Below are 132,333 nucleotides of genomic sequence, written 5' to 3'. Positions count from 1 at the left end.
AGAGCATCTAACTTGCAGGAAGGACACTCTGAAATGTTTGACAGACAGGGTTGTTATATAGAAGGTGTGGAAACTAGTCTTCCAGTGCTCACATCATCACCATGACTCTTATCCACAGATCCCTTCTTGTTGTTCAGCCAAAATCAACAATAGCATTCTTATCTCAGAATTGCTTGAAATAGACAATGAAGAAAAAAAAGAGAAGAGGCCATCTATCATGAAGACTGACACATTTCAATGGGCCCAGTTGAGCAGTACCCTTCCCCTCTCTGATCTTAAAATGGTTTTCAAATGGGAGAGTTGAGAGGCATTGTGAGAAATTATACACAGGTGCTCAATAAAAAGGCAACATGGGAAAAAAATTAATGAAAAGATGTTGAAAAAAACTATAAAAATAAATGGGAAAGGGAACATGGAGCAAGTGACAGAAAAGGGTGGAGGAGAGAGGATTAACAAAGTTGTATACAGTTAATGAAACTGACTACAGAGACAAAAATGCAGGCAGTGCTTGAGGTGTTTACGGAGAAGAGCAGTGACGGGACAAGCATGTATCCTTCCATATCTTCGCCTTTACAATTTATTATAGATCCTTAGGCATTAGAGAGCCTAACTGGCCAGGACTCTGGTTTTGTCAACAAAATCCAATTTGAACTATCTCCAGCATGAAGGGATAAAGGAGGAATTTCTTTCATGGTTACAGAGATACTTTGTGGAACCCAAGAGCAGGAATGGAGCCTGGGAAGCTGTTAAGATCTCATCTCTGCTTCTGACTCTAAAGTCACTTTCTCCGCTCCCACTCTGCAAGCTGAATTCTCTACCTCACAGGTACTCATGGTGGAACACGGCCACCTCACAGAGTCACGGCTTCATCCACCTACAGAGAGTTCACATTCTCAGGGGAGAATGTCTTTAGCTCAGCTTAGGCCAGATAAGATAGCATAACACAAAAAGAGCAGTGGGCATCTGCCTCATTTCACCACAGGCCTCTGTGAATTTTTGGCACTCTGGGGCTCAGCAGGAGAAAGCAAAGCATGAGCACTCAGCAGTGCTGGGCAGCAGCATCCATGACAAACAGTCTAAGGTCCCCAGGAAAAGTAGCAGCCCAGCTGGGCACAGCAGGAGGAACACAGGCACACCCAGAGGAAATGGGTACAGGGCAGAGGCACCACCCAGTTAGCAAGACTTATCCAAAAGCCCGTGCAATTCAGCCCTGTGGCACTCACTCTTAGGTATCTGAGTGGAATCTATAAAAGGCAGATGGGGCACGAATCTTGGAAAGCTGTGCTGTTAATGCTAATGTGACTCTATTTGTTGGGGTTTGAGGGTGCTATATATATATAAAGCTCCTGCCAAATTACCTCACACATCACTGGTGCTTCATAAAGGTAGGTATTCTTGTTACCAGTACTGAGATTTAGATATTTTGGTTTTCCAATCCCAGTCTCTCACCTGAATTCCAGACTTGTATTTCCAACTGCCTACATATCACTCCCACATTAATATCTCATCGAGATCTCAAATGTAACAAATCTAAAACCAAACACTTGATTCTTGTCATCCACACACAAGCACTCTCTCTCTGCTCAACCCACAGCCTCCTTTGGTCTCTAGCAATGGCACCACCCTTCACCAGGGCTCAGGCTTAAATGGTGGCTTGGAGAATCAGCCATGACTCTTTTCATCTCACACCATACATTAAGTTCACCAGAAAACTCTGTTAAATATACTCCAAATCTGAGCATTTGATAGGTCTCACTACTGCCTCTTTCTCCTGCCCATGCTGCCATGGACTCTAACCTGGACTAAGGCAAGACACCCTCCACAAGCCTTCCCACCTGGACTACAGCAAAACACCCTTCATGAGCCTTCCTGCCTCCACGCTTGCTCTTCTATGGGCTCCAACTCACCATGCGGCAGCCAGATAGAACCTACAAAACATGAGTAGAATCACTCCCTGCTCAAAACTCACCTCTAGTTTTCATCATGTTTAGAATAAAATTCAAAACCCATAGACAAACACAAATTGATGGACTTCCTACAAAACGATTGACTTGTACTCTTCAAAAAGAGCAGTGTCATAAAAGACAAAGCAAAGCTGAGGATCTGTTCCAGACTAAAGGAGACTACAGAGACGTGACAGTTAGATGCAGTCAGTGGAGGATTCTGGATTGGACCTTGATGACGGGGAAAAATGATTCTTTAAGGACATTATTAGGACAATGGATAAAATTTGAATATGAACTCTATTTTAGGTTATAGTGTTATATAATGTTACATTTTATGAATTATAAAAGAGAATATACTTGTTCTTAGAGGCACACACTGAAATACTTTGAAGTAAAAGGTCAAAAATTATTCTCGAATAATTCAGCAGATAATGGTAATGTGTATGTGTATGCATAGCTAGATAAATAGACTGAATGTGGCAGAAATTTAATAATTAGTTAATTTAGGTAATGCATACTCAAATGTTCATTGCACTATTATTACAAGTTTTCTGCAAGTTTTTTTTCCAAAAATGTTAAAAACAGTCCTTAGCCCTATGCTGACTGACATAGTCTAAATTTTCTGCCTACCCTGTTCTTCTCACTTTAACCACATCCATCTTTGCTTCTTCTAGGACAGGTATGCTCTGCCTCAAGACTTCTCACCCACTCTCTTTCTCCCCCAGATATTTGCAGGCATAAAGCCCTTCTCCATATTTAGGTTCTGAGAGGCCCATCATGACCACTCTATCTAAAATGGTACCCACCCCCTCTCTACCCCTGCACCCAGCTTTGTTTTTCTTAAATATCCTACTACAGTCCTTGTTTATGTGTTCATTGTCTCTCTCTCAATTAGGATGTAAAGTCCACAAGGGCAGATAATTTTTCCTATTTATTGTTTTGTGCCCAGAGAAGGTGGTCATGTCCACTATGTACAGAGTATGGAAGGAAGGAAGGCAAGAAGGAAGGAAGGAGGGAAGGAAGGAAGGCAAGAAGGAAGGAAGGAGGGAAGGAAAGAAGGAAGGAAGGAAGGAAGGAAGGAAGGAAGGAAGGAAGGAAGGAAGGAAGGAAGGAAGGAAGGAAGGATCTCAACTTGGTAATGCTTCAAGAGTAGAACTAAAACCAAAACTAGAAGAAACAAAAAATGAATGAGTCAAGAGTAAGCTGACATGTGATTTTATAATCAGAAACACTTTACGCTTACGGTAAACTGCTTTTTCTGATACTTGCCTATTACAGACATCAGTAATGGAGGCTGTATGGAAGGGAGAGAGTTGCTTGTAGGGCTAGACTGATCCTGCATCCAGTGCAGGGGAAGCAAAGGGATCTAATGTCTGTTGATCACCTACTATGTTCAGACACAACACAGGTGCCTTGCAAATTCTATGAGATTTGAGGAAACTGAGGAAAGTGGTTGAGTAATTAGACTGTGATCACCAATCAGTGAGCGGTGGAGCTTACCTTAGAATTTAAATACCTTGGGTTTCTAAAATCCATGTTCTTCATATGAAGCCATGATCCTGCCCAATAAGGTCTTATTGTTGCTATAAGGTTTACATTGAATTTACATTGAATTACAGTACCTACTTGAAAGAAAATACTAACAAAGTCTGAACAAATCGCCCCATTAAGCTAACCCCCTTTTACAAACAAATAAATACTAAAAGTGACCATTTTAATTATTTGTCATCAGGGCATCTAAAATATTTGAGAATATTGTCATTAAACTGTGGATGTCTCTCCTATGAACTTACTTATCAAACACTTGATTAACTATTATAAAAATGAATTTTTTCACTACTCCACAGCAAATACAAAACTGAATTTTATCATCTTTGTTTATATCAGTGGGGTCAACAAATCAGGCTAAAGAATGTTTAGCCTGTTTTGTGTGTGAACATCTGTATAAACACATATGCATATGTATAATGTCAATAAAACCTTCTGTAAGCTTCAACATTACTAATCACTTCATTATAATGTGCTGAACCTTGTCTACTCATCAGAACCACATTCTTTGGCAATCACAGGATAGTATTATGAATTCAGTTTATAAAATAACTCTGCAATAGACAAGAGATTTTAGTGAGTAGAAAAACTGGACTGAATATAGCATAAAAGGGAAAAGTCATTCATTTAACAAACATTTATTGAATACCTACTAAGTACAAGCCACTCTTTTAAAAACTGAAATTCCACACGAAATAGGCACATTTTCTTACCTAGAAGAACTTATGGTCCAGCAAAAAGAAATATTATGTTCAACCTTCAGTGCTCAACTTTGAAATAAAATGTTTTAAAATGGACAAATATGGTCTTAATATATCAACTATAATTTATTTCTATAATGCCTATCCATAATTTCAATAAAGTACTTTCTCTCATGATGTGTGCATTGACTGGGCTCAACTGGGTGGTTCTTTTTTGGGATCTCTCATGAAGTGGTGGTTAGAGGTCACCTGAGGGCAGCAGTGATCTAAAGGCTCAGTTGGGCTGGACAAATAAGACAGCCTACTCATGTGGCTGGCAGTCAATGGTAACTGTCCTCTGGAGGTCAGCTAAGGCTGTGAACTAGAATACCCACATATGGCTTTTCTGTGTGGCTTTGACTTGAGCTTCTCATTGCCTGACATTCTGAGAGGGAACATATCAAGAGTAAGTATAGAGCAGAAGCAGTTTCTTAACATCCAGGGAAGATAATAAAAGCATGAAGGGCTATACCAAGAACTAGCATAGTGTCACTTTAACTATATTCTATGGGTAAAAGCACTCACAGGGCTTTTTCAAATTTAAGGACATAGAAAAGTAACTCTTCCTCTTGATGAAAGAATATCAAGGCCACATTGCAAAAGATAGTAAGAGATTAGAAATATCTTTAGAAAGCTTTGGAAAACACCATCTGCTGCAAGTAGAAAAGTCATTGTTTTGAGTAATGTTTCATTTCAAATTATTTTAACCTAGTATTAAAACTTTTAAATGCAGTGAATCATTTACATGATTAAAGGATTAAAACTTTTAAATGCAGCGAATCTAGCAGAAAAGGTGATTCTATCTACATTTTTCTGTGTAAAAGAAAGAAACATCTCATTGGGGAAGGAAGTCCCCTTGAATGGTAAGACAAGTACTAATTTAGGTCTAACATCTAAACAGTCACACACTACACATAGTTCAGAAACAAGTCTTTAATATCCAGGGCAAGATAACAAATCCCAACATAGTCTTCAGTGATGATAAATCTAATGTTCATCTTGGAGTGTTAAGTTCATCAGTTCAAAAAAATTTAGTCTATTGAAATCATCTATATAATATTGTTAGGTTTTTTTAGGCTGTATAAAATCAAGCAAGCCAGAAATCATGTCTTTCTGGAATTTACAACCTTTGCCAAATGGCAGAAAAAAGACTATCTCTTCTTCAGGATTAGTCTAAGTGACAGTTGATGCTTCCCTTATTAGTGAGTGGTGGCACCCCCTAATGGCTACCAAATATGTTGCACAAAATACAGAATTAACTTTCCGTAGACAGAAAGTTTAGTGAAACTTGTAACTTGTGTTCATTTAGAAACAGGTTCAAGCCTCTTATTTGCCCATCACTAGAAACAAGATCACTTTTAAAGTTTCAACATTTTTCCCTAGTGCTTCATACAAAAGAGAACTATAATTTTCACAATAACTAACATATATTAACTTTTGATATCAAATACCCTCCCTATAATTAAAAATTTATAGCTCTCCATGTGGTTTAGTATTCTCAAAAAGATAAGTAAAGAAATAAAAAATTCCAGAAGGTGACACGAGAGCACCTGGATATATAAAACAAATATTAGGTCTAAAGAGAAAGATAATACTAGATGGGGACTTCAACAACCACTGTTGGCACTGGACAGATTATCCAGACCTAAAACCAACAAAGAAACATCGAATTTAAACTGTAGCATGGACCAACTGTACCTAACAGAGATTTACAGAACATTGTAATCAACAGCTAGAGATACACAGATTTTTCTCATCCACGCATAGAACATTTTCCAAGATAGACCATATGTTAAGATACAAAACAAGTTTTAAAAAAATTCAAAAAACATAAATCATAATAAGTATCTTATCGAAGCAGAGTAGAAACTAATGGCAAGAGAAACATTTAAAACTATACAAACAGGTCAGATGTAGTGACTCATGCCTATAATCCCAGCATTTTGGGAGCCCAAGGCCAAAAAATCACTTGAGGCCAGGAGCTCCAGATCAGCCTGGGAAAATATAGCAAGATCCCATCTCTACAAAAAATTTCAAAAATTAGCTGGGCATGGTGGCACATGCCTATAGTCCCTTTTACTCAGGAGGTTGAGGCAAGAGGATTGATTGAGCCCAGGAGTTCGAGGCTGCAAAAAGCTACCATCAAGCTACTGCACTTCAGCCTGGGCAAGAGTGAGACTCTGTCTCTAAAAAAAAAAAGAAAGAAAAAGAAAACACTATACAAATACATGGAAATTCAACAACATGCTCCTGAAAGGCCAGTGGATAAAGAAAGAGATGAATAATAAAATATTATAACTTCTTGAAACAAATAGAGATACAACATATCAAAACTTACTGGATATAGCAAAAGCAGTATTGAGAGATGAGTTTATGGTAAATACCTATATCAAAAATGAAAAGATTTTAAATAAACAACTTAGTGATGCATTACTAAGGAAATAGAAAAGCAAAAACAAAAACTCAAAAGTAGTAAAAGAAAAGAAACAAAGATCAAAGCAGAAATAGACAAAATTGAGAAAAAAATGCAAAAGATCAGTGAAACAAAAAGTTGTGTTTTTTTGAAAAGATAAAATCAACAAACCATCAGCTAGACTAAGAAAGATATAGAAGATCCAAATAAATAAAATCAGAAATGAAATAAAAAGATGTCACAATGGATACCACAGAAATAAAAAGAATATTTAGAGACCACTATGAATAACTATATGCCAATAGATTTAAAAGTAAAATGAATAAATTCCTAGACACATATAATTAACAAAATTGAGCCAAGAAGAAATAGAATACCTGAACAGATCAATAACAAGTAACATGACTGAATCAGTAATAAAAACCTTCCAAACAAAGAAAAGTCCAGGACTAGATGGCTTTCCTGCTTAATTCTATTACACCTTTAAAGAATAAGAAGACCCAAAACTATAAAACTACTAGAAGAAAACGGATGGGAAACGGTTTAGTACATTGATCTGGAAAAAGATTTTATGCATAAGAAGTCAAAAGCATAGGCAACATAAGCAAAAATAAACTAATGAGAAAGGGGATTAATATCCAGAGTCACAAGAAACTCAAACATCTCAATAGCAAAAAAAAAAAAAAAAAAAAAAAAATCTGATTAAAAACTTGGCAAATGTTGTGAACAGACATTTATCAATAGAAGGCATATAAACAGCCAATAAATATATGAAGAAGTGCTTGACATCACTAATCATCAGGAGAATGCAAATCAAACTACAGTAATGCATTATCTCACCAGAGTTAGCATGGCTGTGATCAGAGAGACAGAAAATAACATGGTGGCAAGGATGTGGAACAAAGGGAACTCTTATACACTGTTTTAAGAACGTAAACTAGTGCAGCCACTATGGAGAAACAGTGTAAATGTTCCTAAAAAAAAAAACTACAGGGCCAGGCACAGTGGCTCATGCCTGTAATCCCAGCATTTTAGGAGGCTGAGGTGGGCGGATCACAAGGTCAAGAGATCTAGACCATCTGGCCAACATGGTTAAACCCTGTCTCTACTAAAAACACAAAAATTTGCTGGGTGTGGTGGCCCACGCCTGTAGTCCCAACAACTTGGGAGGCTGAGGCAAGATAATTGCTTGAACCCGAGAAGAAGAGATTGCAGTGAGCAGAGATTATACTGAGCTGAGATCATGCCACTGTACTCCAGCCTGGTGTCAGAGCGAGACTCCGTCTCAAAAATAAAAAGTAAAAATTAAAAAACTACAAATAAAGCTACCACATAATTCAGCAACCCCATTATGGTCATTTTTCCAGAGGAAAATAAATCAACATATCAAAGAAACATCTGTACCCCCATGTTTAATTACAGCACTATTCATAGCCAAGATATGAAATCAACTTAGTTGTAGAACAACAGATGCATGGATAAAGAAAATATGGTATATATACACAGTGGAATACAATTCAGCCATAAAAAAGAATGAAATTCTGTGATTCACAGCAACATGAATGGAACTGGAGGATATTGTGTTAAGTGAAATAAGCCAAGAACAGAAAGTTAAACCCCACATGTTAGTATGTGGGAGCTAAAAAAAGTGGATACCACAGAAGTAAAAAATAGAACAAAGGATACTAGAGGCTGGAAAGGAGGAGAGCTAAGGGGGAAATAGGGGAAGATTTGTTAAACAATACAAAATCACAGCTAGATAAAAGGAGTAAATTCTAACATTCTATACTGCTGTAGGATGACTATAGTTAATAATAACATGTTCTAGTTTTAAATAGGTAGAAAGAGGAGACTGGCCAAGTACAGTGGCTCATGTGAGGTGGAAGGATTCCTTGAGCCTAGGAATTCAAAACCAGCCTGTGCAACAGAGCAAGATCTCATTTCTACCAAAAACTTTTTTAAAAAATTAGCTGCGCATGGTAGTGCACACCTGTAGTCCCAGCTACTACTTGACAGCTGTGGCAGGATTGCTTGAGCCCAGGAGGTCCAGGCTACAGTGCGTTGTGATCATACCATTGCACTTTAGCCTGGGTGCCAGAGGGAGACTCTGTTTCAAAAAAGAAAAAAAAACAGAAAGAGAATATTGAATGTTCCCAACAGAAAGAAATAATAAATGCAAATAATATGATGAATATGCTAATTATAATCACTATGTGTTAATTTTTAAATGTTATTCAGTAAATATATATATGTATGTGTATAGATGTATATATATATATACACACACAAACACACACACACACACACGTTATATGTGTGTGTATGTATGTACAGACACAGGGTCTGACTCCATCACCCAGGCTGGAGTGCAGTGGCACAGTCATAGCTCACTGAAGCCTTGAACTCCTAGACTCAGGCATTCCTCCTGCTTCAAGCTTCCTGAGTAGCTAGGACTACAGCACTGCCACCATGCCTGGCTAATTTTTTTTTTGTAGAGACAGGATCTTGCTATGTTGCCCAGGCTAATCTTGAACTCCTGGCTTCATGTGATCCTCCCACCTCGTCCTCTCTAAGTGCTAGGATTACAGGTATGAACCATCACTCTCAGCCATAAAAAATTAAATTTGAAAAAGTAACTCAGTTTTAAATTTAAATGGTGAACTGAGTAAAAACAAATAATAAATGAGAAATGTCCAGATAGTAAATAACAGATTCTAGCAGAGAAGGAAGAGAAAAAAGTACATTAGGAGATCTCTGTTGCAATTTTTCTGATGAGAACTTCCTCCAGCCTCACTCTTTGGTAAGATGGAAATGATTGCTTCCTGTACCTCCTATTCTCCATAAATAAAGATGAAGTCCCATTTCCTAGTGCCCATTCCCATTGTAAGCCCTGCTGCCATTTATCAGTATGGACAAGCATGTTGATTCCCGAGCTCTCTGGGAATCTCTGAATGATGAGATTACAAAGAAAGTAGCAGGAGGCTGGTTGACTAGAGGGCATTTTGAATCGATTGTGAACATGTGTTGGGTATGTGGGTCAATAAATTCTGGGAGTAGGCTCAGGTTGCTCAATGAAGAAGGTTACTTCCTTAGGCTACTTCTGACCTCAATGTAAGCAATATATTTATAGCTGGGATAATGTAGTTTTTGCATGACCATAAACTAAATTGAACAAGCCAATAGACAATGTAATGATCACCCACTTTGAAGTTCATTTTGTTTTTTTACTGGAAAGAGATGCATTTAGATATTTGGTAAGATAGTCTCACCTTCCTAAAGACTAAGGTGGAAATGTGGGAAGAAATTTCAGAAACAAAGATAAATGGTTTGTTTTTAAGAGAAATAAATGGGTCAGTGTTTCAAATACTCCATATCATTAATCAAGTTGGCAGCAGTATCAATAAGCTCAATTGCTAGCAAATGGTGATCTGATTACAGTGAGAAGAATATACCTTAACAGGTAGAGATTGTGAACTAAAATGCCTAAGATTTAAAAATCCTCCTTTTTTAATTTTTACATGGGCTCTCACCGTGTCACCCAGGCTAGACTGCAGTGGTGCAATCATAGCTCACTGCAGCCTGAAACTTCTGGACTCAAGTGATCCTCCTGCCTCAGCCTCCGGAGTAACCAGGATTAAGAACATGTACCACCATGTCTTGTTAATTTTCTGCCTTAGCCTCCCAAAGTGTAGGGATTACAGACATGAGCCACCATGCCTGGCCTAAAAATACTTTCTCTTTTTTTCTTTTTTTATAGAGATACTATCTCATTTTGTTGCCCAGGCTGGTCTCAAACTCCTGGCCTCAAGTGATCCTCTTACCTTGGCCTCCCAAGGTGCCAGAATTACAGGAGTGAGCCACCACTAAAAATACTCTTAATGAATTATTTTCTGACTGTGTTAGTAGCACATTGGGTAACTTTTTTTTTTTTTTTTTGCCAGAAAAAAAGTCTCAAACATTTGCTTTTACTTTACCAACTATACATTCCTTGGTCTCTTGAAAATGTCATTCCACTTTTCAAGCTCACTAAACTATACCAACCCACTTGAAAAACTAAATTGACCTCAGTTATCCTTGTTCAGGCTGTTGAAAATGAACTTCTTCTTTTTTTTTTTTTTTTGAGACGGAGTTTCGCTCTTGTTACCCAGGCTGGAGTGCAATGGCACAATCTCGGCTCACCGCAACCTCTGCCTCCTGGCTTCAGACAATTCTCCTGCCTCAGCCTCCTGAGTAGCTGGGACTACAGGCGCACACCACTATGCCCAGCTAATTTTTTGTATTTTTAGTAGAGACGGGGTTTTGCCATGTTGACCAGGATGGTCTCGATCCCTTGACCTCGTGATCCACCCGCCTCGGCCTCCCGAAGTGCTGGGATTACAGGCTTGAGCCACCGCGCCTGGCCGAAAATGAACTTCTTAAGGTCATATTGCATTACACTATTCATTCCTTTTGCTGTACCATTCCCAAGTATCTCCAGGTGTTTAAAATGTCGACAGTAATAATGAAATCATTAAATGTAAACTGGAGGCAATATGCCCAAATTTCAGAGAAGAAAGGAGAAAATGTTCTTTCTCTTCACTACTCCCATGGAATATGAAAATAATAAAGAGAAACAGTGACTAACCTCCAAACTCTTGCTTCAGGGTCAGGCAAACAGTGTTTCAGATGGATATCTAAGACATTCAAGCTCCAAGCCCCAGACCTGCAACACCTCCTGTCTCCTACCCTTGGATGACCCAGTTCTACAGTTTGGTTTATCTGGTTCCCACTCACCTGGAGCTCTTGCTTAACTGATGTATTATGTATAACAGGACGGCTTACCCAGCAGCAATTCTGCAATCTCTTTCTCATAAAATATTTTGCAAGAAAGCTCTCCCTTTGACACACTAGTCAGCAGAATATTGTATCATGTGTAGATTAATATCACATTTGTTCTATGATCGGTTTCCTTGCAAAGTCAATTATTCAGAACATAGGCAAGAATCAATAGGAAGATTTAAAAAATATCTGAACTACCAAGTAAAACTCTTACAGAATATTACTCACAGAAGAATCTCTCTGGCCATTACTCAGGATTTATTTACTTCTACTTTAGATACAATTCTTACATGCTTAATAAACCAACTTGTTACTCAACCAACTCAATGCAATCTTTTTTAGAGATATCAGATCACTGTGTTGCCCAGGCTAGAGTGCAGTAGTGAGAACACAGTTCACTGCAGTCTCGGCCTTCTGGGCTCAAGCCATCCTCCCAAGAGTAGCAAGTATCGAGGACTATGGGCATGCATTACTACCCCTGGCAATTTTCGTGTGTGTTTTTAAAAAAGACACCATCTCTCTGTGTTACCCATACCTGCCTCAGGCTCACAAAGTGTTGGGATTATAAGTGTGAGCCACTGTGACCAGTCACTAATGGCATTCTTAAAGTTACTCCTAGGCTAGCCAAGCTGTAAAGATGGTGCAGAACTGAAACACAGCGCCTGGTCTTACCCAGGTTCTCTGCAGCCTTAGATTGTGCTCAATGAACTGCTTACGATGTGACTGAACAGGATGATGAGATGCAGCCCAATGACACTATGTTCATCATGAGAAACTTAGTGAAAATATTTGGATCTAGGGATGCATTTCTTTCTCTTCTTAATGTAAAAAACCATACTATCTCTTGTTCTTAAATTGTAGACTCTGCAAACAATATAAGTAATTGTCATTCCTATTCTGCCTCGGTATCAGAAGGCTTAAAGCCAAGATTGTGATCCATTTCTCATTAATGTAAACAATTTCATGGGAATTATTTTGTGTTTTGCATTTTGTTTCCATACTCTTTATTTGCATTACTTTTCTCACTTATTTTGAATTTATATCTTTTTGTTCTATTGTTTATTTTAAAAACCTCATATGGAATTTACCATATGCTAGACACGGTTCTAAGCACTTTAGAAATATTAATTCATTTAGTTCTCATAGTTACCCTATGTTATCATATCCATTTACAGATAGTTACAACTGGAGGCACATAGAGATTAGTTATATATCTTTTTTTTTTTTTTTTTTTTTTTTGAGACAGAGTTTCACTCATTACCCAGGCTGGAGTGCAATGGCATGATCCTGGCTCACCGCAACTTCCACCTCCTGGGTTCAGGCAATTCTCCTGCCTCAGCCTCCTGAGTAGCTGGGATTATAGGCACGCACCACCATGCCCAGCTAATTTTTTGTATTTTTAGTAGAGATGGGGTTTCACCATGTTGACCAGGATGGTCTCGATCTCTTGACCTCATGATCCACCCGCCTCCGCCTCCCAAAGTGCTGGGATTACAGGCGTGAGCCACCGCACCCAGCCAGTTATATATCTTTTAATCTACATGAAATCTTTTTGAGATATAAAAAAATATATGGCTGGGTGCTGTGGTTCACACCTATAATCCCAGCACTTTGGAAGGCTGAGGCAGGCAGATCACTTGAGGCCAAGAGTTCTAGACTGACCAGGCCAACATGGCAAAATCTCATCTTTACAAAAAATATAAAAATTAGCCAGGCATGGTGGCTCCAGCCTGTAGTCCCAGATACTTGGGAGGCTTAGGTGGAAAGATTGCTTGAGCCCAGGAGGCAGAAGTTGTAGTGATGCTGAGATTGTGCTACTGCACTCCAGCCAGGGCCACAGGGAGAGACCATGTCTCAAATAAATAAATAAATAAATAAATAAAGCTTAGACAAGCTGGAAAAGTTCATTAAAAAAAATAAATGCTTAAAATTAATAAATTAGGAAAAAGCACTTTTTTTTTTCCGCAACGGGTTTGCTGCCAGAACATAGGTGTCGTGAAAACTACCCCTAAAAGCCAAAATGGGAAAGGAAAAGACTCATATCAATATTGTCGTCATTGGACACGCAGATTCGGGCAAGTCCACCACTACTGGCCATCTAATCTACAAATGCGGTGGCATCGAAAAAAGAACCATTGAAAAATTTGAAAAGGAGGCTGCTGAGATGGGAAAGGGCTCCTTCAAGTATGCCTGGGTCTTGAATAAACTGAAAGCCGAGCATGAACGAGGTATCACTATTGATATCTCCTTGTGGAAATTCGAGACCAGCAAGTACTACGTGACTATCATTGATGCCCCAGGACACAGAGACTTCATCAAAAACATGATTACAGGGACATCTCAGGCTGACTGTGCTGTCCTGATTGTCGCTGCTGGTGTTGGTGAATTCGAAGCTGGTATCTCCAAGAACGGGCAAACCCGAGAGCATGCCCTCCTGGCTTACACACTAGGTGTGAAACAACTAATTGTTGGTGTTAACAAAATGGATTCCACTGAGCCACCCTACAGCCAGAAGAGATATGAGGAAATCGTTAAGGAAGTCAGCACTTATATTAAGAAAATTGGCTACAACCCCGACATAGTAGCATTTGTGCCAATTTCTGGTTGGAATGGTGACAACATGCTGGAGCCAAGTGCTAACATGCCTTGGTTCAAGGGTTGGAAAGTCACCTGTAAGGATGGCAATGCCAGTGAGACTACACTGCTTGAGGCTCTGGACTGCATCCTACCACCAACTCATCCAACTGACAAGCCCTTGCGTCTGCCTCTCCAGGATGTCTATAAAATTGGTGGTATTGGTACTGTTCCTGTTGGTCGAGTGGAGACTGGTGTTCTCAAACCTGGTATGGTGGTCACCTTTGCTCCAGTCAATGTTACAACTGAAGTGAAATCTGTTGAAATGCACCATGAAGCTTTGAGTGAAGCTCTTCCTGGGGACAATGTGGGCTTCAATGTCAAGAATGTGTCTGTCAAGGATGTTTGTCGTGGCAACGTTGCTGGTGACAGCAAGAACGACCCACCAATGGAAGCAGCTGGCTTCACTGCTCAGGTGATTATCCTGAACCATCCAGGCCAAATCAGTGCTGGCTATGCCCCTGTACTGGATTGCCACACGGCTCACATTGCATGCAAGTTTGCCGAGCTGAAGGAAAAGATTGATCGCCGTTCTGGCAAAAAGCTGGAAGATGGCCCTAAGTTCTTGAAGTCTGGTGATGCTGCCATCGTTGATATGGTTCCTGGCAAGCCCATGTGTGTTGAGAGCTTTTCAGACTACCCACCTCTTGGTCGCTTTGCTGTTCATGATATGAGACAGACAGTTGCCGTGGGTGTCATCAAAGCAGTGGACAAGAAGGCTGCTGGAGCCGGCAAGGTCACCAAGTCTGCCCAGAAAGCTCAGAAGGCTAAATGAATATTATCCCTAATACCTGCCACCTCAGTCTTAATCAGTGGTGAAGGAAGAATGGTCTCAGAAATGTTTGTTTCAATTGGCCATTTAAGTTTAGTAGTAAAAGACTGGTTAATGATAACAATGCATCGTAAAACCTTCAGGAGGAAAGGAGAGTGTTTTGTGGACCACTTTGGTTTTCTTTTTTGCGTGTGACAGTTTTAAGTTATTAGTTTTTAAAATCAGTACTTTTTAATGAAAACAACTTGACCAAAAATTTGTCACAGAATTTTGAGACCCATTAAAAAAGTTTAGTGAGAAAATAAATAAATAAATAAATTAGGAAAAAGCAAAAGTAGAAATGTGGAGGTAAAATACTAGAGGAACAAAAACTAAAGGTTTAAAATGATTGCTTTTGAGGAACAGGATTCAGGGGTAAAAGGATCATGGAAACTGCTCTATGTGTGTGTGTTTTTGTTAAGCTTTTTAACACTTTAATCTTTTTTAAACCAGGAATGTGATTTCTTTGAAATTTCTATAATATTATAAAAACATCCACATAAACTTCTCAAATTATAAAAATGACTATCCTTTGATCAATGGCTGTGTGTGGTTCACTGAAAGCATATGAAGCGTGTGATATGACAGGGACTTTCCTGAGCCACAGAGTAAAATTGAAAAATATGTTAGACTCTAGATCTGGCTACATTTGAGGTTGGTATAGCCTTTCTCTCGAGGTACATGTCTTCAGATTGTTAAGGTTCTGCTTCTGTGAAACACAATACAAAGCATGGCACTTTGAAGCAAATGCCTGAGAACATGGCTTTTCACAGTGCTGGCCTCAGACTCTGTCCCTCGTGGCCCATGAAGGACCATCAGTCTATTTAGCAATTGAAATTTTTTTAACTTACCACAATTATTTATATATACAATAAATTTGAAATGTAAGATTATAAATTTTGCTAAAATCTTATTCTTTTCTAATATTTTATAGACTTTAAGAGTTTGTAGTTTATTAATAAGAAACTCTTGCTTACTAAACAAATATTGTCTCTTGGGCTCACAGTGTTTCAAGTTAATTGACTATTATCACTTAAATTTGTTACATTTGCATGTTTCAGCTATCATTCTAATTCAAAGAAAATATACCCCTCTATCAAAAGTAGCTCATTAAAGGTTAAAAGAAGTGATAAAAATGGCAATATTAATACTGTGACCCAAAATAAAGTTGGAAATATGAATAGAGAGAAGTGCTGTACTGTGAATATAAAATGCAGATCTGTATGTTAAAGCAAATAAATATAAATGTGCAATGATTTTGCATAAGCAGCCAAAAAAGAAAAGTGTGATTAAGTTCAATGATGAATATATGATAAACAAACTTTATTGGAAAATTGATCCACTGCCAATTGTCTATAGCAACATACAGCCCTAGAGGACTTCAGTCAGATACCAGTCTAGTAAAATCAATCACTTTCTATGAAACTGTGCAGAATTATGGTATTCAATAAATGGTTGGGTTTTTTCTGATGACATATAAATGACCAAACTAACAACTGATACATAATCAAATTTATATACCTATTATACTTTATTGCTGTGAAGGTTTTTAAAACCTTAAAAAAGTCAATGTCTTTTGTTATACTGGGGGAAAAGCAGAATAATTTTGAAGAATAACATGTCCAAACAACATGTCTTACTGGGGATGAATAACTTATATAACACATAACAATTAATGTTATACTGCCTCAGAATTAGAAATACAATCTATTGAAACAGAAACCAGCAGTTGACTCCAGCATATATAAAGAAAGGACATATAATGGAATTGATAATTCAAATAATTGGGAAAAGAATAATGTATTTAATAAATTGCACTTGAACTATTGTTCATTCATTTTTTTAATAAAAAAATTGTATCTTTACTTCACCCTACATGAATATAAACTCCAGATGGTTTAAAGACATAAATGTCAAAAGAAAAACATTTTTAGGTGTTAGAAGAAGATATAAACCTTAAATTTCATAAGAAATTCTTAAACAATTTATACAGGTGGATACATCTGATTATATCAAAATGCTTATCTTGGATATCAAATTTTAAAATATACTTTTGTATATTTATGTATCATGTTTAGGATATAAAGATGAATCATTGTTAATTTGAGAGAAGCAGGAAGGGCAATAGATCCAGAGAAAGGATCCAGGAGATTTTAATTATATGTATAACTTCTCAAAAATATGTTTAATAAGCATTTATGGCAAAATGCTATAGTTTGACAAAGATATCTTACTTGTGTGGGTTATATTGTTTTCTATAATTTGTCAGTTTTATGCTTGAAATAGATTGCAGTTTTAAAAAAAAATTAAGAATATTTAAGAGACATAGAAAATAGAATTTCAGGTCCATCATATAGTAATAAGAGCTCCAGAAGGAAATATTAGGGAAAATGGAAGCTTAGTAATATAATCTGTCTGTGTCCTCACCCAAATCTCATCCTGAATTGTAGGTCCCATAATTCCCAAGTGTCATGGGAGGGACCTAGTAGGATGTCACTGAATCATGGGTGTGGGTCTATTTCATGCTGTTCTACAAAGAGGAGTTCCCGTGCACATGCTCTATTGCCTGCTGCCATGTAAGATGGCGAGGCATCCTAGCCATGTGGAACTGTGAGTCAATTAAACCCTTTTCCTTTAAAAATTACCCAGTCTCAGGTATCCTTTTGTTAGCAGCATGAGAATGGACTAATACACCTAGTATATTCAAAGAGATAGTGGCTGAATATTTTCCAAAACTGACAAAAGACATAAATCAAGTTTAAAAAACACATCCCCCTATACACATCCTCTCAAAAATATATATTTTTCTCAAAGATCAATTGTGCTCGATCTGGGATCTTTTTGGCTACAATTTGTGCCAAAGGCATAAAAGTATCTGAACTGAAACAAATTTATTATAAAATTAGAATATCACAATTAAATATTCTTATATAGATGGCCCAGCCTGTATCCTGAAAAAGCTGAATACTTACTCTGGCCAACTTGGGGAAAGCTTACATACCCCTTCTACTACCACAGCAGGTGCTGTCTTGAGAGCACTACCTTTTGGCTGGAAACCAACCAACTCAACTCATTACAGCAACTCATAAGAGAACAATCCTGCTCAAACAAGCAGAAAACAACAGCTTATTCTAGTGGCTACAACATCCTAGCTAATGAGAGGACTTGAGTGTGTCCACATGATGACTTCACTGCTAGCATAACCAGCATTTGAGACAACTATCACACTAAACAAAACTACAGCCAAGGACTCTCACAGAGTCCACTTCACTGCCCTGCCACCTCCACCAGAGTAGGTGCTGGTAGACACATCTGCTAGGGAACTTGAAGATGGACCACATCACAGAACTCTTTGCAGACATTCCCCAGCACCTGCCCAGCATCTGGTATCTCTTCTGGGTGGCTAGATAAATAGACACCTGAGATTGCTCCATGGGACAAAAGAATCTAAACAGCAGCCCTTGAGTTCCAGATTTTTCCACTGAATAGTCTACCCAGATGAAAAGCAGCCAGAAAAGTAATTCTGGTAATATGACGAAACAAGATTCTATAACACCCCCAAAAGATTATGCTATCTCTCCAGCAATGGATCCAAACCAAGAAGAAATCTCTGAATTGCCAGATAAAGAGTTCAGAAAGTTGATTGTTAAGCTTCTCAAGGAGGTACCAGAAAAAGGTGAAAACCAACCTACAGAAATTAAAACCACAATATAAGATATACATGAAAAAGTCTCCAGAGAAATAGATATTGTAAAGAAAAAACAATTATAACTTCTGGAAATAAAAGATACACTTGGAGAAATATTACTGTAGTATTGTGAAAAAAAATACAATTACTTTTACACCAATCTAACACAAAATACACTGAGAAGTTTCAACAACAGACTAGAACAAGAAGAAGAAAGAAATTTAGGGGCTCAGAGAGAAGGCTTTCAAATTAATCCAACAAAGGCAAAAAAAAAAAAAAGAAGTTTTTAAAAATAAATAAAGACTCCAAAAAATGTGGGATTATGTTTAATGACCAAATATAAGAATAATTGGTATTCCTGAGGAAGAAAAATCTAAAAGTTAGGAAAATTTATTTGAGGGAATAATGGAGGAAAACTTCCCTGACCTTGAGAGATCTACACATCCAAATACAAGAAGCACTAAGAACACCTGGGAAATTCATTATAAAAAGATTATCACCTAGGCACATAGTCATTAGGTTAACTAAAGTCTCAAGGAAAGAATTGTAAGAGCTATGAGGCAAAAGCATCAGGTAACCTAGTTAGGAAAATCTATCAGATTAACAGCAAACTTCTCAGCAAAAACCCTATAAGCCAGAAGAGATGGGGCCCATATTTAGCTTCCTTAAAGAAAATAATTATCAGCCAAGAATTTTGTATCCACTGAAACTAAGCTTCATAAATGAAGGAGAGAGAAAGTATTTTTCAGACAAACGCAGAGAGAACTCCCCACTACCAAGCCAGCACTGTAAGAAATGCTAAAATCTTTAAAATTTTTGAAATCTTGAAAAAACTCAAAATACAAACTAGAACTTTCTTGAAGTATAAATCTCATAGGGCCTATAAAACAATAACACAATAAAAAAAAGTATTCAGGCACAACTAGCATGATTAATAATAGAACAGTACTTCACATCTCAATGCTAACATTGAATATAAATGGCCTAAATGCTCCACGTAAAAGATACAGAATGACAGAATGGATTAAAACCCACCAACCAAGAATCTACTGTCTTCAAGAGACTCACCTAACATATAAGGACTCACATAAACTTAAGGCAAACAGGTGGAAAAATATGTTCCTTGCAAATGAAAACCAAAATTGAGCAGGAGTAGCTATTTTTATATCAGACAAAACAGACTTTAAAGCAACAGCAATTAAAAAAGACAAAGAGGGATTAATCCAAGAGTAAACTATTACAATCCTAAATATATATGCACCTAACACTTGAGCTCCCAGATTTATAAAAAAAATTACTACTACACCTAAGAAATGAGATAGATGGCAATACAATAATAGTGGGGGACATCAATACTTCACTGACAGCACTAGACAGGTCATCAAGACAAAATGTCAACAACAAAAAATTGACTTAAACTGTATTCTAGAAAAAATAGACCTCTCCAAGATAGACCATATGATAGGCCACAAAACAAGTCTCAATATATTTAAGAAAACCAAAATTGTGTCAAATACTCTCTCAAACCACAGTAAAATAAAATAGGAAATTAACTACAAAAGGAATTCTCAAAACTATACAAGTACCTGAAAATTAAATAATCTGCTCCTGAATGATTGTTGAGTCAACAATGAAATCAAGATGGAAATTTTAAAAAATTATTCGAACTGAATGTTAATAGTGACACAACTATCAACACTTCTGAGATACAGCAAAGGTGGTGCTAAGAGAAAAATTCATAGCATTAAATTCCTACATCAAAAAGTCTGAAAGAGCACAAATAGATAATCTAAGGTCACACCTTAAGGAATTAGAGAAAAAAGAACAAATTGAACCCAAACCCACCAGAAGAAAAAAAAAATAACAAAGATCAGACCAGAACTAAATAAAATTGAAAGAACAACAAAAAATACAAAAGATAAATGAAACAAAAAGCTGGTTCTTTGAAAAGATAAACAAAATCAATAGATCATTAGTGAGATTAACCAAGAAAAGATCCAAATAAGCTCAATTAGAAATGAAACAGAAGATATTACAAAAAATAACACAGAAATATCAATTCAAAAAATCATTTAAGACTACTATGAATACCTTCACATGCATAAACTAGAAAATCTAGAGGAGATGGTTAAATTCCTGAAAATATACCACTCTCCTAGATTAAGTAAGAAATAGAAACTCTGAACAGACCAATAACAATAACAAGTAACAAGAGTGAAAGGGTAATTTTAAAATTATCAACAAAAAACAGGCCAGGACCAGATGGATTTACAGCTGAATTCAATCAATCATTCAAACAAGAATACAAACCTACTGAAAATATTCCAAAATGTAAAGGGAATCCTCCCTATGAAGCCAGGATCATCCTAATATCAAAACCTGGAAAGGACATAACAAGAACATCAACAACAAAACTATAGACCAATAACCTTGATGAGCACAGATGTAAAAATCCTCAACAAAATACTAGCTAACCAAATTCAACAGCATATCCAAAAGATAATCCACCATGATCAAGTAGGTTTTCTACCAAGGACACAGGGATGGCTTAAAATCCTCAAGTCAATAAATGTGATACACCACATAAACAGAATTAAACACAAAAATCACATGATCATCTCAACAGACACAGAAAAAAAAAAACATTTGATAAAATCCAGCATCCCTTTATGATTAAAACACTCAACAAAATCAGCATAGATGGTGCATACCTTAGGATAATAAACTCCATCTATGACAAACCCACAGACAACATTATACTGAACAAGCAAAAGTTGAAAGCATTTCCCCTGAGAACTGGAACAAGACAAGGAGGCCCACTTTTACCCCTTCTATCTAACATAGTACTGGAAATCCTAGCCAGAGTAATCAGACAAGAGAAAGAAATAAAGAGCATCCCAATTGGTAAAGACAAAGTCAAACTGTTACTGTTCACCAATGATATACTCATATACCTAGAAAACCCTAAAGAATCATCCAAAAAGCTTCTAGATCTTTACTAAATGAATTCAGTAAAGTTTTAGGATGCAAAATCAATGTACACAAATCAGTAGCACTGCAATACACCAACAGTGACCAAGCTGAAAATCAAATCAAGAACTCAATTCATTTTACATCAATTTTAAAAAATAAAACATTTGGATATATCTAACTAAGAAAATGAAAGATCTTTATAAGGAAAACTACAAAACACTACTGAAAGTAATCATAGTTGACATAAGCAAATGGAAACAAAACCCCTGCTCATGGATGGGTAGAATTAATATTGTAAAAATGACCACACTGCTAAAAGTCATCTATAAATTTAATGCATTTGCCATCAAAATATTATCATCATTCTTCATAGAGTTAGAAAAAACAATCCTAAAATTCATATGGAACCAAATAGGAGCCTGCGTAGCCAAAGCAATACTAAGCAAAAAAAAAAAAAAAAAAAAAAAAAAAAACAAATCTGGAGGCATCACATTACCTGACTTAAAAGTATATTACAAGGTCATATTTAACAAAACAGCATGGCACTGGTATAAAAACAGACAGGTAGACCAGTGGAACAGAATAGAGAACCCAGAAATAAAGTCAAATACTGTCAGCAAACTGATCTTCAACAAAGCAAACAAAAACATAAAATGAGGAAAGGACACACACACTATTCAACAAATGGTGCCAGGATAATTGGTAAGCCAAGTGTAGAGAATGAAATTGGATCCTCATCTCTCATCTTATACAAAAATTAACTCAAGATGGATCAAAGATTTAAATCTAAGTCCTGAAACTATAAAAATTCTAGAAGATAACATTGGAAAAATTCTTTTAGATATTGGCTTAGGCAAAAATTTCATGACCAAGAACCCAAAAGCAAAGCAAATGCAACAACAACAAGGATAAATAGATAGGACTTAATTAAACTAAAAAGCTTCATCACAGCAAAATAAATAATCAGGAGAGTAAACATACAACTCACAGACTGGGTGAAAATCTTCTCAAACTGTGCATCCAACCAAGGCCTAATATCTAGAATCTATAAGGATCTCAAATAAATTAGCAAGGAAAAAAAAATCTCATTAAAAAGTGGCCTAAGGACATGAACACATAATTCTCAAAATAATATATACAAATGGTCAACAAGCATATAAAAAATGCTTAACATCACTAATTATCAGAAAAATGCAAATCAAAACCACAATACAATACCACTTTACTCTTGCAAGAATGACCATAATTTAAAAATCAAAAAATAATAGATGTTGGCATGGATGTAATGAAAGGGAACACTTTTACACTGCTGGTGGAATGTAAACTAGTACAACCACTATAGAAAACAGTATGGAGATTCCTTAAAGAACTAAAAGTAGAACTACCATTCCATCCAGCAGTCCCACTACTTAGTATATACTCAGAGGAAAAGATACTCTGAGTATCTTTTTCTTGCACATTCATGTTAATAGCAGCACAATTTGCAATTGCAAAGATATGGCACTAGCCTAAATACCCATCAATCAATGAGTGGATAAAGAAAATGTGGTATATATACATACATATATACCATGGAATACTACTCAGCCATAAAAAAGAATTCAATAGTGGCATTCACAGCAACTTGGATGGAGTTGGAGACCATTATTCTAAGTGACATAACCCAGGAATGAAAAACCAAACATTGTTATGTTTTCACTCATAAGAAGGAGCTAAGCTATGAGGATCCAAAGGCATAAGAATGATGTAATGGACCCTGGGGACTTAGAGGAAAGGGTGAGACAGGGAGTGAGAGGTAAGACTACACAGTAGGTACAGTGTACATTGCTTGGATGATGGGTGCATCAAAATCTCAAAAGTTACCACTAAAAAACTTATCCATGTAACCAGATACCACCTGCTCCCCAAAATTATTAAAGTAATTTTTTAAAATAGAAAAAATATTATTCAGTAAACTCTGTAGCCTGACATATTAGTTTCTACCTGATGTCACTTGCCTTATTTCCTGCCTCATTTTGCATCTTAGAAATCTTGCACTGAGTTCTGTCCAAGGCCACCTGTGTCACTCAGGGCCTTGTTTTTTAAAACTTCTAGGTGTTTTATCTTCCCAAGTTTCAAAAATTCAGTTTTGCTCCCACCAAGGATTTTTCTGACAAGAGTAGATTTCTTCTCATGCTTATGCCAGATTTTCTTTCTGAATGCCTTACATGAACTATAAAAATATAAATAGAAACATAGAAATATTTAAATATATTAATGTCTTAGTCTGTTCAGGCTACCATAACAACAAAAAAAAATTCTATCCTCCTGCCAATGAAGAAAAATCAAGTTACTGGTAAAATTCATTTTTCAAATGACACTGTTAGATATCATATAAATGGTATAAAAGTATAAGAGCAATAATTCTCTTCTTTGTATTAGCAGATAATTCACTTTACTGTTAAATTACTAATAATGGCAAATGTATGATTTAGATTTGGGCATATGTATAATAAATATAAAGTGAGTGAGAATTTTTATTTGTTTTTTTTGTCACTAAAAACCCAGACTGTGTGAGAACAGACTTGGTTAATTGGTTTTTGAGCCATAATAGAGGCCAGGAGTTGACAAACTATGGCCCACAAATCAAATCTGGCTCACCACCTATTAGCCCTCCAGCTAAGAATAGATTTATATTTTTAAAGAGTTTAAAAAAATAAAAAGCAATATTACCTGATATATGAAAATTCTGTAAAATTAACATTTCAGTATCCATAATTTACAGATATTGTTAAAATAACAATGTTATTTTTTAAACACAGGTACATTTCTTTGTTCATGTATTGTTTATGGCTGCTTTCATGCTACAATGGCCAAGTAGTTGCAACTGAGGCTATAGGGTGTATGAAGTCTAAAATACTAACTGTCTGGTTTTTTGCCAAAAACATTTACCAACCCCTGACATAGGCTACAAATGAGTGACTCAAATGCTCCAACTGAATATGCAGGAAAGAAAAGAGGTAAATTGCAGATAAAATAGTTTATACATTAATGCCAACGTATATACTACTTTATTCACAGAAAATAGTTATTTAGAATATACAAAACCTAGTTATGAATAATTCAGCACTAAGTGAAATTGTAAAAATTAATAAGATAATTAAATTGTGGAAATGTCTGTAATTCATTTCTTCATGTTATATAAAGAAATAACGAGTAAGTAAATGACTATGCTTTTTCATACTACAGCTACCAAGATTTTGAAAGGAAAGTTGCTCACATGACTTTTGGAAAGGAGAGGTGAAATTAAAACACTTCATCATGATGCTGAAAATGCCAGGAAAGATTATATTTTTAGTTTCATGTTGTGTTACTCTAGTGAATAGCCAGAATCTAACACTTCAAGACCAAAATCTTACAAGTATATATGTTGAAATTATAAGATATAAATTTTCATCAGAAGATAAAATTGTAACACAAATTATTGCATTGCTGAGTGTTACTCTTTCTAAGCACTTAATATTTTTTCATATTTTATAGAATTAAACCAAGGATATATTATTGTACAAACTTTAAGTACCCAATCCCACAAATGCTGAAACAGATCATGAAGAAATTTTCCAGAACTACATGAAACCTACAAGTTTAACCTCATATGTTGAAGCAATTAACCTTCTATGTCCCTTTTTGTTTTTAGTTGGGGTCTTACTCTGTCACCCAGGCTGGAATGCAGTGGCACAATAATACTTTCTGCAGCCTCGACTCCTGGACTCAAGTTATCTTCCTACCTCAGCATCCTGAGTGGCTGGGACTACAGGCATGCACCACTGGGCCTGGCTAATTTTTAAAATTTGTACAGAGAGCTCTTTGTAAAATGTATTTCTGCCTTGCCATGTTTCTGAGGCTGTTCTCAAATTCTTGGGCTCAAGTAATCCTCTTGTCTTTGCCTCCCAGAGTGCTGGGATTACAGGCATTAGCCACTGCACCCAACCCAAACTTACAGATTGCTATGGTGGTTGTTGTTGTTTTAATGTGGTAATTAATCCACACCATGTCCAAGAAAGTAACAAGAGTCACTTTCAGTGAGCAATCGCTCTTTAACTTAAGATTTATATTCAATACAAAAATAGTTGCTCCCATTCTCAGCAATGCACAAAGGTAATTTTCTAGTCCAATTGAAATAAACATCAAGATAAAAACTGCCTAGATACAGAAACTCACTAATATTTTCATGAAAACTGCACATTGATTAGAAAAAAAGAAAAATTATTTCCAACCAAGAATTTTAAAGTCTGCCCGATTATCAATTAAGTGGAAGATTAGAAGAAAAAATAAGAAATTTTTATAAATAGATTCTCAAAAATTTAATTCCTATTTATCCTTTCTTAAAATGCTACTGGAGAATACACTCCACAAAATAAGAGAAAAACTAAAGGATAAAATAGAAGATCCAAGAACCAGAGAATCCAACACAGAAGGGAGGCTAAGAGAATCTCTATTTTTGGGATGAAGAAAAATCCCAAGACTATGGTTACACAGTAGGGTAGAAGCACACTTGTCCTAAAGGGGAAAAGTTAGAAAATTTTGGAAGAGATTTCTTAAAGAGGTGAAACTGATAGAGTATCTAATGTGTTTGAACATATTAATTGAAGATTTACACAATTAAGGGAGAGTTTGGGACTAAGTACATTTTAAAAAAAAGTAAATTGGCAAACAAGATATTTAGAAATTCCAAGGAAGATAAAATATTGTGTTATCAAAAAAAAGTAATTAGTGTACTGCATGGTTCAGCAACAAAGTGTTTACATCCTCATCATAAATTAAACACTAAACATTGCTTTTTTTTTTTTTTTTTTTTTTTTTTGAGACAGTCTCACTCTGTCTCCCAAGCTAGAGTGTAGTTGCATGATCTGGGCCCACTACAACCTCTGCCTCCCAGGGTCAAGTGATCCTCTCACCTCAGCCTGCCTAGTAGCTGGGACTACAGGTGTGTGCAATCACATCCAGCTAAATCTTGTATTTTTTTGTAGAGATGGGGCCTGATCATGTTGCCCAGGCTTGTTTCCAACTTTTGGGTTCAAGTGATCCCTCTGCCTCAGCATCCTAAAGTGCCAGGATTAGGCATGAGCCACCATGCCCACCAGAACATTGCTGTTATTCAAGTTATATTTATACAAGAAAAATGTGGCATGGGAATGCTGTGTGGGGGAAGCTGGGGATAAAATTAAACTAAATCCTTTCATAATAAAAAATTAATAGTTGATGCCTAAAATGGTAATATTGAGAAGTAGAAATACATATCTTTTATATAGATTTAAGTCAGTTACAACCAGAGGAATCAATCAAGAGAGTTAAGAAGGAATTAGACAATGCTGGAGATTAGTTGGGGGAGACAAGGGAGTGCTCTTTTCAATAAAAGCTTTCTGGAGGGATTTCTGTCTTTATCTTATGTGTATGATTAACTTCAATAAAAACAGAAAAGTAGGAATTGATCCAAGATGGCTGATCACTAACAGCTCAGGATTGTAGATCCAAGTGAAAGCGCAGAGAACAAGAGGACACCACACTTTCAGATGAATTTTTGTTGCTCACGGACCAGGAGATTCCCAGTGGAGGAGCCCCACGGGTTGCCAACGTGATTCTTGTGGCCGGCAGGGCAGTTTTGCCAGTGCCTCAGCATGGCGGTTCTTGGTGCAGAATAAACGGGACTGGTTTCCCTTTTGACTGATGTTTGGAGCCCCGGGCCAGACTGGAGATTCCTAAGCAGAAAAGCACCATCAATCTTAATGCCGCTGTTTTAGCCGGCACAGCGGGTAGCTCAGATTCTGGCACTGGGAATCAATAAATTGGACGTCCACTCAGAAACCTAATTGAAAAGACAGTAATTACAAAGATGACAGATGGATAAATTTATAGTGAAGGGAAGAAACCAGCCTAAAAAGGCTGAGAATACCCAAAATCAGAATGCCTCTCCCTCTACAGGGGATTACAGTTTCTCATCAGCAATAGAACAAGGCCTGATGGAGAAAGACTGTGTTTCATTAACAGAAGTAGGCTTCAGAAGGTGGATGATAAGAAACTTCTGAGAGTTAAAAGAACTTGTTCTAACCCAATGCAAAGAAACTAAGAACTTTGAAAAAAGGTTTGACAAAATGCTAATAAGAAAAGACAATAGGAGAACAATCCAAGATGGCCAATTGCTAACATCTCAGGATTGCAGCTCCCAGTGAAAGCTCAGAGGAGAGGACACCACACTTTCAGACAAATTTTGGTCACTCGCAGAGCAGAAGATTTCCAGTTGAGTAGCTGCACGAGTTGCCAGCACGACTCTTGTGGCTGGCACCGCAATGCGGCAGCTCTTGGTGTGGAGTAAACGGGACTGGTTCCCCTTCTGACTGAGGTTTGGAGCTCCGGGAAGGCACAGTTGCCTATTATGGACTCAAGAAGAAAGCCAGACTGGAGATTCCTGGGCAGAAAAGCACCATCAGTCGTAATGCTGCTGTTTTGGCCAGCGCAGTGGGTTGTTCATATTTCGGCCCTGGGAATTAACAACTTGGACGTTCACTCAGAGACCTAATTTGAAAGTTGGTAATTACAAAGATGACAGGTGGATAAATTTACAATGATGGGAAGAAACCAGTGTAAAAAGGCTGAGAATACTCAAAATCAGAATGCCTCTTTCTCTAAAGAGGATCACAGTTCCTCACCAACAAGAGAACAAGGCTTGATGGAGAATGAGTGCATCCCATTAACAGAATAAGGCTTCAGAAGATGGATAATAAGAAACTTCGGTGAGTTAAAAGAACATGTTGTAGCCCAATGTAAAGAAAATAAGAACTTTGAAAAAAGGTTTGACGAAATCCTAATAAGAATAGACAACTTAGAGAGGAATATATGTGAATTAATGGAACTGAAGAATACAATACAGGAACTCTGAGAGCTATACACAGGTTTAAATACTTGAATTGTTCAAGCAGAAGAAAGGATATAAGAGGTTAAAGTCCAACTTAATAAAATAAAAAGAGAAGACAAGATTAGAGAAGAAAATGTAAAAAGGAATGAGCAAAGTCTCGAAGAAATGTGGGACTATGTGAAAAGACCAAATTTACGTTTGATAGGTGTACCTGAATGCGACAGAGAGAATGAATCCAAGCTGGAAAACATTCTTCAGGATATTATTCAGGAAAATTTTCCTAAACTAGCAAAGCAGGACAATATTCTACCCCAGATATTCCTCAAGAAGAGCAACCCCAACGCACATAATCATTAGATTCACCAGGGTTGAAACGAAGGAGAAAATACTAAGGGCAGCCAGAGAGAAAGGTCAGGTTACCCACAAAGGGAAGCCTATCAGACTTACAACAGATCTCTCAGCAGAAACCCTACAAGCCAGAAGAGAGTGGGGGCCAATATTCAACGTCCTTAAAGAAAAGAACTTTCAACCCAGAATTTCATATCCAGACAAACTAAGCTTCACAAGCAAAGGAAAAATAAAATCTTTTATGAACAAGCAAGTACTTAGAGATTTCATTACCACCAGGCTTGCTTTACAAGAGCTTCTGAAAGAAGCATTACACATAGAAAGGAACAATCAGTATTAGCCTTTCCAAAAATATACCAAAAATAAAGAGCATCAACATAATGAAGAATTTACATCAACTAATGGGCAGAACAGCCAGCTAACATCAAAGGGCAGTAATCCTAAATTTAAATCGACTAAATCCCCCAATCAAAAGATACAGTCAAAACCCATCGGTATGCTGCATCCAGACCCATCTCACATGCAAGGATACACAAAGACTCAAAACAAAGGGATGGAGAAAGATTTACCAACCAAATGGAGAGCAAAAATAAATAAATAAATAAAAAGCAGGAGTTGCAATTCTCGCCTCTGATAAAATAGATTTTAAAGCAACAAAGACATAATGGTAAAAGGATCAATGCAACAAGAAGAGCTAACAATCCTAAATATATACACACCCAGTATGGGAACACCCACATACATAAGACCTATAAAGAGACTTAGACTCCCACACAATAATAGTGGGAGACTTCAACATCAATATTAGATAGATCAATGAGACAGAAAATTAATAAGAATATCCAGGACTTGAACTCAGATCTGGAACAAGTAAACTTAATAAACATTTATAGAACTCTCCACTTCAAATACACAGAACATACACTCTTATCAGTACCACATCACACCTACCCACAGGTTTAAATGAAATATTGGTTGGCCATTATTAAGCAAAATTATTGGCATAAAAGAGGTTTTCAATACCCATTTTTAGAATAAAGCAACACTCCCATTCTCTCTCCCTCTTTCTCTTCTTCTTTCTTCCTTTCCTTCATTCCTTTATTTCTTTCTCTCTTTCTTTAAAAACAAAAACAAAAAACAGAAAAGTATGTTCTAAATAGGTAATAATAGTTTTAAATAGTTACTTTCAATAGTAAAAATGTTTTAAATAACACATATATATACATATATGGATATATAGAGAGAGCTTATCTATGTATCAATTTATTTTTTTTATAATTTTTATAGCCTATGTCTGAGAATATGTATCAATTTAAAAATTACTTCTTTGATTAAATACAAGGATGAGTCTGGGCAGGGCTGGAAGAGGGGCACCACCCACAGAAAGCACAAATCCCTCCCCAACTCTTCCCTGTATAATTTTTAAATGGATAGTGATGAGTATCAAACTGTTATTTTATTTCAATTCCTTTGGATATATGGGAAATGTACTATTTTATTTTAAAATGCTGTATTAGGGTTATCTAGAAGGCCAGAATAGGATAGATGCATATATAAAGGGCAGTTTATTAAGGAGTATTAACTCATATGATCACAAGGTCCCACAAGAGGTCATCTGCAAGCTGAAGAGCAAGGAAACTAGTTCAACTCCCAAAGCTGAAGAACTTGGAGTCCAATGTTCAAGGCAAGGAAGCATCCAGCACCACAGGAGAAAGTTATAGACTGGGAGGCTAAGCCAGTCTAGTCTTTCCATGTACTTCTGCCTGCTTTTATTCTGGCTGTGCTGGCAGCTGATTAGATTGTGTCCATCCAAATTAAGGATGGGTCTGCCTCTCCTAGTCAACTGACTTATATGTTAATCTCCTTTGGCAGCACTCCCACAGACACAGCCAGGAACAATACTTGGCATCCTTCAGACCAATCAAGTTAACCCTCAATATTAACCATCACAAATGTCAATATTTAAGATGCACTAGAAATAATATCCTTTGTTATAACATATAAAAATTATGTCTTATCTTGAAAAATTTTAAATATCAACTTAAACTGTTTAATGGGATTCATAATTTTTGAAATTATTTTAGAAAGTCTGAGACCAAGCATTTCATACCAAACACCTGTCTAAAATAAACTTTCCCATGGTTCAGTTTAATAGGTGGACTCATACTCCCCTCTGGTGGTTAAAATGGTCCAAAACACATGAGATACAAATTTGGACCTGTGGCATTTTGGAAACACAGGAATTTCATTTCCTTTTGTTGGATTAAACAAATAGCAAGTTTTGTGAAATCTGAATGTAGTAAAAGGATTTTGAAAACTAGGATTTGAGAACAAAATGGTCCACAGAAAAACAATTTGTCTGCCTTTAATAATTGTGATTTTTGTATGGAGCAAGCAGAATTTTTGCTTTCCAGAGAGATCCAAACAATACAATGCCTGTATTGTGTTCAGAGATGCAATGCAGACATTCAGTTAACATAATGCACCTATAGGTTCATTGTGTTTTCTGTGTAACTGTGGAGGTTTGCTTTTGTAAAAGTGTCTCCATGGCATCTTTTCTCCTTACCCATCACTGTCCCCAGGGATTCCATGGCCTGACAGTGGCAGTAACAAGAATGCACATTATGGAGAAAGCATAAATTAGTGGTATGAGTACGGGATGGTGAAATTTGAGAAAGACTATAAATCTGAATTTTATCCCCACTTACCACTAACTGTGATCTTGGAAGAATTAACTTCTTTAGGCCAATTTCCACAACAATAAAATGGTTAAAATTCAAGGAAGCGTGCTGCCTCTGCCACTGTGGTGTGCCCCCATGGAGGCAGGCACCCCAGCACCCTCTAGCACCCTGCTACAGTTGGATGGAGCATAGACCCCACAGTGCTGCTGCTGTCACATGCAAATGAGAATAAATCATGCTGCTATTGTACTGTGAAACACTGGCTGACACCAACCATTGGAGTATAGCAACCAGCCATCTTGGAGCACCTTGGCCACCCCTCCCCCAGCACAGTAAATTTCTAACCTTGAGGAGTGAGAGAAGAACCTTGGGGCTCAACATAAGTCCTCCTCAGTTAGAGCATGCAGTCTAGGAGTTGGGAGCTGAGCACTGGCCAGAAATGAAGCTAGTTAGCTGAATCTATTTTATATCACAATCAAACCCTCCAGGTCATCAAATAGGGTAAAAGAGAAAAAAATCCAAAGATTAGTAACATACAAGATTGAAGGAATATTCACCTACGAAGATGAGAAAGAACCAACACAAGAACTCTGACAACTCAAAAGGCCAGAGTGCCTTCTTTCCCCTAAATGACCATACCACCTCTCCAGCAAGGGTTCTGAACCAGGCTGAGATGGCTAAAATGACAGAAATGAAATTCAGAATATGGATAAGAACACAAATCACTGAGATGTAGGAATACATCCTTAGCTTCCAATCCAAGGAAGATAAGAATCACAGTAAAACAACACAGGAGCTGACGAACAAAATAGCCAATGTAGAAAAAAACATAACTAACCTGATAGAGATGAAAAATACACTACAAGAATTTTATAATGCAATCACAAGTATTAATAGTAGAATAGACCAAGGAAGAACCTCAGAGCCTGAAGACTATCTTTCTGAAATAAGACAGGCAGACAAGAATACAGAAAAAAGAATGAAAAGAAAACAACAAAACCTTTGAGAAATATGGAACTATATTAAGAGATCCAATCTATGAATGACAGGTATACCTGAAAGAGATGGGGAGAATGTAACCAACTTGGGAAACATACATCAGGACATTTTCCATGAAAACTTCCCAGCCTAGCCAGGAAGGCTAACATTCAAATCCAGGAAATGAAGAGAATCCCAGTAAGATAATTCACAAGAAAATTATCCCCAAGATACATAACCATCAGATTCTCCAAAGTTGAAATGAAAGAAAAAATGTTAAAGGCAGCTAGAGAGAAAGATTAGGTCACCTACAAAGGGAAGACCACCATACTAACAGTGGACCTCTTAGCAGAAACTCTATAAGCCAGAAGAGATTAAAGGCCAATATTCAACATTCTTAAAGAAAAGACATTTCAATCCAAAATTTTATATTCAGCCAAACTAAGCTTCATAAGCAGAGAAGAAATAAAACTGCTTTCAGACAAGCAAAAACTGAGGGAATTTGTTACCACCAGACCTGCCTTACAAGAGACCCTGAAGGAAGTGCTAAATATGGAAAGAAAAGATCATTATCAGCTACTACAAAAACACACATAAGTGTGTTATAGACCAGTGACACTATAAAATAACCATATAAACAAGTCTGCAAAATAACCAGCTAACAGCATGATGTCGGGATCAAATCCACACATATCAGTACTAACCCTGAATGTAAATGAGCTAAATGCCCCCAATTAAAAGGCACAGAATGCAATCTGGATTAAAAAAAACAACAACAAAAACTGTTGGTATGCTGTCTTCAAGAGACCTATCTCACATGCAATGACATTTATGGGCTCAAAATAAAGCAATGGAGAAAAATCTACCAAACAAATGAAAAACAGAAACAACCAGGGGTTGCAATCCTAACTGCTAACAAAACAGATTTTAAAGCAACAAGATCAAAAAAGATAATGAAGGGCGTTACATAATGGTAAGGGTTCAATTCAACAAGAAGACCTATCTATCTTAAATAAACATATATATATAGGAGCACCCAGATTTATAAAGCAAGTTTTTAGAGACCTTTGAAGAGATGTAGACTTTCAAACAATAACAGTGGGAGACTTTAACACCCTACTGACAGTATTAGATCACTGAGGCAGAAAATTAACAAAGATATTCAGGAACTGAACTTAGCACTGGATCAAATGAACCTGATAGACACATACGGGACATGTGCAAAGATATTAATCTCAGGGTTGTTTGTAATAATAGGAAGTTAGCTAAACTAGAAAGCTAAATGGAGAAACAAAAAAATGGCGAGATTTATGAAACCAAGGTAAACATTTAAAACCAAAACACCACTGTTACAAATTATAAACAGCATGGGGCAAAACAACCAAAGCTGAAAATCAAATTACTGGCCTAGAGAGAAAGATATAAGACAATCACAGCAGATGTACAATAAGAAAAACAGATTGAGGCCAGACATAGTGACTCACACCTGTAATCCCAGCACTTTGGGAGGCTGAGGTGGGTGGATCACCTGAGGTCAGGAGTTTGAGAACAGCCTAACCAACATGGAGAAATCCCATCTCTACTAAAAATACAAAAATTAGCCAAGCGTGGTGGCACACATCTGTAGTCCCAGCTACTCAGGATGCTGAGGCAGAAGAATCACTTGAACATGGGAGATGGAGGTTGCAGTGAGCCAAGATTGCACCATTGTACTACAGCCTGGCAACAGAGTGAGACTCCATCTCAAAATAAAAAAGAAAAAAAAAAAACGTAAAATAGGTAGAAGAAATTATAAAAAAGATTGTAGAGAAAAAAGGAAAATGAAACAGAAAATATATTCACAGATATTATTTTCTTAAAATAATTTTCATAAATGGAAGAAATAATGCAATCTACAATATGAAAAAGCATACAGATTATCAATATAAACACATATTCTGGTTAAGTTAGTGAAATTAAGAGCAAAAAATTCTTCATGTTTCCATACAAAACAAATCACTAACTACATGATGAAAAAGATAGGCTAACAGAAGAAGATGTCACAATAGCTACATAAGACTGAGGGAAAGAAAGTTTGACCTCTGGGCATGATATTCAGTCAGTGGATACACAGATGAAAGGCAGGCCTCACTGAACTGGGAGAACAGTGAAGTCTCTGCACAATCTATTGAATGACAGAACTGACTCGACCTAGAGATTAAAGTAGAAATCTTGGGTGGCAGTGCAGAGGCCTGGGCCTGGCATTGGCCCTCTATGGTGCATGTGTTTGAGTCAGCCCCAGTGCCACAGGGGCCCTGGGTGGCAGCTGGGCAGGAGCAAGCCGGATATGGGGTAGCCTGAAAACCCTCCTGCTAGCACCCCTGAAGACAGAGGCATGCAGTGGACAAGGTGGGACTCTAGCATGTCTGGAGACGATGCCAAAGCTGCAGGGTTTCCAGTTCTGGAGCTCCACCCTGTTGTTAGATATAGTGAACTCCAAGTTTCTCTTCAAAGAATCAGTATATTCATATATTCAGCTCTCTTATTCTTTAATTCTCTATTTTAAAGTTTAACTTCCTTGTAGTTTCAGTAAACAACCTTTCCCACCAGTTCTAATCAGTAATTCACATCTCTTCCCATCCCCTGCCCCATCCTGACTAATCCCAGTCACCTGCTCTTGTCACCTGTTTTGACCCCTGCTTACCTGCTATGGTCACCTGTTTTGACCCCTGCTTACCTGCTATGACCTGCCCGCATCTGCCCTTCCTGCCAAACTACCCACCACTCCTGCTCATAAACCTGCTCCCTTTAAAACAGCCAATCGAAATTAGACTAGACTGTGCAGACTAACCCCAGACAAATGGGGAACAACACAGCAGTAGGGGTGACCTCCCTCAGGTATATGTACACTTTCCCCTCCTTGTCCAAGTGTGCGATAGCCATTGTTCCATCTGTGAGCCGCACCCTTCTAATGAAGAAAATTGTCTTGCCAAGGAAATTCATATTCCAGTGCTACTTCTTTTGCAGCACTGAAAATTCTACTTACAACGCTGTGTCGGGGCCATGCCAGGTGGTGGCCCCATGGTGACCACAGCCAGCTGGCCTGGAGGCTGCTGAGCTGCCACATGGGCACAGCTGTCCTACACGCCCACACTGCACACCCAGTTCTTCGTTCACAATGCCAACTAGCAAAAGGAAAACCTGTACTGTGAGGTGTAGCCTGAGAACCAGCCCCTCATCATGCAGTTCTGTGCCAATGACCCAGCGATGCTTTTTCAGGCAGTTCTCCTGGCTCAGGATTACTGTGACACCATCAACCTGAACTTGGGCCATCTACAGGTGATAGCCAAGAGAAGTCACTACCACATCTTCCTGCCAGATGAGTCGACTTGTTCCAAAGAATGATAGTGCTGGCCGACGAGAAACTCTTTTTTCCCATCATGTGCAAAATTTGTGTCTTCCCAGAGATTGGCAAGACCATGAGGTATGTCCAGATCCCGGAGAAGGCCAGCTGCCAGTTGCTGACTGTGCATGGATGCACCAAGGAGCACAAGGGGACGCTTAAGGACCTAAGGTGCAGCAAAAACACAGTATACTGAGAATCAGAGGCCCGAGTTCTACCTTGCCTCTGTCATTTGTTGATTTGATGAAAATTATTTAACTTATCCCAGCATCCTGGGAGTACATCAAGGCCATGGAGAAGGCTGTGGCCATCTTTGTGTTTGCCCACAGAAACATCCAGTGACTGCCGAATGTGGAGCGCTGCATTTGAGACATGGGTTTACAGGGCATCCTGAGAGCAGAGGGTAACCTGTACAACCTCGCCCTATTTGAGGGCTGGAGCCCTGCCCTGTGGGAGCTGGCCAGGACATCAAGTGGGAGCACCCCTCCCCACTGTCTTACATCGGGGCCCACCTCTTCAAGGTGTGGCACCACAGCCGCAGGTGCATCAGCAGCTATAAGAAGAGCTGGCCGGGGTGATGGCCCTGAAGGGCACTGCTCCCATGAGCCAAGAGCTGAAGCTCCAGTGTCAGGAGGATATATCCAGGTAGGAGGGAGCGAAGGCCACCACTGACTTGCTCTTCCACTAGATCTGCCAGCCCTATGTCTGGCTGAGGCCCAGGTTGGTGAGCAAGGTGGGTGCACCCAGCAAGCAGGCCCTGAAAGGGAAGAAGTGCAGAACTGACATCCTGTCCAAGAACAAGCAGAAGCAGCTGAGGAGCTCCCACAAGACCTTCGACCCCTCTCTCGAACCAAAATATGCGAAGTCTGACCAGTGTGAAAGCCCAAAAGGCAACAGGTGTGTGTTCAGCCGCAGCTGCTGCAAGAAGCGATCCTCCAAAGAGACTTTGGACTGCCTGGGCCGTGGACTGATTTTTTAAACCACACTGGAGAATTCTCTGGCCTGAGCTGTAGAAGCCTCACCTAACAGGACCTGGAACACAAGGTGGCTTCTCCCAAGTCATGGACAGTGCCCTGGCCTGAAGGCCCCAGTACCCCCACCCTTCAGGACTGCTGCTGGAGCCTGGATACGTCCTACTGGAGGAAACGCCTTTTATTTGGGGAATGTCCCACTACTTAACATGGAAAGACGTGCTCATGTCCTATCCTCAGCCCACTCTGGGAACTTGGAAGTGCAGCAGGGAGCAGGCCCCAGGCTGGATTCACCTTGTTCTCCCAATGCATGTGTTCAAAAGTAAACAAATCATTTCAAAGATTTAAAAAAAAAAGAAATCTTGATAAAATAACTGTGAATGTATATATTTTTTTATTGCATTTTAGGTTTTGGGGTACATGTGCAGAACGTGCAAGACAGTTGCATAGGTACACACATGGTAGTGTGTTTTGCTTCCTTTCTCCCCTTCACCCACATTTGTCATTTTTCCCCAGGCTATCCCTCCCCAGCTCCCCCCCCCCGCCAGCCCTCCCCTTTTTCCCCCAATAGACCCCAGTGTTCAGTACTCCCCTCCCTGTGTCCATGTGTTCTCATTTTTCATCACCCTCCTATGAGTGAGAATATGCAGTATTTCATTTTCTGTTCTTGTGTCAGTTTGCTGAGAATGATGTTCTCCAGATTCATCCATGTCCCTACAAACGACATGAACTCATCATTTCTGATTGCTGCATAATATTCCATGGTGTATATGTGCCACATTTTCCCAATCCAGTCTATCATCAATGGGCTTTTGGGTTGGTTCCAGGTCTTTGCTATTGTAAACAGTGCTGCTATGAACATTCGTGTGCATGTGTCCTTATAGTAGAACGATTTATAGTCCTTTGGATATATACAAAAAATTAGCTGGGCACGGTGGCGCATGCCTGTAATCCCAGCTACTCAGGAGGCTGAGGCAGGAGAATTGCCTGAACCCAGCAGGTGGAGGTTGCAGTGAGCCGAGATCACACCATTGCACTCCAGACTGGGTAACAAGAGCGAAACTCCGTCTCAAAAAAAATAAATAAATAAAAAGAGAAAGAAATAAATTAACCAATGTAGACATTTTGATTGTGGAATACAATGTATGTGTTGCAAAACTTGACAGATTAACAATAAAAGCTAGTTAATAAAATATTAGAAGGGAAAATATGGGAGGGGGACAGAGAGATTTGTACCAAATGTTTTATATCTCATAATGAAGAGTTATTAGACACTACTTGAATTTTGTAAATCAAGAAAGAGTTCAGAAGTATAATGTTGGATGGAATTGGAGCCAGGGGCGGGCAGTGGACACGGTTCCGCTGAGAGCTGCAGATGGCAGTGAACGTATATACAACGTCAGTGACCAGCAATAATCTAAGTCAACATAACACGCTGGCCTGGATCAATGAGTCTTAGCAGTTGAGTCTGACAAAGATTGAACAGTTGTGCTCAGGGGCTGCCTATTGTCAGTTTATGGACATGCTGTTTCCTGGCTCCATTGCCTTGAAGAAAGTGAAATTCCAAGCTAAGCTAGAACAGGAGTACATCCAGAACTTCAGAATACTACAAGCAGGTTTTAAGAGGATGGGTGTTGACAAAATAATTCCTGTGGACAAATTAGTAAAAGGAAAGTGTCAGGACAATTTTGAATTTGCTCAGTGGTTCAAGAAGTTTTTTGATGCAAACTATGATAGAAAAGACTATGACCCTGTGGCTGCCAGGCAAGGTCAAGAAACTGCAGTGGCTCCCTCCTCATTGCTCCAACTCTGAATAAACCAAATAAACCTCTCAGTTCTAGTAGGGCAGCTTCCCAGAGGTCCATCTCAACACAGAGAACTGCTGCAGCTCCTAAGGCTGGCCCTGGTGTGGTGTGAAAGAACCCTGGTGTGGGCAATGGGGATGACTAGGCAGCTGAATTGATGCAGCAGGTCAGCATATTGAAACTTACTGTTGAAGACTTGGAAAAAGAGAGGGACTTCTACTTCAGAAAGCTACAGAACATTGAATTGATTTGCCAGGAGAATGAGGGGGAAAACGACCCTGTAGACAATGTCTACAATCCCAGAGGATTGTAGACATTCTGTATGCCACAGATGAAGGCTTTGTGATACCTGCTGAAAGGGGCCCACAGGAGGAGCAAGAAGAATATTAACAGCCTGGACCAGCAGAGCAATATCCGAATTCTTCACTGCAAATCATCTGCTTAACTGTAAAATACTCCCTTTTATTATCCTTAGAGGACTGACTGGTTTCTTTTCATAAGCAAAAAGTACCTCTTCTTAGAGTGCACTTTGCAGACGTTTTATTCCTTTTCCAATAAGTTTGAGTTAGGAGCTTTTACCCTGTAGCAGAGCGGTATTAACATCTAGCTGATTCACCTGGGAAACAAAGAGGCTGACCATGGGGCTCACTGTGTGGATGCGGGTCACACTGAATGCTGGAGGAGGTGTTATGTCATATGATATGCTTAGGCAGTGACCTCAGTGGAGTAATGCAAAGACTGACTTGAATTTTAAGCTAATGTGAAATCAGAGAATGTTGTAGTAAATAAATGCCTTTAAAAAAAGAATAACATTAAAATTTATAAAAATATCCAAAACAAGAACTAAAAACAGACCTTTCAGATTATCAGAAAAAAATACACAGAAAGAAAGCAAATCAAAGATAATATATAAAGTAAAAGAGAATATAAAGCACTATATATTTTTTTAAATTAGATGAAAGAACACTAAACATAAATATATCTGTCCTTTGAATAAACTTAAGCGGAATAAATGCATCTTTTTTTTTTTTTTGGAATTCACAATTGAAATTCCAAAAAAACTGTGATCAATCTTCTGCCATTACAACCTCTGCTTTCCAGGTTCAAGTGATTCTCCTGCCTCAGCCACATGAGTAGCTGGAACTATAGGCGCTAGGCACATGCCACCATGCCCAGATAATTTTTTGTATTTTTAGTAGAAACAAAATCTCACTATGTTGGCCAGGCTGGTCTCAAACTCCTGACCTCAGGTGATCCACCGCTTTAGCCTCCCAAAGTGCTGGGATTACAGGCATGAGCCACCGCATCTGGGGTACTTTTTAAAATTTTGCTTTGTCTGTCATATTGATGCAGGATTTTTGCTTCTTAGTTCAGCTAAAATCCAGGTTCTTATGACCAGGAAAAATTTAGGCACATGGACACATTGACAGGTGCGGCAGACTGATTTATTAGGCGAAAAGAAAGCTCTCAGCAAAGAAGAAGGGAGTCCTGCCAACAGATTCCCATCTCACAGACTGAATACTAGGCCACTGCGCATGAGCTGAAGAGGCCAGGCTCCTCCCCCTGCATAAGGTACAAATCCCTGGAGGCTGTACCCCATTCTTCCAGTGCACAAGCAGGACCCCAGTCTGTTGCGGATATGCCCAGACAAGGCCCTGGGCGAGTTCCTTTATCTGCCTTCTGCATCTACCATTTCCCCCTCTAAAGAAGTACATCTGGCCTGACATGGTGATTCACACCTGTAATCCCAGCACTTTGGGAGTCCGAGGCAGGCGGATCACCTGAGGTTGGGAGTTTGAGACCAGCCTGACCAACATGTGGAAACCCCGTCTCTACTAAAAATATGAAAAATTAGCCAGGTGCGGTGGCACATGCCTGTAATCCCAGTTACTCTAGAGGCTGAGGCAGGAGAATCGCTTGAACTCAGGAAGCTGAGGCAGGAGAACTGGAATGAGCCGAGATGGTGCCATTGCATTCCAGGCTGGGCAGTAAGAGTGAAACTCCATCTCAAAAAAGAAAAAAGAAGTACAACTAACTGCCATTAGAATAAGGATAAGGATAAAGACCAATCTTAACTGCTTCCTGCTGACAAAGGGCATTGTTTTGGGAAGATGGCGATCAGATTTTCCTCAGAGGCCTATCTAAGGGTCCTCCGTAAAAGGTGGCTATCATTTAAGGTTCAGTTGCATGATCATTTAGAGTTCAATGGCCTGAAGGCAAGAAGCAAAAAACTGGGTTATCAGAAAACATGTAGCAAAATGAAACAAAAAGAGGTATGGACGGCTCAAAAATCCCAAGCTGCTAACACGCCCAGATAACTGGTGCCTATGCTAAGATTTGGGTACATGTGGTTTGGCTTTGGTGAGCTCACTTGGTCTTATTCTCCCAAAAAGGAAACCTCCAGGTTATGAGCATCCTATTTACTCTCATCACCTGGCAGGATTTGCGGGATAATTACTCAGAATTAAAATATTGATCGAGGTCTTTACATTGCCCATTTCTTTTGTTCCTTCTGAGCTGCACCCAGAGATTGCTGGTTGGAACTAGAGCAAGTAGGGTGAGTTTAAAACGTAGGCAAAAACTTAAAAACAACAAATGAGTTTAGAATTTAATGACAAATGTATGATAAGTTTTGAAACATAATTTCTCTCTCTCTAGTTCTCAATTCTATTAAAAGGAAATCATGATAAGCCTGAGTTGTTTGCAAAATAGACTTTAGTCTTAAAACCTGGCTTGATTACTTGCATAAAGTGCAACAAGAATAATTGTTTTTACAAAGGCTTTTTTGGGGGGTGCGGGACAGAGTTTCACTCTTGTTTCCCAGGCTGGAGTGCAATTACTTTGATGGAATTCTGTTCCATAAGGAATCTCAGATAGGACTTTCTAAAGCTGAGCCCAGCCATGAGTTGGTACCCTCAAATACCTATGAGTTGGGTAAACTCCACTCTTCTTGAGCTCCCAAGAACATGGGGTTCCAGGGACTGTTAGAAAGTGACATTCTTTACTCACCACAGGTTAGGAACCCTTTACAGGAACTATGTAGACAAGGTATGAGGCCGGTTTTCCCAAGGGGCTTTTTTCTGCTCTGCAAGTCAAGCTTGATTCCTTCAATGGAAGCATACCCTTCCAGTCAATGCCTTGGTAAAACAGTTTCTTCACTTGCATCTGTTGCAAAAGAAAATGAATTCTTATTGCATTGATGCAAACAACTATATCGCCATAAATCAGGAATACTCATTGAGAGGGGAGACTCCTCCCCTCCTCCCACTTCCTGGCCTCCACCTCCCTCCTCCCTTCTAGATGGGAAGGAGGGTGAAAAAGAGATAAAATATGAAAGAGCTTGAATCCGTGGTCAGGCGACTTGCTGACACCACTATCTTGACCAGGCTATCAAGAGGCCCAAGGACTGGGAAGATGACTCCCTTTTTGGTTCCCAGAGTCTCTGCTATCTATAAACCTTGAAAGAGTTGCAAAGAATGTATCACTACAGGCCAGAGCCCAGCACTGGGTAGTGTCCTCCACATTTACATGACCCAGGCCCCCTCCGGGAAGTATCTCTGCCAACTAATAACTGACTGCCTTTATCTCATCTTTGTAAGCCCCCTTGCTGCCTGCTCCCACTCACGCTGCATATGAACTAACAAATCAATGAAGCCAAAGGTTGTGAGGTCAAACATCCAGCCAATGGACAATGACACAGTTTCACCTCAGTTTCCTTTTTAGCATTGCAAGCTATTAAAAAGGAAGAAGCTGCTTCTCAGGGAACTTGGTGGATAAGGCATTAGCCTCTTGAAGCTCCCCACTGAATAAAAAGCCACTGCCTTTCTCAGTTTGGTGTTCGAGAAGTTTGTTCCCCACCAATCCTGCTACATCATGACAAGTTTCCAAATTCTGAAGAAGCCAGAGAGAAAAACAAGTATGCTCCGAATTTTGTTCTCAGGAATATAAATTACTCAATTATTAAAGGCTATAAATAGCTCAAAATACATATCCTTGACTCTGAAAAACAAAAGAATCAGCAATGTTCCAAGCAAAAGTCAAAAAAGATTATTTCAATTTTCTATTAGTTCAGTCATTTCAGTTTACTCTTGCTTTACTTGATATTCATAAACACTTCAGTTCTTCATGAGTCCTGTTGTACTTTTTAAAATTCCACCATCGCAATCCCTAAAGTTATCAGAAAAGTTATCCTCTTTAAACCATGTTTTAAAGAGGACCAAAACAAAACAAAAATTGTCTGTGAATAACAAATGCCCAGGGTAGTTACTGTCAAAACATGATTGACAAAGAAATTTGGTTATCTCTGTGGTTTATAATAACTTAACACAATAACCTCAATTGTGATTGATAGCATATACTCAGACATTAAAATTTTAGAAATCCCATACAATATTGAAACATATATTAATATTATTTTCTAAAGTACAATCTGAAGAAGATGAAACATCATATTGGCGATCCCACATACCAAATACCTGTCAGATAATCCTGCTTACCTTTCTTTTGGAAGTTCCAGGGGTCCTCTGTGCCATCCAAAAGATAGGAATCAGGAAAGACAATCTTGAGGCTGAAATTTGATTTTGGGAAGACTGTTAATGTTATGAAATAGAATTCCATATTACCAGAAGTTATTTACTTTGCCAAAATGATGACTCAAAAATTTTAAAACAAGGCAAAAACTTTTACTCCTTAAGAGGGAAAACAGCTTTCCAAACAATTTGTCTCCTGCCTCCTCTTTCTTTTCCTTGGCAGTCTATCCACAAGGCAAATAGAAATAGTTCATTATCCTTTACTATTACACAAAAATCTTGTACATGGGAGAGAAAGCCAAATTTTACCCTTACATTAGTTTACTATTATTGTCAACCCCAATTTTCTAATGAAACCTATGGACAATTCTATCCAGTCTTAACCAGTTTAGGAGTAAGATTCTTATAACCTTTTATAATCCTTTAGAAATTTTGCAAAAGAGCAGATTAGTGTTTTAAAGGAAACTTGTTTGCTTTTATTTCAATGTTCAGTTTACAGAAAAACCATATAATACCCTACTGAATTTAGTCAATATTCACACAGAGAATTTCTTTTGCAAGATTAAATTTTATAATCCTTCTGTAACTTTCTTAAACCTTTAACTTTCTTTTATCTAATTTCAAACAATCCTTTTACCATAGGCAAAAGTCTACATTTCCATGACTTCTTATAATATTTTACTAAGATGATATAATTAATCAATAAACTCAGTATTGATGGAATGTATCTCTAAATAATAAAAGGTATTTACGACAAACTACAGCCAATATCATACTGAATGGGCAAAAAGTGGAAGCATTCCCTTTGAAATCTGGCACTAGATAAGGATGTCCTCTCTCACCACTCCTATTCAGTGTAGTACTGAAAGTTCTAGCCAGAGAAATCAGGCAAGAAAAAGAAATAAAGGGTATTCAAATAGGAAAGGAGGAAGCCAAATTGTCTCTATTTGCAGACAACATGATGGTATATCTAGAAGACCCCATTGTCTCAGACCGAAATCTCCTGAAACTGATAAGCAACTTCAGCAAAGTCTCAGGATACAAAATCAATGTGCAAAAATCACAAGCATTCCTATACACCAATAACAAACTTAAAGAGAGCAAAATCAAGAACAAACTGCCATTCACAATTGCTACAAGGGAATAAAATACCTAGGAATACAATTAATAAGGAAGGTAAAGAACCTCTTTAAGGAGAACTACAAACCACTGCTCAACGAAATAAGAGAGAACACAAACAGATGGAGAAACATTCCATGTTCATAGTTAGAAAGAATCAATATCAGGAAAATGGCCATACTGCCCATAGTAATTTACAGATTCAACGCTATCCCCATCAAGCTACCAATGACCTTCTTTACAGAACTGTAAAAAACCACCTTAAACTTCATATGGAACCAAAAGAGAGCCTGCATAGCCCCAAGTCAATTCTAAGTAAAAAGAACACAGCGGGAAGTATCATACTACCAGACTTCAAACTGTACTACAAGGCTACAGTAATCAAAACAGCATGGTACTGGTACCAAAACAGAGATATAGACCAATGAAACAGAACAGAGGCATTGGAGGCAACACAACATATCTACAACCACACAATCTTTGATAAATCTGACAAAAACAAGCAATGGGGAAAGGATTCCCTGTTTAATAAATGGTGTTGGAATAACTGGTTACCCATGTGCAGAAAGCAGAAACTAGGACCCTTCCTGACACCTTACACTAAAATTAACTCCAGATGGATTAAAGACTTAAACATAAGACCCAACACCATAAAAACCCTAGAAGAAAATCTAGGCAAAACCATCCAGGACATAGGAGTAGGCAAGGTTTCATGACCAAAACACCAAAAGCATTGGAAACAAAAGCCAAAATACACAAATGGGACCTAATCAAACTCCACAGCTTCTGCACGGCAAAAGAAACAGTCATTAGAGTGAATCGGCAACCAACAGAATGGGAAAAAATTTTTGCAGTCTACCCATCTGACAAAGGGCTGATATCCAGAATTTACAAAGAACTAAAACAGATTTACAAGAAAAAAACAAACAAGCCCATTCAAAAATGGATATGAACAGACACTTTACAAAAGAAGACATACAAGAGGCCAACAAACATATGAAAAAATGCTCATCATCACTGGTCATTAGAGAAATGCAAATCAAAACTACATTGAGATACCATCTCACGTCAGTTAGAATGGTGATCATTAAAAAATCTGGAGACAACAGATGCTGGAGAGGATGTGGAGAAATAGGAACACTTTTACACTGTTGGTGGGAGTGTAAATTAGTTCAACCATTGTGGAAGACAGTGTGGCAATTCCTCAACGACCTAGAAATAGAAATTCCATTTGACCCAGCAATCCCATTACTGGGTATATATCCAAAGGACCATAAATCGTTCTACTATAAGGACACATGCACATGAATGTTCATTGCAGCACTGTTTACAATAGCAAAGACCTGGAACCAACCCAAATGCCCATCAATGATAGACTGGACAGGGAAAATGTGGCACATATACACCATGGAATATTATGCAGCAATCAAAAACGATAAGTTCCTCTTCTTTGTAGGGACATGGATGAACCTAGAGAACATCATTCTCAGCAAACTGACACAAGAACAGAAAATGAAATACCACATATTCTCACTCATAGGCGGGTGATGAACAATGAGAACACATGGACACAGGGAGGGGAGCACTACACACTGGGGTCTATTGGGGGGAATAGGGGAGGGACAGCAGTGGAGGGAGTTGGGGAGAGATAGCATGGGGAGAAATGCCAGATATAGGTGAAGGGGAGGAAGGCAGCAACTCACACTTCCACGTGTGTACCTATGCAACTATCTTGCATGTTCTTCACATGTGCCCCAAAACTTAAAATGCAATTTTAAAATGCACATGGATGCTTATCGCAGCTTTATTGATAATTGCCAAAACTTGAAGCCAGTCGAGATATCTGTCCTTCAGTATATATTTACATGGGGATATATACATGGAGGAAATATACGTGGAGGGAGATATACATGGAGGAAACTTAAATGCATATAACTAAGTGAAAGAAGCCAATCTGAAAATGCTATAGGATTCTAACTGTGACACCGGAAAAGGCAAAAACTGTGGAGACAGTAAAAGGATCAGTGGTAGCCATAAGTTAGGTGAATGAGAGAGAGAAGAATGAATAGAAGGGGCATAAAATTTTTAGGGCAGTGGAAATACTCTGTATGATACTATAATGATGGGTACATGTCATTATACATTTGTCCAAATCCACAGAATATACAACACCAAGAGTGAACTATTGACTTTGATTGATGATGCAGCAATACAGATTCATCAATTGTAAGCAAAGGTAGCAGTCCGTTTATGGGGAGGTTATGTATATGTAGGGACTATTGAGTACATGTCTGTACCTTCCTCTCAATTTTGCTATGAACCTAAAACTGTACTAAAAAAACAAAACCTTTTAGGCCAAGCACAGTGGTTTATGCCTATAATCATAGCACTTTGGGAAACTAAGGCAGGATTGCTTGAGGCCAGGAGTTAAAGGCCAGCCTGGAAAACATGTGAGACCCCTTCTTTACAGAAATTTAGCTGGGCATGGTGGTACATACCTGTAGTTCTAGCAAGGCTGAGGTCAGAGAATCCCTTGAGCCCAGGAGTTCAAGGTTACAGTGAGCCATAATGGCACCACTGCATTCCAGCCTGGGCAACAAAGCAAGACCCTGTCTCTCAATAAATAAATAAGCCTTTAAAAATATATTTATAAAAAGACAAGCAATAAAAAATAAAACCAAACACCGGTTTTAAAAATGTCAACAAAATTGGCAAACCTTTAGTTAGGCTGAATAAAAAAAGGAGATAAATGATGAATATCAGAAACAAAAAAAAAAAAAAAGAGAAAAGATCACTACAGAACATACAGACATTTAAAAGTTAAGGCAAAAGAACATATCACCTTAACAGACAACATTTATGATAAAGTCTCTCTAATAACCAACAATAGAAGGTAAATTACAAAGCCTGATAAAAGGCATCTATTAAAAAACTTAACTGCGAAGTTAATAATGAAGAAAGGCTAAATGCTTTCCCTGTAAGATCAGTGATAAGCTAGGATATCTACTCTCCACCTCTTCCCCATGTCAACACGGTATAAGTGGTCATACTTAGTCAGTAAAGCAAGAAAAAAAAAAGTATACAGATTGCAAAGAAGAATTGAAGATGTCTTTATTTGCAGACATGATTGTGTGCATAGAAAAACCGAATGTACAAATGTAACTTTTCACTAAAGACATGATCATGTATGCGGAAAATCTTAAAGAATCTGGAACAAAGCTATTAGACCCAATGAGTCAGTGAGCAATATCAGAGGATACAAGGTCAAATCCAAAACATAAGCACTTAAAAACTGAACTAAAAAAACATTTAAATAGCACAAAAATATAATTTACTAAAGATAAAAAAATGCAACAATATACATGCAAGATTGTATACACTGAAAAACTGCTATATGCTGATGAGAGAAATTAAAATACCTAAATAATGTAGACATATTTTGTGTTCATGTGCTGGAAGTGTCAATATTGTTAAATTGTCAGTATTTCTCAATTGATTTATGTATACAATACAATCTCAAAATCCCAGTATGGTTTCTGTTAGAAGTGAACAAGTTGATTATAAAATCTGGCAAAGCAATTTAGAACATTATAGTTCATTGAGATCCAATTTTTTTTTTTTTTGAGATAGAATATTGTTCTGCCACCCAGGCTGGAGTGCAGTGGTATAATCTTGGCTCATTGCAACCTTCATCTCCCGGGTTCAGGCGATTCTCCTGCCTTAGCCTCCTGAGTAGCTGGGATTACAGGTGCACGCCACCATGCCTGGCTAATTTTTGTATTTTTTAAGTAGAGAAAGGGTTTCGTCATGTTGGCCAGGCTGGTCTTGAACTCCTGACCTTGTGATCCAACCACCTTGGCCTCCCAAAATGCTGGGATTACAGGTATGAGCCATCACGCCTGGCCTGAAATCCAATTTTTTAAAAATAAATAAAAGAAGACCAAAACGATTTTGAAAAAGCAAAACAGGACTCATGACTACCTGATTTTATGGTTTACTATAAACTATAGTAATCACCGTAGTGGGGTGTTGGCATAAGGACAGAAATACAAACTAATGGGACAGAATAGAAAGCCCAGAAACAGACTCACACAAATAAGGATGAATGATTTTCAATAAAAATCAAATAAGCCAGGTGAGTTCACCTGGAGTCTCAGCTACTCAAAAGGTTGAAGTGGGAGGACAGCTTCAAGCATGGGTGTTTGAAGCCAGCCTGGTCAATAATGGTGAGACCTCATTTTAAAATAATAATAATAATAAAGAAATGTTGTGAGAAAAGGAATAGTCTTATTAACAAATGGTGCTGAAAAAATAGATATACAATATTTAAACAATAACAAAACCCACAACTTGTGTGTTCCACACAATATACAAAATATCAACTCAAAATGAATCATGGACATACTTAAAAGGTCAAGGCTGCAGTGAGCCGTGATTGTTCCACTGCAATCCAACCTGGGAAAGGAATATCACAGCAATAAAAGGAAATAAACTATGGATAAATGCAAAACATAGATATCACCAAAGCATCATGCTAAGCAAAAGGCAAACTCATAGGGCAACATACCATATAATTCCATTTATATGACATTATGGAAAAAATAAAACTGTAGGAACAAATCAGTGATTGGCAAGGTCTTGGTATAGGGGAAAGGAGCAAAAGAGAATTTACTTAATATGATGGAAATATTTTATATCTTAAGTATGCTGATGGTTAAAACTGCATAATCTGTCAAAACTCATCATGCTGTACACCTAGGGAGGGTGAATTTAACTTAGGTAAACACAATGCAAATTTCTTAATGGGAAAAAAATAGCAAGTAACAGCAAGAGGGGATTTCTCTTACTGTTTTTACAAGTTGTGTTCTTGTGAGTTAAAAAAGTTAGCGTATCATTATCATACCATCTAAAAACACACTTCATTTTGAAAGATAAGGAAATAGACAACCCAGTCATGGTGGCTTGAGCTTTTATTCCCAGCTATTTGGGAGGCTGAGGCAGGAAGATTGCCTTGATTCCAGGAGTTCAATACCAGCCTGGAGCAATATAGCAAGACTCTACTTTTAATTTAAAAAAAAGTAAGAATGAAGAAGTTTCATAAAAAAGGAAAACCAATAGACAAATCAAAATGTCTTAGTTTCCTATTATATACCATATTTCTGCATACCTCTTTGTAAAGTATTAATTATATTTCCTAAGTAATCATATAGTTGCAGAAACCAATTTTTCATTTAAGTGTAAGCATATTATTTATAAGTGGTATTAACCTCCGTATTATTCAAGTCAACAAAACAGATATTAAAATCCCACTACTTGGAGCCTTTCCCTGCCATTTTAATTCCTAGAAATAAAACTTAAAATTTTATGTATTTCTCAAGTACCTCAGGTGATTTTTATCAGTCAAGTTTAAAAACTGGAAGTTAGTAAACAGACTCAAATAATCCATGAGAAGGATCTAGAATGAGAAATACCATTTGACCCAGTAATCCCATTACTGGATATATACCCAAAGGATTATAAATCATTCTATCATAAAGAGACATGCACACATATGTTTATTGCAGCAGTGATCGCAATAGCAAACACTTAGAACCAACCCAAATGCCCATCAATAATAGACTGGATAAAGAAAATGTGGCACAGCTACACCATGGAATACTATGCAGCCATAAAAAGGACGAGTTCACGTCCTTTGCAGGGACATGGTTGAAGCTGGAAACCATCTTTCTCAGCAAACTAACACAAGAACAGAAAACCAAACACCGCATGTTCTCACTCATAAGTGGGAGTTGAACAATGAGAATGAGAATGCATGGACACAGGGAGCAGAGCATCATACACCGGGGTCTTTCGGGGGAAGGGGGTCTAGGGGAGGGATAGGGGGTCTAGGATAGAATTAGGAGAAATATCTAATGTAGATGATGGGGTGATAGATGCAGCAAACCACCATGGCATGTGTATACCTATGTAACAAACCTGCACGTGCTGCACATGTACCCCAAAACTTAAAGTATATATATTAAAAAAATCCATGATAGTAAGACATACATTACTTTCCAATAATACTAACAAATTAGGTTAACAATGGCAAGACAAAAGTTTGGTAATGCTGGCCATTTATAGGGCATAATCTTTGGGAAGGACATTAAAAACATGAAAACAATATAATTGATGCAAGGCATTGTTTTAAGTACTGAGGATATAGCAGTGAACAAAGTAAAGTCCCTGCTTTAGTCCCTGCCCTAATAGAACTTATATTCTAGTGGCGAAGCAGTCAATGGCAAATGAACAAAATATATAAGCCGTGGTAATGCTAGAAGAAAATGCAATAGGGGATTAAAAAAAAATGATGGGGCAGGGTACTAACTTCAAGACCTGAAATAACATTTGAGCTGAACCCTGAATTGAGGAAACGAGTTTTGTACAAATCACAGATAAGCATTTTTAATACAGGGACAACAATGGAAAGATCAGGATTTTCTTTGTATTGTGACTGAAGTGAAGCAAAATAATAGAAATAGCTAAGTGGGAAGTGTCTTAGGCAGAAAGCTGTGAATGCATTTATCAAAGACCCTAGTTAATTCTTTTGCCCAGGCTGGAATGTAGTGGTGTGATCCTGGCTCACTGTAATCTCTGCCTCTTGGGGTTCAAGCAATTCTCCTGCCTCAGCCTCCCAAGTAGGGGGGATTACAGGCATGTTACCACCACGCCCAGCTGATTTCTGTATTTTTACTAGAGACAGGGACTCACTATGTTAACCAGGCTGGTTTTGAACTCCTCATCTCAAGAGATCCGGCTGCCTTGGCCTCCCAAAGTGCTGGATTATAGGCCTGAGCCACTGCAACCAGCCTCACAGTTTTAAAAACTTTTAATGTCATTACTGTAAAAGGGTTGAGTTTGGTTTTACATAATTAAAGATTACATATCCATTAGCTATCTAAGTGGAGATGAGTTCAGAGTAGTGGTTGAAGCTCAAGATATTCAGCACTAGAAGCAGGAAGAATAAAACAGTACTGCTGTTGAGAAAGAGATCAGAAATCAAGTCTTATGATAGCAATGACATAGAATTCCAGAAAGTAATAAGAAGTGGGTGAGAGGCCAACAGCTGATCAAAAAATAAATAAAATAAATAAAACCACCACATCAGGACTTAATATAGTCACCCTGCAGAACGTAAGTGACAAAGATTTGAAAAGTAAACAGAAGGGAAAGAAAAGTAACAAGTGGCAGTTCTGTAGCTCATTCTAGATGGAAACCTAATTAATATTAGTCTACAATACTGAAATGACAATACGACCCACATTTTTCAGCCACATAGTTTGCATATCACCAACACAAACAATATCCTTAGTTCATTTAATAGAATCATTGGTTTTAGACTATTCTTACCTCTTTTATTTCATATTCAGATCAGAACTCAAACGTGGAGAACATGGAATTAAAATTATTTCATTCATTTGAGAGTCTGAACTACAAATTTTGTTTCAAATATAGGTGTATGTTTTTTTAAAGCTAAAGGGCAGGGTGGTTAGTGGGCTTTTAATGAAGAAAATCCAGCACATGAAGCCCCATTAGAGAATTTGCGTTAAGTACTTGGAAAAATCTTTTTATTAATCCTGCTTTTCCAAGTAATGTCATCTTTCATCCTTTTACATAGCTAAGGTATCCTATTCCTAGATCTTCCTATATTGAGAATTCAAGGACTTTCTGTATGGAATCAACCTATTAGGTCCTTTTTTTGTTAAGAAAATTAGCATGAAGTGTTCTACAGAATCAATTACTAGTTATGACTAGTTATTATCAGAAAAACATTGAATCCCAGATATTTGTAATTGAATGTCTTAGAAATGTTAACACATTTTGACACTATCTCAATATATTTGTTGTTGCATTACTATCTAGTTGCCTTCTCTATAACATCCTCATTACAATTGTTGTACAATGCTACAATGTATCCAAGGTTTGTCTGCATTTTAAAATTTACTCTTTAATGTATATTTAAGAGGCATCTATGTTAATGTGCTTCTACCTATTAAGTATTTAAAAATATTTTTGCAGTTTCTTATGAAGCTAGAAGTCTTTAAAAAATCCCATATTTGGGCTGAGCGCGGTGGCTCAAGCCTGTAATCCCAGCACTTTGGGAGGCCGAGGCGGGTGGATCATGAGGTCAAGAGATAGAGACCATCCTGGTCAACATGGTGAAACCCCATCTCTACTAAAAATACAAAAAAAGTATCTGGGCATGGTGGTGCGTGCCTGTAATCCCAGCTACTCAGGAGGCTGAGGCAGGAGAATTGCCTGAACCCAGGGGGCGGAGGTTGCGGTGAGCCAAGATAGCGCCATTGCACTCCAGCCTGGGTAACAAGAGCGAAACTCCGTCTTATTAACAACAACAACAACAACAAAAATCCTATATTTAAATACTAGTTGCTCTTCCAAATTCCTACCCCCCGCCACTTTTTTTTTTGAGACAGAGTTTCGCTCTTGTTACCCAGGCTGGAGTGCAATGGCGCTATCTTGGCTCACCGCAACCTCCGCCCCCTGGGTTCAGGCAATTCTGCCTCAGCCTCCTGAGTAGCTGGGATTACAGGCACGCGCCACTGTGCCCAGCTAATTTTTTGTAATTTTTAGTAGAGACGGGGTTTCACCATGTTGACCAGGATGGTCTCGATCTCTTGACCTCGTGATCCACCCGCCTTGGCCTCCCAAAGTGCTGGGATTACAGGCTTGAGCCACCGCGCCCGGCCCATTCCTATCCCTTTTAAATGTTATATTTATAAAGCTATGACAGCTAACTTGGGGTCCAAAGATCATTTTCTGGTTAGAAATAGTAATGAGATAAATATAAAAATCACGTAATCTATCCCTAGAGCATATTCTGGACACACCTTCATGAAAATGAATAACCTACTCAATCTTTTCATTTTATTAACTACAAAAAGAGAAATTATACATATATATATATAATCTACATCATACAAAATTAAAAAGATTCTCATTGGCTGGGCATGGTGTGGCTCATGCCCGTAATCCCAGCACTTTGGGAGGCTGAGGCGGGTGGATCACTTAAGTCAGGAGTTCAAGACCAGCCTGGCAAATACAGTGAAATACAAATATTAGCAGGGCATGGTGGTGCCCACCTGTAATCCCAGCTACTTGGGAGGCTGGGGCAGGAAGCCAAGATCATGCCACTGCACTCCAGTCTGGGCAACAGAGTAACACTCCATCTCTAAATAAATAAATAGGTTTGCATTTTGTTAAGCTACTCACTCTGAATGAAATTATTCATACTCATGGTTCCATAGTCTAAAAATTTCTAACATACTCTAAACAAAGAATATCTTTACAAGCAAACAGGCCATTGCTTTTAGTAAGAATCATTTATTGTATAAGAGTGGAAGGTTAATTGGTACAGTACTATGCATAATCTCTCATCCTTAAAAAATTAAACATAACTGGATAAAAACAAAGAATGAGCATGTGAAAGACAAAAAATAAGCATATTTTATGTTCTGCTATATTTATGAACTAATGTTCTTCTCCATTGTCTTAATTTCTGACTCCTTACATAAAATGAACATATTTTGTCATTTGATAAATGTACATACAGCCCCGTATTTTTCATTCAACTCAGCTAACCAGCTGACTGAATCTTTCAAGCTAATGTAGCACTGTTTAAAAAATTAAGAGTCCATTCCATTATCTCAAAAAATGCAATGTTGTCTTGCGAAATCTGCACAATATAATGCAAACATCCAGCTACAAAGTAATAAATTAAAAAATGCCAGCCATGATCTTATGACTTAAGCATTATGACTTAGTCAAATGCTCTCTTGTAGAATAAAGTAAACTAAGTGTAGAGAAAAGTGAAAAAGTTTCAAAAATGTGTGCCAGGACTAAGTTCTTTCATTACTTTTATATTTATTTATAAATGTTTTAAAAAACTGAGCTATTCCCTCACATGTTATCTTATACACAAGAAAAGAAACAAAGCATCATTATTTTTCAAGGAAACCGTATCAAAAAAGAAATTACTGCAAAAAAAAAAAAAAACAAAAAAATCTTTCTTTTATACACATAGACCTAACTGGACAAAGGAAAACATTAAAAAATACATCTACTGGACAAATATCTGCAGGTTGCTCCCAAAGCTAATAGTGACACAGAGGAATACTATAGAAATTATTTCCACATACTTGTATTTGTCAAAGATTCAAATTTGTTACATCAAAGCATACATGCCAGAATGTGTGCCACGACTTAAAAATTCCCATTGAATATAACAAAATAAAAATCTGTAAATAAATATAAAGCATCCTGTAATAATCTCTGTAGGAAGCCAAGAGGCCAACAAAAACTTATATGAACCTAAGTTTTACTTCATAGGAATATTCATAGTCTCCAAAACAGATTTAGTTGTAATGTTACACATTACAAATACTCAACTGCTTCCCAAATACTTTTTCTGGCAGCAAAATGTTACTTAAAAAAAGGAAACAAAACAGGGTGGGAGTTAAGTGCTTGAGGGAGTAAGAATGCAGCAGAAAATTACAGGAGCCCACATATCCTTTTTCTTAAATTTAATTTGTCATATATAAGGGTTTTATATACAATCAGTGTGCATTGTAACAGTTTATATTAAAAGTCAATCAAGTTTATCTAAAATGTTAACCTGGCTGCATAGCACATTTGACATTATTGCCCATATGAAAAGGGAAAACAAATGGATTTACAATAACTTTTGGCCATTTTGGATTCTGAAGTGTTTATACACCTACCCTTTTAAACTAGATGCATCTGAAAAAAATGTTTCCAGAGCATGCAGTTTAGATTTTACATATTATCTCACCATTTTTTAAAAACTACAAACACAATATTGACTAAAAAAGGGGAAAAAAAGGGAATAACATGTATCTAACAAAATATTCAGTATAAAAAGAGGACTAATGGAATTAAGTGGCCCCTTTCCCCATTTTTACATTCTAAACAAGGATTCCATCAAGACAAATCATTAAAAAGTGTTATTACACTGTTTTTTTTTTTAATAAGAAGGCCTGAGTTGGTAGGGAAAGGAACAGTCAAAAAAAGCCTGAGAAGGGGAAGGAAGTAAGGAAAGTTCCTTTAATATTTACAATAATTTACAGCCATTTTTTTGTAAAAAGGCATAATAATAGATCACAAACAGGAAATTCCTGGCTATTTTACATACATAAGTACAGAATTTAAATATTCAAGCTTGTGATGAAAAGCGGCAAGGTGGTCGCAGTGTACAATGTAAACAAGTAGCTTTGGAAAGTGAACAAAGTCCTTGAGTGTTTTTCTTTATTAAGAAAGAACTCTCTTTCATTCCTTCCTGAAACATGATCACAGGTCAGAGTAAAGTTCATATATAAACATAATTTAAATGGAGGTCAGTCTAAAATCACTGACTTAAAAACAGTTTTATCCAGCCTATATGGGAGGGCAGTGTTGAGGTCCCTGTAATAGTAAACATTTTCCATTTCTTTAAAAAAGAAAAAAAAAAGTACTACATTTGTAGTACAGTGCAGCATAATCCTTAAATATAAAAATATTTTCTCTTCTGTTGGGATAATAGACCTTGCATCCTGGAAAGAAGTAACAATACTGCTACTGATAGAAGATCTGTTTATATCTTTCAAGTCATGTAAGGCAATTACTGTGTTGGTTTATGATATATGGCTAAAAGAAAAGTCCAGAAAGACGAAGTGTCAGTTTTTGTTATGTTTTCCGACTACTCCAGGTATGCTCCGGCGTACTTTTGTGTTCAACTGAATGTTCAAATGGAGATCTGGACCCATAAGGAGATCTCTGATCTAGTGGTGACCTAGGGCCACTGCTGGAAGCTCTGTAGTCCATTTGCCAATCTGAGTGATACCTATAATCCCTGGAAGATTTATGGTGCGTATATTCAGAACTCGACCGGTGGTCTGAATGTAACCGATGATCTGAGTGAGAACGATGATCAGAATGAGATCTATCTTTTAAACTTCCTTCCAAATTTGACCTGTGATCTCTACTCCTGTGATCATCTAGTTTTCTGTGTTTCTCTCTGTCACTGTAGTATCTAACAAAGAGAAATTAAGAATTTGTGAAGTTAATAATGCAAATGAAAATGTTTCCAAATAAAAGCTTATTAGGCTTTAACACATAAAAATACTTTAAACATAACACATAAAAATACTTTAAAACCTGATTTTAATTGTATTACAAGCTCAGTGTTTCATTATAAAACTTACCAAATTCACTAAAAAAAAAATCACTGAAAATCTCTCTTTGGAAAAATTATATGATTCATAAAACTAAAGCAAACCACACAAAGCCCGTAAGACAGCATCTAATTTCACATGGCTATTTTAATCAGTTGCCTTTTATTTTACATGTCATTTATATGATTGTATCTTAATTGTCTGGAAGCTGAAATTAAGATAATTAAAACTATCTCAAGTAAATTCTGAGACCAGAGCCTTTTATCAACCTCTAAAGCAGGAAAAAGTTTAAAAATGCTAGAATGCAGTCTATGAAATAATCTGTAAAACAAAATTTTCATTGATTGCTGATGCCTATTAAAAGCTTCCTCAAGTCTGACTAGTTATATAGTAAGATTTGACACGAGTCATTAAGAAATTTACTCCATATATACATGTGACAGCTTGACAAAAAATAAGTGTGGCAGTTTGATGAGAAGTATTCTCTAAAATGAGTGCCTTTTCCAAACTGAAATACACTGAAGATAGTGTGCTTCTTTCTTGTTGACTAAAGATCCTTAGTAAAAACAACTATAGCTATATAGTATAAACCTGTGAAATTATATACTACTACAAATCTGCCTTTTCCTTTTATTTGAACCTTTTCTAATAATAAGAGCCATTCTATAACTGATGTATTCATAGCGTTGACAGAGGTTCTTAAATTATTGTACTGAATACAACTAATACCCAAAAAATGTCTTCTAATTTATTTATTCTATTTATTATAAAAGCATAAATACTATAAATTTTAGTTTTCAGGTTTACTTTTAGTAATGATCATTAACTACTGAAGATACTCCTTTATCAATAAAGGAATAAAAAGTATTGCTGTTATTATACTGAAGTTGCTTACTGTTCAAAGCCTTCAAAAAACAACAATAAACAAAAACCTTTCTGGTTCCAAGAATATTCCAGATTGCTGAGATTAAGTTTAACCTCAATGAGATGTGTTCACATATATCAATTTTTCCCCTCTTGACTTTTTAAAAACATGGAATGCACAATTTCCTAAACCAAATCTGAATCATTATATCAAGCTTTTATTTTATCCCATTTATTACATTTTAGAGTTTTTCAGCCAATATTCTCCAAAACCAACAATGAATCTCGCACAATTTATAATTATACAACTCCCTATATCAACTTTCTTACTATATATTTTAATCTCAATTTCATAATTCAAAAGCCATTTTATAGACAAATTCAGTTCTTGAAAGATAATATATAAATTTTTCTGAATTATAAACAACTTTATTTCATAAGATTTCTTTTGACTGCATGAAGATTGAATCGGCTGATAGGTCAAATACAGCAACATCATGAAAAGAAAAAGGACATGCATAAGCAAAATTTCTAAAGTGACTGCCAAGTTTACCTGCTGTCTTGCTTGTAGTGATCCCAATCACGATGGTCTTTACCATTACTAAAAGAAGAATAGGGTCTTTTCCTGGAATCACCCTTTTTGTAAGAATCTCCCTGATGTCGGTCTTTATGATGATCATGGTGCTGAGATAAGTGCCTATCAGAGGAATAACTGTCCCTGCTGCTATCATCGTGATTTGTATTCTCTTTTAATCTTTCCATATCTGTTAGATAAGAAAGTACAACTTTTATTAATGACTTTAAAAGAAATGTGGCAAAAAAAGCTTTGTTGATAGATAACAAGAATTCATTTCAACTCTTGCCAAAACAAAATCAGTTCCCAAATACAAGCAGTTAAAGCATTTAGAAATGGTCTATAAAAGCAGTACTAAGGCTTAATTAAAAAGGGTTGCTTGGTTCTGAAATAAATAAAAAATGAAAACTATGGGACCCATTCCTTTCTCAGATTATATTTTTGTGACTCTTGTACAGAAATAATGTATCACTGCTCCAAATTACATAAAAAAGAACACTTGTTCATTTTAAGTTATTCTACACTTTCTAGAAACTGGGAAAAGGATTTATTAAAAGGATAATAAACTAAAATGAATTAAAGTTTAAGAGAATATATTTTATATAATAATGTAGGTATGTATCAGGATTACCATATCTCCTTAATATAAAGGTACTTATAAATAAAAACACAGTGGAACCTTTTTTATCATTTGGTTTATTCAAACCAAAATTTTAAAAAAACTTAACTTCCCAAACAATCAGTAAGGCTTACATACCTGGATTTCTAATCACGTGAGGGTTCAAGTTGCTGTTCTGATCATTGTTTTGCTAAAATAAATGCACACGTGTAAGAATCTTTAGGTGACTTCCCAAACTTACTAAACAGGAGAGATAATTCTTAGAAAATATTGATACTAAATGAAGTCTTCACATAAGATATTAGAATGTGTTTATGTGTGTATGACATTTACAGATCTCTTTTTAAAGTATAAACTACTTGACCCATGACTTAAAGATACTTTTTCACTTTGAAATAAATTGACTTAACAGAAAAGTTGCAAAAATAATACTGAGTTTCCACATACCGTTCACCTAGCTTCTCCTAATGTTACTATCATATAAACATAGTATAATGATCAAAAACAAATAATTAACATTGGTGTAACACTTAACTGAAGTACAGATTTCATTCGGATTTCACATTTTTCTACTAATGTTCTTGGGAATTCAATTTGGAACCCCATATTACACTTAGTTGTCATGTCTTCCTCTGTGACGGCTCCTTAGTCTATTTCATAATCTTAACACCTTTTCCAGAGCATCCGCTATTTTACGGAACATCCCTCAAGTAGCGCTTATCTGGTATTTTCACATGAAAACATTTATATGTTTTTGGCAAGAATTCCATATAGGTGATGTGCCTTTCTCAGTACACTGTTATCAGAGGGTTCATGATGCTGATATGTGTTAAACTACTGGTGACATTAACCTTGATTGCTTGTTTAAGGTGGGTCAGGCAAGTTTCTCTATAAAGTTATTTTCCCTTTATAATTAATAAACGTTTCAGAGGAGATCTGCCAATATCCTGTTTTCTTGCCCATTAATTTTACCTCCCTTCTGTGAATCTTGCCTGCAACAATTACTACTGTGGTGTTTAATGGTGATTTAAAAAATTTCTCTTATTCCTTCTGTATTTATTAATCAAATTGTTTTGTAAAAAGGACGTTTTGGGCCAGGTGTGGTAGCTCATGCCTGTAATCTCAGCACTTTGGGAGGCCAAGACAGGTGGATCACCTGAGGTCGGGAGTTCGAGACCAGCCTGACCAACATGGAGAAACCTTGTGTTTATTAAAAATACAAAATTAGCTGGCCGTGGTGGCACATGCCTGTAATCCCAGCTATTCAGGAGGCTGAGGAAGGAGAATTGCTTTAACACGGGAGGCAGAGGTTGCGCCGAACCAAGATCACACCATTGTACTCCAGCCTGGGCAACAAGAGCAAAAATCTTGTCTCAAAAAAAAAAAAAAAAAAGTCTCATGGTTTTAATTATATAAATTAAGGAAAAAAATATAATGGCAAGTTTACCTGAGATTCCTGCCGTTTTTTAATAGCATGCTTATATAATTTATGTAATTTTCTCGCATCAAATTCAGTAAACTTAGATACAAAAATCCACAGGTTTCTAGAAGTAAAAAAAAAAAGGCAAATTAAGTTAGTCTGGTGGCAAATATTTAGTTTTTTCATGGATAGAAACACACATACACAGCCTTCTTTGGAACAAACTCTAAGGATACCAATTCTATGTATTTTTTAAAACTTCATATATGATTAAGACTCCAGTGAAACTAAACATTAATTTTTACTTCTCTTCCAAGTCACTTCATTTTTTAGTCGCTGGAGTGAAAAGCAGTAATCAATCCTAATTTGAAATGCACCAAAGATATAAATTAAGGAAGTGACTCAGGTTCATATTGTGATCCTGATAACACATATAAGGAACAGGTATGTTATAGATGGAGTGGAAATGCCATCAGATAATACGGATTATGCTTGTAAAGAATTGTCTTAAATAAAGCATTATAAAGTAACTGTCACTTTATAATGGTAAGGCAATGATCCCAGGAGTAACACGACCAAACACCGTAATTGAGGTACAGCTTAGTATCTCTTCCCACCCCAAGGGAGGCATCAATAATTAATCATAGATTGTGATGATTATTGCACAATGCATGTGTATATCAAATCATCAAACTATATACAACATCTGTAATTGTCAAATATATCTCCGAAAAGAAAAGAAATGTTAAGTTCTAAGGGTAGTAGTCCCCAGAAGATTCAGATATACAGCTGAGGTATATTTACCTTGAAATAAATTTTAAAAGCAAATTTACTGAGAGAATATACTGAATGATATCTTACTGAACTGAAATCCACAGAAGGGGAAAAATTCATCTAGCCTTTATATAAATTTAGACTATTTCAAACATATCTACATTCTACAGTTAACTCATAAAAGGTAGAAGTTAATGAAATCCCTTTTTGTTCACAAGTAAATTCCTTGTAAAAATATATTTTTCCCTAAAAAGTCTAGTCAGGAATTAGATTCTGGTTTTAATCATATCATCTGAACAACTGTCAGATCTTGAAAAAAACCTAAGAGCTGAGACAAACATCAGCACTTACACAAACCTAAGAAATAGTGCCTTTTTAAATAACAAGTTCAGGTCCTAGGTATTTCCTTTGTCATTCAGCAGCCCCAGCCCTAAAATGCTTTTTATCTGAATCTATTTTTTTCTTCGGTAAACTGATTAAATAACTGTTCATATTTCCTACAAATAATACTATTAAAAGGATCAACCAGAATGAGGCATATTTGATAGACAACTATAATAGAAATGTACATTCTATTTTAGCCATCACTTTATTATAGTGATCTCTAAATAAAAACTACTGTTGCATTTTAGTTGTTTGTAAAAAATTCGGTCAAAAAATATATTGAAAGAAACACTTTATTACAGTGATCTTTAAATAAAAACTACTGTTGCATTTCAGTTGTTTTTAAGAAATTTGGTCAAAAAATATATTGAAAGAAACCCTGTAAGCAAAAAAATAAAGGTCACTATAACTACTGTAATACTTGCTTAATGCCAACTGTTCTATAATTGTGGCTTAGGTCTCCATCTTCTTTCATTTTGTACAATAACTGTTCTTGAGGGGAGAGGGTCAGCCAATCAATGATAGGTCTTAATATAGTATTTTTTTTCTAGTTTCGGCAGTAAAAAACAAATCTCCCACAGCACTTTGGGAGACCAAGGCAGGCAGATCACTTGAGCTCAGGAGTTTGAGATAAGCCTGGCCAATGTGGCAAAACCCTGTCTCTACAAAAAATACAAAAATTTAGCTGGGTATGGTGGTGCATGCCTGTAGTCCTAGCTACTCTGGAGGCTGAGGTGGAAAGATAGCTTAAGCCTGGGAGGCAGAGGCTGCAGTGAGCCGAGATTGTGTCACTGCACTCTAGCCTGGGCGAAAGAGCAATACTCCATCTCAAAAAATAAAAATAGGCCAGGCATGGTGGCTTACACTTGTAATCTCAGCACACTGTGAGGCTGAGGTGGGCGGATCACTTGAGGTCAGAAGTCGAAGACCAGCCTGGCCAACATGGTGAAACTCTATCTTTACTAAAAATGGTGGCTTACACCTGTAATCCCAGCACACTGGGAGGCTGAGGTGGGGGGATCACTTGAGGTCAGGAGTGCAAGACCAGTCTGGCCAACATAGTGAAACCCTCTCTCTACTAAAAATAAAAAACTGGCTGAGTATTGGCCTGTAGTCCCAGCTACCAAGGAGACTGAGGCAGGAGAATCACTTGAACCCAGGAGGCAGAGCCTGCCACTGCACTCCAGCCTGGGCAACAGAGCAAGACTCCATCAATCAATCAATCAATCAAAATTTTTACAAGACAGCAAAAGCTAATTTACTTTATAGGATATTTCCAAGTTGAGTTCTTTCCTTCCCCATAACCTCCTTAAGGGAATTTGGTTTAACCAGAAATAGTGGCAGCAGGAATGAACAACAAGGAATATTAAATCAAGACAAAACAAGAAAACCAAAAAGATAATCTGCCCAACTGAGTAAAGAAAAGTAAGGTGAGAGCATAGCTTTTGGATGTAAAGTGACAGAACACAATGAAAAAGTTAAGTCTCCTGGGTATTAGTTTCTCTTCTTCTAAAGGTTTTCCCACCCTTTCCTAATGACAAACCAAATTTGAAATGGTACCTATTTGTACTAGTCACTGTGTAATTTCTTATTTTCTTTAAATTTTATTTCAAACTCTTTTATTCTTTGCTCATTTTAAAATTTACTTTCAACCAAATTCACTGTGTAATTTCAGTAAGATGTTCCTTATTTCTCATCTAGAAAGCAGGTAAGGTAGCCATTCTAACTCTTCAAACCTCAAAAATCTAAGCCCTAATTATAAGGATTCAAAAATTGGTATGCAATATACAACTAAATATTTTCATTCAGTGGCCCTCCAAAAATGAAAATCCGTTCTTGGCAAAAAACATTATTGAAATAAAAGTTACCAGGCTTTCAAATTTTATATTTCCTTTTAAATGTAAAAGATAAAAGCCAAGCATGTTTACACTAAAAAAAGTAGAGAGAATAATTTTAATATAATCCTTAGATTAGCTAAATTTAGCTTTAAGAATAATGCACTACCTTACTTTTATTTTCCTAATTTTTTTGCATTTTACATTGCTTGAGGATGTTAATTTTTACATCTTTATACATGTATCCAGGAGGTAAACTGCTAAATTCATGAAACAATAAACTTTGTGGGAACACCAATTTCAAAAGCTATTACTGAGATTAATTTGGTAAATTGCAAAGACTTTTTAAAAAAAAATGCAATCTGAATTTTAATGAAACAACTTTCAGAGATGCCACATGTTATCCACCATGATACGTATTTAACTATTCATAAATAAAAAATGTTAAAGGGAAAAAAATTAAAACAATCATCCTCAGGTTACTTCTGTAAACATTATCTTGTTACCTAAATTTCAGAATCAGGAAAGAAAACAAAACACAAATGAGAGTTACATAATACACAATTAACACTTCCTGAAAAGTGTATCACTTACTTTCTCCATTGCTTAATTTGTTCAGGATTTGTATACTCTTTTAGACATTCTGTAATATGGTCTCCAATTTTTATTAAACACTGTCTAGTATGCTCTAGTTGTTCTCTTTCTGAAAGGCCTTTCTCAGGCCTATCAAGTTGTTTCAAAGCTGCTTTAACAGGCCTCATTCTTTCTTTACACTTTAAAATGAGAAAACAAGAACATTAACACATATATTAAAACATAAATTCAATAAGATCTACCTCCTTTAATGACATTTACATGAGTATAATATTGTAACACTGTTTGATAGCAAAATAAGCAATTAAATCTCATTTCACAAATCTTATACATCAGGGTTCTTTCCCCTTTAGATTTTCTTCAGGAAAGCAAACCTTATAATGGAATCGTTTAAAATTAGTCTTTGCATAAGTAAAGCTTTGGATTTACTTAGCTTCTACATAAATGGTTACTTTTTAAACTGTATCACACTATTATAAGAAGTCTTAAATATAGAGTAAAATCTTTCAGAGCATAACTTAATACCCTACTATCCACTATAGTACAGAGTAAAACAATTTTAGCAAAACTATTAAAATCAATATAGCTAGATGTATGAATTGTCTATTCTTTCAAACATTTGGGACAACAGAAGATGGTAATAATGACTTGCTCTTCATATTTTGGGTGGTTGGGGAGTAGAGGGTCAAAGAGTAAGCTTTTCCTTGGGCTACACATTCCTGACATGCTAATAAAAGGATGGCATATTAAGAATTGTTATATTTTATTGTAGCAGTAAGAACTACAACCTTATATCAAAGTTAGAATAAAAATATTACTAACAAAGCAAACTTCAGATAAACTGTAAATGCAAAAACAAGCTAAAATTTAACATTATATTCACAAAAAGCAAGTTGATTTAGTTCTCAGAATATAAGGATGATGGGTCAACATCGAACAATACATTTAGATTAACCAACATCATTTATTAAGAAATTAGGCCAGGCACGGTGGCTCATGCCTGTAACCCCAACACTTTGGGAAGCTGAGGCAGGAGGATCACTTGAGTCCAGGAGTTTGAGATCAACCTGGGAAACAGTGAGACCCTGATCCTATTTAAAAAAAAAATTAGCCAGGGATAGTGGTGCACACCTGTAGTCCCAGCTACTCAGGAGGTCAAGGTGGGAGGACTGCTTGAACCCAGGAGGCTGAGACTGCAATGAGCTGTGATCATGCCACTGGCACTCCAGCCTGGGCAAGAGTAAGAACCTATCTAAAAACAGAGAAAATTTTAAGTCCTTACACCACTGCTCTGATGAACCTCTCTTACTATAAATAAAATTAGAATTCAGTCAGATCTGATGCTTTAAGAAGGGGAAATCTTAAATTTGCTTTTTAATTTTTAGTGTTATTCATTCTGTTCTTTATGTTTCCCATTTTTTGTTCAACTTCGGCAGTTTATATTCTACTAGAAAATAATTTACCTAACATATATAAGTTTAGTGTGTTACTATGTTCTAGGCATTGTTCCAGATCCAGGAAATCGGGCTGCAAGTAGAACAGATCCTGCCTTTATGGAACCTGAACTCTAGTGTAAGACAGCCAGTAAATAAACAAGAAATAAAGTGTTAGACAACAACTGTGATAAAGAAAAATAAAGCAAGAAAGAGCAGGGAGCTTCCAATCTTATGCAAGATTTCAGAGAAGGGCAACATTTGAGAGGACACCTTAAGAAAATGAAGGAGTAAGCCATTCCAAGTAGAATAAAAAACAAACAAAAATGTCCTAAAACTTGTTTGACATGTTTTTAAAAAAGTATGAATGCCTATGTTGCTGGAACTAAGTGAATGAGAGAAGCGGCTGGTGATAATGGGAGTGGACTAGATGCTACCAGGCTGGTTTCAGACTTAAGAATCTTTCCTCCTAAATGAGATGGAAAGCCATTGCAGCATTTTAAACACAGAAATATAATGGTGTGTCGTTATTATCCCTGTAAGTCGTGATCACTCTGTTTGCTACGTGGAGTCCACACTGAGGTATAGGCAGGGAGGAAGCAGTGAGAATAGCATATGAAGCTACTGCAATAACTCAGAAAAAGAGATGGCTATGCTAAGATCAGTGCGGTAGAGCCAACAGGATTTTGTTACATTGACTGGATGTGAGCAGGGGAAACCGATGGAATTGATGACTAAAAACTAATGCTACGGCTGACACCTGAAGATAGTAACTGGACTCATACTTGCAAAGCACTTATTAGATGCCAGAGGCTGGGTGGGCTTTGCTTTACATGTACCTCACCTGACCTTGACAATAGTCCTTTGCAACAGTATTTAGTATGTTTTATAGAAGAAACTGAAACTTAGAATAACATGACATCTGCTAAATCCAGCTCTAACTGACCTTAGACTCTGTGCTTTCTTGTGACTGCTAAGTTATACTGTCATTTAGGAAGACAACCAGTAAAAGATAACGAAAATCAAGGTGTCAAATGAGGCAAATATGTTTCTAGAGTGAAGACTCAGAAAGGCAACTGAATTTCAACATATTCAGAGCTATTCTCAAATACAATGGAATTCCTTACTTAGAAGTAAAAATCTTACACAAGCCAGAAAGTCTGGCTCCAGAGTCCACGTTTAAAAATTATTCCATTCCTCATTTTCATAAAACACAAAATTTCATTTAAGATTAACGAGGAGGAAATTCATGCATTGTGTTCAGTAGGAGTTTTTCCATTCCAGTAGTTACATGAAAAAGTCAGAAGACTAAAAAAGAAATGTGTGTGTGTGTGTGTGTGTGTGGGGGGGGGGGGGGGTTGTGGCAATAGGCACAATTTCACCTCATTCATTATGGAACACATAGAGAAGGGGAAGTAGTTCAAGTGAAGAGTTTAATGTTTTCACTTCAAAAAGCAAAATAATACCACTTCACCCCACTCTCACGCAGAGTAAGTTAAAAAAAAAAAAGGTAACTTTGAAAAAGAAGAAATCCCAGCCTGTGAACCTGCAGAAGAGATAAAAACAGAAGTCCAGAGATAAAACACATAACTCAATAAATACAATGGAAGACAGGAGCCGCAGCAGCTTTTAATATCTCCAATATTCTCAGTGATTGGAAGAATGTCAACAGCTCAAAGTAGGGAGAAAAAAAAGACTATGGTAGGAACCAATATATTTAAAGAGCATGAACAATATTTGAACTTTATTAGGGCTTGTTGTGAAATGAGTAGGAAATACATCAGTGGGTCCATTAAATCAACATTGTCTAATCACGGTGCAAAAGAAGAAGAAAGCAGGACAAGAGGGTAAGGTGGGGATCTAGAAGGACATAATGGATTGAAAATAAATATAATTTTAGAATGTAAACTTTTCCATCTTTCAAGTATAAGATTTGATTAATACTAGTGATAAAATTGACACCCAAGTCTAACACGATTTGAACTGCTCAAATTGGTACAAAAGATTTAGATTCTAGAAATCTCTAAAGAGAAAATATAGAAATATACACTTATATACAGATTTGTGTATATTGTAACTATATATAAACATGACATATTTAATATATCAGACTATAAACTTCAGTTGTGCTCTGTGAGAAAGTATTTCCTAGTCCTAGTTCAAGCTCTGAAAACTCCATATCTGTCTCATATCGCTCAGTCTTTCTTCTCTAAAATTATTATTCCTTCCCGGTTTTGCTGTGCAATTGGACTTTTTAGTCTCAGTCAATCTGCTTCAGATGCCTGAATTTAGGAACAACATATACAACAACCACTATCAATTTCTGAGCTTTCCGAGCTTTTTTTGGAGACAGCATTATCTGCAAACTTTACATGTACAATTCATTCAATCTTCATACTTAAGTTTCCAAATAGCACCATTCTGCCTCCAGAGTCAGTACTACTAACCATATATGTATTGTTTTTTTTTTTTTTTTTTTTTTTTGAGAAGGAGTTTCGCTCTTGTTACCCAGGCTGGAGTGCAATGGCGCAATCTCGGCTCACCGCAACCTCCACCTCCTGGATTCAGGCAATTCTCCTGCCTCAGCCTCCTGAGTAACGGGGATTACAGGCACGCGCCACAATGCCCAGCTAATGTTTTGTATTTTTAGTAGAGACGGGGTTTCACCATGTCGACCAGGATGGTCTCGATCTCTTGACCTCATGATCCACCCGCCTTGGCCTCCCAAAGTGCTGGGATTAAAGGCTTGAGCCACCGCGCCCAGCCCTACATATTGTTATATTATGTAATTACATAACTATATATTCAGTAAATAAAATATAAATATATACATTGAGTAAATTATAAACGAATACATAAATAACATAGGTACAGAAACCAAGAATATTTAGAAACTTGTATAGCAATTTGACAATGCAACTCTATAGCTACTGCATGTACTAACAAAACATTAGGCTCATGTTTTGTACATAATTTTTTCTTATTTCACTTTTCTAGTGAAACATTTCATTCTTATTGTATTTTTTTTTAAAAAATGATGGTTTGTAAAGGAGTGGGGAAAAAAACTAGTCCTTCACCACAGATAAGAAGCACTATTACATATACTTATATGTGTGTGTGTACATATACATATATATATAATTTTTTTTTTTTAATGACATTTGGGAATTGAAAAACTTGAAATACTAAAGCTGGAGAAAAGAAAAGTTCACTCAAAGTACTCGTTAAACTCCTCTCCTTAAAGTCTTTATTAAAGAGCTTTTCTGAGCTGCTTCTAAATTTAAGATATCAGCTGGGTATGATAGCTCATGACTGTAATCCCAGCACCTGGGCCCATCTTGGCTTCCTTTTATCTCCCTTTTAAGTCAAGCAGTTCGAGACTAGCTTGGGTAACATAACAAGATTCCATCTTTACAAAAACCTAAAAATTAGCTGGGAGTGTGGCATGCCTCTAGTCTCAGCTACTCAAGAGGATGAGGCAGGAAGAGCACCTGAACCCAGGAGGTTAAGGCTGCAGTGAGCCATGATCGCACTACTGCACTCCATCCTGGGTGACAGAGAGACATTATCTCAAAAATAGAATAAAATTAAGACAACCTTCAAATTTTAAATATACTGCTTTTATCTGAACTACAATAGATTCAAATGTGGTTCTAAATTAAAACCTTTAAATGACAAACTTTAACTGAAATGTTATATGAATTAATACTAATAATCAGAAAGTCTACTGCTTACAATGCTGAAAGTCTTCTGATCCAGCTCTTCAGATTCTTCAGATATGAGAACTGGTTCACCACTTGCAGTGATATGAACTGGAGCATCTGATGCTGAAGATTTCTTGGATCTTTCTTTACTATCGGACTTGGATTCAATCAACTGAAGTAAAAGTGAAAAGAAAACAAACAAAACCCCAATAACAACAAAGGCAAAATGAGCAACACTTCCAGAAAATAATTACTGTCTCATTTTATTCCACAAGTGCTCATTCTCTTTGAATATCTTCATCTTAAAAATTTAATTTGTTTTTTCCCCAATTTTATTTGGGGAAACAAAACAAACAAAAAAAATCAAAGCTACTCTGTACTGTTCCTCTAAAGATAAGGCATTAAAGAGTGTTCAAACCTATTATTCTCCTCTACTACACACCCACACATACTTTTGAAGAACTCAGTTATTGAGACTAATATGGGCTGAGACAGGCAATTTAGTCTCCTAAAATGTAAATATGCTCAATGTTTTACTTTCTAAATTTTTTATTATGATTTGCATACCTTTTCTTCTTTTAAGTCTTTTTCTTTCTGTATAGCTTCTTTTACTTTGTTTTCTCTTTTTTCTTTAAAATCTTTTTCCTTTATATCTTTCTTATCCTCTTTTTCTTTTATCTCCCTTTTAAGTTCCTTTTTATTCTCCTTTTCTTTTGCTTCCCTCTTTTCTTCTGGTTCCTTCTTTATACAAACATCTGGCTCAGGTTTTTCTTCACTGTCTCTTTCTGTTTTAATTTTTTTATTTGGATGTTTCACAGAACTGATCTCATCCTGGAAAGTGCAAGTATGGCCAATGTATTACTAACCAAATTAACAAAGACTAACTTTTCTTCACATTGACTACAGATTGCATGTATGTGGATTCTGAAAGACAGAAAAGAATCCCCCTAATAATGATACATGCAATGTTTACCTTCCTACAAACTAAGGTAAGCCAGTCCCATTCAAGTTCATAATACAATTTAAGGAGACAGAAGCTCATCAAACTGGCAAATGTTTGAAAAGGAAGGACCTTTGCTCTGTGTCTCTAGTGCTATATAGTATCTACTGGATAGGTAGAATTCTGTTCTATAAATGAGACTATGTTATGGACCGCGCGCGCGCGCGCACACACACACACACACACACACACACACACAACTTCAGTACCTAAAATATAAATTTTAAGGGATTAGTTCAAATTTTAAATGTTAAGTACACAAAAACATGGCATATTCCCTTTCCATAGAAAAGGTTGCTATTCTAAAACACATTCTTACTTTATCATCATCTTCATCAGACTTCTCAGAAGGCAGAGAAGAATCACTCTTTATTTCCTCTTTCATTTTTACAGACTTCATTGCTTTATTCTTCTTAGCTCTTGTTTTTCTCCTCTTTGAACTTCCCTAAAAATCATTACTTTAGTTTTAACCAACTCTATATATTTGATTTTTAAAAACTTCATAAACATTATATCTAATGGCTAAAACACATATTCCTACCTGATCCTTAGTCTATTGGTAATAAGCTGCACTAACATCAGAAACTCAATAAAGATAATATAACTTAAAGAGTCAAATATAATATTAATGTGAATAATAAATACTAACCAATTATTATTCCTTTAAAAGAAGATCAGAGAGAAGTAGAAACAAATGTTTTACACTCATTGATTATTATCACCTTCAGCTTACTTCAACAGCACAAGAAACAGCATTAGGAATAATTTTTAACACTACACAGGTAGTTATCGATATTATGGTCATAGGTAAATTTCTAAAGGCTGCTCTAAGTTTCCAATCACCTCCTTTTTTGGTCTTTTTCCTTCTTTTTCAGTAAGCTTAGCAACCTCTGACACTGTCCATTAAGCACTCTTAATAACTCCAAGTAAAACAGCTATCTATGCTTGACTTCTCAAAAAGTACTCCACACTCTAAATGAGTTTTCTCTATCCCTCTCCAAAACTAGGGAAAAAAAAAAAGAATCCTACTTCTAAAATATGTGATTCACCAGTTTTAACATGTATGCCGAGGCAATTTAAGGTAAAACCTGAATATGGTAACATCAAATACAATTACTTAATTACAGAAAAATCCATTTATTTTATTTTATTTTATTTTTTTGAGACGGAATCTTGCTCTGTCGCCAGGCGCCAGGCTGGAGTGCAGTAGCATGATCTTGGCTCACTGCAACTTCTGCCTCCCGGGTTCAAGCAATTCTCCTGCCTCAGCCTCCCGAGTAGCTGGGACTACAGGCACGTGCCACCAGGCCCAACTAATTTTTGTATTTTTCAGTAGAGACGGGGTTTCACCATGTTGACCAGGATGGTTTCTATCTCTTGATCTCGTGATCCGCCCACCTCAGCCTCCCAAAGTGCTGGGATTACAGCTGTGATCCACCACGCCCGGCCGGAAAAATCCATTTATATAAGCTCATATTGACTACAAATGTTTAGCATGGTGAAGCAAACTAAATTTATCTTACTAAAAAGTAAACTGCTCATAGGCATGCGAGTTTTAACTTACCGCACCAGAAAGTCTCAGAGCTTCTTTCTTTGCAAGATCTTTACTAAGTAATTTGATGAGGTAGTCTGCACGGGTCTGCAACTGTTTTGCTTGTGGTTTTTTATCGGGATCATCTGGAAGAATCTGAAAAAGCAATTCATTTTTTTCAGACTGTCTTAATAAATAACGAGAAATTTATTGGCTAAAAAATGCTTAACCATATAAAAATACTTATTCACCAACAAGTTTCAATTATTAATATTTGTAGGAATTAACTCAATGCAAAATATATTTTTATACCTATGCCAGAGCCAAAGATTTAATTTTTCTGAGAATTCTAAATACACCTTTAAAAAAAAGCCCTCAGATTATTACATTTCAAAATGAAAATAGAAAGTATGAAGTTGCAAATTTCCTTCAAATACACAAAAGTATACTTAACATAGACTGTCATTAAATGTTACATAATCCTTAAACATCTTCCCCTTCTCAGTTAAAGTGTATTTAAATATAATGTACACAAAAATTGTCACCTTTCTAGAAGAAGATCTAAATCATAATTTTTCCTTCACAGTAACAAATGACAAGACACCAATATCTAAAGGTTCTCAACACATAAGCATAAATAATAAGAAAGTTCTCACAGTGTTTCTCATTTTAGGCAAAAAGAATTGATTTCAGCTAGCATAGTGCAACCAAATTACCAAAAATACTAAAATGCTGATGTTTTTAAAAAATATATAAAAGATTTTAAGAATTTTTTTTCTTTGCTGAAATAATAAAATTAATGATGAATGGGTACGAATATATAGTTAGATGGAAGAATTAAGACCTAGTGTTTGGTAGATGACTAGGATAACTATAGTTACCAATAATCTATACATTTCAAAATAGCTATGAAAGGATCATTTGAATGTTCCTAGTGTAAAGATACATATTTAAGGTGACAGATGTCCCAGTCACCCTGACTTAATCTTTATGTATTGTATGACTGTATCAAATTATCATATGCATTCAAAAATATGTACATTATGTATCAGTAATTTTTTTAAAGTTAATGATGGAATAAAACTTTTAATCTAATAATCTAAAAAATAATACACCTAATGCCTTAATAATATATAATTTCACAGTAACACAAAATCTCAAAAATCATTTAAATTTGATCCTTTCATGCAAAGCATCTTCTAAACACACCTAGGTCACACAACTAACTAGAGTCTTGGTTTCTGAATTCCCACTATTTCCAACATAATTTAAAAGCAAGAATTAGGATAAATTAAGTTCAACATGAATGGTCAACAGAATCAAGAAATAAATAAGTACCTTGTGTGTTAGACTGAGGTCAGGATCCATTTTAATCATTTCCCAGCTTCCATATCCATATTCATAGATACCAATTAACAAATTGGAATCATCTTCTTTGCCCCAGTCTATATCAAAATGAGCTGGCTTTGTGTGGCATGGAATAGTATACCTGGCATTAAAGTTAATAACTACTGGTAAGTTTGTAACCACCTTGCTGATATATTAATTTTGAAAAACATGAATCATTAGAACTTCAAAATATGTTTTATTTTTTCAAATTTTATTCAAAACTAGCCAGTAACATCATAAAAATTCAACACATTCATTTTGCAATCATTGAATAACAAAAATCTTACAATGGAGAAAATAAATAACTCACTGCTTTCTTTCTTCTGGATCAGAAGGAATGGATTTGTGTAAAGGTATTAATTCTTCTTCATGGGAGATGACTAGCTTGGCATTCACCTGTACTCCTGATATTCGGAATGTTGGACCCTTCACTTTTCCGAGTCTACCACCTTGATTTTTGTTTTTAAAAAAGAGTATTTTTAAAAGTATGAAACATAATTCTATAAACACCAAGCAACCGATGTTATTACTTATGTTATTTAACAATAAGTATTCCTTATATTATTAAGGAGATTACTGGAAAACCTTAAATTTCACTACATATGAACTAGTGATTATAAAGCAGATGTAGATCACAAAAAGTATTTCATCTAAGTGTTTTACCAATTACATAAAATGGATCAATCTATTAATATCATCAGTCTGTAAATAAAGAATTCTAGCATGATGACTCAGGGTCTCACTCTGTCATCCAGGCTGTAAGTGCAGTGGTGCAATCATTGTTCACTGCAGCCTTGACCGCCCAGGCTCAAGCAATCCTCCATCTCAATTCACAAGTAACTGAGACTACAAGCACGTATAATCACACCCAGTTAATTTTTATTTTTTAATTTTTCTTAGAGATGGGGTCTCACTATCTTACCCAGGCTGGTCTCAAACTCCTGGGTTCAAGCTAAACTCTCATTTCAGCCTCCCTAAGTGCTGGGATTACAGGTGTGAGCCACTATGCCTGCCCTGCTTATTAAATCTTACCTAAATAATTTTATTCAGGTAAATGAACTGCAAGATAAGCATAATAAAATAATTATGTTCCAAACCAGTATCATATATGTATATTTACATAATATTTTCCCAATCATCTAAACTAAAAAACAAAACAAAACAAAAACTATAGATACTAACAATACAGATTGTATTTTGTGTGTGTGTGTGTCTGTGAGCGTGTGCACATATAAGTGATATAAAACAGTAATTTCTGACTTACCTCCCAGACAGAAAATGTCAGGGGCTCTAAAAACAGATTCTATTGCCTTCAAAATTGCAACTCTGTTCTCTGTTTCCTTTCACCCAGAATGGCTTTGTTATATAAAGAATCTTTTAAGACTGATAAATAAATAATGTAAGATATCAAATCAGCCAGGTGTGGTGGCTCACGCCTGTAATCCAAGCACTTTGGAGGCCAAGACGGGCAATCACCTGAGGTCGGGAGTTCAAGACCAGCCTGACCAACATGGTGAAACCCTGTCTTAAAAAAAAAAAAAATCAAATCTAGCTCAATAAAGCATACTTTGAAACTTTCATTTGTCTCTCTTTTAAATCACTCTCATTTTAATGTTACCTGTTCGTTCTGTTCCTGAAGAACTATCCTTTAAAGCTTTAATGCAACCATTATGTACCAATTCTCCTAGTCGTCTAAGGTCTGTTTCCGACTTATCAACTAATTCAGCATCTCGAGCAATTGCATCTAATCTGTAACAAAACAATACAATTTTCAGGCAAATATGCTAAATAAAATGGCGTGCCATTTAAGATAAACTAAGTTTCGCTCTATTTCACGATCTGAATGTCACTCTACTGTATGTTCTATGTATTCTTGTTCACATAAATGGCAGGAAACACATAAAAACCAGGACAATGTGGCAGAGAAACAATTTATTTATATATTCAGTAAGTTTAACTACTTCATTATAGAGCAAATGGAATACATACCAATTCTGTAAAAGCTTCCAAGAACTGATCAAATTTTAAGAGGTTCAAAATGTAGTAAAGCTTTATAATTAACTGTAAACAAAAGAGCTGAGTAAAGTTCTGTAACTTTTATTACTCTGCACCAAATAGATAATACGAATGATTGTCAAGACATTTTTTCATCCAGAATAATTATGCAAGTATTTAACTGCATTTTAAGTACACCGTCTCAAAACAGAAAATACATCTACTTTCAGAGGGATTTTTTTTAGAGTAAAAAATAAACTAATTTGGGTCTATGCTGGTCTATATTCAGACAGTGGGTTGGCCGTAACAAAAGGCAAAGAATATCCAAATCACAATAATTATTTAGATTATCTGACAACTTCAAAAAACTGTCTTAAGAATGTGAATTGTAATATAGTTTGTATAAGAGAATGAATTAGAGAAAATTAAGAAAATATCTCCAGTTAGGAAAAGGCTGGTTAAAAGGCTGGGTTCGCCTTTGGGAGGCTGAGGCGGTGGATCACCTGAAGTCAGGAGTTCTAGACCAACCTGGCCAACATGGTGAAACCCTGTCTCTATTAAAAAAAAAAAAAAAAAAAAAAAAATTAGCTGGGTGTGGTGGCATGCATCTGTAGTCCCAGCTACTTGGGAGGCTGATGCAGGAGAATTGCATGAACCCAGAAGGCGGAGGCTGCAGTGAGCTGAGATTGTGACAATGCATTCCAGCCTGGGAGACAGAGTGAGACTCTGTCTCATAAAGAAAAAACAAAACAAAAAAAAGGCTGGGTTAGTAACTCAGCCCCTCTATGGATAAATCTGCTCATGCTACTTTTAAGTTACTGATAAAAAATGAGCTAAAGATTGTAAAAAGTGCCTTACAGTCATAAAAGTGCAATTTAAACCTGTATTTTATAGATAACTTCATTTACAGGAAAAAAATTTGAGAACAGAAATTAAGGATAGTACAAAAACATTTTTAAAAATCAATCTGGTATTTGCCTTATCCATTAATTTTGTAAATGTCAATTAACAGCAAATTTAACACAGTAGCTAAACTGAAATGTTAATACAAATAAACAAAGCTGACAGAATGTAATATATTCCATAATTCTATGAGAATGATAAATGTATTCACCTTTCCAGAGGACCACCAAATTTCTTATAGCTCTTGATAAACCTAAGAGAAAATAATTGTTTGGTTTAAATGTGAGCTTCAGATTTCACTAAAATTATATATATATTTCTAATGTTTACAGACATAAGAAAATACTTGTTAGTATAAAAATTAATTCAAGGCACTGTTACTAAGAATGAACTATGCTAAAAACAAAAATGTTAAAACATTAAGATACACCAAGTAAGACGGTATATTTTAACACCCAGGATGATGTTTAGATATCAGTATAAATAAAACAACAGAAGCTAAATTTTGTTTTAGAAATTACTTTATTATTTTCATAAGACCAAGAAAGGTTCAAAGCTACCATAGGAAGTGTCTCCACAATGATTATCAACTATAATACACTTCCTCACATTCCAAGTGCTGATAAAAATTTACTGAGTGGCTTTAATTAGGTTGTGTGGTATTACACCAACAATGGAAAATTAAAATTTTACTTCAGAAAGCTAGGTAAGTGGTTAATAAATGAGAAAAAATATCCAGGTAAAGTGAAGTCAAAATGCTTCCTAACTAAAGACGGAAAGTCCAGCAAATCAGGTGGTCACGAAAGTACCTTTAAAAAAGGCTAACAATGTATTAAGTTTTCTGGTAGAAAGAATGAGGAATTTTGTCAGGTCTAAGATTTAAAAGAGAAAAGTTACAATGGCTTGCAAGAAACAACAAACTTTCAAAATACAAAACTGAACAAGATTTTAATAAATTTCATAACCAAAACTATTACATAAACAAAAGCAAGTGGTTACTGCATTCCCCTTAAAGAAATGTATACATATTCTGAATGGACACCACAATTTATCCCACATGGCCAGTCTTACCTCACCTCAATTCTTACTTGAACATATCAGAAATGCTTTTAACAGGGTTACTTCCGAAAAGGAAGTCACCTTGGTGTTAAGAAACTAGAAAAATACAGAACTAAATTATTCCCACAAAAAATTAGTAACTTTGGGAGTCATAAATGCAGTGAGAATTTTTAATTAAAAAATCTAATTTATCAAAAATATTTTTATGCAAAAGGATCACGATTCTGAGTCACATTAATAAAAAAAATTTTAGTCTAAGTAGTTTATAAAGCAATAAATAGCATGCAAAGATTAGACACCAAACTTGTTTTGTTCCGTTACAACAAATACCCAAAAGCAGACCCACCCAATTCCTACTCAAATAACACACATTTGCCTCTTCTAAAACTTCATCACAATTTTTGAAAATTATGGAATTTTTATATTTTAGTTTCATGCTCCACTAAAACCAGGTTGAAGTGATTGTCTTACCGCCTAATTTCTGCATCACTAAATCCTTTAATATTCTCCCGAGGAATAGTTCGTGGTCTTCCACGTTTCTTCGGCCTTTTCCTTTCTGAGATGGAATCACTATCGGATCCAGAGTATCTCCTACTTCTACTGCGCCTACCTTCACTTCCGTTGAAACTAATCTGGAATTGGAAAATAAAAATTTACCCAACCTTAGTGTAAAAACAGCTTTTATCTTAAGAGCAAAAACTGTTATACAAGATGGTTCAAATCTTAAAAATGTTCTTCAATGTATCGAAAACATTCCATAAACAAAATTAAAAAGTAAATAGAGAAAAATACATTAATAACAATCAGTTATTAATAGCCTTACTACTTAAAGCACTCTTACAAATCTACAAGAAAATAACCATAGTCCTTCTGTAAAAGTATGAGAAAGGTTATTAATGAGCAATTCAGCAAATAAAAACATGCAAAACGGGATTTCTTAATTGGTAAATTTTTTAAATGTAAAGTAACAATAAAATGCAATTCTTTTTTAATCTATCAACTTGACCAACACTAAGTAAGCAATAATAGCCAACACTGGCAATGGTATGAAAAAATAAACATTCATATACCTCTGGTGGGAATTTTGACTTAAAGGGTAATTAGACAACATTATATCAAAAGCCTCAAAAGTAATTCAACTGACCCAGCAATGTAACTTCTAGGCATTTTTCCTGAGGAGATCAGAACTGTGAAGAAACACTGATTAATAAAGTTATTTATATCATAAAAAAAAAAATGGCTGAGTGCAGCAGCTCATCCCTGTAATCCCAACATGACTGGGAGGCCAAGGCAGGAAGATAACTGGGAGGCCAAGACAGGAAGATAACAGGAGTTCAAGACCAGCTTAGGGAACATGGTGAGATCTTATATTTACAAAAAATTTCAAGTATTAGCCAGGCATTTCTGTAGCATGCACCTGTAGTTCCAGCTACTTGGGTGGCTGAGTTGGGAGGATCATCTGACCCCATGAAGTTGAGGCTGCAGTGTGAGCCATGACTGCACCACTGCATTTCAGCCTGGGCAACACAGTGAGATCCTGTCTCAAAACCAAAAAGCAAATAATCTAAATATTCGTCAAAGAGAGACCAGACAAATAATCTGTATGATATAATGCTGAGAGACCATTAAAAATGGGATTGCAGAATAATTAACATTCATGACATACTGTCAAAAAGAATAAAAAATTCCAAATTAATACAACTCCAATTTAATTTGGCAAATGATAATGCATTAAAAAAATTGGAATGATGTACACTGCAATAATATTAGTCGTATCTCCGGGTGGGCAGTTTGATTAGTTTTTCTTTTTTTCCATTCTGCTCAATATCCACATATTGCTATTCTAACTCGACAAATGAGATATTTGAAAGAAAAAAATGCCAGTTGAACCCACATAAAAGGCTATTTGTAACATCCATCAATTTTAATGGGATGCATCAAACCATATAGTCTCTAAGTCTTAAGACTTTTTCCAAAGCCGTGGCACATATTCTGAACCTCTAATGTGCTGAAAGTTAAATAAGTAAAGGCTGGTATTTAAACCTTATTTTTTCTGATCTTCCTTGATCCTTTCACAAGATCTAAGGTAATGCTTCATTCTTATACACTGTAAAACAAAACTACTTAGGAGTTTGAAGAAATAAACAGAAAGAAAAAATAACATATATGGTTACTTTCAGGCCAAAACCATTATTTTTGGCTCCACTTCTGGCTGTTATGTAGAAAGTTGGTAAGGGCACTGCTCCTACTCTAACAACAAATCTGATCTCCAAAATTATAACTTTTCTATTTAACAGCAGAGAGATGAAATCACAGGGCAACCTACACATCTAAATGTAAGGAAATACAAGCGATTACAGAAACAGAAAAACAGATGGGACTTGAACAGTGGCTCATTTGTGAATAGCACAGGTGACAGAAATCAAGTACCATACAAGCAGGTAAAATCTACTAATGGCTGAGTGTAGGCTATTGTGAGATCACAGTACCCAACAGCTAAAACTCAGAGCACCTGCACCCACTCTCAGGCACTTTTAACACAAACTTCCACCAGGTGCTCATGAGAAAGAGGTATGGTAGAAGACTGGAGAAAACTTTCCTCCATGGTACAGCCTTGGAGAACGGGAGCATTCCATTTTAGAAATTTTTTCCATTTGGCAAAGGATCCAATATAGCTTGGCATAGCACTATTATAGTTATTTAAAACTTTGGTATTTGTTTATTTAGGCCACTGAATAAATACCCACAAATTTTTTTAAATTAAAATTACATAAAGCATGCTTTGTTACATAAAGTTGAAAAATCTCCTAAATATTTGAACATTTTAAAACACTTCTAAAAAGACCTGTGGGTCAAAGATAAGTCATAAGGAAAATTTTAAAATATTCTGAAATTAAGGAAAATGAAAACAATGGATTTGGAAAATTCAGAAAAGGCAATGCTTAAAAGAAAAATTTGTAGCATTAAATGTCTTTATTAGAGAACAAAGATTACATTTCTATATCTAAGCTTGCACCTTAAGAAACCAAATAAAAGAGGCCAGGTGCAGTGCCTCAAGCCTATAGTCCCAACATTTTGGGAGGCCAAGGCAAATGAATCATATGAGCCCAGAAGTTCCAGATGGCCTGCACAACATGGCAAAACCCCATCTCTACAAAAAGAATACAAAAATCAGTTGGGTGTGGTGGGGTACACCTGTAGTCCCAGCTACTTGGGAGGCTGAGGTGGGAGGATCATCTGAGGCCAGGAGGTCAAGGTTACAGTGAGCTGAATGAAATTGTGTCTCTGCACTCCAGCAAGATGCTGTCATACATACATACATACACACACACACACACACACTGCTGTCATACACACACACACACAATAATTTGTTCTTTGAAAAGATTAAGAGGAAATAATTCTCATTTCACGAGGCAAACATTATCAAATCAAGAACGTTACAAGAAAAGAAAACTATGAACCAATACCTCATAAAGGTAAATGATAATGCATTAAAAAAATTGGAATGATGTACACTGCAATAATATTAATTGCATCTCTGGGTGGACAGTTTGATTAGCTGTTGTTTTCCATTCTGCTTAATAACCACATTGCTATTCTAACTAGACAAATGAGATATTTACAGGTGAATATTTATCATCTATTTATAAAGGGATCAGTTGAAGAAAACATTCTTGAAAGTGCCAAAAAAGAAGATGGTTTTAGATCATCTTGTAATTCAAAGAATCAGCCCAGCTTGAATACTTTTACATTACAGAAATATCTTCAAAATTACAAAATCACCTGTTTCGCACAATTTCTCATTCTTGGGAGCATATAAATTTCCTCGAGTTCCTTTTGTCTTTCTTCTTCTTCTAATCGTCTTCTTTGATCTTCTGGAATAATCTCCTCCCAATTCTTTGAATTTCTTTCAGGTTCCAACTCAATGTCATCCTCATCCATATTTGAGAAGTTGGCAACCTGATAAATTTCAGAATTTTAAGAGTAACTGTTACAGAAAAATTGATCCCCAATTTTTAAGGGGGAGGAACTGGCATGCCTAAATATCCTCAGGACAATGAATATGACTGTGGACTAAACCAAATTTAACTTCTAAACAATCTAGATTCATTTTTTCATTAGGGCAAAGCAGATCAAATGAAATGACTTCTAATAATCCTCTAGGAATGATTTTCTTTTGCCCTACTGCTCATCAAAATTAGTAGCATCACAGAACTAAAAGCAGTTAACAGAACAAAAAAAAGTAATTTGTACTATTAACATGTTAAATAATCTGCAGAAGTTCTCATACCAGTCCATCTACCAAGTACTTAGAACAACCTAACAGCATTTTTATGATCATGAAAATACTATCTAAAGAGCTACTGGCAGAGACACAGAGCTCTGAGAGCATACTATTGTGAGTATTAATGCAAGGTCTGGTATAGAGTGAGCACATATTAAAGCTAACTACCAGGGCCAGGCAAAGTGGCTCATGCCTGTAATCCCAGCACTTTGGGAGGCCCTGGTGGGTCAATCATTTGAGGTCAGGAGTTTGAGACCAGCCTGGCCAAGACGGTTAAACCCCGTCTACTAAAAATACAAAACTTAGCTGGGCATGGTGGTGCGTTCCGGTAATCTCAGCTAGTTGGGAAGCTGAGGCAGGAGAACTGCTTGAACCAGGACCTGGGAGGCAGAGGTTGCAGTGAACCAAGACTGGCCACTGCACTCCAGCCTGGGCTACAGTGAGACTCTGTCTCAAAAAAAGAAAACAAAAATAGCCAGGCATACTGGCACACGCTTGTAATCCAAGCTACTCGGGAGTCTGAGGAAAGAGAATCGCCTGAGCTCGGGAGGTGGGGGTTGCAGTGAGCCAAAATCATGCCACTGCACTCCAGCCTGGGTGACAGAGTGAGATTTTTCTCTCAAAAAAACAGAGAAAAAAAATGGCTAACTATCAATACTAGTACATTAAAATTTACATTAATATATAGCTGGGTGAAGATAAGAAAACTATGCTATCCTACATAAAGAATGAGGCTGAATACAGCCTGCATTGATTCCTGTTATTTAAATGACAGCCTTAAAATCAACTGTATACATACCAATTAAATGCTATAAAAATAACCTATATTTACTTAACAGGTTTTCAAATTATCTATTACTCAAATTAAAAGCCAAGAGTATAAACTTTATAGGAAAAAAGAATTAATTAGACCATGCTCAGAGTACCAGTTCCAAAAATCTTCACCTCTTAACCAGGATTACTGAACAGTCTTCTATCTAATCTCCCTGCTATAGTTCTTGTCTCACTACAGTCAATCATCCACACAGTAGCCAGTGATTCATTAAAATTATAAAAGTTTTTTATTCACTGTGTGGGGTACACAGATGTTCCATAAATATTGTCAAATGAACATATGAAATGAATTGATCCTTAAAAACCTCAGTTCATAGAAAAGAGGTAAACAAATGGCACTCATCTTACTCCACGAGGTCAGCTGACTTATGTTGCTTTAGACTCCCTTAGACTTACTGACCCTCAACAAACCAGGGATATTAAATATAAATATACAGTAGCTTATTGCTTGCTTTGACTGATTTACTAGAGTTTTCTTATTTGTGATAAGTTAATGTTAATAACTGCTTCAATAAAAAATAAGCTGAAAGCTTTCAGTCATGGAAATCTAAATAAGAGATCACACTAATTGATTTATTTATCCAAATATTTAAGGACATGCTATTTGCCAAGCAATATTCTAGTTGCGAATTAGGAAACAGCAGCTCTTTCCACCCAACTAAATGTAACTTCATAAACGGATTTGGTCTCTTTCAAATTAGTTTGCTACTGGTTTGTCTGAACAAGGGAGAGTAGTTTTTATATAACATAGCAAATTTTAAGACAAAAATTATATTCCTGATTATGCTTAAAGAAAAATTAACAAATCACTAAATGACAACTCAATTCCTCTCAATTTATGTAATTATAAGGAAAATTTTGTTTAAATCTACCTTGAACTGGGAAAGCAATTCATCTCCAACGGTTAAAGGACCTGGTTCATTTTCATGAGTTTCAGCCCTCTTCAAGATTTCATCTATATCCATTTCCTAAGATTAGAAAAACAATCTTTAAATATACTTGAATCCTTCCATCCTATCAAATAGACAACACATATTCTGAGGCAGGTTTTTGTTTTTTTTTTTTTTAACCTGGGGCTCTTGTTCTTCGCCTTCAGGTTCCTTAAAAAGCTCCTCAGCACCAAACTTTAAAATGGCTGATAATTCTTCTTTATTGAAAGGAGTAGAACTAAAATAGGAAAAACAAAAATGCTTAACATTAACAGTTAAAAATATAACATTTACACATGACTTTTATTAATTGCTGACATTTTCATTCAGTTTTATTAAAACAATTACATGAAGAAGTTAGATAAATCAAGTATTAGTATGGTTTTTTTTTTTTTTCTGAGACAGTGTCTCACTCTCACCCAGGCTGAAGTGCAGTGGCACAATCTTAGCTCACTGCAACCTTCACCTCCTGGGCTCACCTGATCCTCCCACCTGAGGTTCCTGAGTAGATGGGAGTACAGGCATGTGTCACCATGCCCAGCTAAGTTTTTGATTTTTTGTAGAGGTGGGGTTTCACCATGTTGTCTAGGCCAGTATATTTATTTTTAAATAAGAAACTTGAAGCATAGAAGTTAAAGAGATTAACCCTATAATTACAAATCTATAGTAATGAAACAGGTATTTCTAGTTTTCTAACTAGAAATTAGTCCAAAGTCTTCCAAAATATAAAAAGTACAACACTGAATACATTTCTTCAATGATCTACTTATAGTGATATAACATGACAGGAAAATGAATATACTGGCTCTAAAATGACATTTTTTATAATAAAGTAACCACCTTGATGGGGCAGAACCTGTATGTAGTACTGTCTTCCCAGTTGTGTCCATTCTTTGAATTACAAGATGATCTAACACCATCTTCTTTTTGGCCCTTTCAAGAATATCTTCTTCAACTGATCCCTTTGTAACTAGACGATAAATATTCACCTGTAAAAATACACACGAGCAAACAAATTGCAGTATTAAGGATTTGTTCTGCTAATCTGACATGCCTAAACATTGGCACACAGATTGAAGCTCATTCCACGTGAAGTTTTCACTGGTTAAAAGCAAAATGAAAATTTTAAAAAGATGTGTAAAGCTAGAGTTCCGCAACTTAAGAGACTATTTTGAAACTATACCTTTCCTTCCTTCTTAACATTTTGGTAAGGAGATTCTATTTGCTTATTTTTGTTGTTCTAAAGGAATGACAGTAATTTTTAAGTTATGATTTAGCTGTGGAAAATTGGGAGTGGGGGGCATGTAAACTTCTGACAACCTTATACTCATTGCCTCAATTCTAATGTTTCATCACTTTATATAATGCAAAATTCTATGAACAACTCATCAAGTTAAAAAGAAGCCCGCCATAAAACAAACTCCCCAAAATTGAAAAGAAGTGGTGTAGTAAATTTTCCCTATTTCTCTAGGTAAAGGATCAGCACCACCATTTAAAGGTATTTTGTTACAATTATAAAATGAGACTGCATTTATATGTGGTGAATCTTGTAAGCACATGGACAAAATACAGACTAATAAAAAGGTTGTATATGCTACTCAAACTCTCTTTCAAGTTAAAATAAGCAAAGACTTTTTAAAGTTTTTGTTCTGAAATGAAAAACTGCATTTTATAGTTATGTAGTCATATAAGAATACAAGATCAAAACAGAATATATGATCCTATTTATACATAGTTATCTCAATTCTGTCAGACTCTCCAGGTGATTTTGGTAAACCAAGTTCCTCAGTATCCTATCTGTTAAACAGCAATATGATTGTTCCAGTGATCTTATCCTCTAGAGGATAAACTGAAATCACTTCCCTCCCCTCCCCGCAAAAAAAGAATTCTAAAACAGCAACATAATACAAATTTAAAATACCTGTTTCTTTTGCCCAATTCGATGGGCTCTAGCCTGTGCCTGAAGATCATTCTGTGGATTCCAATCGGAATCAAATATAACAACAGTGTCAGCAGAGGCTAAATTAATCCCTAGACCTCCAGCTCTTGTGGACAGCAAAAAGCAGAAATCCTGTAAGAAATTAAATAATCAAAATGAAACATTTTCAGTTGATTTTCTGAACTTAGTACATTACTAATTAAACAGAAAGGCAGTTTTTAAAACTAATATATAAACCTCTAGCAAGACCAACAAAAACACTCCAAAAATCAAATACATATGTTAATAACACCAAATTCAATACAGTTTACTTCTGGTGAAAAAGAAAGAAAATGGAATAACAAAAAAATGATGCTTCAAACTGTAAATTTTATTTCCTTAAAAAATAAAAGGCACATACCCAAAAAAAGAACTCTATGGAAAATAGTGGAAATTCCTTAAAGAACTAAAAGTATAACTACCATTTGATCCAGCAATCCCACTACTGAATATCTAGCCAGAGGAAAAAAAGTCATTACAGGAGAAAGATACTTGCACACACATGATTATAAAAGTATAATTCACAATTGCAACAATGTGAAACCAGCCCAAATGCTCATCAATCAACAAGTAGATAAAGAAACTGTGGTATACATATACGGCAGAATACTATTCAGCCATAAAAAAGAAATACTGGCATTCACAGCAACCTGGTGGAGACTATATTCCTTTTTCTTTTTTTTTTTTTTTTGAGACAGAGACTCACTCTTTTACCTTGGCTCACTGCAACCTCCGCCTCCCAGGTTCAAGCAATTCTCCTGCCTTAGCCTCCCGAGCAGATGGGATTACAGGAATGCACTACCACGCCCAGCTACTTTTTGTATTTTTAGTAGAGATGAGGTTTCACCATCTTGGCCAGGCTAGTCTCGAACTGCTGACCTCAAGTGATCAGCCCACCTGAGCCTCCCAAAATGCTGGGATTACAGGCATGAGCCACAATGCCCAGCCTGGAGACTTATTCTGAGTGAAATAACTCAGGAATGGAAAACCAAACATTCTATTTTCTCATTCATAAGTAGGAACGAAGCTATGAGGATGCAAAGTCTTAAGAATGATACAAAGGACTTTGGGGACTCAGAGGGAAAGGGTGGGAAGGTGGTAAGTGATGAAACACTACAAATTTGGTTCAGTGTACACTGCCATGGGTGCACCAAATTCTTACAAACCACCACTATAGAACTTGCTTAACAAAATATCACTTGTTTCCCAAAAACCTATGGGAAAAAAAAATTTTTAAGTAAAGTAGAATATGTTGTTTTGTTTTTTTTTGAGACAGAGTCTCACTCCATTGCCTGAACTAGAGTCTATGAGCATGTCATAGCTTGTTGCAGCCTCAAACTCCTGGGCTAAGTGATTCTCTCACCTCAGCCTCCCAAGTAACTGGGACTACAAGCGAGTGCCACCATGCCCAGCTTATTTTTTTTTTACCTTTTTTTTTTTTTTTTGGTAGACAGCAGTCTCACTGCTTCCCAGGGTGGCCTCAAACTCCTGGCCTGAAGTGATTCTCCTGCGTTGGTCTCCCAAAGTGCTGGGATTACAGGTATGAGCTACTGTGCCCAATCTAATTTATTTTGAACCACATTAAAATAACTGTTCCATGCTGAAACAGTATTGATAATAAAGAGTACAATTCTTGGCTGGACCTGGTGGCTCATGCCTGTAATCCCAGCACTTTGGGAAGCCAAGGCGGGTGGATCACCTGAGCTCAGGAGTTCAAGACCAGCCTAGCAACAAGGCAAAACCCCATCTCTACTAAAAATACAAAAACTACCCAGTCACAGAGGTGTGCACCTGTAATCCCAGCTACTTGGGAGGCTGAGGCATAATAATAGCTTGAACTCAGGAGGCGGAGGTTGCAGTGAGCTGAGATCGCACCACAAAAAAAATAAAATAAAAATAAAATTCTTAGGTTTAACTTAGAATAGTGACTTTAAAACCTCATTTGCTGATCGAAGATGGCTAACCCTACTCTTTTTTATCAAGCTGGACATAAAGATTTAAAAAAAGTCTGAATAATATAATAATGTAATATACTAATACTAAATCAAAATTACTTATAATTTAAAAAACAAGAATACATACCTCTGATCCCTCAGCATTAAAATGATCTAGAGCTTGTTTCCTCAGTTCTCCTTTTATTGATCCATCTAATCTCTAGAATAAAACACATTAAAATACTGCATATAACAGAATCAAAATGTTACAAAGCAATTAAAATCAATTATAAAATTAAGTAGAAATGTAAAGCATGTCCTTTACTAAAACTATAATAGAAAGTACTTACTAGACAGTAAAATAATGCTCAGGCATTCTGTCTCTAGTCTGTGCTCCAAATCACTAAGACTGCAACCTCAAGAGTAAATACAGCATAGGCTGTCATACTAGCCTGAGTTCCATTCTAAGAGATATGTGATTAAGTACATAGCTGTTTACAAACACCTGAAACAAGTTTCATATCATAACATGATATACTGTATTACACGCTCATGTTTTGTCATTTTACTTTCAAATGTTGGTACAACCTGATTAAACTGATTCACAGATCCATTTACAATTCAGGGTTTTTCTTGCTGTTTTTTCGTTTTTTTGAGACTGTTTCCTTCTTGTAGCCCAGGCTGGAGGGCAGTGGCACGATCTTGGCTCATCTCAACCTCCGCCTCCCAGGTTCATGCGATTCTCCTGCCTCAGTCTCCTGAGCAGCTGAGATTACAGACACCCACTACTACACCTGGTTAATTTTTGTATTTTTAGTAGAGACGGGGTTTCACCTGTTGGTCAGGCTAGTCTTAAACTCCTGACCTCGGGTGATCCGCCCACCTGGGCCTCCAAAAGTGCTGGGATTGCAGGCATAAGCCACTCAGCCAACAATTCAGTTTTAAAAACACTGATTAAGTCCAGTGTGGTTACTAGAACAGCATTGGTGTCAACTGAGAACATACACAGGGAAATTACTGAGCTCTACCCAAGACCTACTGAAGAGGTTTAGCAAAGGCCATCCAGTTAATTCTGATGCACACTAAAGTTTGAAAATTATTGGTATGAAGCATCATGGGCTCTAGTCAAGCGGCTGCATTTGAGTATCTTATTCACTGGGCATCTTGAGCAAGTGATCTGACTTTCCTCCACAAACTTCTTCTCCATGTCAGTTCCACTTTAAGTAAAATAGATATAAAAGCAGTCCCTCCTTCATAGACTATCAAGAACTCGGTGAGAGAGCATAGGAAAACACGTATCACAGTGCCTACACATACTGAATGCTTATTAAACATTAGCTACTATTTCAATTTATAATGGCAATGATTTTATAATTATTAACTGGTTATAGACTAGAAATAACTTGCCTACTAGGATCCACGCATTTAACTGATGAATTAAACTAATATTTTGGGAAGCCATATGCCAACCTTTGTTTTGTTACTATATGAAATTTGACTCTGAAAAGAAAAATATAATAAACATTTTAAATTATGTATTCTAAGTGGTTTTGGTTTAAGTGAAATGCTCTAAATTATCACCTAAACAAAGTAGGGAAAGAGATGTCTATTACGATTTAAAAAAATTAAAATAGTGTTTTTTTCTTTTCCACTAAAATACAAATTAGTACACATTTTAAGAATGGTGGCATCTCATCACTGTGGCATGACCTAAACCAAATAAAATTAAAAATGATTCTCTCCAGGAAGTGACCTGAGAATAAGAAGGGATTAGTGGCAGAGAAGTGGTGCTTATGAACACTCAAAATTAGCCAAACTCATTTTTTGTTTGACCATGTACACAATAATTTGTTTAAAAACAAATCAACACAGGGGCTGGGCGCGGTGGCTCATGTCTGTAATCCCAGCACTTTAGGAGGCCAAGGTAAGCGGATCACCTGAGGTTGGGAGGTCGAGGTTGGGAGTTCAAGACCAGCTTGACAACATGGAGCAACTCCATCTCTACTAAAAACACAGAATTAGTCAGGTGTGGTGGTGCATGCCTGTAATCTCAGCTACTCAGGAGACTGAGGAAGGAGAATCACTTGAACCCGGAAGGCGGAGGTCACCATAAGCCAAGATTGTGCCATTGCACTCCAGCCTGAGCAACAAGAGTGAAACTCCATCTCAAAAACAAAAAACAAAACAACACAGGGCAGGAGAGGAAGGCAAATTGGAAGGACAGGAGGAATAGCTAAAGCGTACAGGTTTCTTTCTGACGAAAATGTTCTAAACCACCTGTGTGACAATTACACACAGCTGTGAACATAGTAAAAAGTACTGAATTGTATACTTTAAATGGGTAAACTATATGGTATTGGAATTACTTATCAATAAAGGTGTTTTCAAAAACCTCAACTAATGGTACTCTTCTGTTTTCCCCTAAATTACTGTAATATTTCTCAATGATGTTCACATGACCAAATACTTGTCTTTCTTCACAACACTTACCTGAATTGTAATGTTCTCTTTATTTGTGATTACCTGCTTGATGTCTGTCTCCTATGAGATTATAAGCTCTGACAAAGCAAGGATTGTGTATTGAGTCCCATTATTATAATTTTACAGCTATTTTACTATCTGCACTAAATATACACCATTTACTAGCTGTATTTATAAATGTCTGCTATGTTCCTAATACTCTTCATAAAATTGCTTCAAGAATTAAATAATTAGATGTAAAGTACTGAAAATAGAACCTGACTTTAAACACTCATCAATATTAGCTTTAGTTATATTGAATAAACTTCAATATAAATTTTGAATAAATAGATGAGAATTTTGGTCTTTAGTTTCTTCTCTAACGTTGTCTAGTTTTACTCAGCAAACACTGCATCAGCTAACTATGAGCACAACAGTCATTAGAATCTTGGTAGCATTCACATTCAGAGATTGCTTGTTGTTTCCTTCATTCAGATTAAAGACTAAAGGCTTCCCTGCTTTTAGATCTGTCCAATCAAGAAAACTCTGCCTTAGATCAGTTTCTAAAATCTAAAGCAAGTATAGAAGAAAAAGGCAAAATTAAAAGAAAATAAAAATTAGAGGAAAGGAAGAAAAATTTTATTGCAATACATAAAGTCAAGAAGAAAAAAGGGAATGACAAATTTTTTTTAAGGCAGACATATCTCTTTAAAGGAAAAGTATATCTTATATAAAAACCTAAACACTTACAAAACAATTTCAAAGGTAATTCTGTGAAATATGCTCAGGAATTAGATAAAATTTAAAACAAGTACAATTAAATGCTTACTTGAAAAGGAAATTGACGGTATTTCAAATATTCTGCAAGTATATCTAACATCCGCACCATTTGTGAAAAAATAAGAACTCGATTGCCTCGTTCTCTTAGGCGAATTAATAGCTTGTCAAGAAGAATCAATTTTCCGCTACTACGAATTAAGTGCTATAGAAACGATAAAGTTGTTATATGTTAAAAGATGTGATAAGTTGTCCATGTAACACTTTAGTTGCCTGAATTATTTTAAATTGAGATTTTAAATCTTCATATCATTAGACAACAACTTATTTCACTTTTCTAAATTTCTAAGACCTTTATTTACCATTCACTCTATGACTTAAGCTAACATTTTCCTTGCCATATCACACCTAGGTTTTTGTATTGTCAGGGAGGTAAAAAGTACTATTTCACTCTGTTTGCTAGTTACTATACCACAGTGTTTCTCCAAAAATCTTAGCTGAAGAGCAATTACACTGGAGGCAGAAGCAACTAAGCAAACAAAGGTTTAAGAAGAGTAAGCAAATGAATTCTAATGTATTAATATTAGATACTGATCCTAGCCTTTCAATGCACTACAGTGGCTGGAGTACAGTTGTGCCTTCACACTTCTGATTTATCTTTCAGAAGTACCAGGAAGGGCTAAGATGTGAGGTCAAGATATCCTTTAGACTACCATTTACCAAATCACAAATGCAGCATAATTAGTATTAATGAATTTTTTTAATAATTATGAATGTATTGTAGGATTTTTTGCTGGATAAGTTACTATCGTCCATGGTTTGAGAGGTCTGTTTTTAGAAAATGCATCAAAATAATTAGATAAATTAGAATTTTAAAATCTTTTCCACAAAGATTAAAAAATAACTGAGACAATTATTTAAGGCAGCACTAACTAAAGAGAACCAATATACTGAAGCATTGAGCCATTTTCGATTGTAAAGTGAATAAACATTTCTAGAACTTTATCACAAAGTAACAACATTTAAAAATTCTTACTTGTAAGGCCTCCTGTTTATTATAGAATTCATTATTATCTGGTGGTTTAATGAGGTAGCAATGGTTACAACATTTCTTTAGCTCCATCATAATGTTCAAAAAGCCTGAGGTACTGCCCTTGGAACCTTTGCTGAGGGCTTTGTAATTCCTAGTTAAAATCCATCTTAAAAAAAAAATCATAAAAATGATGTTTAGCAGAAAAATTACCAGGATAAATTCTAAAAGCATTTAAAAAAAAAAAAAAAACCTAGTACCAAAGTAAAATTGTACTGTCATGAAATTCACAATTGGATATACAATGGACCAAACCTCTTTCATGATACTCATGAGAACACCACTTATTTTCTGAACCATTAGCTACACAGAGAAAAGGCTTAATGTAACATAATTATTATACTGTATTAAGCCTTTTCCCCTCAAATTTGCTAAAAAGATAGTCAGCTGCATTATTTATCTTAATCTTCTTACAACTTTCACTGCGTTAGACAGCAAATGAAATTGGATCTTTGGCATGGACCTAAAACAAACCTGAGGATACCTTGTTTTAGCCACACTGCCTTCTCTAGATTGCAATTACACAATACATATGCAACTTACAGAAAACAATTTGGTGCTATTTTACTACTCCAAACTATACCATTACCTGTGCTCGCTTTGGCAGCATTTATACTAAAACTGGAAGAATACAGAGATTAGTACTGTCCCTGTACAAGAATGACATACAAATCCATGAACACTCCATATTTTTTGTATATGTACATCATAAATACTACACACTCGTGGAAGATAAATGATGAAATAATGTCCTTCAAATAAAATAATGTCCATGGATGGAGCTAAAGACCATAATTCTAACTGAATTAACACATAAACAGAAAACCAAATACTGCATGTTCTCACTTGTAAGTGCGAGTTAAAACACTGAGCACATATGGATATAAACATGTAACACTGTGGACTACTAAAGGTGGGCAGGAGGAAGGGGAACATGGGTTGAAAACTACCTACTGCTTACCACACTCACTACCTGGATGCAATATAACCATGTAACAAACCTGCATGTGTACTTCCAGTATCTAAAACAAAAGCTGAATTTAAAAAAGAAAAATTTCCTCTCATTATGACCTTTTCTACCTTTTATTTTCTTCCTTTTTACAAGGTCAGTTTTCAAAGGGACTTGAAAGTCTCAACTCTCTAGTGTGCCTATTCTTTTTTTTTTTTTTTTACCATCTTTTTACCACTAGTTGTATAGGCACTTTCCCAAAACTTGAATGGAAAGCAAAATAAAACACATGGACAATGCTCAATGCCATAAGAGGTAATCAAGAAAAAAGGACTATTTTTCCTTATCCAGAAAAAATTTATTAATTTCTCTAGCGACAATAATTCTAAAATGTTTTACAGAAATTTATGGCAGTATCTTATTACCTCAGTTGCCAAAAAGTACCTTGAAGAGTTTAAGTTCAATATCCATGATATATGACTAGCACTGAGTGAATTACAGGTGAATGTGTCTTCTTCCTGCTTTGACTTTCCTTTCCAACCTTTCTATAAAATGCATTGCTTTTTTTCAAAGAATCCCATAACAAAATTAGATAATCATCATTGTTCACTACAAAATATACTCTTGTCATAACTAAAATTTGAATATTATCAAGCACCTAGATCTACCTACAACCTATAGGAAATACAGGGGATACTTTTAAACTATTCTAGAAGGAAGTACTACGCAAAATCTAGATTGTGGAAAAATTATACAGAATTAACTGTTTTCCTATTTTGTTAAAAATAAATTTTAACAAAAAAGAAGTAACTATAGATAAGCAACTCAGAGACAAATCAATTGCCATATATAAACCTATCTCAATCCTGATTCAAGTAAACTTAAAAAAATTTTTTTCAGACAACAGAGAAAAACTCAACACTGATACTGAATATTGGTATCAGGAAATTACTTGATTCTGCTGAGAGAGCAATCATTTCCTAAATTATTGTGAAAATTTTAAAGTGGGTTATTTATTTTAAGACGGGTCTCACTGTCACCCAGGCTGGAGTACAGTGGCATGACATCGGTTCACTGCAACCTCTGCCTCACGGACTCAAGCAATCCTCCCACCTTAGCTTCCCAAGTAGTTGGGACTACAGGTATGCACCACCACTCAGGGCTAATTTTTTTGTATTTTGGGTAGAAACAGGGTTTTGCCATGTTGTCCAGGCAGGTCTCAATCTCTTGAGGCTCAAGCGATCTGTCCGCCTCAGCCTCCCAAAGTGTTGAGAAGACAGGCATGAGCCACTGTGCCTAGGTGGTACTAGTATTTTTAAAAATCAATTATTAGAGACACATAGAAAAATGTTTATGGAAAACTCTCTGACTTGCTTCAAAAGAAAAGGGACTGGGGAAAATGGGGATGATCAGAAATATAAAACAACTGACTATGAGCTGAGAGTGAATCTGGGCCTAGGCACAGTGGCTCACACCTGTAACCCCAGCACTATAAAAGGCTGAGGCCGGTAGACTGCCTGAGGCCAGGTATTCCAGACCAGCTTGGCCAACATGGCGAAACCCTGTCTCTACTAAAAATAAAAAAATTAGCAGGGCATTGTGGGGCACACTTGTAAATCCAGCTACTCAGGAGGCTGAAGCACTAAAATCATTTGAAACCGGAAGGTGGAGGTTGCAGTGAGCCAAGATCATGCCACCTGGAGTACAGAGGGAGACTCCATCTCAAAAAACAAAAAAAGAAAGTGAAGCTGAGTCATGGGTAGAAGAGTTCATTAAATTATCCTATTTTTGTATAAGTCTGAAATTTTCCATAATAAAAATTATGCAATAAGGATATTCTTTCAAATGTATAGCACCTATTTATTTACCATAAAATATAAATGTTTCTGAAACTCCAAATGATTTGTATCAATGTATTTCATTTTTATGTAATTAAATGTTTAGATATTAGAACAGATTTTCCTTTCTGATTCTTTGAAAAGTGCTACTGTATAGTTATTAACATATAAATTTACACCAGCTATGATTTGTTAATACTCTTCAAAAAGCAACAGGGCCTAAAATTTTGTTCTAAGTTTCTTTTTATGGTCTCTATCTAGTTAATTGTCATAATCATATAATACCTTCATATAATGGAAATCCTCAGACTGAAACTCTTTACAAGGTAACAGTATGGTATCTAGGAAAGCAATTAATGATGTGTTAGAAGATCAATTACTCAGTCTTGTCACACATCATTTTGGACATGTCATTAAATCTCCCTTTGCCTCCTTATGGCACAAAATAAACTAATTCTAGAATTCGAGAATTGCAACAGCTCTAAGACACTATTGTAGAGAAGAAGGTAGGGGTACCAAGAGGAGGACACAGACTCCGGAAGGTGTTCAGAATTAAATGTTCAGAACATGTGCTCAGTGTACAGCTTACTTGTAATATTGTTTCTGTAAAGCACTCATTTCCATTCTTAAAATCTGCTCAACCTTGGCAGGAAGAGATTTTTCCACATCTTTCTTAACTCGGCGTAACAGAAACGGCTCAAGCTCCTTGTGAAGGCTTGCATAACCATATTCTCTCCCTTTGCCATGTTCTTCTTCAAAATCTTCCCAGGAAGAAAACCTTTAAAATTTAAGAAATTGCAAAATCACTAGAAAAAGTCAAATTGTGTATGAGACTTTTTTTTTAGGGGAGTCATTTGTAAAGAAAACAAATAGAGATTTTTAGAAAAAAAAATTAGCTAAACTTAGTTATTTCTAAAAATCTTCCTCCCAAGTAGAGGTATGATGAAATATAATTAATTGTTTTATAAGTTGTGATTCTTGATTCAAGTGAATATGAAGTGTTTTGAAGTATGGTAGTAATTATCACTAAAATATTTCTCAAAAATATTCTTTTCAAGTTCTGGACCAAGTTCTAGATTTACTGAAAGAGAACAAGTAGTGATCTTAGGGAACATATTTAGCTTTGTCTAGTCTAGTTTTCCTCATTTAGAAAAAGGGATTACCAGCACCTCATTGTTGTTACTCCAAATTAAATACAAAAAATGGCACTGTGTTAGTTTTCCAAGCAAGGTATATTTTGAACATGCTCAAAACGTTCTGATTTATTATACATGGCTTATGTTTATTAGCAAAATTGAAAAATTTAAATAGTATTACAAAGTAGCTAACCCCATTTTCCTTTTTTAAAAATTCTTTGTAATCTGTGATCTAATCTTTTAAGGCAATAAAAACTCTTACTGATCTTATTACCTGGGTTTTTCCTCACTAAACATAACTATACAAAACTTCGAATTTGTCTTACTTTTCTGGCATAATGAAATGTAGCAAAGACCAGAGCTCTTTGAGGGAATTTTGTAGAGGAGTTCCAGTGATAAGGAGACGATGATTAGATTTAAAATCTATTAAAGTTTTATACAGAAGGGAGTCATCATTCTTTAATCGATGTGCTTCATCAACACCTATAAATGCCCAATTCAGACCTCCAAGGAATGCCTTAAAATAACAGAAAAACAATATTTTGAGAAAAACTGAATTCAAATTTAAACTTCCCACTTAATCTGAACTCAAGTATTAAAATGAAACAAATGAAAATTAAAAACTGTCTAATTTTCAAACAAAGAATTATTTCAAGATTTATTACAATGCCTAAGTAACTCACCACATATTCCTTCTATGATGAATTTAACCACTAGAACATAATATCAAGCCAAATTTTTATTAGCTTATAAACTGATAATTAACAGAGAAAAATCAGCAGTGTCATTTAAAATTTTTATGAAGATTTTTAGCCTAACTCCAATAGAGGCCTCTATTAATATCAATGTGAAAAAAAACTATGACACAAATTCAGAACAGTGTCTTATTCCAAGAGTTGGTACAATTCACTGCACTTTCATGAACTGTAGAACTCTCTTATAAACTCAGGTCTCTGAGTTAGAACTGGGCTGATTCTGCTACTTAAGAGCTGTGTTACCACAGGCAAGTTGAGACATTCATTTCGTAAGACTGATTTTCTTTTCAATAAAGTAGAGAAAGTGAATATAAAGTAGATGGAGGAATTAAGTGAGGCAGTATCTATAAAGCCTTCATTGCATCACACAGTGGTAAATCCTATTAGGTATCTTCCTCTTCTTTAAAGAGCTTACAAATCAATACACACTGTATAAAATGGTTTCATTAGGTTGAGTTGGCAAGCTTTTTCTATAAAAAGCCAGATAGTAAATATTTCAGACTTTACAGATAAATACGTAGTCTCTTGTCACATATTCTTTCTATGACCCTTTAAAAGTAACCTTTCAAAAAGTAAAAACCATTCTTAGTTCAAGAGTCATTAAAAAAATAAGACCACAGGCTATAATTTGCTGACTCATGATTTAGACTATTCTCTCATCTTGTCCACAGCATAAAGAACTGATATACAATAGACAGAAATACCTGAGAAATAAATACATACCTTATCCTTTAATAAAATTTCGTAAGTTGTTAGCAGTATATTAAATTTTAACCGTTTGGTCTGAGGATGCATCCATTCATGAGTTCTTATCTATCAAGAAATTTGAAGGACAATTTTAAGACAAACATCAAGCAAATTATACTTTTACTTACATATCTAAAAATTAAAATCCATCCAAATACATAAATAACTGTAAATACGTTTATGTAGTTCTTCTTTATATAGCCCAACATGCTATGTAAATCTTGTAAATAAAATATAAATACCACAGCACTTCTTAAAAAATGAAGCACATCTTTCACAAAAGAAAAATTCTTATTAAACAAAACACAAAAGATTAATTCATTCAATAATGTAACATTTATGACTGAAATATAATGTCTGGGGTTTGTTTCACAGTAGCTAGGAAAGTAGTGTGCAGAGGTATAGACAAAACAAAACTAGCAGTAAATTTGTGAAACTGAAGATGAGAACATGACAGTTTATTACATTCTTCTGTCTGCTCTCATGTACATTTGAAATTCTCCATTTAAAATCTAAGGCTGGCTTGGTGGCTCGTGCCTGTAATCCCAGCGCTTTGGGAGGCCAAGGGGGCTAGATAGATCACTTGAGATCAGGAGTTTGAGACCAGCCTGGGCAACACAGTGAAATCCCCCCATCTTTACAAAAAATACAAAAATTAGCCGGGTGTAGTGGCAGGTGCTTGTAATGCCAGCTACTTGGATGGCTGAGGCAGTAGAATCACTTGAACCCGGAAGGCAGACGTTGTAGTGAGCCGAGATCACAATACTAATGTACTCCAGCTTAGATGACAGAGTGCCCCCCACCCCCCCCCCAAAAAACCTGTCATATATATGAAGTAACACTGAACCAAAACTGACTTTGTTATAGTCAATTCAATAGGTACTGAGAACTTATTTGTGGCAAGTTCTATGCCAGAAACAAAGATTTTTATAAAGACCAAGAACAAAACAAAAACCCTCATCCTTGTTAGGCCAGGCATGGTGGCTCAGGCCTGTAATCCCAGCACTTTGGAAGGCCAAGACAGGCAGATCACTTGAGCTTAGGAGTTCAAAACCAGCCTGGGCAATACAGCAAAATCCTGTCTCCACTAAAAAATATAAAAAATTAGCTGGGTGTGGTGGCGTGCTCCTGTGGTCCCAGCTGCCCAGGAAGCTTGAGCCCCAGAGACGGAAGTTGCAGTGAGCCAAGATCCCACCACTGCACTCTAGCCTGGGAGACAGAGTAAAAGCCCATCTTAAAACAAACAAACAAACAACAACAACAACAATAAAAAACACAAAAACACTCAATTTCAAAGACAAGTATATTCTGATTTCTACATTTATAAGGAAACCACTTACCATGTTTCTGCTATTAATGTCACCTAAATAAACCACAGCATTCATTTGAGAAGCCCATGTCTGAATTTCCCTTTGCCAGGAAGTGAGAGTGGAGAGTGGTACTACCAACAGAAAAGGTCCATATAATTGATGTTCATGAAACAAATAATTCAGAAATGAGATCGTCTGTATTGTTTTTCCAAGGCCCATTTCATCAGCGAGTATGCAACTATTTCCTCTACCAAGTTAAAAAAAAAATAGCACGTAAGGAAAGATTCAAATACACAAAGAAACCTTTTTACATCATGTGTATCTGTTTTTATGAAGTTAAATAAAATTAATCTGATAGGTATTATACAGAATATACCACTTTTATTAACTACAAATAATAAATGTAAAGGTATCTGGCTAAAGACTTAATCACTAATACTGTAAGGCAAGTAAAATGAGATTACCGTTTTAGGCCAGAAGAGGCTTAAAGATTAATTGTATTATGTTTAATCAATTATGAAGCCAATTATGCAATTCATCTACTAGTATAGTAGAGTCCAGATATATTAAATAAGTAAAAAGTGTATAACATAGATTAAAAAAAAAAAACTATAGCAAAATCGCAACCAAGAGTCACGAAAGTAGAATAGGGGCCATAGAAGACAGAAAAAAATTTAGACGACGAAGTAGATATTAAAATAACCAGGAAAAAGACAGCTATGCCGGGAACAGCATGGGATGAGAATGGATATGCATATTGATTTTTAAATTGAATAAAAATATATTTTAAAAAGGCAACAAACAAGTTAAACTCAAATTCCACTGGATTTTCTTCCCAGTATGTAATAATTATTGTTTATATACACTAGAAAATATAAAGACTAGCATATCAACTGCCAAAGGGTCCTTTATGTTAATGGAAATATTTTCTGAATCCTGTTGGCAAAATTCTTACTGTGTCAAATTAAATACATGATTCAAAACATACTTACTTGCACCAAGAATGAGCAAGCCAATTTAAACCATTCAGTTGATAATCTCTTAATTCTAAGCCCTCATGTCCTCCAATATAGGATGGCTGCTTCTTCAGGGCTACAAACCTTGGCCTTTGTTTTAATACCTTCAATAGAAATAAACACTATTATGTAGAATTATTAAATATAAGAAATTATACTAAAAGATAAAAACCTCAGCTTTACCGTAATCCTGAGATTTCATCTCAAATCATCAAGCTCAGATTCCGTTACTCAAAATGTATCGGAGGGTTCTATCAATACTGTTTTCTACTACTCTAACAAAAATGAGCTGTGAAATATCTTGCCTTCTTTTTAAAACAAAAATTTATAGAGAAAATTAAGTTCCTGCCAAAATATGAGTCTCATGTATTTCACAAGCAAAACCTTGTTCACAATAATTGCTCCAGCCTTAAGCTACAAATTAAACCATAAAACTGGCTTAGCTTACCATTCAATTTCCATATTCCAAGTTACCCTATGAAGAATGTAAATTCTTGTAATAAGGAAACAAAGTCCAGCAGTACACAGATTCCCAACACTATCACTAGTAACTTTGGGTAAGCTACAAGGATTCAGTAAGTATTGTGCAATGTAGTTCTGGATACTTTCCTATATCCCTCTCCTCCTTCTCTACCTTCTAAGAAAATATCCACTATCTTTAAAATTGAGCATATCTCTAGTTTCCAAGGATTTTTCTCTATTTAGTCTCCCAACTCTTCCCCAAGAGCAAACACCATAACCAACTTATCATCTTTCTGACACAGTGATGCTCAACAAGGATAAAAGGCAATACTACATTTAAGAAGATACATTGACCAAAACATCAATTACAACTTTTTTAAAAAGAGAAAGTTTGAAATAAAAAATTCTAAAACTGAAACCAAAACTAAATACACATAGCAATTGTAGGAAGTTCACTTTCTGTAAGACCTATTAACCAAAAAAAGCTTCTCCCTTAGTCTATCTGAAATCAGGATCTGACTCTTGTATTTAGGCTTTTAAATATTTATAAAGCATAAATATATTTTTAATAATTTAAAATGTCAGACAATACTCACTTTGCAATCTTTAAAAGGAGTGGTTTTTGATTGGTTCCTGCTAAAATACTCATCAATGCATGGTTGAAACTTTTTGGAAATGAGAGCTCCATCTTCCCAGCTGCACTCTGAGTATGGAAGGCCTTGCCATTTGCAGTAATAATCAGGATAACCAGCTGCTGACTTTTGATTGGAATGAGCTGTGAGATAAATCAGGCATTTACTTATTTTTTTCTTTTTTTTACATTTAATCATCAGATACATAATTCTTAGTAAAGGCTACAAATGTAAAATTTAGCTATCTAGTTTAACTGTTTTAATAAGAGCAAGCGACTGTGTTTGATGTGTAAGTGGTAAATTTATGACTTTTTTCAGAAAAAAAGTTTAACCAGAATCATTTATCACTAACCAATTATACGCTCCACTATTTGATACTGTTTATGTAGATCATCTGTAAGTTCTTGCTGGCAATTATAATATTCCACATCTTCTGGAGAAGCATTTTTCAACCTGAAAAATTAATCCAGGAACAGATTTAAAAATCTCCCATAAATAACCTATCACTCTCCCATCCCCAACACTATTTGTAGCACAAAATCTCCCATTGTGCCACTTTTGTGTGGGCCAAGTTTGAGTAATAAAGAAACTGAAATAGGAATAAAGCACCATTAATTTTTAAATAGAAATTGGTAATTTATAATGTATGAGACACACTCTACATGACTGTTACCAAGGACAGGTTTAGATAGGGCTACCCCTAGGAGTTTCACCTTGAGATGGAATAAAATCATCCCTCAACACCTGCAGGGGATTGGTTTAGGATCCTCTACAAATACCAGAATCTTGGGTATGCTCAAGTTCCTTATATGAAATGGCATGGTACTTCAATATAACCCACACACAGCCTGCCCTACACATTAAATCACCTCTAGATATTCTTATAATACCTAATACAATGTAAATGCAGTGTAAATAGTTGTTACACTGTATTGTTTTTAATTTGTATTATTGATTGTTGTACTGGTGTTTTTCACTGTATTTTTCCTCCGAATACTTTGAATCCATGGTTGATTGAAACCAAGGATATGGAAGCTGTGGACACAGAGGGCCAACTGTATTATAAAGGGTATAAATAGTTATTTTAGGCTTTCCTTTAATTTAATTATGTATTCTTTATTAATATAAAGGCTTAGTAACCTCTGAACTAAAAAAAAGTATATGACACACAGCATACTTACCATCTTTTTGTTTCCTGATCTTTTTTCTTATAATTATCCAGTTTTTTCATTCCTCTAACATTCTGCTGCTTGAGGGTTTCTTCTGTCTCCCAAGTGTTGTGGATATGGGACCATCCTTTCCATTTAATTAAATACTGAATCTCTCCTGGTTCTTTGTTTTTTTCAAAGCCTGCATTTGGGTCACCATCGGCTTCAATGGCATAGATGGTTGTAGTAGCACCAGTAGCTGAAAACACAAGCAGAAGACCTTCCTTCCATGTAATTCTGTTGTAGGATTGTATTTCAACTCAAAATTTCAAAAATATGAATATCAAAATATATACTCTTTTAAAAAGTAAATAAAGTATCAAGGGTATAGAAACTTACGGGAAATTCTATTATGCATAAATAAAAGAAACTCAGAATTTCAGAATTATCTAATATAATCCCTCCTCTTTCAAACTAGAAAAAATAAGACAGGTCCACCTGAGATCCCACATAATTACTCTATAATTATCCACAATATATGACATGTGGTCAGGTGGTTATTTTCTAGGAAGATACTCAGACTAAGCAAAGTATGCTTTTATAACAAGTAAAACAACAAAAAAAATCTACCCTCTTATCTTTCAACATTGTTGAAAACTCTTTAATACTTTACTATCTTTTTTTCTTTTTTTTTTTTTTTGAGACAAAGTTTCACTGTGTCACCCATGCTGGAAATCTCAGCTCACTGCAACCTCGGTCTCCTGGGTTCAAGCAATTCCCTTGCCTCATCTTCCCAAGTAGCTGGAACTACAGGTGCACACTACCATGCCCAGCTAATTTTTGTATTTTCAGTAGAGACGGGGTTTTGCCACATTGGCCAGGTTGGTCTAGAACTCCTGACCTCACATGATCCACCTGCCCTGGCCTCCCAAAGTGTTGCGATTACAGGTGTGAGCCACTGCACTTGGCCCTTTACTCTTGTAAATATTATTTAAACAACCAAACAATTTAATAAATGTTTTTGAAAAACTACCTCCTTTTCTCCCAATCCGACAATCCATAAACTTTTCTATGGTTTCAAATTCCTCTTCCTCAGGTTGAGGAACATCCTCTCCACAGACTTCCAGTAGGTCATCAGAATCTGTTTTCATTTCTTCATCCTCCTTATAGCTAACATTAACAGTTGCTTGGCGACGAGAACTTCTTTTATCATTATCATAATCTTCTTCATCATCCTCCTCCTCAGAGGAATCAATCTGTCTCTTTTTTTGTCCAAGAATCTTCTTTCCATTTTTTGACTTAGATCTAGGAAAGGGCAAGGAGAAAAAAAACAAGATTTAAGAAACTGTATACTAAAAGAATGAATACCTTCCACAACCAATTTTCACTATCAAACAGACCATACCTATTTTGAGGTTTCCTGCTTTTGACTTTGTTTTTTGGCTCATAATCAGATTCTGTTTCATCACAACTGCTTTTATCTCTCTCTTCTTCGGATTCTGAATCTGAACCAGACTGAGATGGAGATCCTGACCCAGACATTTGCCAATCTTCACTGTAGACAAAATTTATAAAGTATTTTTATTTGTACTTATACGACAAATTTTATCCCTAATAAACTACAAAGATGATCAAATCAACTAAACTATATTTCAGTTATTATCAAAAACACTGTTGCTTTTACTCATGCTAAAAATGATGGAACTGTAGAATAAAAACATTCTGGAAAATATTCTTCATAGACTTCTCTCACAACTCTAGTTTTGTTAATCACTTAGTCATACAGCAGTGAACAGCAAATAAATAAATATTTTAATTTTCATTATAGATTAAAACCTTGTATAATTATTCTACTTGCCCTCTCAAAAAAGAAATATTAATCCATGCCATTTTAATTCTCTAGAGGCTGTGATTCTGAAAAACACACTTTCACACTGATTTTCTAAATACTACATATTCATTAAGAAAAACTTACAGTATAGAAAAATGTAAAAGAAAAAATTGAAGCAGTAGTACCATCTCATTCATTGACTCCCTTACCTTTATTACTGTTTTTAGTCTATTAAGTCTATTTCATCCCAATCAACATGTAGAGAAAAAACACTGGATGAATGTTAATATTCTGCTATTATATGAAGTTCAAATGAAAGACACACATTTAATTCTTATAAATACACTATATCCCCTTTCAATTATGCTTCTGCTTCATTGCTTTGTATCTTTTGCACCAATTGTATTTATGATGAAGGCTATATAAACAAGCATATATGATAAAATCTGCTTATGATAAAAACATAATAGAAGCAAATTCTTTCTTACTTTGAGATCTCTTTAGGGCCTGCACACTGAAAATAGTCTCCATTTTACATTTTTGTAATACAAATTATAATTTTTATATCCAAGGAAGTCTATTGTCCCAAATTACTCATTTTTTTAAACATATTATTTGCTTGCACCCACACTAAGTTTAGAAATTCTCAAGTCAGTGGAAGAGTTAAAACAGCTAATAAGACACAGTAGTTGAAAATGCAATGATGCTGTATTTAAAAACTACAAGACAAATCTAAGAAAATTAATCAGAATCCAGCATGCCAATAAAGGGATTAAAAACATGATATAGTAATATTCATGGAAAAAAAATCCTAGATGATCCAATATATATCTATTAATTGGAGGACCAGAGAGATTCATAGTTTTGAAAAGGAAAAAAATCCAAAGATAAAATGATCAATTTTTCAGAAGAAAAGATAAACACACTAAAAGACATGAATCTTCATATTAAAAACCCATGAATCTTTTGGGGAAAATAATTAACAAATCCAACATGCAGAATATCAAAGGTAAATAGAAAAATAAAAGACAACACAATGGAATAATGTTTCCAAACCATTATTTAACCAAATGTTTAAATGAACATGAATTGAGAATCTCAAGTATTCTTAATGCTTTCTGGGTTAAGATCTTTAGAAAATTACAGAGAAGTCTAAAATGAGTTCTACAGTATGAAGTAAATTTCACATGCAGCTGAACAGTAAGGATAGCTGTTGACATAATTAAAAGAATCATCCAAAATCAGTCATCCTGTCATCCCTCTTCTCCTATATTGCCCAAGTTATTAAGATTTTCTGATATTACAACTAAGGAGATTTTAAAGTTTAAAAATATGTAGGGGAAGTTACAGGAGATAAAAAAAAATGGCATAATACCCTCAGGTGGACACCGAAAGAAGTTAGAGATTTATCTTTAATTGTGTAATGATGTAAATTAACTTTATAAAATGCCATGAACCAAGAATTTAGAAAAGTCTCCTTTGGCAACAATTTTCATAAAGAAAGAAATACAAAATCATTAGGATTTTTCTATAAGGAAGAAGTCAGTTGAACAAAATTACATACTCTTTATGCTTTTTCCTTTTAACCTCACTTGATGAGTCATCAGAATCTTCACTGCTAGAGGAATCCTGTAGAAAAAAAATAGTATCATCCACTAATCATCAGAATTTAATTATATAAAATTTTTATTTGCTATACTATTTAACGTTCACTTTATGAATAACAGTACTTGTGAAATCTTTTTTAAATGTAGTTTCATTTACATTAACTAACCGAAAATAATTAATAACATTTTTATTGCAAATTAATATAGCCAGTGAAACTAGGTAAAGAGCACAATGACAGCATTTTGTATAAAACCTTAAAATCTACCCTCTCTGGAGACCGTTATTGTTGCCTACTATGGCCACAACAAGGAATCCTAGGTGCCAGCATGCCAAATTTTGAACTTTTTCTTTACCATAACTTTGAGTTATAATTTTTCCTAAATGTTTTTGTGCAAACATACGTGTATGCATGCTTGCACACAAAGAAATAAAATTGTTTATAGTGGTCATCTATGCTTTCAAAAATATGTTGAGAATTATTATTTTGTACAAATATGATTTAATGGTATAATATTCCTGTATTCATATATGTACATGGATATACGTGTGTAGGTACACATCACATTTAATTATTTCCCATGGAGTTCACATTTAGTTTATTTCTAATTTTGCTGTGATGAGCAAATGCACACAAATGTCCCACTGCTTATTTTGGATTAATCCCTAAAATTGGAATTATTGGATAATGCCAAATCTGTATTTCAAGATTCTTGATACATACACTTAAAGTATTTCCTATTTATTCTTTCAAAGCACCTATTTTTAATTAATTTCACAAATACTAGTTAAGTGATTCACCAGCACATCCACTTTTAAAATAATAGCTCAGGATGAAAATGCACCTCTTCTGATCCGCTATTAGATGAGGCTTGATGTTGTTGTTGCTGCTGCTGCTGCTGCTGCTGCTGCTTCTTGAGCATTGCAGATCTCTGAACAGCCAGAATACTAGGGCTAGATTTCCAAAACTATAATAGAAATATAAACCAGTGAATGATGAAGTATTAAGAAAACTGCAAAACAAGGTTAATTTACTGAAAAACTACACCACCATTTTTACTGCCTCAAAGTAATGAAGACTATTTTCCTTACTTATATGTAACAAAATTATCATAGCAAGATAATTAAATAAAATGCTGAGTTTGGGTTATATATTAAAAAAATTGGTGTCAGTTCCACAGACAATATTAATCAGTATCCTCTTGATGTTAACAGCATTATTTTCAACAACAAAGTGATAATATGCTATATCAGTGCTACTCATAGTGTGGTTACCTATTTTATCAGTATGAGGTGAAGAGGCTAAGTCAGAATATACATCAATTACATCAGCGATGTCACTAGGCACATTGTTTTAGTTCAGACTTTGAGGGGGGTGGCAGCAAGATTTTCTCTATAAAGGAAGCTGTGTGTCAATTTATATTCTGGCCCTCGAGCACCTTATCTCCTCATGGACTGGTACTCCAAGTAACACTGTATACTATTATCAAGTAAGACTAGTTTTTCCATCTCTTGTGGTAGCTTTTTTCAAAAATAATAGCCCCTTACCCTATTCTATCATTATATTTAAGGACTCTAAGTTCTATTAAATTATCCTGCTATTAACAATAAAGTATCTCCTTTGAAGATCTTAAAAGGAGAGATCATACACAGTAAGGTTAACAAGTAGACCTCATGAAGTCTTAAATTCTCTGTGACAAATGCATGTTTGTTTATGAAACTCAATTTCTGCCCAAGAGGCTGAAAAAGTTTAATTTGTGTGTATGTAATTTATACTTTGTGTTTTCTAGTTTGAGACTGCATCTGTTCCTAGCCAATTAGTTTACAGATGTACCACCATGAATGTGAGAATCACTAAAAGTAAATTTTAAAATGTTTTTCATCTTCTCTAAAAGCTAGATTAAGAAGGGTATAAACCAATGCTCTAAATTTTCCCAAAGTAATACAAGCAATCTACCTTTCATTGGGTATTTTATTGATTACCTCAGCTCCATCAACTTTCGGTGGTTTTGCTTGAACTTTGTTTTCTCGGGAAGTGTCTGACTCAGACTCTGACTGACTGCCTGATTCAGATCCGGAGTCAGAGTCACTGCTACCTGACTGGCTACTGCTTCCATCACTACTGCTTCCAGAACTCGAACCAGATCCAGAGCCTGAAGCTGACCCAGAATCATCATCCGACTGGCTATAATTTGAAAATAAACAATTTCAAACAAAATTCATTAGGAATTTAATTTTTCTTAGACGTCAGCAGAAAGCCCCAAATCATTAAATTGTACTTCATACTTAATATTTCAACTATCTTTGGCCAAAAAAATGGAATTGATTTAATATATAGTAACAACTGTCATACTTGATTTATCTATTTATACGTGATAGATTATTACATAGTTGAGAGATTTATGACATACTTAATAGATTTTTATGGCTAAAACATAAGCAATAAGATCGTAATCTTCTTCTAAAACAATATGCAAAATCTACTAAGTACAAGATCCTAGGTTAGAAACTGAGAAATCAAGAAGCTGAAGCCATGGTACCTACCTTTATAAAGCTCTGATAATTACAAGTAGGAAATGTGTGAAGAAAAGATCAAACGTGTTAAAAAAAAAATTCTTACAGTAACAGTGAGAAATTTATTTGCAGTTTCTGCTCGTTTTCAAGTTTCTATGTTCTATCACTCCAGGAGAATATAATTTATTACAATTGAGTTATGATAAAATTAATTTATTTAAAAACATCAGTAACATTGCTTGTCTGAGAAAATCACTTATTAATAAGTTCCTCATTAAAATCTGAAACAGCATAATTCTCATATTTCCTAAGGTGTATACACATACATGATTAACATTTCATAAAGTATCTTTTTTTTCATTTCTAATCTTTAATCTAAGAGCCGAAATGGTCTGGATAAACAGCTGACTATGTGATTATCCCCAAAGTCATTTGTATGTTGAAAATCAGGGCATTAAATTTCTGGTATATATGGCGGACTCAGCTTTTGATGTAATTTCATTTGGCTTTATGAGAAACCACAGGTAATATAGTTTACAGATATACTAGAAAATACAAGCTTCCTGTCCTCTTCTGTAATTTTCCAAAATGCCACCAGATGGAGGTACTACTCTGAGACAACGGACAGTAATTCTTTTTCCAGAACAAGGATTTAATCATTTCTGCATGAAAACAGAGAAATAAAAATTTGCAGGAAGAATTTTGATTCTACAAATGAGATATATAAAGGCTTAAAGTATGAACAAGCACAGTTGTGTCTTTAAATCTAATGGAATAAATGTTTTATTCCTAGAAATGGTAAATAAAATTTGCTTCTTAAAGGCTTATGCTATAAAGATCATTTATGCCTTCATGGCTGCTCTCTGGTCACACAGTTTTGAGGTCCAAAAACAGCATATTAAATTTTAATTTTTATAGCCATATTTTACTTGCATCCCTTGTGAGAAATTTTAGCAAGGTTATTAGAAGATATTTTTCCTGATATATAATTTTATTTTTCCCTTAACACAGTAGGTAAGCAAATCTTTCATTTATTCAATAAAATTTATTGAGAACTATCATGTGTTAGGCACTGGGGAGAGACTGAGATGAGACAAAGTCCTTACCATTAAAATAACTATTTAACCTTAAGACAGTCATATAAACGAATAAATATTCTTGGCTATGCTTAAGACAACTGATCCACACATATGGGGAACACTAAAGATACAACCAGGTTTGTTACAGTAGTCAGAAAACACTTAAAAGAAAGTGCTGTTAAATGAATTCTTCATCAAATAGTTAAGCAGAAAACTATCTCTTTAACTGCTTAAAAGTTTCATGAGGATCCTGTTTCTATTTTCCAGTGTACCTAGCATAGTACCACACAGATGGGTGCTCAATAAATATGTGAAAAGTAGATAGATGAATGATTGAATTGTGGGGGCTATCATAGGCCTGTAATTCTTAATAATATCTTCATTAATCATTCCAGATGCACAGCAAGTAAAAACTGCTTGTTAACAAATCAAAATTCTTAAATTAATATAGAAATCTTTCCTTTCACATTCTTTAGGCAAAAGTAGTTCTGTCTGGAGATAAAGCAACAGCCAGAGGCTAGGCTACCCTAATGGCACAGGTTTACTGTTAGAATGTATTTACCTTGGGTATTAGAAATACTGAATAAAGTATTTATTTTATTGAGTTTTTCTTTAGCAGGATACAGAATATGCAAAAAAAGTAAGAAATATCTTATTTACTGGTATAGAATGATCTAAGATACAGTTTAAGTGAAAAAAAGATACAAAATGTTTATAGAATGCTGCTTTTGTGTAAGAAGGAAAAATATTTATATATACTTGCTTGTATTTTTTGAAAAGCAACAATGGTCCAACTAATTCAAAAACGATTACCTAAAGAGAAAAGGAGGGAAGAGTAGAAGGAACAGCAAATGAAATGAGTCTTCAGTTTTGGAATTAGGTTAAATCATTTCCATAATTTTTTTAAAAAGAGATTTTTCTTAAAATGAAAGAAAAATATATACGAGGCCAGAAAAAAATTTACAAACATAAAACTTTTGAGCTAAAATAGATGAAAAGCCTCTCCCTAATAAAGTAATTTTATTTCTGCCTTCTGCCGCAAATGCTCTTTCTAAAATAAAAAGCTGATCATGGCCTTTCAAGTCTTCTGTCCTATAACAAAGTTCAACAAACATGTCTGAGATCTTTCAGGAATCTCCAATCTATTTTCAGCTAGTTGCTCACTTACAGCCCTAAATTCAAGCTTACATGACAAGCTACATGTAAGTCTCTGAAAGCCACTTACTCTTTCTTTTCCTGCCTTTGTACCATTCCTTCTCTTTTATTATGTAATTTTTAACTTGTGTCCCACCTCATAGCTACTCCTTCAACAAATCTCTGCCAACTCTCAATCCCAACCAAACATTAAATTAGGTATCCTTCCTCAACACTCCCAAAACTTCTTGAATATACACCTCTATCTTGGTTACAAGCAAACAATGTAATAACCAATGAGTGTTTTTGTTTTTATGTATCCTACCTAACTAAGACCATATGTTCCTTGAGCGGTGCTGGGACTGACTTATCACTTCTCTTATATCAAGTATTAAATGAAGAGCACAATGTTTCATGGGTAGATGGATGACTAAGTAAATCAAAGAGACATTAGGGATATAGTTTTATATATTTTATGTAAAACTCACAAATTTGGCTATGAAATCTCTGATCTCCAATTAATATTTTAGGTAATAACCAATATTACTAGTCTTTTATACAACTGAAATATCTGTACAACACTTAAGAGTTTTCCTCAAAGTACATTAAATCTCACTAGCACAATATTAAAGTGGTAGGTGAATTATTAAAAATACTAAATTCGTTATTCAGATAACAGACCCATGAAAAAAAATAAATCCATTGAATCCCTCACTCAATTCCCAAAAGAAAAATCACTATTTTAATAGATACTGTGATATAATTATAGTGTTTTCCTAGAGAAAATTGAGAAATATCACATTTAAAAGACAGTAATTCAAAGTTTCTTTTCAAGTTTGTGTGTGTGTGTGTGTGTGTGTGTGTATATATATATATATATATTTTTTTTTTTTTTTTTTTTTTGAGACGGTGTTTCACTCTTGTTACCCAGGCTGGAGTGCAATGGCCCGATCTCGGCTCACCGCAACTTCCGACTCCTGGATTCAGGCAATTCTCCTGCCTCAGCCTCCTGAGTAGCTGGGACTACAGGCACGTGCCACCATGCCCAGCTAATTTTTTGTCTTTTTAGTAGAGACGGGGTTTCATCATGTTGACCAGGATGCTCTCCATCTCCTGACCTTGTGATCTACCCATCTCGGCCTCCCAAAGTGCCGGGATTATAGGCATGAGTTACCGCGCCTGGTCCAGGTATATTTTTATATATAATTGCAAATGTATAGAGCAATACGATGAATTATCTTGAATCTCTCACCCAACTCCACAATTATCAACTCATGCCTATCTTGATTCAACTAAAAAACTATATGTAGACATGTGCAACTCCCATATATCTTAAAAGATCACATTGTGATATTTAATATTATTATATTAAACATTAAGTATACTGAATAACATTAAATTTCACATCGGGCTATCCCTTTAGTCTCATGATTGTCTCTTCCACTGTTCTGCTTTCCCGAGTTTGCTAAGCGCACCCTTGTGTTTAACTTATTGTTCTGTCTCTTGTATTTTTTATAAACTGGCTATTATATCTAGAGGCTTGATCAGATTCAACTTCAGTTCTTCTTGACAAGAACAGTTTATAAGTGGTATTGTGGACTTCTACCAGAAGGCACTTAACATTTTGCTGTTTCCTTTTCTGTGAGCTTTAGTATAAATCTGTGGATTCAGGTACTGCCAGCCTTATCCATCCATTATAAAGCTCCCCATCACTTCATAACCTAATATTTTTAGCAGCCATTGATGATTAGAGGTCTTCATTCATTAATCAGAGGCAGTAAAAAAAATCATGATATTCATCAGTAAATCAATACATCTTTTCTTCATTATTAGGTGGAACACTTGAATAAAGTGAAACTTTCCCTCATATTTGTTAACTCTGAGGTATAAGAAAAGGCCCTTCATTTCTTTTCCTTATTTACCAGTTTTCAAAATGAGTGAAATCACCAGCATCCTTCAAAGTAGACCAAAAAATTGTTAAGTCCCATTATGAACTCATGGATTTGTATTTATTTAATAAATTTCAGTCCATTGTCAAGCATCCTTGTTGATTTCCAAACTCTCCCATCTTTAGACAAAAGGAATCCCTTTATTAGCTCCTAAGTACTTCTGACAAGACCTGAAGTAGTCTTTGATAACCTACCTGTCTTTCTAATATGACAGGACATACCAGGCTCATCTTGTGTCTTTCTTGCTTCAGGCTATAACCCAGCCATTTTATCAAAAAGCTCTTCTATTTACAATAAATTTGAAACTAAATTGCAATCTGAGTACTAGATGAACCTATTACTACTGGACTGGCTGCCTTGTTTAGGATTTTTCAATGGAATGAGCTAGGATGTGTGCATTTTTAGAGAAAATACATTAAGAATTCATGCAATTCAAATTCAAAACAGCAGGCTTTTTATTTCTTTGATTTTATATTCATGTCATCACTTGGGTTGAGTTGGTTGCAAACGGCACTACTTATTTGCTTTATTTCATTTTTAATAGTTTCAAAATAATACCATTATTGTAAACAACATGATTATTAAAGTTAAGATGACTAGGCAATTCCTTTTGTTTTCTGGAATACTGACTTCTACAGTCAAATGACTGCTATAAAGGCAGGTAAAATAATTCATCTCTGTGTGACCACCAATTTGGCAGTTAGGATCATTTGCTTTTTTTAATAGAGACTGTGCTTTCTTACTGACTTTATGTTGCTTTGTTTACTTGGATCCAACTTCCGAGCTACAGAACAAATTATAGTCAGAAGTTCAGCTTCCATTCCCAACTCCTCTACACTGTGTCCTCTCTTCCCCTACAGTAACCATTTAAAAAATTTTTATTTGCTCCCTTTTTAATATAAGAAAATTATGAATGTTCACATTCTCCCTTTCATAAATCGTCATTAAAATATTTTACACTCTTAAATAAATGGTGGCGGATCATATACGCATTATATCCTAGAGATCATTCCACAGTAGTAAACATACCATTCTTTGTGCAACTGCATATATTTCATTTTGCAGATGCATCATAGTTTCATGTCCCTCAAGGATGTACATGTTGTTTTTGGTTCTTTGATTCTACAAATAGTCATAGCAAAAAAATGGCCCTATGCAGATACCTTTTTTATTTACAACAGTGTGTCTTTCGATGTGCTATTTATCAACCAATATAAACTCATCCTCTCTGAAATTTTAAATGTACAATCACCTAGCACCTAAATCTTGACTTCTAAATACTATTCCACACTTAAGTAAACTACAGCTCCTTTGAGAAATGGCAGATTCTAAGGCTGCAATAGGAAAAGTACAAGATGAGTCTAACAATCTTCCTGGGCTAAAATGAAAAGAGAAAAAATACGGAGACATGTCAAAAAGGACAGAGGAAAAACAAAAGGATATGGGAGCCAACTTGAGGAGGCTTCCATTGACCAAATATGATTTGAGCATAAAAATAAAGACAATTAAGGATCACTACTCATAACAGGAACCCCTGAGTCTGTGCTGATGACAGAAACAGAGGGCTCTGATAGAGCTCTGAATGTCAACTGGTAAATGTAGACAGGGTAGTACTCTTAGAAAACCGTTCTTATGCAATCATCATAGAAAATGCTGGTTGGGGCAAAAAATCACCAATGGATGTTAAATCTAGGGGAAGAGTTTGCTGAGTAGGATATTTACACAGATTCAAAGTATACTCTCACAAATTGCTTCTTAGCTGTAACAGATGTATTAGAAATCACAGTGGAGAAACTGGACACCATGTCCTAATGATTGAAAGTAGCGTCACCAATAAGGGCAGACAAACAATGTGAGCTCCAGCTGTGAAACACCTGAGAAAGCTGCAAGTTCTCCAGCTGGGTATGTAGAGTAAGGAACGCGTAAGTTGGATCTAATCCTATGTGGACACCAGAAAAACCCAAAATGAGAAATATATTCTATGAAATAACTAGCTTATAGTCTTTCAAATACCAGTATCACAAAAGACAAAGAGAACTGTCCAGATTAAAGAGACATGACAGTCACACGCAATATGTAATCTCTGTACTGAAAGATGATTGCTCAAACTGGAATGCAGACTGAAAATTCATCTATTGTACCAGTGTAAATTTTCCTGAATTTAATAACAATACAGGCCTTAAGTAAAAGAATACTTGTTTTTAATTATAAAATACATACTGACTGTTATGGAGAATAGTCTAAAGAAAAAAATAACAAAAAAATATATACTGAAGTGTAGAAGTTGTAATTTTTGCAACCTACTATATCACAAGTTTTCTTCATTAACATCCAAGATTGTGAAATCTTCTTTGCAGGTAGTAAAAATGTACAACGATGCAAAAATTTAAAAGCCACAGAAGTCAAGTGAACATAAGAGACAAGTAAACATTCAATAAGAAAAATAAAAACAAAATTATCTAATATATAATGTGTCAATAAATTGGCAAAACCAGGCCAATAGAAATAAAATAACTGAACAAAACTTAAAAAATCTAAAAAGGCAAAAATGAACATTAAAGAAGGCAAATGTCAAGACTGGACACAGTAGCTCATGGCTATAACCCAGCACTTTGTAGGAGAATGAAGCAGGTGGATCACCTGAGGCCAGGAGTTCAAGACCAGCCTGCCCAACATGGTGAGACGCCATCACTACTAAAAACACAAAAACTAGTCAAGTATGGTGGTGCACACCTGTAATCTCAGCTACTTGGGAGGCTGAGGCAGGAGAATGGCTTGAACCTGAGAGGCGGAGGTTGCAGTGAGCCGAGATTGCACCACTGCACTCCAGCCTGGGCAACAAAGCGAGACTCTCTCAAAAAATTAAAATAAAATAAAGAAGGCAAAGTCAAATGTATACAACAGCCACCTCAGAAACTGCTAGTAGAACTAGAGAAGACACTGTTTATGAGTATTTAAACACTGTATGTAAATTAGACTGCCTATACCAAAGCCTTAGATCTGTCATTTATTTTCAATTATATTAAATAACATACACATTTATTTACTTTTGTCCTTAGCACATATTTTCTTTTTTGTATATATAATTTCCCTACTTTTTCTTTATTTTTTTAACCTGTTAACAGTGTTTAGATGAATTAGATTTCAGGAATGGGTGTTGGGAAATCCCTGATAGAAGGTAAACTAATTTACCACAGAATTATAATGAGAAATTGTGTGCTTGACAAAGAGAGCTATAAATACACAAATCAAAGAATTGTATTTACTAAAGAATAGAGCATACTGCACTAAATTCTCATCCTATGTCTCTTGTTCCCTTCCACCTATAGCTACTGCTTAAGTGTCAATGTCATTCAAAAGAGCTTCTTGCTAGGCATGGTGGCTCACACCTGTAATCTCAACACTTTGGGTAGCTGAGTCAGGAAGATCACTTGAGGCCAGGAGTTTGAGATAATCCTGAACAACATGATGAGATCCTGTCTCCACAAAAACAATACAAACTTAGCCAGGGGAGGTGGCACATGCCTGCAGGCCTAACTACTCAGGAGGCTGAGGTAGGAGGATTGCTTGAACCCAGGGGTTTGGGGCTATAATGAGCTATGACTGTGCCACTGTACTCCAGTCTGGACAAGAGCCAGACCCCAACTCTTAAAAAAGAGGTAGGCAGTCTTCTTTTAGGGAATTCTTGAAAGAATTTGTGGACACACACTTACAGGGGAAATTTGGGACTAACTTGATGTTCTGAAGTTCAAACATGAATTATTTTCCTCTAGTTCTCTAGCCTTTTCTTCTCCTTCTAATTGTTATTTGTACCTGTACATTGGTTAGATGAGCCTCAGGTTTCTGCCGCATAGAACTAATAAAAATATTTCAAGATTACTGGGAAGATGAAAAGAGATTAAAACGTAATTGCCTAACACACAGGAGTTCAATATTGATATGAGAGATAAAAACCACTGATGTTTCTTGAGTTCAGAATGAGAATCATTACACCAAAATTTGCTTTAGATGTTCTTTGGACTGTCATATTTATAAGTATAAAATCAGAAAATGTCTATGAATAAAATCTATACATCTTCAAAACAAATTATTTAATAAAAAAGAAAATATGATGTTATTAGTTGGTACTATGTGTCAGTAGGTTCTTATTTAATCCTTTTATTTTCAAACTATAAACAAATAAATAGAGCCTCAGAGAAGGCTGTGTAAATAAATGCCAACACTGTAATAACAAGTATACAAATTACAAATACATATGGAGAACTGAAAGGAAGTTCAGAAAAACGAAAGCCACTAATTTATTAGGAGAGTAGTTTATTTTAAAAAAATCTATTAATGTTTGTGGCAGAAAATGTGCCCCTCCCCATTCACCCAGTATCTATTTTGTTTGTCCTCCAGTATTAATAACCATCCTTCCCAGTTTTGGTTGACACACGACCACCCAGCTAAAGATTAGCTTTCTCAGTATCTTCTACAGTTCAGTGTAGTCATGTGAGTAGGTTCTGGCCAACAGCTAGAAGTGATGGTGATGTGTGATTTCTACATCATAGCCTTAAAAATGAAGTGGCTTGCCTTAAATTCTCCCACTTTGCATCTCCTCCCTGGTAGCTGAAAAGGGCAACCACTAGATTATTAGAAGCCATACATTAGAAGAGCAAGGGTGCTCACTAGCCAGAGGACCTGGATAATCTCAAAGGACAGAACTCACTCACCTGAGAGTGATATAAGTAGTTATATTTAAGCCCTTGTGTTTTGAGGTCTCTAATATAGTATCCTGTTTCTCTAGCTAACACACTATACTAACATTTGTGAAATAAACATTTTGGAAAGAACAGGTTTTATACATACACAATTTTAACTCACCTGCTCATCTACTCAACTGAGTATTGAGCTAGAGTTTCTATTAGAACAAAATGCCATAGAAAAAAAGAAATACTTTAAGTGAAAGCAAAAAGATAAAACAGACCGGGCACGGTGGCTCACGCCTGCAATCCTAGCACTTTGGGAGGTCAAGGAGGGCAGATCATGAGGTCAGGAGATCGAGACCATTCTGGCCAACATGGTGAAACCCCATCTATACTAAAAATACAAAAGAAAAGGAGCTAGATGTGGAGGTGCATGCCTATAATCCCAGCTACTAGGAAGGCTGAGGCAGGAGAATAGCTTGAACCCAGAAGGTAGAGGTTGCAGTGAGCCAAGACTGCGCCACTACACTCACTCCAGCCTGGCAACAGAGCAAGACTCAATCTCAAAAAAATAAAGTAAGAAAAATAAAACTGGTCCATTTCTTGACTGAGGAACTGGAAATGGGAGAAATGCAATCACAGGCATGATCTTGTGGGGAGTGATTTTAGAACTCAGCACCTGTACCTTTCTCCATACTTTTCTCTCTGTCTGAAGAATACTTTCGCTCCAAAACAATCGATAAAACTTTTCATTCTTCAAGACTATTCAAAAATAAGACTATTCAAAACTATGTCCTTTAGGTAGTCATTCCCTGGTTTCTCCAGGTACAGATCACTGCTCTAGCTCATGTTCCCACAATATTTTGCTCATGTTATTAATAATTCCTTCACAATATTACAATTATTTCTCTCTCTCTTAACTAGGTCTTGAAAATCATTAAGTCAGGGCCTTTATTTTAGTTATTGTATAAATCACTTTCCACTTCAGCATGACCGCAGAAAGAACCTGGAAAGTAGCAGGCAATGACTAAATGCTAAGTTTTAAGAATTAGTGGCCGGTCAAGCAATGGCTTTCAGACTTTTTGGACCTATATAATACATTTTACATCATGATGCAGTATACACACACACAAACACAAATAAAAAGTTTGAAGAAACAGTACGAATAAAAGCTACAAAAGGTTTTGGAAAACATCTTCTCATCTTTACAACTCTGAAAACCAGGTAGTTCCACTGCTTTGTTAGGCACTCACCAGCAAAAACAACAGTTCCTTTCAGCATTCTAATCCACCAATCCAAGACAAAACTGTATTATTAACTCTTCTTAAAGTACAATATGATGCTATCGCCTTAAAGTTTCTAACTGAAGAAATTAAAAACTGCTAAAAGTGGAAAGACACTAGGAAGAGTAACTTTTAGCATGAGTAATTTCAAAGATGATTATTTAGTTATGTTGAAGCTAGGGTAAACTCAAAAGTAAGTATTTTCTAGTAAGCAGAAAATGACCAGATAAGAAATAAGGGCTATGTATACATATATTTAAAAGTCACTGAATAATAGTTTCATAAGATACATATAAAACTTATATGGGAGGCTGAGGCAGGTGACTCACTTGACCCCGTAAGGTGGAGGATGCAGTGAGCTGTTATTGCACCACTGCCCTCCAGACTGGGCAAAACAAGAGCAAAACTAAAATAAATAAACAAAAAATAAATAAAATAAATAAATAAACAAATGTTCAATTTTAAAGAGATTATTGATATTTAGTTTGCTTTTAAAAAAAGGCTTTAATACAAAAATTAGCCTGGGGTGGTGGTGCGCACCTGTAATCCCAGCTACTCAGAAGGCTGTGGCAGGAGAATAGCTTGAACCTGGGAGGCAGAGGCTGTAGTGAGCCAAGATCGCACCACTGCACTCCAGCCTGGGTGACAGAGCAAAATTCAGTCTCAAAAAAAGATAAGAAAAAAACCAAAGTCTTAACTCTTTATATGCTTTTAAATTACTTTAGTGAATACTATTACAAAAAAAATGAAGTTACCAGCAATATATAATTTTAAACATAATTATTTAATTATTTGTTATTTAGTATTTCACCTGTCTGCATATACCTATGGGGTGCCTACTGCACCTAAAAAAAAGACTTTTACTGTGAGTCATTTGGTTTAAAAAGTGAAATAAATAATGTATTATGTATCAGACACTAGGTTACTGGACAATCTTTCAGTACAAAATACATTCTAAAACTGGAATAGATAAAAGATTATTTAGAATTTTGGTACTCCATTTACAATTCTAATTCTTTTCTTACAAAGTTTCCTTTCATATAAAAGCCCTACCTTTTACTAATGTAACTGAGGACTGAGTCATTTAGAACTATAACAACAGGATTACAGAAGTAACAATAATCATTCTCAAGCACAAAAGCAAGAAGACTCCTTGTTTTAGGCTTATGGGAATTTAGACTGTTACTTAACTCTTTTCCAATGGCCCTATCCCTTGACATAAAAACCCTTGATCCTAGGACTCATTATCTTCTACTAACATACTTTTTTCAGTATAAAAATTAAATTACTCAGCTTTTTGCCTAAGTCTATCAAAATGCCTTACCACTGAATCCCAACACCAGGACATTTTTAACATATATGAAATGTAAGATTATCATGGTTTTAAATGCTCCCTCCAAAAACAAACAAACAAAAAAAAAGTCTTCATTTTAATATAGGGCTTGACACTTGTCCTTATGATCAAATTTCACTCCTACATTTGAACTAGCAAAGATTTTGATATCTCTCTGCATTTACGGCATCCACCTGACACATACATGTATTTTTAGAGACTTTTATCTCCTTCTTGATCATAAGCTTTAAAGGAACTCAAATTTTAGAATCCTATGGCATCTACCACATAGTAATTGCTCAATCATTATGAAAACAAACACTTGCATTTCTGAGAGCAACAACAGTAGAACTGAGAAATAGCTATTGGGAGTCAATTTCATTAAGAAATGATACAGTATCCCACTATTCTTGTGCCTTATGCCTCAGTTGTGAGAGATATTGTGGATACTCAATTCCAGAAGTCAGTACTGTTGGAATAGAACTTTGCACATCTCCAGCTTTGTCTCTACATATTTTAATCTCAATAACTTAGATCTCAATCTATCTACACCAAAGAAACTTGAGTGCAATTTAACATTTAAATTTGACTTTTGACTCAATAGTCCCCTCATAGTGATAGATCATGTATTTTCAAATCATAACATCCATTTTCTCAGTCACATATACAAGTTGATTCTAGCACAAGATTCCTGGAATCTCTCCCTAAAACTAGTGGTTTCAAACCATTCACATGGGTAATGCATTCCCCATGGGTACTACTTATTCTGCTATGCTTCCTTTTTTCTCCTTCCTTCACCTGGAACTAAGTCACACAAAAACTTGTACCAATGAATAAATCTTGGGTAAAGAACTGCAAAGCTAGATGTCTAACACATTCTCCTTATTAGGAGACTTGTACTTCTTTATTGGGGAACTATGACTTCCATAAATATCTTCCTTTCCATCACCCTTCTGAATATATACCATTTGTTCTTCCTTTCTTTTCAAACTACATCATTTCTCATCATTAAAATTACAAATGTTAAAGCACGATATGAAAACTTTCCAAATAGCTCATTACATGACACTAGTAATTTACCCTCTATTTTTTTTTTAACTTCACTTACATGCCCATTTGGCCCCACAAATTTCAATATACTCAACTGTATATTTAGACTGGCTATTCCATTATCACTCCTAGATTATTATAATCTTTCTTCAAGTTTATTTATAACTTTAAAAAATGACAAGATGCTGAATGACTATAGGTGAACAGCTTCGTATACATACATATGAATTTAACGTGAATACAATTCTCCTCGGAATCTTGTTAAAATGGAAATTCTGGTTCAGTAGATCTGGGATGCAGAGGGACCTCTTAAGATGAAGAATTGTTCTGTACAGTACTGGAGTAGACGATAAATGATTCTATCTATGCACTTGCCAAAACCCACAGAACTGTGCATCATGGAATAAATATTAATATACGCAAGTTTTAAAAATCAACCAGTGTGATGATCATCACAGGATGGAATGCAGATTGTGACAAATTAATTTTATCATAAATTTATCACATAATCACACTCAAAGGGGTGAGGGAAAAATGAACTTGACCAACATCAGAAAACAGTGTTTTGACTAGAAACTTAAAGGCTAAATACTAAAGTGCACTGCACATAAACACTGTATTTTAGTTAGGAAATTAGTTTCTCCTGATAATGTACATCCTAGAAATTCTGACTGCTTTACATGTATATTAGGAGTGAATATACAAGCACATAAGTGGTGGATAGTGAGAGCCAGGTTTCTCATTGTTGGAGATGCAGTTACAAAGGAATAATAAAGGAAGGTTAGAATGAACCTTGTGGTACAGGATTAGAATTGAAGCCATCAGTATGAACTCATGTTTATGTATAATATGTATACAGATGCAAAGATACAGAAATGACTACAGATATGTAAGTACACATAGCATATCTACATATATTACCTAGCTCTGTCCACTTTGTTCACTGAGAGGGAATAAAAGCAGTGACACTTGAATACCAACAAGAATACCCAGTAACCAAATCTTAGTTTCTAATACCATTCTCCAAAAAAAAAAAAAGGAACAAGGAACCAAGGCTTCTTGGAGAGTGGCTGACTCTAGGGTAAAAGTAAGGGAGTGTGTAAAACAAAGCTTCCAAAAGCCAAGACTACATCAATTCAAGTAACAAGTCAACTTACTGGATCACACCTCAAAGTATGTATTATACATAAATACATGAATATTATTTACAAACATGTTCTTTATCTTTGAGTTGTAATCCACTAAAGTGGGATACAAACATGTTCTTTATGCTTTGGGTTGTAATCCACTTTAGTGGATCAAAGCATATACATAAATCCATACATATATAAATGATGTATAAATTTCCTTTCAAGGGAAACTTGCAAATACTACCTTGACCAAGTAACAGAGGTTAACACCACAAGTAATGTCATGTGGATATAATGTTTCCCATATGACATGACCAGCACATTTAATCTTTGTGGTATTCTTTCTAAAAACCTAATCGTAGTTTATCTTAAGAACAATAGTCAAGGCCAGCCATGGTGGCTCATGCCTGTAATCCCAGCACTCTGGGAGGCTGAGGCGGGAGGATCACCTTAGGTCAGATCACCTTAGGTCAGCCTGGCCAACATGGCGAAAACCAGTCTTTAATAAAAATACAAAAATTAACCAGGCATGGTGGTATACACCTGTAGTCCCAGCTACTCAGGAGGCTATGGCAGGGGAATCGCTTGAACCCAGGAGGCAGAGGTTGTAGTGAGCCAAGATCACGCCACTGAACTCCAGCCTGGGCAACAGAGCAAGACTCCATCACAAAACAAAACAAAACAAAACAAAACAAAACAAAACAAAACAATAACAGACAAACCAAGATTTCAAGATATTCTACAGGACATGTGGCCAGTATTTCTCAACACTGTTTAGATCATAAAAACTAAGGAAAGACTTAGAAACTCTCACAGATGAAAGGAGACTGGGGAGATTTGACAACTAAATGCAATGTGGTACTCTGGATTTAATGCTACAACAGAAAAGAGGGAGTTAAAGGGAAAAAAAAATCAATGAAATCCAGGTAAAGCATAGAGTTTAGGTAATGGTTTTTAAAAAAGAATGATTTTAAAAAATGGCTATAAATCTTATTTCCCCATCTGGAAAGTGGGAATCATAACACTGTATACATCAATGGAGTTTTGTGAGGATGAACTGTGATAATTCAAGTAATGCACAATGCCCTATGTGCCTCATGCCAGGTTAAGGCAGAATAAGAGCTCAATAATCACTGGTTTCCACTGTTACTGTTTCCAGAAAAATGAAACTTACCTAGCTTCTTGCTATTGTGGCTCAAGACACAGTTCACTGGAGGTTTCCAGAAAATTAAAATCATATGTAACAACATCAATAACCAAAAAAAGTGGCAAGATACTATGATCCCAGATAATAGCTTCATATAAATGTATATGAACTTAAAACATAAGAATCACATGGGAATCTTGTTAAAATGATGATTCTCATTCAATAGGTTTCAGATGAGGCAGAAGGCCCTACAGTTATCCTAAGCTCCCAGGTGATGCCACACTGCTGGTCCACAGATCACAACTGGAGCAGCTTTTCTATTTCTGTAGTTTTAAATATTTCCCATTTTTTTAAAAAAAGTTTAAACATTTTCTCCATTTATCATAAACAAATTCTCATTTTAAAATACTGAACTGCACCGTCTATAACCCAATCAGTCATTAATATCTTAAATAAGCAACTTACTTAAGCAGAGCAAAAGGGGAAACCTCACATTAATGTTTGCCCACACATTATCTTATAACTATATACAGAAAAGTAGTGTCTTTGAAAGTCATATATCATTCTGATCTTCAATCATATATACATTCCTGAAGAAAATCATCATTCAAGGTAACTTTAACACTAAAAAAAAGTCTACCAGGATTTGAAAAATTTGGTTGCAAATATCACCACAAATCCACACACCTGCAAATTGATGCTTTGAAATCTTCCAGCATTATGTTTAAAAAGCCTAACTTCAGTTAGATAAAACTTTGTGTTGAGCTTTAACTGTTATACAGGTGCATCCTGGCCCACATTTCTTAGTAAATAAATTTCAAGACTGTCTAACACTGCCAAAGAGACATATTTTCCTGTGCATTCTTCTTCCCTGCAGTTAACAGTTATAGAGAGCTCTTTAAACAGAAAGAACACTTAAAATAATTTTTTTTAAAAAAAAGCTAACTGTACCAACCTCAAATGCCAAATGATATCTGAATTCTATTCCATTTAATACATTTTCAAAAAGGAAATTCTGAAACAAAAATACATTTTAGAATTCTAGCCAATAAAAAGCCAAAATTTACTTTTAAAAAAACTACTTACAATGAATATCAACTTTAAAAACATAGAGTATTTCTCATCTAATTATATTAGGGGCCAGGTGTAGTGGCTCATGCCTGTAATCCCCAGTGCTTTGGGAGTCTGAGGCAGGCAGATCACCTGGGGTCAGGAGTTCAAGACCAGCCTGGCCAACATTATGAAACCCCATCTCTGCTAAAAATATAAAAATTAGCCAGATGCAGTGGCACACGCCTGTTGGGAGTCTGAGGCAGGAGGACTGCTTGAACCCGGGAGGCGGAGGTCGCAGTGAGCCAAGGTCATGCCACTATACTCCAGCCTGGGCGACAGTACAAGACTCTGGCTCAAAAAAAAGAGAAAAAAGTTACTCTATATTAATATTCACAGTTATGGAAACTTTGGTTTATTTTCAAGAAAATCCCTCTACCTCTAAAGCTCACCTTCTCAGCCTTTTAACTAGGCACAATCTCCCTTCTTTGCCTTATAATAAAAGCTTCTCAGGAAGGGGGTGGGAACTGAGTGTTAATGATAGCAGAGCAGAGCAGAGCACTAGTAAGAAAGAAAATGAGGGCAAAACAGAAGGTCTCTCGCCTGATAAAATCCAAAACAGTTGTAAAAACTAGGTAACTTGATAATCGCACTTTTCAGAAGCAAACAAAACCTGTATGGCAGAATTAACAACTCAGCATAATTAAAGAAATATGCTTTGCAATTATTTGTGTACTCATTATAAGAATCCTTAAATTTGATTTCACAAGTTTTTCTACCTGTAGTATCAAATTGGACTTATTACTCCTCCTCACTTTAGATATGGCAGAAAAACATATAAAATATTGAAACAGGCATATACTAGCACATGATATATCTCCACATCCAACAAGAGGATTTACTCTCAAGACTCTTATGTCCTATTTTACGAGTAGTTTGGTTCCTGTGATTCCTTTAGATATCTCTACCTACTTACCATTTCATTGCAACTACGAATAAGAAAATGTGAGGCCGGGTATGGTGGCTCACACCTCTAATCCAAGCACATTGGGAGGCTAAGTTGGGAGGACTGCTTGAACCCATGAGTTTCAGACTGGCAAAGGCAATTATAGTAAGACCTCATCTCTACAAAAAATTTTAAAATTAGCTGAGCACGGTGACGTCCACACCTGTCAGAGGCTGAGGCGGGAGAATCATTTGAGCCCAGGAGGCGGAGGCAGAGGCTGCAGTGAGCCGAGACTGCACAACTAAACCCCAGCCTAGGAGACAGAGTGAGGCCCTGTCAAAAAAAAAAAAAAAAAAAAAAAAAAGAAAAAGAAAAAGAAAATTGTGGGTGGGCAATATGACTCTTCCATTTACTTAACTATAGTCAGTAGTCAGTATACCAAACCTGAGATTCAAAAGTCTTTTAATTAAACCTCGACTCTGGTGATTCTAGCAAAACTTAACTGTTTAAAGTTTAGGATCCACTTCATAATTAAGATGAAACTTCAATATCAGTTCAATCCTTAGAGTTGAGGCAATCACATGAGATCTAATTAATGCAGAGATAGCATCAACTCAGGTTTTATAGCTCCTAGACCAACACTTGTTAAATTATGCTTCCTTCCATAACTGTTCCTTATTTTATTCTCTATGATGGTCTTGTTTACCTAAACAGTACCTAGGAAAGCTGATAAACTAACGTATACCTAGCAAGGTCAGAAAACTCCAAGTGTCAGGCTGGCGCAGAGGCTCACATCTGTAATCCCAAAACTTTGGGAGGCCGAGGCAGGTGGATCACTTGAGTTTGAGACCAGCCTGGCCAACACGGCGAAACCCCATCTCTACAAAAAAATACAAAAATTAGCTGTGGGTAGTGGCCAGCGACTGTAAACCCAGCTACTCCAGAGGCTGAGGTAGGAGAATCACTTGAACCTGGGAGGTGGAGGTTGCAGTGAGCCGAGATCACATCACTGCACTCCAGCCTGGGTGACAGAGCAAGACTGTCTTAACACAAAAAAATTAGCTGGGCGTGGTGATATGTACCTGTAATCCCAGCTACTCGGGAGGCTGAGGCAGGGGAATTGATTAAACCAGGGAGATGGAGGTTGCAGTGAGCCAAGACTGAGCCGCTGCACTCCAGCCTGAGCGACAGAGAGAGACTCTTGTCTCAAAAAAGTAAAAGAAAAAGAAAATTCCAAATTTCAGATTAAATATAAGTACTACCACTTAGTTTTCTATCAGACATCTTTTCTTAACCTTCCTAATTGCCAAACTTTCCTGTTTCTTGTCCACCGCCATTTTTCCATCACTGTAATTAGTTTTTTTGCCATATAGTATCCTGTTACACAAAACATGCTGATTATAAGCAAATATATTCACTCCTCATTATATCAGAAAATATTTTAAGCACTTTACATGAAGCATCTCAATCCTCAATTTTTTTTTTTTAATTTTATTTTTTATAAATTAGAGACAAGGTCTCATTATGTGGTCTAAGTTGCTCTCCAACTCCTGAGGTCAAGTGATACTCCTGCCTCAGCCTCTCAAAGTGCTGAGATTACAAACATGATCCACCAAGCTCAGCCATGAATTTTAAATAAGATAAACAATAGTGTAATCCCTTCTGCATGGGGCAAAAATCAGAACATCAGAGATTAAGTAATTTGCCCTAATTCACACAACTAATAAGAGGTAGAACTGGGATAAGTAAACAGACAGTCTGACTCCAATGCCCACATTCCTAATTTCTATATGCGATAAGTGCATGTAACTACATGGATTGTAAATTAATGTACAGATAACTCAAAATGTGGGAGCTACAGAATTTAAAGAATCTTCTTTACAAACACCTGACCCAAGCAAGAACTCTTAACTCCTTCCCAGATAATTAAAACTCCAATGTGAAAATAAAACAGGGCCGCAGTACTATTTCAACAAATGTCTGGCTCAGCACTACCTAAAACTTTCTGCAGTGATAGAATATTTTCTGTGGGCTGTCCAATATGGAAGCCACTAGCCATATGTGAGTATTCAGCACCTGAAATGTATCTAGTATGACTAAGTGAATTTTGAATATTTTGTAAACGAAGTTTAACTAGCCACATGTGGCTAGTGGTTACCACACTTGACAGTACAGGTATAGAAGACAAAATGCAGGAAAAAGATGAGCGAAAAAATTCTTACTGCCTTCATTTAGAAATTTCACTAACACTCAAAATAATTTAAATCTCGCTTTTACATGCTTCAGCTTAAATTATTAGCTAAAATATAAACTTCCAAATAGATTTAAGACCTACTGTGTATCTGAATTAAAAAAATTAAATTTGTATTACGAAAAAAGCCTTGTATATTAGAATTCTTTTAGTATTGAATAGCTAAGAGGAAAACCTGAAAACTCTGCTACCAATGAGGAAAACTAAACAATAATAATAAAAATTAAAAAATCAAGTTTTCAATTCTCTTCAGAGAAAACAACTGAGAATAAAGTGCTTACCTTGATTCTCCACTACTGTTTCTAACACTTTCTTCATCACTCTGTCCATTCATTGTAAATTATCAAGAAGTTTTAAAGTAAAATACAAATCTTCCCAGTTTAAAAGATGAATATAAATATTAACTCCTCCTTGAATATAAAAATTCACAGATGAATTTTCTTCAACATTCACAGGTTTCCTGGGACTCTCCTTTGATTCACCTAAAGAAAATACATTAACAAATTAAGAAAACTTCCTGCAGAAAAAAGGTAAATATACCTGTTTAAAACGTACAAATCTACACAGGCCAATTAGATTAGAAGTGGTACGGAAAAAGTGGGGGCCTTTTATTAAATACTTAAAATATCTAGCTATCTAGTAATTACACTCTAGACCTGACTACTAACTAGAATTTAGTATGCTACTGCTAATACACTTCGGACAGAAGAAATTAAAATATTTGTGGAGTGATAAGACTTTTAGAGACTAATTGCCACTGTCTAACAATGTGTATATATATATATATATATATAGACTACTAAAGCAAGGTGGTAACCCATACATACATCCCAAGAGTAGATAACTGAGTCTTATTAGATAACTTGGTCAAATAAATGAAAGGAGGGAAAAGATTACTTTTGATAAAACCCTCATTCCTATCACCAAGAACTTCATATACCTGACTGAGAAAGTTTTGAAAATGCTCCCATGGGAGGAACAGGCAAGTAAAAGGTATCACATCATCTCAACAAAAATGCGTAAGTCCAAATAAATATGTTCTTTCACAGGTAAACGGAGAGAGGGATAAAATTTTAAAAATACTTATCCAGTTTTTCACTTGCTTTTTATTCTGCGGGAAAAAAAAAGTAATAGAATATACAGTATATCTGATTTCTTCAGTAAAAGATTTGGGGCAAGAATAATTATCCAAGGCACATCATTTCCACCTTTCAAGACTTTAGTACAACACTGGAGAATCACCTACAAGCCATCCACGAATAAACAAAGGAGATCTCTGGCAGGGGAGGGAGAGGAAGAAGCGGGGGAAGGAGACGTCAGATCCTTCCCCAGCCAGAAAGTACCGAGACTGCCATCTGAGAGCAGAGCTGTCCTCCGACCTCAGCAAAGAGAATTCACTCCTACGATTATTTCCATTCCACAAAAGGAGGAGGGAAACAGACTGTTACCAACTCAATCATAGCAAAGTCTGCATCTAGATCAGGATGCTAATTCTCTAGACTACAGTCCAGTAGACTCTGCAAGAATAGGTTATCTAAAAAGTAATCATTCTACTCAACACATTTATTCCTAATGTTAAATATTAATCTCAACCCTAGTCAAAGAACCTTACTGAACAATTAAGTCTTAAAAATCTAAGTACGCTAACAAACTGCCTTTCCCGTTTCTTCGTTTAAAAAGTTCACTCCCTTTTTTGTTCCTTTTCACCGTCTTTTCGTCCCTCAAAATGGCTTTCTCTGAACATTTTAACTTCCTTCCCCCCTCCATCTCCCTTATCCGAGTAAGTCCTGTCTGAGACCCTTTTCACAACCCTAGTTCTGAAGCTCCAAGTGCACAACAGCTCCTCGTCCTCTCAAGCATCTCAACAATGACTACCCTAAGTTATTAAACCTCTTCAATCCTGTCTTTTAGCAGTTGCTCTGCTCCTGATAAGTTTTTAAAGCGGTACTCTAAAGAGGTTTGGAAACCATCCTCCTCGCTCATCCATCCAAATCGCTCCAATCAGCCTCCCTCGCGGACCTGCCCCCCTCTCCCAGGGCCTCCTTCCCGGTCCGGGAGTCCCTCTTCCCGCCTCAAACTTCCCGCAGACCCGCCCCGCGCCCTCCCAGGCTCGCTGGAGCCGCCGCCCCCTCCCCTCCCCCTCCCCGCCGCTCCCCACGTGCTGGGAGCCCGGGTCGCCGCAGGACCGACGCACGGGATAAGTGCTCGCCATTCGAGGGTCTCCTCTCGCTGCCCGGTCGGCACCAAGCTCAAGAGGCCCTGGCAGGGCCGCCAGGCCAGCGCGAGGATGCGCTCTGCGGCCGCTGGCCTGTGCTCGCCGCTCACACGCCCCCTGCGCGCCGGGCCCGTACACCGCCACCGGCCCTCACAGAGCCGTCCGGCCTTCGCCCGGACGCTGGGCCGCCGCCCGGGCACCGCGCCGCGCCCGCCCTCCACCCGGCCACCTCCTGTCCTCCCCGCCGCCCCCTTTCTTACCGGCAGGCTTGGCTGGGCGGAGGGAGCCGACTCGGGTCGACGGCCTCCCCCGCGCCCAGGATCTCCGCCGCCGAGTCCTAGGGCTCCGGGCGTCTTGGGGTAAGCAAGAGTCCGTGCGAGGGAGGGGGAAGGGGGAAGACGCGGAGGGGAAGGGGAAGCCCCTGCCCGCGGCACCAACGCGCAATCCCCTGCGAAGTGGATCCAACAATCAATTCATTATTGAAGCACCAAGGGCGAGCGCAGCAAGAACTAGAAGTAACGAGTCGTCGCCGCCGCCGCCACCGTCGTCGCGCGCGCGCTCCCGCTCCCGCCGCTTATCTGCCCCCGGCAGCCGCCATGACGCCGAGAGAGCGAGCGAGCGCAACCGTCTTCGTCGTAGCCGCCGCCGCCACCGAGGTCGCCGTCGCCTCCGCCTCCCGCGCGACGTAAGCGCCTGTGCTCACTCCCCTTCCTGACCGAGCGCGAGAAGGGCGAGCGGGCGCGCGCGCGCACGCCAAACCCTTTCCTCTCGCGCGCGGGCGGAGGGAGGACGTTGAAGAGTCGTGGGCCTAGGAAAAAAGCGATTGGTGCTGGGGCGGGCAAAGGGCAAGTGCGCGCACGCGCACGGATGGGAGTGCGCACGCAGACTGCGCGGAGGGCGCCGGACTCTGGCTGCGGCTGTAGTTTGCTGATCCTCGCTTGGGTACCCGCCCTTAGAGGCCCGGCGTTGAATTCCGGGAAGTGGGAGCTGCAGGCTCGCTCCGTGCGGGTATGGGCGCTAATGTGACTCGGGATGGTTGCGCAAGGACGTCGCCGCGGAGAATGACAAGGAACCGGGGAGGAACGGGGGTGGGGAGAGACAGCAATGGGACTTGGGAAGCCGCTGAAGGGCAGCACTGAATAAGCCTAAAGGGCCCGGTCGCGCGAAGGGTCGGTGGCGCAGGCCTCGGCTGCGTCGGATCGCCAGGCCGCAGGGCCTGGGCGGGGGCTGCTGCGTCACACAGGGCAACCTGGGAACGCCAATTGTTGGCAACCGTGGTGGCCTCTCGCCACCTCTTAGGTCTGAGCGATCTGCGACTGATGCTCCCTCGAAGCTGATGTCTCGCACGGGCGGGGCGCCTGAGGAGGAGAGAAAATAGAGACCCGGTTGTTGACAGCCGGCTAGGCTGCTTCATTCATGTGTGGGTAGCCTAGTTTAGAAATGTACTACCCTTTCTTTCTAGGTTCCTCCCCAGAGGGCGGGGTGAAGGGTGCTGCGCTGAATCGCAACAAAAAACGCTTCTTGAGGGATGTTAGTAACTGTCTCAGCTTAATTTCGTGCCTTTTAGTTGACAGTTTCTATCGTAACTGTAACTGTGGGCCTTAGTTAAATACCTTCAATGTGTTGGATGGTAGTGTACTCACTTTACCCGGTTTTTTGAAAACATTGTTTTTAAAATCAAAATTGTTTCACTTCGTTTTTTTCAGTCTGCAGATCGACTTGACTCGCTCGAGGTTAATGATTTTTGTTTTTTTCTATTTATAGAGGCAGGGTTTTGCCGTGTTACTAGGTTGGTCTCAAACTCCTGAGCTCAAGCGATCCACCTGCCTCTGTCTGCCAAAGTGCTGGAATTACAGGTGTGAGCCACAGCACACAGCGGAGGTTAATAATTTTTAAAAGCTTCTAATCCCATTGTTAAGTTAATGGATTTGGTGTAAAGGCCCACTTTCTAACTCACATGAGTTTGATTGCAGTAAGTGCATTCCCCAAATAATTATTTTTCCTTTGTGGGAAATATTCCAGAATTTTAGACTACCGGCTTGTTTAAACAGTTTGGTTTAAAGCCTTCAAAGAAATGTCAAAACATAACTCCACATACGTATTTACTACATATTGAAGGGTATATTTACCTGGAGGAGTAGGTGAAAGCAAACAGATGCCCATGGCCTTTTTGAAAACATCTATGAGCAATAATTGAATAGCAAAACTACATGGAACGCTGCCATTCTTTGCAATATTAAATAGCTTTAATTCTGAGTTGTGAGGAATAATGAGATCATACAAATCTTCATTTCTGAAGTCCCTAAAGTTATGAACTGAGTGCTAATTTTTCATATTAAGCTTTATGTAAATATCCTTAATGATAGGAACTTTCTATGCCTCTAATTTATCCAGAGAAACTAACCATTAACATATAACGACTGTTGTAATCAGAAGTATAGTTAAGTTAATAAAGTCCTCAGTTACAATTCTGACATTTTATCATTGTCTTATGAAAAGAATTACCGTATATACAATCTGTTTTACATTTTCTGAAAGCATGAGACCGGTTTTTTGTTTTTTTACTACTAATTGTGCCATCAAACATGCTATTCGAAAAAATATCTTGCCCAATTTGTAATAAAATGTTGAACCTTGGAGATTTAGATTTGGAGTAAAATAGTATTTTATTGCTTCACAGAAGTACACACTAGGTGGAAAATTGCAACAGTCTTGGCAGTTGATTTTTTTAAAAAGCATGTAGATAATCCAAAGGTACTTTGATGATTTTGTTATCAACGTAGTTACATTTGCAGTTTCACTATTTGAATAAATGGGCTTTATCTCTACTTACTGATACTAAAACAATAGCCAAACATTTGATAATCTCAATACAGGACTAATGAAAAATTCCACATAATTAACATCAACAGGAGGCTTTTGTAATTATTTAAGTTCTGGTTTCTAAAATTTTTTATTCTTTGGAAAGAATATTACATTTACAGAACCTAAGATAGCATTTTGTGGTTCTTTAATTCTGATACACTTTACTAGGCCAAGTACTAAATAGGTATCCTTAGGTGGGGATAGACTGGGAACCATATATCCAGAATTGTGAAATAATATAACATACACAGGATAACTTGCTCCTCTGTTAGTATTTTAGATGCCAGGGTTACAATTTTAATTCCATAATTGTGTTTTTGTTGCCTGGAGGATTTGCATATGAGAAGCCACAAAAACAATCAGGACAGTATTAAAATACCCTAGAATCTCAACCCATGACAGTATCACCCATGTCCTTGCCAAACCAGAGGAAGTCTTTCCAATATGATTCTTAAATTTACAAATTCCTCTGAATACAACCCATGAAATCCTAAGTCATCTTCTAGTGAAGATTTAATGTATATTTTCTGTTTTCCTAATAAGAAATTAGAGGAGCTTTGGTTCCCAGTGTTGAACAAGAGATAGGACTCAGTCACCTGAAAAGTTCTGTTGTAACTACATGTGCCTGACTCTCCTATTCTTCCCCTCTTCTGTTATGCAGAATTTCTAGGTTCTAGGTAGTATTTGGGAAGTTTCCCAGATTATTCCAATATCCACCAGCTGCTCATCTACCTTGTAACTCATCCACCTTGTTTATGGCCACTGGATTTGGGGATTTTGACTGATAAATTCTTGAATCACTAAAAGCTAAATTTCAAACAAAATTCTTAGAGATGATACTATGAAACAAGTATGTATAAAATCTAATAGGCATTGAAGATGGTACAAAGATTCCATCCTCTACTGAAAAAATGAGGTGTGCACACAGAGTAAGAAAAAAGTTTAAGTAGCCAACCTCAAAAATACTGAATTGGTGCATTGATGCTCTCACTCCTTTTCTTGCTCAGATTGTTTAATTAATTAATTTGTTTATTTATTTAATTAATAACCTTTGCCTCCCGGGTTCAAGTGATTCTCATTCATCAGCCTTCCAAGTAGCTGGGACTACAGGTGCAAGTCACCACACCTGACTAAGTTTTTGTATTTTTAGTAGAGATGGAATTTCACCACTTTGGCCAGGCTGATGTCGAGCTCCTGACCTTTCCTGATCTGCCCGCCTTAGCCTCCCAAAGTGCTGGGATTACTGGAGTAAGCCACCTTGCTCACCCTCACTCAGATTCTCTTTTTTTTTTTTTTTGAGACGGAGTTTCGCTCTTGTTACCCAGGCTGAGTGCGATGGCGCGATCACGGCTCACCGCAACCTGCGCCTCCTGGGTTCAGGCAGTTCTCCTGCCTCAGCCTC

General features: G+C 36.3%; 1 protein-coding gene, 1 non-coding gene and 2 pseudogenes across 6 annotated transcripts; 3 read left to right on the top strand and 1 right to left on the bottom strand.

Moving 5' to 3' along the window:
• The first annotated feature begins 13,455 nt into the window (after nt 1-13,455).
• On the top strand, nt 13,456-15,164 carry LOC100400599 (elongation factor 1-alpha 1 pseudogene; annotated as a pseudogene). The gene has a single exon (XR_013532577.1). The product of XR_013532577.1 is annotated as an elongation factor 1-alpha 1 pseudogene (transcript).
• Nucleotides 15,165-38,198: 23,034 nt separating this feature from the next.
• On the top strand, nt 38,199-39,303 carry LOC100399876 (microtubule-associated protein RP/EB family member 1 pseudogene; annotated as a pseudogene).
• Nucleotides 39,304-53,641: 14,338 nt separating this feature from the next.
• On the bottom strand, nt 53,642-128,719 carry CHD1 (chromodomain helicase DNA binding protein 1). 4 transcript variants are annotated; one of them, XM_008991755.5, is made up of 37 exons: nt 128,327-128,719; nt 126,133-126,333; nt 106,284-106,485; nt 105,146-105,268; nt 104,260-104,324; nt 102,270-102,419; nt 101,898-102,169; nt 100,898-101,123; nt 100,069-100,169; nt 99,681-99,859; nt 98,599-98,726; nt 97,637-97,853; nt 96,273-96,362; nt 95,121-95,311; nt 94,248-94,436; nt 90,818-90,980; nt 89,834-89,986; nt 86,693-86,764; nt 84,554-84,703; nt 83,473-83,621; nt 82,774-82,870; nt 82,576-82,671; nt 80,368-80,544; nt 77,053-77,213; nt 75,734-75,775; nt 74,243-74,373; nt 72,935-73,073; nt 72,574-72,724; nt 71,269-71,391; nt 70,024-70,149; nt 69,272-69,535; nt 68,736-68,876; nt 63,568-63,746; nt 60,008-60,104; nt 58,699-58,750; nt 57,921-58,131; nt 53,642-56,361 (listed from the first exon to the last, which is right to left on the bottom strand). In XM_008991755.5, the coding sequence occupies exons 2-37, from the start codon at nt 126,183-126,185 to the stop codon at nt 56,016-56,018; spliced, it is 5,406 nt and encodes a 1,801-aa protein (XP_008990003.3). In that variant the 5' UTR covers nt 126,186-126,333; nt 128,327-128,719; the 3' UTR covers nt 53,642-56,015. The 4 variants fall into 4 exon arrangements, with proteins under 4 accessions (XP_008990003.3, XP_002744792.3, XP_078221995.1 ...); XM_002744746.7 differs by lacking the exon at nt 69,272-69,535; XM_078365869.1 differs by lacking the exon at nt 106,284-106,485.
• Nucleotides 91,463-91,566, top strand: LOC118151873 (U6 spliceosomal RNA). The gene has a single exon (XR_004740276.1). It is a non-coding gene; the product is annotated as a U6 spliceosomal RNA (small nuclear RNA).
• Nucleotides 128,720-132,333: the final 3,614 nt, after the last annotated feature.

Source organism: Callithrix jacchus, chromosome 2 (assembly GCF_049354715.1).
Source record: "Callithrix jacchus isolate 240 chromosome 2, calJac240_pri, whole genome shotgun sequence".
Lineage (NCBI taxonomy): Eukaryota > Metazoa > Chordata > Mammalia > Primates > Cebidae > Callithrix > Callithrix jacchus.
This window is presented reverse-complemented; position numbering and strand designations above follow the sequence as displayed.

Excerpts from the sequence above, each read along its gene's own strand:
- CHD1 (XM_008991755.5), bottom strand. The coding sequence starts at position 126,185 with ATGAATGGACAGAGTGATGAAGAAAGTGTTAGAAACAGTAGTGGAGAA. Across the intron at positions 75,776-77,052 it reads AGTGATGCAGAAATTAGGCG|GTTTATCAAGAGCTATAAGA; the intron begins GTAAGACAATCA and ends ATTTTCTCTTAG. Across the intron at positions 73,074-74,242 it reads TTCAGGAACAGAACGAACAG|GTGGTAGACTCGGAAAAGTG; the intron begins GTAACATTAAAA and ends ACAAAAATCAAG.